This window comes from Delphinus delphis, chromosome 16 (assembly GCF_949987515.2).
Source record: "Delphinus delphis chromosome 16, mDelDel1.2, whole genome shotgun sequence".
NCBI classification, from domain to species: Eukaryota; Metazoa; Chordata; class Mammalia; order Artiodactyla; family Delphinidae; genus Delphinus; species Delphinus delphis.
In genome coordinates, this window is record NC_082698.1 from 27704724 (window position 1) to 27830238 (window position 125515).

The 125515-nt window shown below is 41.6% G+C and overlaps 3 protein-coding genes and 1 long non-coding RNA gene across 4 annotated transcripts; 2 read left to right on the forward strand and 2 right to left on the reverse strand.

Annotated features, from left to right (window-relative positions):
* The first annotated feature begins 308 nt into the window (after window positions 1-308).
* On the forward strand, window positions 309-27444 carry SEC31B (SEC31 homolog B, COPII coat complex component). Its single transcript, XM_060033462.1, is given in 23 exon segments — window positions 309-794; window positions 1118-1160; window positions 1163-1256; window positions 7385-7580; window positions 7783-7878; window positions 8840-8983; window positions 9340-9482; window positions 10340-10439; window positions 10559-10720; window positions 11269-11403; window positions 14345-14575; window positions 16740-16814; window positions 17063-17166; window positions 18549-18750; window positions 19464-19637; window positions 20150-20311; window positions 24228-24405; window positions 24828-25136; window positions 25365-25423; window positions 25713-25859; window positions 26158-26274; window positions 26730-26801; window positions 27030-27444. Coding segments are annotated over 23 exon segments (3186 nt in total). The 5' UTR covers window positions 309-731; the 3' UTR covers window positions 27210-27444.
* Window positions 27445-31804: 4360 nt separating this feature from the next.
* Window positions 31805-35624, reverse strand: WNT8B (Wnt family member 8B). The gene is made up of 5 exons (XM_060034248.1): window positions 35595-35624; window positions 34697-34835; window positions 33750-33875; window positions 32850-32992; window positions 31805-32639 (listed from the first exon to the last, which is right to left on the reverse strand). Exons 1-5 carry the CDS (start codon window positions 35607-35609, stop codon window positions 32094-32096), a joined length of 969 nt encoding a protein of 322 aa, XP_059890231.1. The 5' UTR covers window positions 35610-35624; the 3' UTR covers window positions 31805-32093.
* Window positions 35625-36357: 733 nt separating this feature from the next.
* Window positions 36358-69778, forward strand: LOC132439701 (uncharacterized). Its single transcript, XR_009522401.1, has 7 exons — window positions 36358-36567; window positions 53704-53814; window positions 56733-56937; window positions 57825-57935; window positions 58866-59020; window positions 59222-59369; window positions 69564-69778. It is a non-coding gene; the product is annotated as an uncharacterized lncRNA (long non-coding RNA).
* Window positions 69779-116388: 46610 nt separating this feature from the next.
* LOC132439329 (ankyrin repeat and SOCS box protein 7-like) lies at window positions 116389-119811 on the reverse strand (the record flags this gene model as incomplete). The annotated part of the gene is made up of 2 exons (XM_060033613.1): window positions 116389-116815; window positions 119783-119811. Coding segments are annotated over 2 exons (456 nt in total), but the record flags the coding sequence as incomplete, so codon positions are not given.
* Window positions 119812-125515: the final 5704 nt, after the last annotated feature.

Genomic DNA, 125515 nt, shown 5'->3' on the forward strand with positions numbered 1-125515 from the left:
TGATAGATGATAGTATCTTCAAATAGAGCAGTGGTGAAGATGGAGAAAAATAGACAGATTAAGGTATATTTTAGAGGCAAAATTTGGAAGACTTAATGATGGATTAGAAGGGAATAAGGGCGAAGGAGGGATCTACGGTGATTTTCAGGTTTGGGGGTTAAGCATTTGTCTGTGTGGTGGTACCATTTGCTGAAATGAAGAAAACTGAAGGAAGAACAGATGGGTGGACGAGATGGTGGAATAGAGAATTCCAATTTAAACAGACTAACTTTTAGGTATCTTTACTATATCCAAGTAGAAATATTTGATTAGCAGTTGTATATAAGAACTTGTAGCTCAGAGGAGATTTGTATTGCCGATATAAATTTGGGAGTCATCGACATATGGATGATGTTTAAAACCAAGGGATTGGATAGGGTCACTGAGAGATTATTTGGTTTGATGGTTATCATCACCCTCGGACCTGTGGCAACTAGTGTATTTGAATATCTTTTAGGGTTTAAAGCATTAGATTTCAGTAACTGGGAAAATGAACTGTCATTACAGATCTGCAGACGGTCATGTATTTGTTACCCTGTGTTGCCCCAAAATGCCCCATTCTTTGGTGGTGACAGAGAAACAAGCTCTCATGTCCACAGGTGTTCCCCTTGATCTGGCCCTTAAGCTTGCTGGTTTCTATTTTCAGTAGACTGAGGAAAAGGGTCACTTTTCTGCCACCTACAGGACAGACCATGAAGCTGAAGGAACTTGAGCGGCCAGCTGTCCCAGTGTGGAGCCCAGCTAGCCACTACTGTGGATAAGGATCACTGAGTACATAGGTTGAAGGGAAACATAGTATCCAGGGCTCTTTATTGTGGTTCAGAGAAAGTTTTAGAGTCATGGAAATATGGAGTTGGCTAGCAGCATATGCAAAGGGATATTAGGAGTTTCTGGTACCTGGGGGCAACCTTGGACTCTGGCTTAAGGCTAAGCACCTCATGCTTTCTTGTTTTCTTTGGAGCTACCATTTGAAAAAGGGTATATCCAGTCTGCTCCTGTTCCTCCTCTTCTCTACTGCTTAACCATTTATACCCCAAATCCGTGCATATATTGTTGCTCATATGCTGCCTCTTCCTGACTTTTCTTGTGCCTAGGAACATCTGCCCAGCAGCTAGATGCCTCCTTGGTACAGATGGCACATTGGAAATCTTTGAGGTTGATTTCAGGGACCCCTCTCTGGACTTGAAATGCAAGGGAGTCCTTTCTCCCTCCAGCAGGTACTATGTCTGAACTTTTGATGGGTATGCAGGGCAGATCCTGATGTAGACCCTGATGGGGAATCCCGGGAGTAGTGTGTGCTTCTCAGGGCTCATGAGGAGACAAGTGAGGGGAGAATGGTCTTTTAGTAGGAGAGAAGTTAACTCTGGGTTTATTTTGCAAGAGGATTTTGAAAACACCCACTCCAACCTTTGTGGTCAGCAGCAGCAGCGTCATGCAGAATCATGTGATAGAGACGCCTCACAGAAGCCTGGACCCACAAGTACCTGATCTGTCTCTGAATGCAGAGGAATTGGCTCCTTCCTCCCTTGGCTCTTGTGAACATAACAGCCTTACACAATATTTCCTTGTCTGCCAGTGGGAGGCGAAAGAATGATCCTCTCCTCATTGCTGTCAGGCACCGATTGGGCACTCATGGATTTCATGGCTCTGGCAGGCTTACAGGGTTGGGTACTAGCATTCACCAAGCACATGTATACATTCCAGGCACTATGCTAGGGGCTCTGTATAATATCTTATTCATTCCTCAAAATGAGCCTAACCAAAAAATACCGTTATTCCCATTTTACATAGGAGAGAACCAAAACTCTGAGAAGCTAGGATTTAAGTCTAGGCCTGTCTTACTCCAAAACCTACCTTCTTTCTATTATTCAACTGTTCTTTTACAGGTTGTGTAAAGATGAGGCTTACAGTCTGAATCAATGATCTCTAAATTTTTGTACAATCAGGAAAAATGTGAATATTCACTGTACTCAAGTATATATTTAGTATAAATAATATACATGTATTACTGTACTACCTTTTTTTTTTTTTTTTTTTTTTTTTTTTGCGGTACGCGGGCCTCTCACTGTTGTGGCCTCTCCCGTTGCGGAGCACAGGCTCCGGACGCGCAGGCTCAGCGGCCATGGCTCACGGGCCCAGCCGCTCCGCGGCATGTGGGATCTTCCCGGACCGGGGCACGAACCCACGTCCCCTGCATCGGCAGGCAGACTCTCAACCACTGCGCCACCAGGGAAGCCCTGTACTACTTTTTAATATTAAAAATATAAATCTTTTTCTTACAGCCCAGAGGATTATCTTGCCCATCCACTTTAGAGATTGCCGGTCTAGAATGCAACTCTCCATCTTCTTGTGCATTTTTTGGTCCATCTGAGTGTTTAGATTAAGATATTTAGACAGAAGTACCCTCTTCTTTCTTTTCATGGTTTAACCTAATAATGAAAGTTAGTTTTTGTTCTCCTTTTTTTGAGCTCCTATATCACTTTGTTACAGTATCCCTTATTTTGCAGTTTTTAACATTTCTTTGTATTTCCAGTACTTTTACCTTTTGAAGAGCAGGCCTTGGCGGGTTTACCAGTAATGATGAGATATTCTTAGCCTCTAAGCAAGCATTTCAGAAAGGGCTGCTGAAAGGGGTGTGCTAATTTAATAATGTTTATACTCCTGAAGATAAGAAAAGGGGCAGTGAGCGCAAGGACTCTTTTCTTTGACCAGCCAAGCAGCAGCTTCAGCATAGTAGTGGCTCCTTAGGGCTAGGAGTTCCTAAGAAAGAGGCAATGTAATTGCTTAAGAAACCTTGAAACTGAATCCTGAGATCCATGTAGGCAGAGATTTTTGTCTGTTTTATTCACTGCTGTATCTTTAGCTTCTAGAACAGTGCCTGTCATTAGGTGGTTAAAAAATATCTGTGGAATAAATGAGTGATACTAGAACCTTCTGGATTACCAAACGGAGCATTCATGTCCACCAGTTCAGTTAGTTATAGTTAGTCTTCAGTTAGTCTTAGTGCCTTAAGAGCTTTTCAAGGGTAACAATCCGTTTGTTTGGCAGCCAACTAGGTTGAAGGGACACTTTTTGAAATGTTGGTACTGTATTCAGGAATCATGAAGCATCACCTCACACCCTGCTCTACCCTGCAGGAATTTGGGGACTATAACCAAAACAAATAGTACAGTTAGCTTCCTTTTTCCACCTCTATAATTGTGTCTAAAGATTGAGTCTTATTCTCAAAGACCTAAGGGATTACTTTCGACACAGTTCGGTTGGGACCTTTCTGAAGAAATCATCTTAGACCCTCCAGGGTTTAAGACACCCACTTCTTTCTGTTCCAGCCTGGGTTAGGTCACTTACTCAAAAGTCAGCATCACAGACAGTTGACCAAGATGATCAGGGTAGACGAAGGGCAACCCATCCTTTGCTTTATGCTTTCCTCTTTTCTGTATCATCTTCTGCTTGGTTTAATGGAAAGCACAGTTGTGTTTGGTTGCTACCTTGGCTAAAACTATGTGACTTTGGGCAAATTGAATTCCATCAGTGATCTTAGGTTTCCTCACTTATATGTAAAGAAGAGGTTGTACAAGATGACTTGTAAGAATCTACTGAACTCCAAATTTAAGTCTTATCTTCAATCTCTCCTTCCCTTTTTCTAGTTTAGTCTCCTTCCTTTTTTCCTTTTTTTTTAAACAAATGCCTCTCCGTATCTCTTTATTATTAACTAAACATACTCTTCAAAGTCTTCCCCCTTCCATTGCCTGCCCTTTTTACCAGACCCATGCCTCAACCACATTTGAATCCTGAAGATCCCCTTATCCTCAACCCGTGATGTATCAGAGAAATATCATCTATTTAGAAATACCTGACTGAAAGAGAAATGTTCTGAAACACTGGTATGGGTGTAGATAAGGGACAGCCTTAAGCTATAAATAGAGTGAAGAGAGTGTGCGAATTAATGCCCCTGGATGCAATCAGAATCAATATGGATTAGCATGTGCACTGAAGCAAGTGATGTTTGGTTTGTTAGATGAATCTCACTCAAGAAGAAAGCTATCTGGGAGAATAATACATTGTTTGTGTATTGACTTTTGAGTTGAGGACGTAGCTGCTGTGGCTTAGTGAGTTCAGGGGTCAGTGGGTGATTTGCTGCACTCTACCTCTGTCTACACTGAGGTTCTAGATCTCTGAGTGGCCACTGTAACCTATGTCTGACCCATCCTCTAGTAACATGGAGAAAGTAGGTGATCTATCTTCCAATACCTTTATCTCAGTTCTAGCTACTTGGGGAGCACTGTGACCCCTCTTTAGGTGCCTTTGTAAGGGACAACACTAAGCAGTAAAAGATCGTTTTGGTACTACTCCTAATTTTCTTGTTTCTAAGACTTGCCTTCTCTCTAGAGACATTAAGATCACAGAGGAGAGAGCATGGACTTTGTTGTTGGACAGACTTTGGTTCAAATCCCAGCTTTGCCATCTACTGTCCTATCAGACACATTATTTAACTTCTCTGACCCTGTTTTCTCTACTGTAAATTTGAGTAACATACTTGGCATATAGTAGCCTGGTGCATACTAGGCATTCAGAAAAGTAGTTCTCCTCTCAGACAGCCATCGCTCCACCCCAGTGTCTTTATTCTCCAGCTTGGAGCGCTGCCCTCATCTCTCTGACTTTTAAGGAAACTTGGATTTCCTCAGTTATTTTGGCTAGGATGTGGACAAACTCATTTTCACTTTAATCCACTAACGTGAGGTTGGGATTTTTCATAAGGAACTTCACTAAGCAAATGAAAGCAAAATCCCAAAGAAGTACAGAAATCATGGGAGCAAGAATTTATACAGCACATATTCCTAATCGTAAGGTAGCTGAAGCTTGGCCTCAGATGAGCTTAGCTGGTGTGACGTTCTGATCTCACAGGTCTCAGTTTATTCTCTCCAGCCTTGTTTTTCTCTTTTTGCCAGGAGCATAGCCATGAGTTGATTGTTGGGGCTGGTTCTATCTTTATGCATTCAGCTTCTTCCCATTGTTCTATGCTGGTGTGCAGTCTGATGTATCTAGTACAGAGGTTCCTAACCCTGGCAGCTTGTTAGAATCACTTGGGGGGCTCTTATTAGAAATGTAGATTCTGAGGGCCTGTCTCTGGAAATTCTGCTTCACAAGGTCTGGGTGGGAATCAGGAACCTGTATTTTCTTTAGGTGCCACCCCTCATTCTGTGATGCCATATGGTCTCCATCGTTGCCATCATTATCCTGAGAAGCTCTTTAGCAGAGAATTCCATGTGTATTCTCATGTTTTCAAAGTTCCCACCTTCCTATACAAACTCGTCTCCCTATACCTTTTACTTAAATCTCTTAGTTCCTATTTGCAGGCCAAAGGCCATCTTTTTTGTTTTATAACTTTTTATTTTTAAAATATTCAAACACAGAAAAGTTGCACAATATAGTACAATGAACAATCATATACCTTCATTTAGACTCATCAGTTGTTAATGTTTTGTCACATTTGCTCACATGCTTGTGTGCTCTCTCTTTGTTTACACACACGCGCGCACACACACACGACTGTCCATTTGCAGGGCAGAGATGATTGATCAAGTCTCCTTCCTTGCTTGACTCGTCCCAGGAGTTCCCCCTCTCCCAGGTGTTGTCTATCACAGCTATTCGGGCTCCAGTTTCACCCTTACTAGTGAAGTGTTAACAATAGGAATGTATTTTCTGCATGCTTACACAAAGAAAAATCATTTTGTCACACCCCGTATTCTGCATTTCAGCCACTCTAAAGTAACTGGGCCCTCTTCTCCGACCCTTTGGTGACTCCCATGTGGTCTCAGGTACCTTTTACTCTGATTTTATATATCATGTGCTCTGACCATACCACGGTCACTGCATTCCCATGTGAGTTTCCATGGCCATACCTACCTCTGCTTCCTGTGTGACCTATTAGAGGCTTCTCTGGCTAACCTATTGACTTGCCCTCTGCCCATGCTGAGCTCTAGCCCCTGGATGACATGGCAGCCTCTGGAGCCAGCATGGAACACATTCTTCTGTCCTTTTAAGGTCAGCGCAACCTTAGAAAATATAGCCTTTCTGACAGTAGCTTTAGACCCACCGTTTGTTCAGCTCTGCTGTTTTTGTTCAGATGCTGACCTGGTCTGAACTAGTGCTCAGCTCTTCACTTTTGACCGGTTGGCTCTGCTCTAATGACTGGCCAAACAGGTTCCTGCCTGGTCACCCCATTCAATTTCTTTGCTGATTGTTCCCAGGGTGTGGGAACATTTAATTTCAGTTAGAGATCTTACGACATCATTCAATGTGAAATCTGGCTTCTCGGAAGGCTGCAGAAATATCCTTGTCTAGTAGGATAGCCAAGTGAAATGGAGGACAGACCACCTGTGAGCCTTTGGGGATTTCACATGCCTTCCCTAGGGGCTTTGCAGGGGACCCATACTTGTGTGCAGGGAGCCCAGGGTCCATCTCTTTCTTGTGTAAAAGATGCTCAGAAAGCCAGAAAAGTGTCCCCCAAACGGTGCATTTATTCTTTGTGCCTCTGTGTCTCTAGGGCTGGCCCACTGAATCCACATGGTAGTTCCAGTGGACTAGACACATGGGAGAGGCATGGGATGGGAAAGTCCTTAGATCTTTTCTCACTTCCAGTTTAAGAGGGAAGAGGGGACAGCAACTGTTGGCCTAAGGAACCTGCTTCTATTCAGGTATAGAAGAGTTTGGATCTTGCTCTAAATAGAAGACAATATTTTATGATGGTTAAGAGCTCAGGCTTTGGCATAAGATGGGCCTAACTTTGAACCTTGACTCTGTCACTTCCTAGATGTCAAATGGGAGTAAAATTACTAACTGTATATACAGAAGTTTCACAACTTCTCTGTGCCTCGTTTCCTCAATTGAAAATGGAGTTAATACCTCATGGGGTTGTTGATCAGCTAAAACATGTAAAGCACTTAACACGTACTAGTGACTAGTACGTAGGAAGTTATCAAAATAAGTGTTAGTTGTTATTTGAGTTGGGAGGATTAAGAAGTAATTTATTTGAAGTGTTTATCACTGGGTTTATATTAAACCCAATAATGTTAACAAAAACATAAAAAGCACCCCTCCCCCAGCTCCGTGGCAGTGGCCTCCTGGCTTCTAGTGTAACATAGATGGAACATTTTTTCAGCCAAACGGCAGGAGGACCAGGCAGAGGAGACCTCTGTTCTGTGTCTGGGAAATGAGGGAGACAGGCAGGCCCTGACCAAGGGTGGGGATGCCTGCGTAATGTCAGAGGCTGGCAAAGATGCCCATTCTCTACTTACTGACGTGGACCTGAGTTGGTGCTGATGCCAGTTCCTCCTCTTTGTAGGTTGCACAAGCTGATCTGGGGGAGCTTTGGCAACGGGCTTCTGGAAGGCTCCGGGGTTATTGCAGGCGGCAGGGATGATGGCATGCTTACTCTATACAATGTGACCCACATCCTGTCTTCGGGAAAGGAGCCTGTGATTACCCAGATACAGAAGCACACGGGGGCTGTCAGAGCCCTTGACTTTAATCCGTTCCAGGTACTACATTTCAGTTAATCAGACACGGCTGACAGATCTGAAGGGAAGTGTTTGCTTGTGACCTGTGGTCTCTAACTCTGAGCCCTTCCCAGGTTGTTGTGGGGGTGGCTTTGGAAGCCCCGCATGTGGGTCTCCTTCCCCCTTTTCTGCTCTCATCTCTTCCTGGGAAGGCGTGTCTCCAAAGGCCTGTTCCTTCATACAGGGCAACCTCCTGGCCTCAGGGGCCAATGATTCAGAAATCTTCATTTGGGATTTGAATAACCTGAGTGTGCCAATGACCCCAGGATCCAAGTCACAGGTGAGGAGCCTTCTGGTGCTGCTGCTTAAGAGTGTGCACCTGATTTTCCCAGGGAGCGTTGAATTATGGAGGCAGCCAGCCCACAGGAGATTTCCATCTTCACCACTGGAGGGCACTAAAGCTCCACAGACTAACGTGCTGCCTACCAGCCAGATAATAGAGAGTTGGAGTCGGGTGGGGACGGGTTAGGGGTGGCTTGTGGTTATTAACTGACCCAGGGGTTTCTGGAAGGCAAATGAAGAAGGGTGAGGGGAGTAAAAGACATTGAGAGAAGGCGTGAACGTACTGTTTATCGTAGTATAGCTTAGGCAAGCTTGGGCCCTGAGCTTAGCTGACCAGGGGCAAGAGTAGGACACCCAGATACACCCTTGTCCTTTTTGGGGGAGGATCAGCGTTGTCTTTGTATCTGGTTCCCCCATGTGGTTGGGGGACTTGTGTGTCTCTGTCTCTGAGTGTACCTCTCTTGTCAGTCTGTAACTGGGCCCGTCTTTTTCTTCCTCGCTTTTGTTTCTTATGCTTACAGTATCGTGAGGTAAGTTCAGTATGAATTGATAGCACCTTGTGTCCTAAAAGTATCAATGGCTTTTCTCTCTGCCTCATTCTCTCTGGGGGTCTTGGGGGTCTATATTTCCCTCCCTCCCTCCCTCACCTTTTTCCTCTCCCTCTCTCTCTTGTCAGAGACGAGAGGGCTGTTTTAAAATCTTGACTCTATCCTCTCAGGAGCACTTTGGGATAGGAGTAAAACCCAAGTGCATCTGTCCTCTCAGCTTCTACACCAGTTTCGTAAAGCATCCTCTCTGGAAAACTCCCCTCCCAGCTTCCCGAGACTGGCTTGGTTTGGATAGCCCCATGTCTACTCTTGGCCTTTCTCTGGGTGGTTGGGAGCAGTGGAAGAGCAGCTGTCTCTTGGTCCAGGGGTGACAGGTTGTCCTCAACCTGCCCCCCACACATCCTGCCTCAGCAGCCCCCAGAAGACATCAAGGCACTCTCTTGGAACCGTCAGGTTCAACACATTCTGCCTTCTGCTCACCCCAGCGGCAAGGCAGTCGTGTGGGATCTCAGGAAGAATGAACCTATCATCAAAGTCAGTGATCACAGCAATAGGGTGAGTTGAATACAGGCAGAATATAGGCTCGGGCTCTGCTGTCTCTCTCAGGCCTAGTGTTGGAGCCGCTCTCCCCCAGGCGAGGGTTCTGCTTTCGGCTGTTACACCTGTGAATTCAGCCTCAGCAGATTTCCATTTGAGAGTGAAAGCTTAGGGAAGCTGAACTGAGCTGATCTGGAGGCTTCTGGTGCTCCTTGCTATGGTCATCACTCATTCCCTGATGGCTGTGGTGTTCCCAGTCACATAGGAGAGACACAAAACCTACCCTCAGAGAGGTCCCATTTCAGCTGGACAAAAAAGATTCATAACCAGAAGAGTCAGGTTACATGGCCCATTGGGGTCTGCTTTGTTCACAGATGCACTGCTCAGGCCTGGCCTGGCACCCAGACATGGCCACCCAGTTGGTGCTATGTTCAGAAGATGATCGTCTTCCAGTAATTCATCTGTGGGACTTGTGCTTTGCCTCCTCACCCCTGAAGGTGCTGGAGAGTCACAGCAGGCAGCATCTCAAACCCCATCCACATCCTTGTTGGAGGGCGGGGGCATAAATGACCTGGGTAGAAGGCAATGCATGCCTCACTTTGGCTACCAGACATTCTCCCTGGCTTCAAAGCTATCCCAGTGAACACATAGTTACCTAGTTCTAGTTCCAGGTCCAATCAAGAGGAGTTCCTTTAGACCCAGAGGTTATGGAAAAGAGCCTGAGTTTCCATCTAACTTCCAGAGATGGGAGTGGGGATAGGGTCATGAGAAATACTGGAGCCAATGTTTAGTCCCACTGGGAGAGTCCCCAAGCTCTGATCTGAGGACAGTACTCATTTCTTTAGGTGATTAGGTTGCCTCCTTCAAGAGTTCTTAATAAGGGAACCTTGGCTCCTGTCTTTTCTGTGAACAGGCCTGCCTCTGAAGCTGTAGCTCTTGGGCCTACAGCAGAGAAAACAGCCCCATAGTCTGTTCTTTCTAACTCAAGGGCCATGCCCCTTGGGGACTTTTGAGCATTAGGTCCTCACTACCCTCCTGGGCTAAAAGCACCTATAGGGATGGGTGGTTGCCTGATTCATGTTGATTCGTAATTCCTACCGTACAATCAGGGAAGAGAAGCAGGCCATCCTTCAGTGACCTGCAGGAGGCAGAGTGGTATAGCGCATAGTGCACAGGCTCTGGGATTTGACTTGGGTTCTGGCTGCTTGACTGCTGAAAGTTCCTTAATTTCCTCCAAAGCCTCATTTTCCTCATTTGTAAAATGAAGTCAGACTGCTCATTTTGGGGGGCATGAGATTTATCCAAGATACATAAGGCACCCTGCTCACAGTAGGCATTCAGCAAATGTTAGTTCCTCTTTTCTTTCCTTTTTAGGGGGATCCTGTCAGTGTCATGGAGTCAGGCTGACACTGAGCTACTGCTCAGTAGTGCCAAGGACAACCAGGTCTTGTGCTGGAACCTGGAGAGCAGCGAGGTAGGCTGGCCCTTCTGTGGGCATGCTGGGATGGTAGGGGAGTCCCGGCTGCACCTGTGTGTTCAGGGTTTCCTTACCTAAGTCAAGGTTTCCTTAATGCTTGTGTTCCCTCATATTAGGTGGTGTATAAGCTACCCACACTGAGCAGCTGGTGCTTTGATGTGCAGTGGTGCCCTTGGGACCCTCCAGTGTTCTCTGCTGCCCCCTTCGACGGCTGGATCAGTTTATACTCTGTGATGGGTAGGAGCTGGGAAGTCCAGCAGATGAGACAGGCTGACAAGGTTTGAAGGGCTTGGTGGAGAATGCTGGAGGGAAGGAACTGTCTCTGTTTGGCGGGAGAGGGAAGGACATAAGCCTGGGAAGAAGTGGGGACTATTGGAGACTTGGGAGACCAGAGCCCTGGGTTTGGGAAGGCTGAACCTTTGCTCCAGTGCCCATCTTCCCGGAAGGACGTCAGTTCCTGCCCAATATAAAGGAGGCCTTTACCTTGATTCTTGCTCTTGGATGTTCCCAGCGGTATTTCGGGGAAATTGGACCTCCATGCTAGGACCCTTCACTATTTTGGAAGTATGAACTGTCTTTCCTCCCTGCCTCCTATAGATCCATTTTGTGCCACACTCCACTGTAGACATTGGATGCAGTAGGCTTTCCAAGAGCCTTACTGCATGGGAGTCCCATCCTTACTACCAGTCCCCTGGAATATGAGAGTCCTGCCTTTGTGGGCCAAATTGGGTGTCTCAAGGATCCCTCCCAAAATGGAGTTTGTAGGTAGAGTTCCTGGCTGAGCCACCACTCCACACTGGTGATGCAGGTGTCCTTTTGCCCTCAGATCTCTTCTTCCTTTAGCAAAGTCCAGCATCTCCCACCATTGCAGGTGCCAGAGCAAGTGGCCCAAGCATCATTGATATCTCCCCTGAAAAAAAACCCCAAATGGATGAGAAGGCCAGCAGGTGTCTCATTTGCTGTAAGTGTACTGTGTGTGTGTGAAGCCTACTGTGTGCCCAGCATGGAGCTGTGTTCTGTAAGAGGTTTATTCTCACTGCCTGTGTCTGAGATCAGGTCCCACTTTACTGCTCAAGCAGAGAGTTGCTGTAGCTTCCCTCTCTACCCCTTCACCCTGCTTGCTGTGCCAGTCCTGTCTAAAAGGAATTGATTGCTTTAGAACTCTCATTTATGGAGAACTGCCTGAGATTCCATCTGATTTTTCTCCACATCTACATACCTGGACTGGTAGTGAGTCCAGGCGTAGTTAGAATACAAAAAGAACAGGATGAATACAAAGCAGGAAAGAAAAAAAAATGTAGATTTCATCCTCTCCCTCCTCTGCTCAAAACCTTTGACCCCCCCGCCATTGCCTTATAGACTCAAGGCCAAATGTACACAGCCCCATTTACCTCCAGTTTTTTTTTGGGGGGGGTGGGAGCACTGCCCTAAACATCAAGTTTATTGTGCCGTTCTCACATTCCAAACCCAAACCCCACCTCTCCCAGTGGGGGACAGCAGAGGGAAGGATTTTCACAGTACCTGCAGACCTCCCCATCAACATTCCCCTCTTAACCCTCAGTCCGTCTATCTGTGGTCCACTGAGACACAGCTAGGACAAGGGCCGAGGAGAAATGGGAATCTCTCCTTGGGACAACAGGAGCAAGAGGCTAGAGAACTTGATACCCACCACCTCCCATGCCCCAGGAGAACAGAGGTCAGCAAACCGTCCATGCCATCCAGCCCAGTGGAGTGGGGGAGAGGAAGATGATGGTGACTCCAGCACAGCCGGGCTTGCTGCTTAGGCGCCAGAGGTGTATGGAAGAGGCTGGGGCAGCAACACAGGAAAGGCTTTCTCTGCAGATCCAAGAGAGGAAACTATCTTTGGAGCCAGAAAGAAAAGACCTTGGGATACTTTCCTCTTCCCCCAGGTCCTTTGTAGCAGCGGGCAGCTTCTTCACACTGTCTGTTCAGGAGGCCACTTAGTGGCTGGGGGGATGGGCCTTGTGGAACAGTTACAGGACAGGACACTGGAAGTCTTTGAAGGTGTTGTGGGGTGTGGCCACAAGCTCCTAGCTGGAGGACCCCACCTCTGGGGATGTCAGGTAGGAAGTGAACTGCTCTGGCTTCAGCTGAATTTGATGATAGTTCTTGTAGATTGTTTCCATGAGAGTCTTTCTCATGCTGTAGGATGACCAAGGCTGGGGCTCCAGGACCAGGATGCCCCTAGGATGTAGGTGCCAGTAGATCTGGCAAAACACGCACTTCAGCCCCTCGTCTGTCCAGTTGAAACGCACCCACCTGTTGAGGCCGAGGCAGAGCACCATGTCTTATGTGAGCGTTTGGGGCTGCACCAGCTCATCTCGATCCAGCGCAAAGTTACCTGCCCTGGAGAATTCTCTGCTGAACTAAAAAAAATAAAAAATAAAAGGCACTAAAACAGGCGATGTTGTCCAACTTCCACTTCCCCCAAAATGGCCAAGTCCTGCTCCAGTTTTTATTCCCACCTTATTCTCATGTGTTCGCTCTACTCCAGTTATATATGTCTACTTCTGTTCTATGAATAACTCAACTCTGCTGCCTCCACCTGTACCTTACCCTTCAGCTTCTCTCCTGAACATTGAATCCTACTGCAGCCTTTCAAGGTCGCTTGCTTAAATACCACCCTCCTCCATGGTGCCCGTCTTTAACCCCATCAGAGGTGAAGAACTCTGAGGTCAAGGGGCCTGAATTCTTATCATAGCTCTGTCTCTTACCAGCTGGGTAACCTTGGGCAAGTCACTTAACTCAGGACTTCAGTGTTCTTATCTGTAAAACAGGGATAGTAGGACCTGCTGAGCTTCTATTTGTGAATTGACATGAAACTCAAATAAGAATATATGTAAGCACTTTGTAAAACTGTCGAGTATTACACAAATCAAAAGTTAAGATGGTTCTGTTTAGCACAATCTGTAATGTAGATTTTGTGCTGTAAGAGTGGAGAAGAATTCTGGCTGGGAACATTCATTAAGGAGGGGGTAGTAGTGAATTGTTGGGGACTAGAGCAGTAGTTGTCAAGCATGGTTGCAGTTGGAATAACCTGAAGAACTTAAAAAAAATACTGATGCCCAGTACCACCCCCAGAGCTTCTGATTTTTTTGTCTGGGGTACAGCCTGGTGACTTTGGATAGCTCCCCAGGTGGTTTTAATGTGCAGCCAAGGTGAAGAACTGCTGGAGTAAAGGAACTTTCCTGGGCTCTGCTTTTGTTCCAGGTGCTTTATATAAAGTACCTCATTTGGTGAGAAGGATTCTCAGGTGGGGTTGTTGTGGTGGTTGAAGGCACAGAAGCAGGAATGAACTGGGCACTTTGGAGATGTGGAGTGATCACATGAATGAACAGAGAGAGAGGTGCCGGAGACGCAGGTCTGGCCCTGATTTTGAAAGATTTTGTGCACTCTAGGCAGAGGAGCTTCAGCTCTCCTCTGGGGCCTTGTGAAACCAGTACAGGCTCCTGAATGGCAGCAGGGATAGGGTTGTAGTCTAAGGCTTGGAATGGAGGAGGAAAAGACCAGTGCTAGCACTGGGCGTGGGAGACATTGAACAAGAAGAGGGAAGGAAGACTTTGTTGTTGCTCAGCTATTGTGGGTAAAAAGACTGTGATAATTCCAAGGAGTTGAGTCCAGGTGACTGGGAGAAAGGTGGTACCAGGACAGGTGAGGAAAAGATGAGTACCATGTACTGAAGTTTTAAGTTGATGGCGCTGAAAGTGCAGGAGTGGTTTTGGGGTGGGGTACATTCACTACTGAATTCCTGATCCTATTCTACCCCCAGGAGTTCTCTTATTATTGCTTTCCTATCCTAGGGTCAACCAATAGATAGCCTTCCCTATGATCCTGACTTGGTGTTAATTTTTGCCTTAACCCTTCTTGTTTTTCCTCAACAGTTTGGGGGGAAGCTGGTTACCTTTGGCCTCCCCAGCAACCCTGCCCATCAGGTGCCACAGCCTTGCCTCCGCCTAGTCTTCATCAGTCAGGTCACCACAGAACCTGAATTCCTCATGCGGTCAGCTGAGCTGCAGAAGGGCCTGGGATCAGGAAATCTCCTGAATTACTGTCAGAACAAGATCCAGCAAGCATCACTGCAAAGCGAAAAGATGCTCTGGCAGTTCCTGAAAGTAGGAAGCCTGAAGGCTGGCTGCTCAGAAGTGTTTCTCCAAAGCCGGGCACCCCAGCCTCTGTCAACAACCACCACGTGGCCCAGATTACAGAGGCCCTAACCTCGCTGGGATTTTTCCTACATGGCACCCACCCCGGGCACAAAGTCTTCACCCTTTACCCGAGGCTCAGAGACCATTCATGGCTATAGGGGAACTGAGGAGTACAAGCAGCATTTGCCTTTTTCCTACTGTTGCTGATGTCCTGGCTACTTTACCAGAGCCAGGATGAAGGCTTTCACAGTGCCATGCCACAGGGCAGTTAAGGTGATGGGAATGGAGAAGAAAGAAAGGGAAAGGAAGGGAAGAGGATCAGCTGGAAGGCTTTGAGTTGTTTCAGGTAACCCAAGGCAAGTCATTGTGGTGGGACTCAGGGCTCAAGTCCCACTCTACTCTGGAGGCATGGTTTCAGTTGCAGCGTCAGTTTAATTTCAGGTTGCTTATGACACCGTGATGAGTGCTTTATGTGTCAAAGGAAATGAGCATGTGAGAGGAGAGAGCTGAAGAAAGAAAGAAATAACTGGACAGGCAGTGAGAGGATTAGTCATATCTTTGGGATTATAGAGTAGAATGCAAAAAGAAGGACAGGGCCTGTCCTGGGGGGTCTGAGAAGAACTTGGAGTCTGTGCTTCAGATATACTAGAACGTTTTGCTTTGTTTTGTTTTTGCAGTACGCGGGCCTCTCACTGTTGTGGCCTCTCCCGTTGCGGAGCACAGGTTCCGGACGCACAGGCTCAGTGGCCATGGCTCACGGGGCCAGCCACTCCGCGGCATGTGGGATCTTCCCGGACCGGGGCACGAACCCGCGTCCCCTGCATCGGCAGGCGGACTCTCAACCACTGCGCCACCAGGGAAGCCCTACTAGAACTTTATGAAGGTCGATACCAGGAATCTGAGGAGAAAAGGATCTGAGGAAGATCATCAACCGTAGAATGAAGCTAGAAAGAGATGTGGGAAGAAAATAGTAAGAAATAATGCTATTGTTATAAGCAGGATACAGGTAGTAGCTCCAGGAATGGTGGGGTGGGAAAGAGTAGAGGGAATAATTAGGAGTTCAGCCTTTACTCTGCTGAACAAAGGAGGCATTGGTGCCCATAGGACAGAGGGGAGTCTCTTTTAAAAGCTACGCAGGAGCTGTTCATGATGATGGTCCTGAAGCTGAGTATGGATGAACATTTCCAGGAGAAGAAGATAGAAGAAGGGGGCCCTGAGAGACTATGAGAAAGATCATAGTAAGAATTCATGGTTCAGTGTGGGATAAATGAAGGGCCCAGGCCAGCTAACCCATTAGGGTAGGGCTTCAGGAAGCCTTGGCCCTTAGTATCTGGAACACTGAGTGGGTAAGCTGACTTCGTTTACTATATCCATGCAACTTCCACTTAGGAGTCTTCTCACCTAGCCGTTTAGACTCATAAGACTACTGAAGGCTCACTTGGCATCAGTCTCCCCAGAAGGATAGGGGACAGGAACCACAGCTTGTCAGCAGGGCAGCATCAGGGAGCATCAGGTGGTTCTCTTCTGTGGGAGTCCTTGTTACAGTCCATGAGGCAGCTTAGAGTTCGCTCCTTCAGCTCCCCAGGTGCAAGAAGATGAGATATACATCAGGCTGGTGTGCTAGCTGCCCTGGCTTGGAAGCTCCAGGCCCACAAGAACTAATATCTCTTGTACAAACTCCAAAAGCATAGCTTCTAGGGTCCCTGCAAGGGATCTGTTTAGTACAAGAGTCCTTGCTATCAGGGAAGCCCATAGCATGGTGTCCACATCAATTATTTATAGTTTACATAGTTCTGGTCCAGATGCAATTTACCAGTCACAAGCTGTGTTGCCTAGAAACATAGCTGACATTTTACTCTTATCAGGTTACCAGGGCAATAGATCTAGGAAGTCAACTGAAGGTCCAGTTCTCATTGCAGAAGGGGGAAAGGGTTTGTTAACACATCTGCCCACACCCCAACAGGAATCAAGTCTGGGGAGAAATAGGGAGAGATGGTGTTGGCCTCAGTGAGCACTTGTGGTAGTACAAAGAACTACATTTGAGGGTACACTGGCACAGATGTCCAGCTGGTGCAGGAGAGCGTCTTTCACATTCATTTAATGGAGACTTCTATGTTCTGTGGCTCCTTAGGTGACCTTAGAGAAGGACTCCAGAATGAAATTCCTAAGACTATTAGGATACAATAAAGATGAACTTCAGAAGAAGGTAAGCTGCTTTCACATCAGAAACGTGCTTGATGCAGAAAAGAGAATCCTGCCAGTGGAAACCGTCTCAGAATACCTCTTCCATTAATACATATATGAGCATTTTACCTTCTGAAGGTAGTCTCTTTCCCAGGAAAATACCTCAAGGATCTTAGCGAGTCCAGTTGGTGGGGTAGGGAGGTGGGAAGAAAGCATAATGCTTATTTGACCTCATGCTGGGAAGAGTGGTACTCATGTCTCTCCCTCCAGGTGGCCACATAGTTGAAGAGTGATTTGGGGCTGGGTGAGAGCCCTCAGCCCAAGGGAGTTGACCTCAACAGTAACAGACAACAGGCCTTTTGCATCCAGGTGCGGTAGGAGCACAGCCAGCCTAACCTTGGGTAGCATAGAAGATCTGCCTTTAGGGTATCTTCCCCTTCCTAGCCCTAAGCTTTTCTCTCAGTAAGTGCTCAGCTTCTGTGGAAGTCTTCAAACTCCTCATTCATTTAAAACCAGAGTGAGACACAGAGACCTAAGCTTTTAGGCTAGGGGTAGAGTTGTGTTTTAACCATGAAGTAGAGCACTTCCCAAACCATACCTGGTTATTCTTTTAGCTTTACCCATTAAGGGCCAACTCTTTTTTTTTTAATTGAAATATAGTTGATTTACAATGTTGTGTTAATTGCTGCTGTAGAGCAAAGTGATTCATATATACATACATTCTTTTTTATATTCTTCCCCAGTATGGTCTATCACAGGATACTGAATATAGTTCCCCGTGCTATACAGTAGGACCTTGTTGTTTATCCATCCTATATGTACTAGTTTGCATCAACTAATCCCAAACTCCCACTCCATCCCTCCCCCACCCCCTCCTCCTTGGCAACCACAAGTCTGTTCTCTATGTCTGTGAGTCTGTTTCTATTTTGTATTGATAGATAAGTTCATTTGTGTCATATTTTAGATTCCACATATAAGTGATATCATATGGTATTTGTCTTTCTCTTTCTGACTTCACTTAGTATGATCATTTCTAGGTCCATCCATGTTACTGCAAATGGCATTATTTCATTTTTTATGGCTGAGTAGTATTCCACTGTATATCTGTACCACATCTTCTTTATCCATTCATCTGTGGGTGGACATTTACGTTGTTTCCACGTCTTGGCTATTGTAAGTAGTGCTGCTGGGAACGTAGGGGTGCATGCATCTTTTTGAATTATAGTTTTGTCTGGGTATATGCCCAGGAGTGGAATTGCTGGATCATATGGCAACTCTATTTTTAGTTTTTTGAGGAACCTCCATACTGTTTTCCACAGTGGCTGCACCAGCTTACATTCCCACCAACAGTGTAGGAGGGTTCCCTTTTCTCCACACCCTCTCCAGCCTTTGTTATTTGTAGACTTTTTCTTAAAATAAATTTATTTATTTTATTTATTTATTTGTGGCTGTGTTGGGTCTTTGTTGCGGCGCACGGGCTTTCTCTAGTTGCAGCGAGCAGGGACTACTCCCACACTGAGGGAGGAGACAGAGGAGCGGCCTGAACTCTGGGAGGTCAAGCCATGTTGTCAGGGACTAGAGTGCATCCCTCTACGTTTAGTAGAGGGCATTTATGGTCCTCTTTTACTTTTTCTTGTCACATCTCAGTGCAAGAGTTTTGCCCTTCACTGCAGAGCAGGATTAACCTCACTGTTGTCTTAAAGCCACTGAGGCTACTTGTTCCATAGCTCATGGTCCCCCACCTGTTTTCAAACAGGAGGAGGAGGAGCACAGGGAATCTGTGCCATTTAAGAAGTTTCTGTCTCTCTACAGACATGCTGGGAACTCACATGGAGCAGGAGGGTGGCAGGGCACTAACTTCTGAAGCCAGACTCTGTTACGTGTGCTCAGGAAGTGTGGAGCGGCTGGTGGAGTGCTGGGCAAAATGCCCCCGGGCTTCATCCCCCATGGCTCTACAGGTACCCCTTCTCTGCAGGGCCCTGGTCCCCCACATCAGGCCTTTAGGAGGGGCTAGCAGTGGAGATTGCAGGGACATCAGAGGTGAGTCTTTTGAGTAACCAGGCTGGAATCAGGGTATTAGGGAAGAGATTAGGGCCCCTAAAGTCTGGGACCTTTTCCATGGGTAAGCTATCATCTTCCTTCTTTCTCAGTCAAGGGAGACTGAGCAGCAGCTGCTTAGATATTAACCGTCGTAATTTTTTCCCACTTCAGGTTTGGGTGTATAAGTTTACATGATATTTGAGTAATTGTGAGCTTGGGCCTTCTATTAGCTTCTGTGAAAAGTCCTGTATCTAAATTGTACCAGATACTCTGTGGGTACCCCGAGAAGGTGGGGGTCGCAGACTCATGCGGAGACAAAGTCACACATGAAATAAGAGTATAACAGAATCTGAAGTTGATGATGTATTAGCATAAAAGATAAAAAATCCAAAAAGAAGAGGCAGAAATGTATAAGAGTGTAAGACTCAAACGGCTTGGGAAGTGAAGCCAAGTGGCCCTTCTCTGACTGTCATATCTCTTATATATCATATATCATCACCTGCTACCTGCACCTGGCTATGGCCAGGTGCCCTCATACCCATAGCAGGGAAGTCCTTGGTTGAGCTGCCTGGGCTTGGAGAGCAGGATGTGCTTTGAAGAGGGCTGACTGCCCTTATCCTTGTCCCTATAGGACCTGATGGAGAAGGTGATGGTCCCTAACAGGAGCTTGAAGCTACTGCGGGGTGCTGATGGGGTGAGCCCAGGCCCTGCCACAACCTACAGAATCGCTCAGTATGCCAACCTCCTGGCAGCCCAGGGCAGCCTGGTCGCTGCCATGAGCTACCTACCCAGTGACAGTGCTCAGGTGAGTGGGGGCATGTGGAGAGAGCATACCATTTCATTCAGTCATCTAACACTGGCTGAGCACTTCGATGTTCCAGGCACTATGCTAAATGCTGAGGCTCCCAGGATAAATAAGATCTAGTCCCTCAGGAGGTTCACAGTCTCTTGGGGGAAAGTCAGATGTCAATAATTTATCCTGCTATAACAGAAGCTTATACTAAGCACTGTGGGACTTCACAGGCAAGGGGCTGGCTTTGTCTGGAGAAGTCAAAGAAGGCTTCCCAGTGGTTAAAACATTTGAGCTGGACCTTCAAAGAGAAATAGCTTACCAGAAGATGTCAGGCATTCTAGGCAGAAAGAACAGCGAGAAGGAAGGCTTGGCAGGAATTAGAGACCTTTTGAGTCCTCTAAGGTGGCTGAAATGTAGAGGGTCGGCTGAAGTTTGAATGCTATGTGGGGCCAGGCTTGTAAGAGGGGTTGTTTGCTTGTTTTAACTTTACTTAACACAGTTCTTCATGATTATAACTTTTATAGCCACCAATTCAGCAGCTGAGAGATTGGCTTTTTCATGCCCAGGGTTCTGGTGTCTTGGGCCAGCAGTCTCCCCCTTTCCCCTTTCCCCGGGTTATTGTGGGAGCTGCTCCCCACTCTCAAGAGACATCATCTCCCAGACTGGGATTCCAGTCTTCTCACCAGGTAAGATCTTGCTTGTTCATTCATTCAAAAATACCTGTTAAGTGTCTACCAAGTGCCAGGCATGATTTTATAATATATTTATAATATAATATAATATATTTATAATATATTAGTGAAAAAAATGATGAAAATTCCTGTCTTCATAAAGTGTAGATTCAGTTATTTTTCTAACAACTATTTATTGAACAACTACTAGGCACTTAGAACAGAAAGGTACACAAACCATGATCCTTGCCCTTAATTAGCTCATAGTTTAGTCTAGGAAAGATAGGTAAAAATTAACTACAGTAAAATTCATAAATACCATGATTGGGATATGATTAAAGATTAAAGAGCCATGAGATCACACAGAAGAAAGCAATTTACTGGGGGATGGGGGAAGTTCAGGGAATGTTTCAGAACGAGTATGATGTTTGATCTGAGTCTTGAAGGTTAAAAGTTATTTAGGCAAAGAAAGAGGTAAGGAAGGCTATTTCAGGCAGAGGGAATGGCATCTACAAAGGCAGTGAAGGGAAAGTAAGCAGAGCCCATTTGAGGAATGACTAACATTTTAATGGGGCTACAAAACAGGTGTTTGTGGCAGTGGACTGAGTTAGATGAAGCTGGGGTAACAAGTGGTAGTTAGATCAGGAGAGACCTGGCATTCTGTGTTCAAGAGTTTAGACTTGAGGGACTTCCCTGGTGGCGCAGTGGTTAAGAATCCTCCTGCCAATGCAGGTGACACGGGTTCAAGCCCTGGTCCGGGAAGATCCTACATGCCACAGAGCAACTAAGCCCGTGCGCCACAACTACTGAGCCCACGTGACACAACTGCTGAAGCCCATGCACCTAGAGCGCGTGCTCCGCAACAAGAGAAGCCACTGCAGTGAGAAGCCCATGCACTGCAATGAAGAGTAGCCCCCAGGCTCTCCGCAACTAGAGAAAGCCGGCAGCGCAGCAACGAAGACCTGACACAGCCATTAATTAATTAATTAAAGAAAGAGTTTAGACTTGACCCTGAAGGCAGGCAGGAGCTATTGAATGGTCTTATGCAGGGGAAGGACTAGCTATGTGTCTAGGAAGGGCAAGGCTAGAGGTGGTTAGGAAGCTATAGCAAGAGATAGTGAGGGAATGAAAGACCTGAAACTAGAGAGTGAGGTTGGATTTGAGATATTTAGTAGGTAGAATTGACAGAAACTGGTGATGGTTAAGAGGAGTGTGCTAAATGGGGGGACTGACCACAGTGCCCAGATGGATAGGATGCTGTTAATTTATGAGACCAGGAGCCTACTAGAGGGGAATAAAATCCAGGGAGATTGTAGATAAAGGTATCAGGTAGAAAAGTTCTGATGATTCATCCTGTCCCACCTTTAATTCCCACCCTAATTTTCTTTCCTCCCTCACCTTCCCCCTCCCTCCTCCTCCTTCCCTACTTGCTGGCTCTCTCTCCCTCCCTCCCCTCTCCCTTTCCTCTCACTCTCTCTTTTCTATAATTACAGATTCACAGGAAGATACAATGAAATGTATTGGGAAGTCTCATACATCCCAAGCCCACCACATCCCATGCCAGTGTCCCACACAACCACAATACAATATCAAGGCTGAGATATTGACATTAGTATAATTCACAGATTCAGATTTCACTGGTTTTACATGTATTCATTTGTGTGTGTGGTGTGGGTAACCATGTAAGAATTTTACTTTTCATCTTTTTAACAGAGTCCTTCACAGAGCAAAATAATTTTATAAGGGCCAGTTTTTGAAGTTTTCCTTCTTTGGATCATGCTTTTCATGTCAAGTCTAAGAGCTCTTAGCTTAGTCCAAGGTCCCCCAAATTTACTACTGTGTTTTTTCTAGAAGTTTCATAGTTTTATGTTTTACATTTAAGTCCATGTTCCACTTTGAGTTAATTTTTGTGCAAGTGTGAAGTTTGGGTCAGGTTTCTTTTTTTTTTTTTGCCAATGGATGTCCAGAATCATTTATTGAAAAGGCTGTTCCTCTTCCATTGAATTGATTTTGCTCCTTTGTCAAAAATTAGTCAGACATATTTGTATGGACTTATTTCTCAGTTCCGTGTTCTGTTCCACTGATCTGTGTGTCTGTCCTTCTGCCAGTACCACTCTGTCTTGATTACTACCTCTATATCAGTAAGTCTTGACATGGGGAATAGTAATTCCTCCTACTTTATTTTTCTGTTTCAAAATTGCTTTGGATATTCTAGGACCGTGTTCTTTTCAAATAAATTTTAGAGTAAGTTTGCCTATATCTAAAAAGAAACTTGCAGAAATGGACAGGAATTGCATTAAAACTATAGATTAATGTAGGGATAGTTGACATCTTTACTATATTGAGTCTTCCTGTACATGAACATGGTATGTCTCTCCAATACTGTCTCCATCAGCACTTTATAATTTTCATCATACAGCTCCTGACATGTTTTGTTCATTTCAAACATAAGTATTTAATTTTCTCTTGAGCAATTTGAAATCAAATGGTATTGCATTTTTAATTTTGGTTTCCACTTGTTTATTGTCAGTGTATAGAAATGTAATTGGTTTTTATGTGTTAATCTTGTATCATGTGACTTTTCAATGCTCATAAATGAGATTCCTGAACTCATTTATTTGCTTTAGGAGTGTGTTGTGGATTCCTTGGGAATTTCTATGTAGTTATGTCATCTGTGAATAGAGACAGTTTTATTTCTTTTTTTCCAAATTGTATGCCTTTAATTTCTCTTGCGTTATTGTAGTACTAAAATAAGAATGGTGAGTGTGAACACCCTAACCTTGTTTCCAGTCTTAGAGGGAAAACATTCAGTCTTTCACCACTAAATATGATGGTAGCTCTAGGTTTTTTGTAGATGCTCTTTATGAGGCTAAGGAAGTTTTTCCATCTATTCCTGGGGTACTGAATCATGAATCAGTGTTGAACTTTGTCAGATGTTTTTTCTGCATCATTTTATATGATCAAATGATTTTCCTTCTTTAACCTGTTGATATGGTGGATTACGTTGATTGATTTTTAAGTATATCATGATATACATTGCATGACCTGGGGTAAATCTCATTTGGTTGTGGTATATTATTTTTATATACATTGTTGGATTTGATTTGCTAAAATTTTGCTGAGGATTTTTGTGTCTAAGTTTATGAGAAATATTGGTCTGTAGTTTTATTTTGTACTGTTGGTATCAGGGTAGTACTGACCTCATAAAGTGAGTTAGGAAATGTTCCTTCTTCTATATTCTGGAAGAGATTATGTAAACTTTGTGTTAATTCTCTGAATGTTTGGTAAAATTCTCCAGTGAAGCTATCTAGGCCTCGAGACTTTTTTTGGTGGGGGGGGGGGAGCTTTTTAATTACAAATTTAATTCCTTTATTAGTTATAGAAATATTCAGGTTTTCTATTTAATTTTGGCTGAGTTTTGGTAGTTTGTGGTTCTTGAGGAATTGGTCCGTTTTTTCTAAGTTGTCAAGTTTATGAATGTAAAGTTATTTGTAGTATTCCCTGCAGGGTCTGTTGTAATGTTCCCTGCCTCATCCTTGATCTTGATGAATTGTGTCTTCTCTCTTTATCTTTGTCAGTCTATAAAGGTTTATCAGTTTTGTTGATTTTTTTTTTTTTTTTTGTGGTACGCCGGCCTCCCACTGTTGTGGCCTCTCCCGTTGCGGAGCACAGGCTCCGGATGCACAGGCTCAGCGGCCATGGCTCACGGGCCTAGCCGCTCCGCGGCATGTGGGATCTTCCCAGACTGGGGCACGAACCCGTGTCCCCTGCATCGGCAGGTGGACTCTCAACCACTGCGCCACCAGGGAAGCCCTTGTTGGTGTTTTTTAAGAATTAGTATTTTGTTTCATTTTCTTTGTTGTTTTTCTGTTTTCAGTTACTTACCTTTCTTTTCCTTTCCAAGTGCTGACCCTTTTTTCTCTTCCATCAGGTTCCATCTCCATCTCCAAGGCCGAGGATTTTTACACCTCTGTCATCACTTGTGATGCCCTTGACACCTTCCCGTCCTAGCCCTTATCAGGGCTCCAGAATGCAGAATACAAGTGACTACAGGCCATCTGGGTTCCAGGAAGCCCAGTCTTTGCCTGTGGTCCCTGGGGTAAGGCCTGGTGAGTGACTGAGTGGAGACCTGTCTAGGCAGAGCACAGAGGAAAACATCTGGCATGGCCAGAATGGATTTGGGAGGCAGTATGTCTATCTAGTGAGAGGAGCTTAGAGTTTGAAGTCTGAATTCTCAGTACTGTCAGTTACTGGCTTTGTACCTGTGGGCAATATACCTAGCCACTTTGTTTCTTTTGAAAATTGAGAGTGGTTGTTATGTTGGTCATTTCAACCCCACAGGATTGTTCTGAGGGTCAAATAAGGAATATAGTTAAAAGTATTTTGTAAATGGTAGATCTCCACACACATGTATTAGTTATTTATTATTATTATAGTTTTTTTAATTGCTGCTTTATTCCTCTCTGATGTGCTCTGAGTCTCTCCCAAATTGAAATTTGGTGGCAAATGACCTGTTTCTATCCCATTTCAGCTTTATGTCAGCCGCGGCTGTCAGGAGGGCAAAGGGTGCAAGCTCCTAACCCCGTGGGATTCCCTGGAACATGGCCTCTTCCTGGTCCACCCACGGCACCCCCAGACATTATGCAGGCTGGTTCTGCCTCCCTGCCTGAGACTCCTCGACGGCTCCCTCTGCTTCCTGTGAGAGCACCAGGCTTCAACCCTATGAGCTCCCAGCCGCCAGCCCCTCCTGTCACCTTCTCTGCAGCACACCCTCCAGGAGGGCCAGGTGCTCCATGCGCCAATACCTTCCCAACCACTGGCATCTTGACTCCTCAGCCAGGTCAGTCTTCTCCCATGGCCTCCCTCTCCTCCCCTCCCCACTACCACCTTGGGAGTCTCTTTCCTCAAGCCAATGAACTGGGGTTGGGGAATGTCAACTCAGAGTGTGGCTGGTCTGTGGAGGGAGGTGTGGCAGACTCCAACTAAAATAATTTTCCTGGTCTTCAGATCAAAAATTACAGTGTTTTTGATCATGCCCCTAAAATACCTCTATATTTATACTATTCAGGACCTCAAGATTCCTTGGAAAATGCTCCAGTGCCCAGGGGAAACCTCCAGAGGAAAGAGGTCAACACATCTCCCCTCTACTCAACCCCTTATACATTCACCGACGACCCACACTCTAGTTCCGTACAGAAAGCAGCCTGGTCCTTCCCGTTCTGCTTTCCCCACTCACTCTTCTCCCCTCAGCTCCCTCCTCTTTTCTTCTTATACACATTCACCATCTTCTCACGTCCAGGTTCCCCACGCACTATTCTGTGCCCTCGTTCATTCATAATTTCTGCCACTCCCTCAAAGTAGGGCCGAAGGAGTCTTTCAGCTTAGACTCACGTGCCTTTCTTTTCTCTCTCTTTAGTTGCCAGAGACATTCATGCCCCCAGCACCAATTACTGCTCCAGTTATGTGCCTCACCCCTGAGCCACGAGGGGTCCTTTCCTCACAGCCTGCTGTCCCCAGTGTGAGTCATGCTCCCCCTGGAGCCCCAGGAGAACTTAGCCTGTAGGTGACAGGAATGATGTGTTTCCCTCCTCTTGGAAACCTTCTTTTCTTGGGTATAGAAAAGCAGGGAGCACGGTAGATGGCTTCATTCCTCAAGTTGGAGGCAGACTCTGGGCTGAAGGAGATGGGGTGGGGGGCAGATACCAAGTGTCTCTACTGCAGACAAGGGAGGATGCCCCTCCTCATCTCTGCTCTGCTCTAGTGGGAGCAGTGTGACCCCCAAGTCACTGAGGACTAGTCCTGAGGGGAGCCATGAGCAGGACAGCTTGCCTCTCTCTCCTGTGTCCCTGCTTCCTCCTCAGCAACTTCAGCGGCCACCTGCGAAGATGGACAGGAAAGAGCTGCCTCCTGAACATCAGTCCTTGAATATCAGCTTTGAGGCGCTTCTGCAGTGCTGCTCCCTGTCTGCCACTGACATAGTGAGTCTGAACCTTCCCCATGATGCTCCCCTCCTACCCTAGCTGGTCCCAGGACCCCTTAGCTGTAGACCGGTTCCTTGTGTGACTCTTCTTACTGTCCCTGGACATGCTGCCTGTATCTTATACTTGTTTGATGTCCATGTGGAGTTGGGGAGGACTTGTCTGGTCTGGAGGTTATCTCCTTGGCAGCAAGACCAAACAGCACTGAGACTTAGCGCTTGGAAAGGCCGCAGGGAGTACTGCAAGGAGGGTGAGACCAGGAGTGAGGAGACCTGCCATTCATTCCTGGCTGCGTCAGCTTGAGCAAGTCACTTGGCCTCTTCAGGTCTCCTTTTTGTCCTCCGTGAAATGAAAGAGCATTAAGCCATTCTAGCTCTAAGGTACCGTGACTCTTTATGGTTCTGTGTAGTGTTAGGCATAGTAGCTGGAATCAGAATCCATTTCCCTCCCTGCAGAAGACAAAACGGAAGCTGGATGAAGCAGCCCAACGTCTAGAATGTCTATATGAGAAGCTCTGTGAAGAGACAGTAAGTACAGGCAGTGGTGCTCCTCTGCCTCCCACTCTTCCACCTTCACCCATGGCCAAAGGGTGCCCAGTGTCCCTTCCTATGGGCCTCACCGACCCTGGGTTCCTTACAGAGTATAGACATCTTGCCTGGACTGGGCTCTAGAACTTAAGTCCTCTCTTCTCCCTTCCATGCCTCCAGGGTAGGGGCGGGGTTGGGCTTAGTGACTGCACGCTAATCCTTCCACAGCTCTCGCCTCCTGTCCTGGCTGGGCTCCACGAGGTTGCCCAATGTGTGGATGCAGGACGCTTTGAGCGGGGCCTCGCTGTGCATGCTCAGGTGGTGAGCTGCAGCAGCTTCAGCGAGGTCTCCAGCTTCATGCCTGTCCTGAAGTCCGTCCTCACCATCGCTTATAAGCTACACATCTAGACCAGGCAGCTCCTCTTGCCAGGAGGCCACTTCTACTTTACTTAACTCCTTCCTGCGGGAAAGGGGAATTTCGGAACAGATTCCGTTTGTTTTTCCTAGCCCTCTTCCCTTGCTGCCAGGTATATGATGCTGTAGGCTTGGCTCCAAACAGGCAGAGTGCCTGCTCTCCACCCCTTTATGCGTGGCCCTCTGGGATCTGCTCAGGGCTCTCTCAGCCTGTTCTTCTTCACTTTCCCTAAAACTGTACTCCAACAGGGCCTGGTGCAGTGTGTCTTCTCCCCCAGGGATATTCTAAGTGGCTTCTGAGAGGGTGAGCAGGATCGTTACTTCCAAGTCTACCTCGACTGTACCCATCTTGTGGGTCTTTTGTCTTTCCCCTTCTGTGGGTTATGAGCCTGACTTTACCTTTTCCTTGCCTCTGACTTCATATTTCCAGGTTCATACTTCTCTGAGCCACAGAGGCTGGGGTAGAGTTGACTGCCGTTCACCCTTTGAACAAGTCATACACATGAGGGATGGGTGCTGAGCACAACGAAGAGAAGGAACTCAGACCCTTTTAAGAAGGGACCTCTCAACTGCCAGCATTGTTAAGGGTGGGCTAGGTGAGGTGGAGGGTGGATGGGATACCTTTTGCTGAAAGCTGTCTTAGGCTATGGGATAGGAGCAGAGGGACCACTACCTGTGTGGAGTGGCCCCTGACTCAGCCTGCCTGATCCCTGGCCCAAGGCCTAGACCACTCATTCTGTGATTAGAAGCCATATTAATGAAAGAGTCTTCTAGCACTGTTCTTCAAGGCTTGGAGGCCCTCTTCCCCCAGCCCCACACTTCTCAGGGCTGCCTTCTCTGGCTGCGCTTTCATTGTTGGACTCTGCATTTGAAGCACTGATGTACTTTATGTGCAATAAAGCTGCTTTAGTTTGGTTTCCTCTGTCATCTCCCAATTATTATCTCCTCTAGGTCCTATTTTGCTCTTATCTGTCTTCCCAGTCCTTTTTGTTCTTGTTCCCTATACCGTAATAAGGCAGGGGAGAGGCTTGGGGACAGATAGGAAGTCAGGAGAGTTGAAGAAAGGAGGTGGCACTGAATTAGGCTCTCCTTGCAGCATTTATGGTCACTCTGCTGTGTGTGTGTGTGTGTGTGTGTGTGTGTGTGTGTGTGTGTGTGTGTGTGTCTCCATCCGTGCCTGACATTCAGCTCCAGGGTTTTCCCCATACCACTTCAGGACTGAGCTCAGCTACACAAAAGGGGCTGGGTGTGAAGCCAGGGGTACGATCTCTAATCCTGTTGTAGATCGCATCATGTCTGCGGGCTAGATGTGTGTGTTTGGGAGGAAAGGATTGTTAGGCAGTATTTGTTTGTAAAGCCACTTGCTCTTCAGATAATACTTGCACTAACTTCTATTGATGAAGCAGTGTGAGCCCCAGCAAAGTCCTTTCCCAAAGTGTCTTTGAAGCCAAGAGCCCATTGAAGGGAAGAAAGGCCGGGAGAGGGGATTAGTTTGTTCAGCAGCTGTGAATTTCAGTGGGAGGTTGATGAACTCTGAAGTCTTTGTTTAAATTAAAGGTGGGGAGAAAAAAGCCGCTGCTGGAGCGAGAGCCTCACTTGGGGCCCTGAACTAACACAAGGAGAAGTCTGAGCTGCGGGGAGCTGTGTACTGACTGCGAAGACTTTTCCCAAACACTTTTCGGGAAAGGTGTTATGAGAAGAGAAGGGGGCGGAGTGGGGGATTAGCATGTGAAATGAAGTTTTCATTGACTCCGTGGGGGTAGAAGGCTATTTTAATGGCATTTTGTTCTCTTATTTTCTCTTCTTGAGCTCTTTAGAGATATTGTTTTGCTAAGGCAGGCTTTCTTCCCCCTTCTTTCCAGTCTGCGGATTGCCTCTATGGGAGCCAACATAAATATTTCTCCTCCAGGAATGCGGGTTAATTAAAAGGAAATGAATGAGTGGAAGCATCCAATCCAGACCCACAATAGGCGAGTGCCCTGGCCTGCCCTTCCCTCCCACCACCACCAGCAACGCCAGCGCTGAGCACGACCCTGTCTCTCTGTCTTTGCCCTAACCTGCTGCTAAGGCCAGTTGAGGCTGCGATTCTTTTCAAGAAAAGAAAGCCCTGCCTGTGTGTAGGCTCACAGGCTAGGGACAGGAAGGAGACAGTGTTTTGTCCCCTCCACCCAGCGTCCTTGTCACTTCTCAGGACCTCCCTCTGCTTCTGTCCCCTGGCTGAGACAGATGGACTCCTAAAGAGCACACAAGAGGAGGGAAGGGGCCTGGGTTCCAGGACTCACCCCACGGTACCTTACTAGTTGGTGGAACAAGCCACACATCTTTCTCAGCATCAGTTTAAATCTGTAGAACAGAAGGTTTCACTAGCTGACCTCGAAGGCGTCTTCCCAAGCAACTGGTCTGGTTGTCCACATTTATAAAGGGGAACACAGCACTGGTGATTGGTTGTAAGAGAGAACCTACACTCCATGAATGCAGAAGGTCAGTGTGTTGTTCACCACTGTATTTCCACTCTGGTGTTCATTGAATGAATAAATGAATGAATAGATAACGCAAGAGGGGGGAAAAAAGCAATCCAGATCTAAGGTAGCTCAGTATTGTTTTCTTTATAGATGCAAATGAATGTGGTATCAATCATATCCATTTGGGAATACAAAACAACGTATGAAGGAACTTTCTGGCAGCATGACATGTTTCAAGTACTGACCTGGAGTTATCAAATGTGGAGCACAATAGTCCTACTTGTATGCTGAGAGACCTCCTGGAGAATGTCGCTTTCCTTTACAACATTGTACTTTTATATTTTCTAGCTGCCTTGCCAGATTTTCTTACTGTACACTATCAAGTAATTCTGCCAAGTGAGACAGCCAAGTTAGTACATGCTGCTGCTTCATTAGGGACGAAGGGTGAGTTGGGAGATTCAAGAGGCCCAGATCAAAGCTGAGGGAAGGAGCAAAAGGCCTTTTGCTGATGGAACTGGAAATGAAGCACTAGGAGACCCTGAAGGGAAGCATGTCCCCTGTAAGGAGGGAAGGGGAACCTCTCTCCTCAGTAAGTGTTAGTGGGACCAGAAGATGTGTAGGGATGAGGCCAGGGATTTGAGGTCTGACCTGGCCATTGTGTCAATTTGGAATATGGGAGCCTTTCCACTGTCACTGGTCAGCCTTTAGAGCCTCCACCCATTTTACCCACTTGGAGCCACGCCTCCTCTGTGCTTTCTCCTGCTCTACAAGAGGTGAGATGAAGTTGTCTAGCATTTGACCAGTTCTGCTCCGGAAGGGCTGCAGGGCTACCTGGTGCCTATGACCCAGGACCAGCCTAGGGGAAGGGGGATGACTGGCAAGCTCCTTGGGCTGCAGAGGGTCTGTCAGGGATTAGTTCTTCCCTTCCCAGAGCCCTGTTTCACCAAGTCCCTCTTATACTACTGCTTTCTGAGAAGAGAACCAGAAGACTCAAGCACAACCAGCAGCAAGGTCTTAGCTACAGAGGGAATGTATTAGTGGAAGATTTATGGGGCTGATTTACTAATCCTTGGCAGATTAACCTCTGTCAGGTCAGGATAACTACTTAGGCCATCAGGGAAGTGAGGCTCACAGGAGGATAGTATCCTGGCAAGGTGGGAGGGAGGAGAGGACCTAGAGGTTATATCTTATACACGCTCTTCCCCATATCCCCAAGAATAAGTTCAATACCTGAAAAAAAGGCACATGTCACAGTGACTGCAATAAATTAAGGTTCAAGGTGCTGAACTTCCTATTAACAGTTTCATTACAGGAAGTTTATGTATTGAAGGAAAGTATCCAATGCCTGAATCCTGCCTGTTTGAGAACCAGGTTAGTGAAAAGGAAGGGTCCCAGCTTCTCCTTCCTCATGACCTGTCTTCAGAGGTGCAAACCAGGGTCTGAATGGGAAATTAGCTTTATTTATCTCAGTCTTGGCTCAGGGGAATAAGATCCTTTGGGGAAAGAGAAGAGGTAAAGTTGGTTGCTAGAAGGCTATAGGTTAGGAGCAAGGAGGAGGTTACTTTAAAGGGTAGGAAATGACTGGCAGTCTGCCCTTACATCATTCCTAGATGTCGTGGGTATGTGTCTGGAGCACCTTGGGTGATTGTCTAGGAAGGTCATTGCCCCACTGGCAAAGTCCATTAGAGACATGGTATCACAAGGATGAGTGGCACCCTTGGTTTTCAGCAAGTCAGCATTCTAGGGTTCCCATTTCCTCCATCTTCAACCCCTGCCTCTAGGAACCAACCTCCAAAGACATGCTTTTTCCTGGGTCAGTTTCCTCAGTATCCCTTCAGGGAAGGAAGGAAGGAAAAGGGGGAGAGAAAGCAGAGATTCCTGGGGAGTCTATGCCAGCAGTTAGGGAATCAGAAGCACAGGAGGGCCTCTGCAGAAGGAAGATGTGGCTATGGCAGAGAGCTGGCAGCAGAAAATTGAGGGGGAGGGGGTGGGGTTAGGGGGAGGGGGGAAGACGGGTGAAAGAAAAAAGCCGTGTTTTCCCTGGGCCCTGCCTATCTCGGAAGGGCTCTTCCAGTTCCTAAGCTCTCCACAGGCTAGGCCAGGCATTAGGGCAGCTGGGACCGGGAGGAGGAACGCCTATTCTCTTCCAAGGAAGATCAATAGCTCAGAATCTCAGAACAGAGGTTTCTCAGACCTAAGTGGTGAGCAGACGATGCAGACAGCGCGAGGAGAGAGCAGAGGAATTGTGGAAACAGGTTGGGAAGTGGCAAGCACAGGAGAGATTGCAGCGTCTCTCTCCCTCTCGGGATCCCTGGCCTTGGTAGTGTGGGGTCCCTATTCCCTAGATTCCTCTACTGCTGGGGTCTCTAAAAGAAGCCAAGGACAAATTGGGAAAGGAGAGTGGGGAAGGGGACCCTTAGGGTTTTCTCCCGGGTTTGTGCGCCGCGCCCCCCCGCGGCCGGTCCGCGCGACTGCAGAAGTACTTGGTGACCCGGCGGCGGCACTGCTCGCAGCGGACCGCGCAGCACCAGTGGAACTTGCAGTTGCAGCTGGACACGGTCTCGGCGCGGCGCTCCTCCACCGCTAGCCCACAGTCCCCGCAGAGCCGACGGCAGCTTCGGCGCTCCCAGCGGCCCAGGGCCCGGCCGCGCCGCAGGCACTCTCTGCCTTCGGTGCCCAGCAGTCCTAGCGTTTTGTTCTCCAGGCAGTAGTCTGGGGAGTCCTCCAGGTGCACCAGCTCCCTCGTGGAGATGGAGCGAAAGGTGTCTGCGATGGCGCCGCGGCCCGCCGCGCTGTTGCCAGCACCCTGCAGCAGGTCCACCTTGAGAGCTGCGTGGTACTTCTCTTTCAGGTGCGCGCCCACCTCTCGGAACTCAGGCAGCTGCAGCCAGCAGGTCTGCGTGGTGCAGCTGCCAGACACGCCGTGGCACTTACACGTGCGTTTCATGGTGCCCTTCACCGCCTGGGAAGAGAGCTAGGAGTGAGCGGGCCAGGGATTAAGCGCCTGGGGAGTGTCACCCTCTGGCGGATTGCGAGGATTCTAGCTAGTCTACGTGCCAGCCGCCTCGATGCCGCGTTTTCCCAATCTGATGGATGAATTGAAGAGCCGTCCGCACCTAGGGCTGGTAGTGGATGGAGCCAGCTGCCTGACCCCCGGAGCTGCAGGACTCACCTTGCGGCCAGCCTCGTTGTTGTGCAGGTTCATGGCTGCCCGAGCATCCTGTCCTGTCTCCAGGGCATCGACGAACTGCTTGGATATTGCCTCTCCGAAGCCCACGTTGTCGCTGCAGCCTCCCCACAGCCAGCCTTGGCCCCCTGGAAAAAAGGCAGTGGGAAGAAAGGACGGCCTGGAGCCTCCTGGGCTGCTGGTTCTAAGTGGGTTTGGGGGATCTGAGGTGGGGAAGGGTTCAGGTGGGGCGAGTGCCCTGTCTCCAAATTAGTTTCACCCTAGATTTGTTTTTGCCACCTTTGTGCTCCTACTTCCAGCTTCAGCCAATCCCGTGTCCCAGGACGTAAGTAGCTGCCAAGTGAGGCAGGTGCCTGCTCACCCCGTTACTATGCTTCTGGCCTTTGGGCAGAGTATGCAGACCTCCGCCAGCAACTGACGTCTGGAAGGGACATGATGGTGCAAAAAAGGTGAGGAAAGCACAGCATCGAGGGGGAGAGAGAAGGGCAATTGAGATAATACGGAACAGCAGTTGGCAGTTGAGCTGCAGGGCAGAGGGTTGGAAAGGATAGTGGAGGTAAACAGTGGAAAGGAGACAGGGATAAGCAGCATGGAAGGGCATTCCCCCTATGTTTGAGACAGTAATAGGAATGATTCTGAAGGCAGGGTTCTTCCTTTATCATTATTGTGTTTAAATTAAGGAAACCACCCAGTCAGAGAAGGGTCCCTAGCTACGTTTAGCCTGGTTTGTCACTGTAGGGTTTGGGCTCAAACTGGTTCGCCCTGATTTTCCTCAGATTTAGAAGAATACAACTCTTGTTCGCCCCACCAAGTACCCACCAAGCTTTTCACTACTTAAGTGAACTTCATTGGGCTGCCCTACCCACCCTCAAGATCACTACTCACCCAGTTGCCCATTGCGGGAGTCATCACAGCCACAGTTGTCAAAATCCCCAAGGCTGCAGTTTCTAGTCAGAGTGTACATAACCCCGGCAGAACTGATAGCATGTACAAATGCTGTCTCCCGATTAGCTGACAGGAACCAAAAATTGAGTGAGTTAGAGGGAGGAGTTACAGCCCAAAGACATACCTTTAATACCATCGTTATACCCGCCTCTCCCTGTTCCGTTCTATTTCCCCACCTTTATAATGTACCTTACTCTCTTCAGGGTCTGCTCTAGCCCTGGTCTCAGCCCTGCTCTTCTTCCTTCCCATCTTTTCAGGTCACACATTTTATGACTGAGTGGCTAGATTATTTGATATGGGTGAGATTTAGGTGGGAAAGAGCCCAAGAAAGAAATGGGGGAGAATCTGAATGTCAGGTTGTAAAGAACTCATCCCCACTTCCTCCTGGAACATTGAAGTCTGAGAGGCAGGTGCTAGTCCCGGAAAGAACCACTGATTGGCAGCTCTTTCACTTTCTTGCATGGCCGCTTTTTATTTTCTCCATGGGAATCTGGGCTCCAAGTCAGTTCCCACTTGCCCTGTACCTCTCTGCTAAGCCTGCTGAAGGAAGGGGCTAAGAGGCATGAAGATTTACGACCCCTACCTACCTTATTTATATTTTGAGGAAGCGTTTAGCCAGCCGGGAGACTGAGGGTGGTATAGGATTGGGGGTGAGGCAAGGTCCATTTGTTGAGCAGTGAGGGTATTGGGGAAGAAGGAAAAAAGCTCTATAGGTAGGAAAGAGGAGCTGGAGAAGGAACAGAGAAGATGCTGGAGAGGGAGATGACCTGAGAGCAGAGACCAGCTGAGGAACAAGGGTGTAGAGGAGGCAGGGGGCCATCCCTGGAGAGTGGGGCTCTAACCTGTGGCCAGGGGCTCCAGGGAGCTGTGGCCGAGGCTTTCCTTACCACTGCGAAGGCCGCCATGGCTGGACAGCTGCAGGGCTCTCTCAGGGCAGTTCCAGCGGTCCCAGGCAAACTGGTATTTGCATTCTTCAATACCACTCTGGGCACCAGCTGCCACGCTGCTGGAGTAGATCAAGTAAGCCTGCAGGGACACAGGGGTCAAACTTCAGACTCGCAGCAACTGAACTTGGGAGGCATTTGCCCTAAAGTGGCCAAGCACCTCTTTTCCTGTGCACTCCCATCCCTCCAAAATCATGACAGAGTAAGCACTTCAAATATGCTTTTAACATCACAAATAACATCACAAATAAACTTAGGTAGAAACCTAAGCCTCAGAGAGGTGATGTAAAACAGTGTGCCCAAGGTCCCACCACTAGCAAATGTCTGAAGTAGGAATGAAAATCAGTTTCATTAGACTCTAGACCTCACTGCCTCTATTCATTATACTATTCTGTCACTCCAAAATGAGCCTCAATTACATAATTCATGAATTTTCAGCCATTTTCATCCTACTACTAGCTTAGAAGAGAACATTTTGTAAGCTGGAAATGTCCTTAGAGATCATGTAGTACAATGCCAGCACTTGAAAGATGGAAGACAGCCTCCCACCCTGCGCTGAGGAGGATGGGTGACTGTAACCTGACACTGCGAAAGAAAACTTCTCTGGCTCTGGAAATTCTGGCCATAAATTCAGAGTCAGTATTCCTGAGTTCTTGTCCTGGCTCTGACACTAGTTTGCTGTGCGGTTTGGGGTGTGTCCGTAACCATTTCTGTGCTACAGTTTTTCTGCCTATAATATATACAGCATAATAAAAGATATAATAAAAGATATTGATATGTGTAGTCTTCAGTCAAGAAGCTGAGTGAAATCCAAATAAATCGAAGGAATTTTTTTTCTTACCTTTGGACCAGTCATCAGGAAATTGTTCACTGACCTGGAAGAGAGAAAAACCACAGAACATAATAGAGATACACCAATTCATTGCTGCTGCCAAGAGTTGTGAGAATTACTTCAGCAAATATGCAGGCACACCTCAGAGATATTACTGGTTTGGTTTCAGACCACTGCAGTAAAGGGAATATCACAATGAAGCCAGTCACGTGAATGTTTTGGTTTCCCAGTGCATATAAAAGTTATGTTTACACTATACTGTAGTCTGTTAAGTATGCAATAGCATCATGTCTAAAAAAATAAAATGTAAGTGCCTTAATTAAAAAATACTTTATTATTAAAAGTGTTAATCGTCACCTGAGCCTTCAGCGAGTCGTAATCTCTTTGCTGACAGAGGGTTTTGCATCGATGTTATGCTGCTGACTGACCAGGGAGGTGGTTGCTGAAGGTTGGGGTGGCTGTGGCGATTTCTTAAACTAAGAGTAAATTTTGCTGAATTGATTGGCTCTTCCTTTCATGAATGATTCCTCTGTAGTAGGCAGTGCTGTTTGATAGCATTTTGCCCACAGTAGAACTTCCTTCAAAACTGAAGCCGATCCTCTCAAACAGTGCCACTGCTTTATCAACTAATTTATGTAATAGTCTAAGTCCTTTGTTGTCATATCAACAATACTTACAGCCTCTTTACTATGGGTAGATTTCATCTCAAGAAACCACTTTCTTTGCTCATCCATAAGAAGCAACTTCTCATCCATTCAAGTTTTATCATGAGATTGCAGCAATTCAGTCACATCTTCAGCCTCCACTTCTAATGCTAGTTCTCTTGCTCTTTCCACCACATCTGCAGTTACTTCCTCCGCTGAAGTCTTGAACTCTACAAAGTCAGCCATGAAGATTGGAATCAAGTTCTTCCAAACCACTGTTAATGTTGATCTTTTGACCTCTTCCCATGAATCATGAATGTTCTTAATAATCTAGAATGGTGAGTCCTTTTCGGAAGGTTCTCAATTAACTTTGCACAGATCCATCAGAGGAATCTATCTATGGCAACTATAGCCTTATAAGATGTATTTCTTAAATAATAAGACTTGAAAGTGAAAATTACTCCTTGATTTATGGGCTGCAGAATGGATGTTGTGTTAGCAGACATGAAAACAACATTAATCTCACTGAACATCTCCATCAGAGCTCTCAGGTAACCAGGTGCATTGTCAATGAGCAGTCATATTTTGAAAGGAATCTTTTTTTTTCCCTGAGCAGTAGGTCTCAACAGTGGGCTTAAAATATTCAGTAAACCACGTTGTAAACAGATGTGCTGTCATACGGGCTTTGTTATTCCATTTATAGAGCACAGGCAGAGGAGATTTAGCATAATTCTTAAGGGCCCTAGGATTTTCAAAATGGTAAATGAACATTTGCTCCAATCTAAAGTCACTAGCTGACTTAGTCCCTAAAAGAGAGTCAGCCTGTCCTTTGAAGCTTTGAAGCCAGGCATTGACTTCTCCTCTCTAGGTATGAAAGTCTAAGATGGCATCTTCTTCCAGTAGAAGGCTGTTTCATCTACATTGAAAATCTGTTGTTTAGTTTTGCCTCCTTCATTAATTATCTTGGCTAGATCTGGAATCTGGATAACTTGCTGCAGCTTTTATATCAGCATTTGCTGTTTCCCCTTGCATTTTTATGTTATGGAGATGGCTTCTTTCCTTAAGCCTCATGAACCAACCTCTGCTAGCTTCAAACTTTTCTGCAGCTTTCTCACCTCTCTCAGGCTTCATAGAATTACAGAGAGTTAGGGCCTTGCTCTGGGTTAGGCTTTGGCTTAAGGGAACGTTGTGGTTGGTTTGATTTTCTATCCAGACCACTAAAACTTTCTCCGTATCAGCAATAAGACTGTTTCACTTATCATTCTTGTGTTCGCTGGAGTAGCACTTTAAATTTCCTTCAAGAACTTTTCCTTTGCATTCACAATGCAGCTAACTGTTTGGGGAAGAGGGCTAGCTTCCGGCCTGTCTTGGCTTTTGACATGCTTTCCTCACTAAGCTTAATAATTTCTTGCTTTTGATTGAAAGTAAGTGACTCTTGTTTTCATTTGAACACTTAGAGATCATGGTGGAGTTATTAATTGGCCTAATTCCAATATTGTTGTGTCTCAGAGAATAGGGAGGCCCAAGGAGAGGGAGAGAGATGGGAATGGCTGGTGGGTGGAGCAGTCAGAACCCACACATTTATTAAGTTTGCCATCTTATATGGGCATCGTTTGTGGTGCCCCCAAATAATTACAATAGTAACATCAATTTTTATTTTTTTGGCCACGCTGCACAGCTTGCAGGATCTTAGGTCCCCGACCAGGGATTGAACCCAGGCCCATGGCATTGAAAGCAATGAGTCCTAGTCACTGGACCGCTAGGGAATTCCCACATCAAAGATCACCATGACAAATATAAAAGTAATGAAAAAGTTTGAAATATTGCAAGAATTACCAAAATGTGACACAGAAACGCTAAGTGAGCAACTGCAGTTGGAAAAACGGCACCAATAGATTTGCTCAATCCAGGGTTGTCATAAACCTTCAATTTGTAAAAAATACAAGATCTGTGAAGCACAATAAAGCAAGTCTGTAATTGAGAGGAAGAAAGGGAAAATGGTTTTTCCAAGGAAAAATTTTGCATGAGGAATCTACTTAATTTAGTTTTTTTAAAAAAAAAGAACATGTACAAAAGGAGCTAGTATTATGCTTTGCTTGGATTTTTAAAATTTCAAATACCAAAAATGTTGGGAGTAATGTTTGATCGTTATTTTGCCAGAGTGGGAAGAAAGCTAGCATTAACTTGCTACTGTCTACCAGACACTCTGCTCTCAGTATTCTACATGTTGATGTTGTTAAATCCTTACTATCTTGGGCATTGTTATCCCTAGTTTTCAAATAGGGAATCTGAGACTGAAAAAAGTTAAATATATTGTTCAAGCTCACCCAGTTAATTAGTGATTGAAGCAAGATCTGAATCCAGGTCCATCTGACTCCACAGGACTCTGAGAAGGATAGTTCTCTAATCAGAAAGAGGTAAACAGTGGAATAACTTTCTAGGGATTGAGTCATAATTAAATTCGAAGAATAAATAATCTGACTCTGGAAAATAGTTTGGCTGTTCCTTTGAAAACTAAAAAGGGACTTGCCACACTACTTAGCAGTTCCACTGTTGGGCATTTATCTCAGAGAAATGAAGACTTATTTTTACTCAGGAACTTGTATTCAGATGCTCATAGCAACTTTATTCAGAATAACCAAAAATTGGAAACTACCCAGATGTCCTTCAAAGGGTGACTGGTTAAAAAAACTGTGGTACATCCATACCATGGAGTGCTACTCAGCAACAAAAAGGTATGAACTGTTGATACACACAAACACTTGGATGAACCTCAAGGAAATTAAACTGAATGATCAAAGCCAATCTCAAAAGGATACATACTGCATGATTTCATTTATGTAGCAGTGGTTAAATATGTAATTATGGAGCTAAAGACTAGATTAATGGTTACCAGGGGTTAGGGATAGGGGATGGATACCACTATAAAGTGATAACACCAGACAGTCTTGCGGTTATGATTGTGGTATGGTTTTGCAAAGCTATACATGTGGCAAAATTGCATCGAGCTATACACATACATACATATATACATACACACACACAAATAAGTGTATGTGAAACTGGTTGAAGTCTGAATAAGCTTCATGGATATTGTACTATAGCTGTAAGATGCTAACACTGGGGGAGGCTGGGGAAAGGGTGTGTGGGACTTCCCTGCGTGTTTCTTTGCAACCTTCTGCAAATCTATAATTATACAAAAATTAAAAATATACATACAGGGGCTTCCCTGGTGGCGCAGCGGTTGGGAGTCCGCCTGCCGATGCAGGGGACATGGGTTCGTGCCCCGGTCTGGGAGGGTCCCACATGCCGCAGAGCGGCTAGGCCCGTGAGCCATGGCCGCTGGGTACGCGCGTCCGGAGTCTGTGCTCCGCAACGGGAGAGGCCACAACAGTGAGAGGCCCGCGTACCGAAAAAAAAAAAAAAAATATATATATATATATATATATATATATATATATATATATATATACACACATACATATATACATAATCTAGAGTGCCGGAGATTTGGCAAATGGACTTCAGTATAGGCATTTGAAAATTAATCCAAATGTATTACCTATTATCTTTCTTTTTCCATTATAATGGGAGAAAGTAACATGGGAATCGTTATGTATTATTCCATGAAAGTTGGTGTAACCTGCATTTCCAAAGGCCAGTAAGATGCTGGCCATCACAGAAAGTGGGTTGGAAATGAAAAAGGCTAAGAAAGTTCAGTTTCTCATCAGAGGCCAAAATAGCTTGACTGGCATCATACAGAACACACACAACACCTAAAATACGGGTAGTTTTTGACAAACAGTATCAATAAACTGAGATGCTGCCATATGAGAGAAGATGGAAAAGGTTCAGAAAGAAATGTAACAGACTTTTAGAAAATCATAAAAGACTACAGAGTCTAGCAAAACCAAGGCCTATTTTTTGATGCTTGGCAAGCAAAATTAAAGAAGCAGTAAATAAAAAGAAGCAGTACTCTCTTGGGGACAGTAGTACCAGCAAAGCATAAAAATAAATTCAAAATGATGTGAATGAACTCATAATTGCCAAAGCCATTATGGGTTTGGAGATAAATTTCTGATCCGTAAAGACTAGTGTCAGACAAGTCAGCCAGTTCCTGTGCCTCAGATAAAGAAGCCTGAGCTTGCTGTGTCTCAGAACGGCAATCTTTATGTGAGGGATAACTTTTGAAGACTTTCATACGTTACCAGGCCAGACAGAGGCTAGTTCCCATTCCACAAGACAGACAGACAGTATAAGGAAAGAAAACAAAGCAACAAAATGAAGACTGGGTGGCAGCCAAAGGAGAAAGCTTAACGGTGAGCCTGGGTCAAGAGACTTCCTTTGAGAGGACACTGAGTTGAAGTCACAGAGAGTGATGAGCAGAGATGCTAGAAGATTCTTCTTTCCTCGAAGATCCTACAGTATGTAGAGATTTGTATGATATGCTGGTATAGCCTAGTTGATTAATCAATGAGATGTAATTGAGCACTTGCCATATGACACAACTGTAGGCCTTATTTGGACAATATTCCCGTAAGTTGACTTGGGTTGTTAACCCCCGAGGTATTTGCAGATATATTTGAACCACATGGCAGGGTTTACTTGTATCCAGTATGAAGCAAAGACTCCAGTATGTCCTTGCACTCCGCACCAAAGGAGGAGGGTCTTGTTCTTGATTAATGAGATGATGGCAAGGTGTCCTTTTGAGGAGTAAAATAGAATATGGATTACAGAAAGCATAGTGAATGTGTAATGTGAGGAGAGCAAAAGAGGAAAGAATTTAAGCATTTGTATGGGTGCCACCTAGGGACAGTAATATGATTAAATGAAAGATGCTAACAAACAGTGGAAGATAGAGACAGCTCTACAGAACATGGTCCAAGCAGCATACTACTAGATGAAGGTGCAAGCTTCCCATTCCCTATACGTACAATTGCTGATGACACTACACAGGTTGGGTGTCAGTCAAAGGGTTTATGTCTTTCTGGACCCTCCCAACTCTTAGACCTTTTGTTAAACTCCAGACTTGCATATCCAACTATATTCCTTTTTTTTAAAGAACTAGGGTTTGAGTCCTAATTTTTTTTTTTGGCCATGCTGCACCGCACGGCTTGCAGGATCTCAGTTCCCTGAGCAGGGACTGAACCAGGGTCCCCTGCAGTGGAAGCACTGAGTCCTAACCACTGGACCACCAGGGAATTCCCCCAACTGTATTCTTGACATCTCCACTTCAATCTTTAATAGGCAGCTCAAACTTAACACGTCCAAAACTGAACTCTTGATCTTCGCTGCCACCATTTCAAACCTGCTCCTCCCATTGTCTTCCCTATCTAAGGAATGGACAGTTCTTTCTTCCATTGGCCGGACAAAAATCTTGGAGTCATCTTTGACCTTTCTTTCTCTCACATCCTGTATTCAGTCTGTCATCAACTCCTGCCAGCTCCAGCTCAAATTATATCCAGACTCTAACAGGTTCCCAATACCTTCACTGCTGTCACCCTGGTCCAAGCTGTCATTATCTCATGCCTAGATTATCATTAAGGCCTGCAAACTGATCCCCTTGCTTCCACCCTTATTCTCCCATAATCTATGCTCAAAAATGATTGGTCCCTTTAAAAAGTGATCCACTTAAACTATAAATCAAATTTTGCCACTGTCTGCTCAAAATCCTCTAGTGGTTTTTTATCTCACATAGAGTGATAGCCAAATTCTTATTGTGGTTTATAAGATCCTATACAATCTGACACCCAGTTAGGCCTCTGGCCTAATCTCCTACTACTCTCCCCTCACTTACTCTGATCCAGCCACACTGGTCCCTTGTTGTTCCTCCAACACACCAGGCACTCTCCAGCCTCTGGGCCATTACACTTGCTGTCTTTTCTGCCTGGAATGCTTTTTACTCAGATAGCCACATAGCTTGTTTCTTCACCTGCACTGGCCTTTTAATCAAATGTGTCATTCTCCCTGAGGTTTTCCTGGATCATCTATTTAAAAATTGAAACTTCCCCCACCCTTTTCTCTGCTCCATTTTTCTCCACAGCACTTTTCATCATCTGAACACTAGGTTTTACATCTTTATTTGTATATTCTCCTTCCACTAGACTGTAAAGCTTCATTAGGCAGGTTTTTTTTTTTTGGTCTGTTTTGTTCACCAGTTATTATCAGTGCCTTGAACAGTGCCTGAGGATAGTAAGCATTTAATAAGTATTTGTTGAATGAAAGAACAAAGGAACTCACATTTAGGGGTGGGAGCAGGAAGAAGTATCATCTGAGGAAACTCAGAAGGAACAGCAATCTAGAGAGATGGGGGAAAGGAGAGAATCCTTCATTCGTGCCCAAGGTCTTACCACCATGATTATGCAATATCTCCCAAATCTTTACCTCCAACCCTGACTTCCATCTTGAGATCCAGAGCTACATTTCCAAATGAATGCTAGACTTCTCTCCTGGGAATGTATCAAATTGGGAGGACAGTATGTTTATTTTTTTTTAATTTTAACTATTTAATATTAAAACACACACTTTTCAAATAACTCCAATGCCTATTCCAAAATATTAACAATGATAATATGATATGAACACTTACGGGATATGGTTAAAACTTGTGTTTTTTCTTACAAGGGAAGCACACAGCTATTAGAAAGCACTCTCAATAACAGTATAATCCTCAAAGGTTGGGGTGGGGTGGGCAATTGGTGCAAGAGACAAGAAAATAGTAGATTATCTGTGAAAAAGTCTTCCTGGAGATTATAATTAGCCTCCCTCCCCACTCTCATGCTGGTTGAAAATCACTGTTATATTGAGAGAAAAACTCTCCTTTGTTTTTAAGAATTAAAAAAAAATTTACTGTGTGTTATTTTGAAATCAGCACAGTGAACCTAAGAAAAATAGGTAACGTAATCAAAAAGATAAAAGCAAAAGTTAAAGAATTAGAAAACAGAAAAACAGTAGTTTTATAGAGCTGTCTTTGAAAGATAATAAAACAGCAAATCTCTAGCTAGAGTCACCAAGAAAAAGAGAAACACAAATACATACAATTAAGTTGATTCATGCAAAGAAAATACTATAAAAGGTTTCAAGGGACTTCCCTGGTGGTGCAGAGGTTAAGAATCTGCCTGCCAGTGCAGGGGACACAGGTTCAAGCCCTGGTCTGGGAAGATCCCACATGCCACAGTGCAACTAAGCCCGTGCGTCACAACTACTGAGCCTGCGCTCTAGAGCCCGCAAGCCACAACTACTGAAGCCTGCGTGCCTAGAGCCCATGCTCCACAACAAGAGAAGCCCCCGCAACGAGAAGCCCGTGCACCGCAACCAAGAGTAGCTCCCGCTCGCCGCAACTAGAGAAAGCCCGCGCACAGCAATGAAGACCCAATGCAGCCAAAAATAAATAAATAAATATATTAAGAAGAAAATAGATTTCAATATATCCTATTTTCTTTAAAAAATTTTAAAACTACAGATGATTTTCTAGGAAACTATTACTAAATTTGCCTTATTATGAGGCAGAAAACCTGAGAGAGGAAGTTCTAGAGCCAGAGGGTCGGTGTCCCAGCTCTGCCACTACTAGCTGTGTGGCCCTGGGAAGAGACTAGTCTGTGCTTAGTCACCTCAACCATAACTAATGTGGGGATGGTGTGGTAACCTCAGAGAGTTGTTGAGAGGGTCAGATGAGATAATACTTGTATAGGACAAATGACAAACTGGGGGAAATGCTTACAATATATGACACATGAAGAGCTCTTACATATTAATAAGAACAAAACAAACACAGAACTTTAAAAAAAATAAAGGACACAAACAACACAAATCCCAAAAGAAATAAAAATGGCCAGTAAACAATGGAGGAGAGTATGTTTAAAAGTTAACTCATCTTCCGTGCCAAACTAGCCACTTCTCCTGACTTTACTAGTTTTTTTTCCCCCGTCTCTCTCAATCCATTCTCAACATCCAATCAGTTATTACAACCTGTGTGTATTTTACCTTTTTTTTTTTGCGGTACGTGGGCCTCTCACTGCTGTGGCCTCTCCCGTTGTGGAGCACAGGCTGCGGACGCGCAGGCTCAGTGGCCATAGCTCACGGACCCAGCCGCTCCGCGGCATGTGGGATCTTCCCGGACCAGGGCATGAACCTGTGTCCCCTGCATCGGCAGGCGGACTCTCAACCACTGCGCCACCTGGGAAGCCCTATTTTACCCTTATAATATTTTTCACATACCAGTTCCCTCTTTTCTTTCTCGCTACCTCGGTGACTCTCATTGTCGCAGCCTTAGTGGTGGCCTCCGACCTAGACCACTGTAGAAGCTCCACTAATAAGACTTCTCTACATAACATTTTTTATCCCATTTAATTCAATGTAGAGTCTGTAGCTAGATCAATCTTCTGAAAGCCTGATTCCGATGTCATCCTACTCAAGAATCTTTTGTAGTTCTCCAACTCTGGACACTCAAGGCCCTCCATAATCTGACCGTACATACCTTTCCAACCTCATTTCCCATTAAATATCCCTACTTGTCCAGTCCTCTAGTCAAGCTGAACCAGTTGCTATTCGTGGAAGTCCATGCATTCATGCCTCTATACCTTTGCTCATGCTGTTCTGTTAAATCTTACCTATTCTTAGTATTTTCAACCAATAGTGCTGAGACAACTGGATATCCACATACAAAAGAATGAGGTTGGATCTCTACCTCATACCATATAAAAATTAACTAAAAATGGATTATAGACCTAAATGTAAGAGCTAAAACTATAAAACTCTTAGAAGAAAATACAGGTGTAATTTTTCATGACCTGGAGTCAGGCAATATTATTTTAGATATGCCAAAAGTACACATAACCAAAGAAAACAGATAAATTGGACTGAATCAAAATTAAAATCTTTTATGCTTCAAAAGACGCAGTCAGGAAAGTAAAACGACAACCCACAGAACGGGAGAAAATGTTTACAAGTCATATATCTGGTTAGACACTTGTATCCAGAACATATAAAGAGCACTTACAACTAAAGAGTAAAAAGGCAAATAACCCAATTTGAAAACAGACAAAGGATCTGGATAGACATTTCTCCAAAGAAGATATACAAATGGCCACTAAGTACATGATAAGATGCTCAACATTGTTAGTCATCATGGAAATACAAATAAAAAACACAACAAGAATTCTCACCCACTAAACTAAAATTAAAAAGACTATAACAAGTGTTGTCAAGGATGTGGAGAAATCAGAACCTTCATACATGCTGGTGGGATTAAAAAATGGTGCAGCTACTTGGAGAATAGGCTGGCAATTCCTCAAAAGGTTAAACAAGGAGTTACCATATGACCCAGCTATTCCACTCCTAGGTATTTACTCAAGAGAATTAAAAACATGTGTCCAACAAAAACTTGTACATGAGTGTTCATAGCAACATTATTCATGATAGCCAAAAAGTAAAAACAACCCAAATGTCTATCAAATGATGAATAGATGAATAAATTGTGGTCTATTCATACAATGGAATATTACTCAGCTGTAAAAAGTAATGAAGTACTGACAAATGCTACAACATGGATGAATCTTGAAAATATCATTCTAAGTGAAAGAAGCCAGACACAAAAGGCCATAAATTATATGATTCCATTTATACAAAGTGTCCAGAACAAGCAATTCCATAGAAACTGCAAGAAGATTAGCAGTTGCCAGGGACTGAGGGATGGAAGAATGGGACGTGACTGCTAATGGATAAGGGGTTTCTTTTTAGGGTGATGAAAATGTTCTAAAATTGATTGTGGTGAGGGTTGCACAAATTTGTGAATATACTGAAACCCATTGATTTGTACACTTTAAGAGGGTAAATTTTATAATTTATGAATTATATCTCTATAAATATGTTAAACACCTTACTTATTCTTAAATTAGTATCTAGCTCAAAAGCCACAGTCAGAATTTTTCAAGACTCACAGCATCATTTTTCTGCCTCACATAAAGGTTTTCCTTTATTCCCTTATAATCAACTATAAATGGAGCCTGCCTTAATTATCATTGTATCCCTTCCAGCTCCTAACATAGTTCCTTGAACATAGCAAGTACTCTATAAAAGCAAATTAAAGGGGTTTGAAAAAATAATCGAAGGGTCATCAGAATCAACAGAAAATTCTAGGATTAAAGGGACTGAAAAAGGATTTGGGGGACTATGAGAACGAAGTCTGTGGCAAGCCTGTGTTCCCACTAATTTTCTAGCATTGTGAGCAGATGAGCCTGCTACATTCACAGAAGGTTATTCCACAAGAGCAACAGACAATGAACACTGAGCAGATGTATACAGAGGTTGATGTTATAATCAAAACTTTTACCAAAGTCAATCTGACACGCTTAATGCTATATGTAATTGTTATTGTGCTTCATAGTAATTAGGCATAAGTAGTAAGCAATTTACATAAATAACTGTAGTTAGTTTTGCTTTTACACTGCCAAATAAAAATTTTATAATTGTTTCCTCTCCTTTGGTTAGTTTTCCAGTGTATATACTGGTAACATATAAAATTTAATTTCTATCACAAAAATAACAGTTAACGTTTATCAAGTATGTAAGGAACTCTCTGAGTGCTTTACCTATAACATCGTTTTCAATTTTTATAACAACCCCATGAGGTAGGTACTGGACTACTTATTGAGTGTTTATTCTGTGAACACAAAATACTATTTTTACTGCTTTACATGTTTTAAACTCACATAATTATTACAACAATTATATGAGGTAGAAACTAGTATGTATTCCATTTTACAGACACAGAAACTGAAACATAGAGTGGTTAGCCAGCGTCACACAGCTAGTTAAATGGTAAAGACAGGGTTGGAACCTAGTCAGTCTGGTTCTGGAGCATGTACTCCCTTACTGCTGTGCTTTTCTGTAACCCATATATCTCTTGCTCATATTCCCACATATTAATCCAGGACTCCTAATCCCAAAAAGTTCTCTTGATAAGTATTTCCTGGAGGTCTCAGGGATGTTTTGCACACAGTCAGAAAAATCTCAGTTAACTATCACATTGTCTCTGCTGCTTTTCTATTATTCCATTGCTCCAGCTCTTCCTTCTGCTTCATGCCTACCAGGCACCCATATCTGCCAGGCTCGGCTTTATCTACCACCACATCCCCTGGGCACATTTTGGGGGTACTGTTGCTGCTCACGTTGGGTTCAACGCATAAAAAAGTAGGGACAAACAAATGTACCACACTAATGCAAGATGTTAATAATGGGGGGAATCTGTGCAGGGGAGAAGGGGAGGGGATATATGGGAACTCTGTACTTTCTGCTCTAGTTTTCTATAAACCTAAAACTTCTCCTTTAAAAAGTCTATTTTTATTTTAATATAGGGGCAAATGTCTTTTAACCCCTTTTAGAGTTTTACTTTTCCACTTGAGTATCAAAACTGCCATTTGTGTATAAGTTCTTACAGGGTTTTAGCAAAATAGTTCTTTTGTTTTTGCTTATAACAACCCCTGGGAAAGAGACTCCTAGTCACCCTCCAACCTCCTTCATTGAACTGAAACTGAGGGGCTTGCTAACAAATTCCAGTGACAAGCTTTATAGCTGGATCTTCTCAATTCCCTTCCTTTAGAGAGAATCCTCTCCTGAGAAGACTCCATAGTCACTCATTTAGATAAACCTCTGGGGCCTGAGCCTTACCAGTTTTCCTGATCTGCCTATATATGCTGGATCCAAGTGGTGGACCCAGCCTGGAGCCCCTTCAAAAGGTGGCCCTTTCAAAGGGTGCCATCCTTGCAAGGAAATGAGCAATTTTAAAAAGTATTAACTAGAGACTCTGTAGTGTTCTGTTCATACCTTTCTTGGGATCGGCTTTCAGGGACCTCATGCAAAAAGTGCCTTTGCCCACCCAAGAGCAGTGTGCTTAGTCTTGACACCCTGGCCATTATTGATTCACCTACCCTGGACCTCTTCCACTCCTATAATGACTCTGAAGAATAAGCACCAGTGAACTTTCTGATTTTAGGGAAGACTCTTTATTACCTTGGAAGCTGACAGTTCCAGTGGCTCAAAAGCAAACACATGGAGACTAGGGTCTGACCAGATAAGCAGGATAATTTCTCAGTAAGACTCTGACTGAAGCTCTAGCCCTGCCCCTGTCCCCAGATGCCTGAAGAGGGTTACTTTGGTGTCAGCATCTCCCCAGTGGAGGAGGGTGTAAGCAACAACCACACTCCACCAATCCCCTTTAACTGTCAGGTGGCCATAGTGCCTGGCCTGGACAGGACTGGATTCTTTCCCTACCTCCTGTCTCCTACCATCTGTCTTGCTTTGGCGTTCTTTTAGAGGTGTTCCATTAGTCTAGGACAGTGAAGTGCAGCCTTGGAGTATGTAAAACTGGTGAAGTCTGAATGAGCTTTATGGATATTGTACTACAGTTGTAAGACGTTAACACTGGGGGAGGCTGGGGAAAGGGTGCATAGGACTTCCCTGCACATTTCTTTGCAAGCTTCTGCAAATCTACAATTATGTAAAAATAAGAATGTAACATACATACGTGTATACATAATCTGGAGTGCCGGAGATTTGGAGAAGGGACTTCATTACAGGCATTTGAAAAACAATCCAGATGTATTATTTGTAGAGCATGTGAGAATCTTCTGGGGTTTATTAAACATGAAGGCCCCCAGCTCCAGAGACTCTTGTTGGGTGGTGGTGATGGGGGAGTGGGTCAGAATCTGCATGTACACGTTCCCGAGACGGCTGTATTGCAGATGATCCTGAGAGTCCGCTTTGAGAAGCACTGGTCAGTGGGAGAACAGGGAGGTGCCTACAAGCATCTGATACCTGGGTATAATTTGAGGGCCTGGGAGACTGTTGTTACTCAACAGTAACAAATAGGTGGACATTCTCTTCTGTTGTGTCTGGATGGAGCACCTTCTGGTTTCGGTAGTTCCCAAAGCTCTCACTGGTCACTGCCTTGAGGTGCTGAGTCTCTGATTGCACTGAGTGTTAAAACCGTGGATCTCATTCCTTCCCTGCCGTTTTTTCTTGGTATTGGTGTTTTCCTGGTGATTACAGCTGCCTTGTTTATGCCCACCTTCCGCATTCCAAGGCTAAAATATCTGGGGGGAATGGAATATGCTCACGAGGATTCTGAATCTTTATCTAGGGGCCCTCTGTCCTCTAAGAAACAAGCTAACTACTTTCACTCATGGAAGTCTTTGATGCCATGACTATGATTTTATATTCTTAGACGACCTCCACACTCTTGCCTTCAACCTTGAAGTGAGTCTTTACTCATTTTTTGGCCTATGCTTTTTCCTACAAGCTTCTAATGCTATTTCATTCTTCTCCCAAGTTAATTTACCAACAGTAAGAATTTGAAAGAACAATCAGATCTCTCTCTCTCTTTCTCTTTTTCCATCAGTCATCCTGAGCTCTCACAGTAATGTTTCACTCAAAGTAACCTCTGCTGATACTGGCTCCCATCTGGGCTGGTTGGCCGAATTGTGTCCTTTTGCTTGTCTTTACTACCTTTTGCCACGACTTCTCTAATATCAACATTAACAAGTTCCTTCCCCTTCCTTTTAAGTCCTTGCTATTCTCTTCATTACTAAGTATCTTTTCAACACTTGTTAAGCAGCCATCCACACATACAGGTGCATTAGTAGTTTTGAGGTTGTGGGTAACCGCTAAAGCAGAGCCCTGTGGACTTTCTGTCATTTCCCCATTGCTTCTCTGCTCTAGGGACCTTCTAAACTTGCAGCACCTCAGTGGCTGTAATCTGGCCATAATCTAACCACAATTCAAAATTCTTTGATCTAGGGCACAAACACCCACACCTTTCAACATTACATATCTTTTCTTGTGGCCTATATGGCCTCCTGAATTGCCTATTCCATACTCAACCTGATCACCAGCAAAACATTTTCCCAGGGATCTGGGACAGGAGGGGAAGGACTTTAGATCAACCCAAATACGAATGCCACAGCTTCTCTTTTAGCTCTTGGAAAGTCTCCAAGTTTCTTTTGTTTGTTTGTCTTTTCTTACCTAACATTTGTTATCCATAGATCCATACACTCAAATTTTTAAAGCTCTCTTCACCTGATACCATTTGAAGAAATTACTTTATTTTACCCCCTTAGGAAGTTCTAGAAAATTACAAGTTCCCATTCTCTGTTAGCTATGTCTCATTGTGGACAAGCGGTTGCAGCCATTATCCAATTAGTTGTACCCATTTCTCCCTATTTGCGGGCTTTCTCCAAACTAGGGTAGCCCACGAGGCAGTCTGTAGCACATCACTTTGTACCGTGAGTGGTGCAGCCGCCCTGGTGAGGACACATGCCTGGTTCTGTATAGTTCCATGGCACAGGACCGGGAGCACCCAGCACTATGCTATCTGCAGGCTTGCTTCTCCCTTTGCATGACCAGAACGTTGTTACTGGGCTAAGTTTGTGCGCATGATTCCCTCTCCCCTCAGTATGAGAGTTCCCTCCCAGGAAAGAACTCAGTCTCACGCAGAAAGCCTTGCAGGCCAGCCTCACTAGTTTCCCAAGTGTGCCCAGATACATTTGAATCCCAGTGGTTGATATGGCTTTGATTTAAGTTAGGATTCCCTTTTTCCCTTCTGCACATATGTTTTTAAAAAGCAAAGGTTCTAAATATAATTATAATTCTCCAGAATTTGGTGTTTTCCTCTCAATGCCAAGGACTCTCATCTCAATGCCCTCTCATCCCCTCCTTTCTTCTGCCTCCTTTCACTTTCCCCACAAGTCTTTGAATAACAGGTTTGGTTTCTCCCTGCCCTTTGAGGTCCATAGAAAGTGTTTGGGTGATGAAGCTCTAGTTGGCCTACTTCAGGAGAGACCATCGGTTTATAATAACTTTGGGTGATGGCCCAGGGAAAAGAAGAAGTGGTTGTAAATGAACATAGATACAGATTTCCATCTGGTGATTTGGCACAGAGAGAGTACAGGGGAAAGGTTAAGGGGAGGGTCCAGAGTAGGGGAGCTGCTAGAAGATGCCCCAGTGAAACAACTTTCTCTTAGAATGAATGTCTGAAGGCCAGGTTTTTCACCTCATAGAGCTCATGAGGTGCACTGGGCCGGGGAAAGCCCAGAGACAGCTCTTTCTGAGCAAACTTCATCGTGACTCTAGCCTCTACAACATCAGTCCCACAGAGCACACATGCACCAGCCCACACACAGAAACGTACGTACATACCCAATTACGTATATAGAAGGTGAGCTTTACTAGTGACTGTGACATAATATCTCATTGGTCCAAACACTTTCACTACCTTTGCTGACAATATCTGAGGATATTTAAGCTAGAAATATTTCACTGTACAATTAGAGTTAAGTTTAAAATGCAGCTTTTTCTAAGAGTGACCAGCATGACTAATTCTTATCCACTGTAAAGTAGAAATAATTGAAATCAGGCTCTTTCCTATTTAGTTATGGGGAGGGATTAGGAAGTAGAAGGCACAAGATAGCTGAAGTCTTGAAGGGAAGAGAAGGATTCAGAATTTCAAAGGCAAGTTTCCTCCTACTTAAAAATTTGTATTTCAGTAGATTGAATAGAACAGAGGCCAGATTACAGTGAGTAAACAGTTATGAAATGAAAGTAGCTAGTATAGATTCATTGAAGGAGTACGGATATGAGAGGAAAGAGAGAAAGAAATGTTGCAGTGAAGATTGGGGCCAAGTGAAGGTTTTTTTCAAGATATGTATAAAAGGAAAAATTAACAAGTGTGTAGTTTTGGCCATATCCCCATATCTATTTCATGGATTTAAACTCCCTCTCTTTTTTCAAGGGGAATTCAGCCCTATAAATAATTCTCAAACTGTTTTATATAAATGTGAATTTTCTATATTATAATGCAGTGCCCTAAAATATTAGGGAAAAAAAAGTCTTGTAAACCACTTGGCAAGGGGAAAAGGAAGGAAGGAAGGAAGGAAGAAAGAAAGAAAAAGTAAGGAAGAAAGAAAAGTTAAACAGATGCCTCAGTTTTAGCAGTTGTCCTTAATATTTATATTAAAATCCCACAGTATCTCAGATCTAGCCCTTGCCAACTAAGTAGTGGCAAAGATAATATAATAGCCCAAAGACAACTGTGTATCATGGGTCTCTGCAAAACAATCTCAGGTTTCTTCCCAAGCAAATCACAGATTTTCAAGGGATAATCTTTTCCCTTGAAACTGAAAAGTCATTTGTATTTCAGGATATTTTATAGAGTGATAGGCTCTCTTTCCTTGTCCTCATTTCCTTCCTTCTTTATGTATTGTAGCAAACTCTGCTGAGAAACACTGAGATACAAAAAAGCACTTCAGCATTCAGCATGTAAATGAGGACTGTAGCTGGGAATAAGCTGTACTCATTCTCCATTCTGTGGTCTCTAAGCGAAAGCTGCTAAGGTACAGCTCAAACCACTGTTCCCAGAAAGCCTGGGATTGCAGGAACCTCTTCCAGGATTGTTATGAAGGCAAAGAATTTTGTTTTGTTTTATGATCTTGTAACGTTGGTCCCTGTAGTGCAGCCTTTAGAAAATATTCATGTTCTCAGTTGCATTGGTGGATCAATCAGTTTATATCAGGATCAAGAAGGGAGGTATGCATGGTAACTATAAAAATTATGCTACAACACAACTAGGTGACCAGTTCAAGGCAGGAAAATTGACAGGCGTTGGCACTTTGGTACCATTTTCATTACTTAATGGAACAAAATCCAAATGGATGTTAAAATTTTCTTTCCTCAATCTGACCCATTTATCAATTTCTGTTGCCTTTGCTAACCAGCCACAGCTCAAATAGAAATAAATTCAAATATTTTTTGAATAAATTTTCTCTTTTTACTCATTTGTTTTCTCGATTTTTCCCCCAAGGGCAGTCATATCTGTATGATGTTCCCCAAGATTCACTCTAATTACTGGCTCAAGATCTCTCAGACACAAGATTTCTTTTCCTATCATTCTTTTTCCTATTTTGAACCATGGTAGTATTTGGAAGATTTAAACAAAGAGAAATATATGCAGTTGACAATGTTACAAGAAAGTATAGATGAAGCAAGAGGAGCTTGCAGTTGATAACTGTTGAAGCTGAGCTATGGGGTTTCATTATATATGCTGTTCCCGGCTTTGTAAGAAAATGAAAATGTTCATAATATAAAGTTAAACAACAGAGTGAATAATCCAAACAGAACCAATCATCTATGCAGTCTAGGCTCTACCAGATGCCTTGGATTCACATGAAGAAATGCCAGACATGATAAAATGGTGCACTATCACTATTTATTATCTTGGGTAGTATGGAAAGGAACCTTCTAAGTCTGATATGGAGAGCCTGAGTAAAGCAAAAGGACTGTGATTTATGGTAGCAAGAGAGAATTACAGTCTTGAATGAAGGGGAATTTTTCCTCACGCAGGATGTTTTAAGCTTGACCTAGTAAACATAAGAATTTCATCTATGGAGTTGCATAGAAAGATTCAACTGTTGGCTCACTTACAGGGTCTTATTGAAACTACTGGCACATAGCCTCGTACTGTGCTGGTACTGCAAGATGCTGAAGTTGGAAAAACATCCTATTAAGAAGAGTGAGTTTGAACTGGTCAGATAAAGGTAAGTTTAAATGATACCCCTATGGTCTGATTTCTCTTGGCCTGGAGAAAACTCTGACCTTAGAAGCATACAGTGAAATGATATGATCAATAACAAGAGCCGACAATAAAGATTGAGAAAAACAAACCATAAAAGTTTGGCTTATAATAAGGCTAGAGAGTCTGTCCAAAGTGGATGGTAGTTTCTTTCAAGAGGCCCTCCGAGTGTAGGTATATTTCAAATGGGAGGCAGTGGGAAACGTTATTTATGTGAACCAAGCTCAGAGTTCCCCCAACTGTTAACCCAGCATGATCTTTTACCTAGGAAGAAAAATCTGCTTTCTGAAAAATGAGGGTTTATCCTAAGAAAAATTGTACTGACCTCTCTCTCTAAGCCCTATGAATTCTCTTCTGCCTTTCTGATGGAAATAGGGAAGAGGTTTTCTTTCTGTTTGGGGTTTTTTTTTTTTTTTTTTTGAAGATCAACACTATACATTTATTCTACACATCTCCCCATCATGTGCTTGAATTAGGGATATTGGGAAATTTGTTTTTACCATTGGCTAGTTACTTTGATAATCAAAAGGCGAAAGAGCTCTAAAGATTCCAAGTGTTTATTTAAAAGCTGTTAGGAAATGAAATGAAATTAAAAATGATGAAATGAAGGACACCCACAATAATTCTTGAACTCCTGGAAATCCTAACAGATGCTGCAAATATAGGTCTTTATTCTTAGGAAAATATAGTCAGAGCTAGCTTCCTTATGCTATACATAAACTTTTAACATCAGAGGCAGTACAGATAGTACAGAAGTTTTTGAACTGATCTCCAAACAAACACAAACCCACTATGTTGAAAAGAACAAGTAATTTGAGGTTTAGGGCAAAAGCCAGTACTTCACACATCTAATCCAAATCAAAGAGACTGCAAATAGTTTTTGGTGGGATGAAAGGAGTGAAATAAAAATAAATTCTATGGGTAAATAAATGTAAGAGACAATTTAAATAAGCTAACAAAAGAAATACATTAAAAAATAAAAATACTAGCCAGGTACAAGCTTTTGTTTCTCAATGCCAGACTTCTGCATCTTTGTCAGACTAAACTGTTAGTATCATTAAAAACTCCCAGAAGAATTGGAATTCCAGACAGAGAAAGAAGTCCGGCCACAGAATGAAGGAGCATGGTCCAGTATTCTGGCTACTGAGCTACAAATCATGGGCAGCGGAAACAAACCAGAGTCTTGTCTGACACAGGATAGTTTAGTGGCTCAGTGTAGCAAGTGGTGTAGAGTCAAATTCCTGTCTCATTACTGACAAGCTGTGTGTCTTTGGCCAAGTTACATAGTGAACGCTCACTAAATGTTGGTTCACAATATTATTATTCCTGAGTATAGATTGTGTCCCAGGATATGGGGCAGAGCCAAAGCTAATCATAACTTAGCCTTTCTCAGGAGTCTATAGCTATATAGCAGTAAGAACTTCAGTAAACCAGGCAACTTTCTACTTTTAAGCTACAAAATGTGAAAAAGGGGAGCAGAGAACAGAGGTAGCTAATTTAACCTGGGAAGACTTCCTGGAGGAGGGACTACCTGAACTAAGTCTTTAAGGATGAGCAGATGGCAAAGTTCTGGTGGAATCTTTGGACTCTTTTAGCCAAAAAACCATTTCACCCAAATGTGAGCAAATAAAATCCTTTGCAAATGTCCTGATTTATAATAATAATAATAATAAAATCAGCCAGCAGATTAAGAGAATTTGATCATATCAATTGGATAAAAAAAGAAAAGAATAAATGGAGCCCAGGAAAAAGGGATTTTATTAATAGTCCCAGAGAGAATTAGCATTACCCAATATAGAGCAGCATTAAACCAATTGTCCCAGCTGGGAAAAAGAAAAAAAAAAAAGTAAATCCTTTCCATGGAAGAGAGAGGATTTGGAACGAAACTCCTTTTCTTCTAGCCTTTTAAAAAATACTCCCATTTTTCTCTATATAATATCACAAGAAGGAGATCTTTCTTTGTGTCATATTATCATCTACGCACACAGAAATGAAGATGTACCACGGAGCGTCCTCCTCATCGTTTATACAAACTGGTTTTGTAAGAAAAGCTGTAATGAAGTGTCTCCTCCCAGACCTCACAGCCTTTGTAAATGATAATAATAATTATTGTATTAATATTATTATCTATGGCAAGAGATATAGAGACACTGAAAGGAAAAATGCAGGGCTCCACTATTGAGAAATCAGTGACAAAATGGGAATTAAATTTCAGTGATCATGTCTTAAGCCCTTAGAGGGACTTCCTACAGTGCAGCTGCCAACCTAATCTACCTCCGAGTTACTCCACGAATACCAAGCCTTTTTTTACGGACTATAAACTTTTTTTTATTGAGAAGGGAAGCGATTAGGTATGTGAATCTTTTATATTGGCATATTATTTTCCTAATTTCAAAGCAATTTCACACACCTTCCTTTTTATTTCCCCAACTTTGCAGATTCCCAACCTCTATGAGGATGAGAATCCCTTTTTAATCTGACAAAGTTTAGTGGATTCTCACCTGTTCTTTTTTTATCTGTCAGTGGGAAGAACTCAACAAAAACTTAATATAAAAACAAATTACCATGAATTCAATAATTTTTAAATGAGTGTGTATTTTATTGTTCATAATATATGTGAAAAATAGTTTCACATATACGCAGACAATAATAAACTATAGATGATGCTTGGTGAGAACATGGACTCAACGCCCCCCCCAACCACACACACATGGTAATTGAAGTGCTTGCTAATCAGGGGTTCTGCATGTCATTATCAGATGAAATTTCAAGAACCATAGAAAGGTTACCCTAAAAATGTACCTGGAGAGAACCAAGGAATTATATATATCAAAAGCTGCCTTAAAACCCAGAGATTTCAGATAAATTCTTGCTCTACTGCAGAAAAGAGAATGACCCTATTTAACTCCTTTGGAAAGAAGGAGAGGCAGTGATCTCCGTTAAAGAATGAGGACAGAGCCAGCGTTAACCTCTATGTCCCAGTGCATCTTTCTGATTTGGTGATTGAGTGGAGCAGAGAGAGAGAGAAATGGATAGAACTGAGCAAGACCCAGTATCATTGTGAGACATCATTGGGAGTAAAATAAAGGTAAGAGTTAAGGAAAAACATGTTCTAGGCCTGTTCATGCCAGATAAGAAAGTATATTGGAAGTGAAAAGTCAAATTGGTTTATCTCTGGCCACCATTACAACTGTCTCCATCTGCTTGACTGTATCATGCATTCATGCGTTCCCATTCTCTCTCTCGTTTTTTGTTGTTGTTGTTGTTTGTTTTGTTTGTTGGAGCCATTAGGATTAAGAAAAACAAATTCAAAGGAAAGATTTTTCCCAAGTTACTAAAGGAAATTATCCTCAGAAGTATCCCAACAAGAAGAAACTGTGGAGAATGCTTCCCCCCCACCAACTCCCACCCAATTATCTTGTACTGAGATACCTAGTAAAACTGCATGTTGTAGGTGAATGTCATCTTTATTCTCTCCTTTTCAAGCCCAGGAATTTCTGTTGATGGACTCTTTTAGACAGTAATTTCAGGAAAGCCTACAATTGAACAGCCAAGCAGAAATTGTGGTTCTATATTTGTTAAATGCTTTTGAGGTCCTCACATAAAAGGTTGATAATGAAGTATTAAGAGAAACTCTGAAAGGCTGCGGTTGGTCAAATTTCTCTGCATGGCACAAAGGGGAGGATGACCTTATGCAAAACCCTGATAGTTCCATTATAAGAATAACCAAGATTTAATGTGAAGTTTAAAAATCACTTTCAAATGCTACCCAAACCAGACTCTTGGCAAAGTATAAATGTTTCATTCAAATTGGGGCTTATAGGGAAAAAGCAATTAAAATCTAATTGCATTATACAGGAGATTTGTACATTTTCTCCTCAAAGTCAGGCAAGGAGAGAAGGGGTTCTTAAACCCTGTTTTTAAATTAGAACTTTCTTTCACATCTCTTTTTTTCTTGTCTCCTTTTGAATCCAGACACTTGAATTTGGACAGACAAGCAACCCAGCCACCTTTCAGTGTGGCTGTGTCAGTATCGGAATGAAATGAACATGACCCCCTCCAGCAGGGAAGGAACACACAGTAAAGGTATTTTTTATAGAACAATTCTTCACACTGCCCTGGTGACTGGGGAAAGGAGTCTCGTGTTTCTCTTTTGCTGATACTGAATCAGCTGAAGAATACCATGAACGTCAGTAGAAATGCTCTGAAATAGTCTGCTCTCCCTTTTGTCTTTTTGTTCTCATGAAGGAGAGAGAAGACAGATTTTTTTTAACATGAAATATTTAATTAAAATGCCAATTAAAAATTGACCAGTTATTCGGTGGTTCAGTTTATAATCAGCGATGTTGCAAATTATTGCGTTAACTTGCAAACTGTATTAATTTGGCATACTTCTGTTCGACTGTCTAATAAAGATGGCTATACTCACTAAAGATAAGAATACATTCTTAACTAGCATAGGAAGCTGATTTCAGCAAAGAAATTCCTGTTCTTGTTTTCTCAATAGTTAATGTAGCAATTGGATTTATATCTTGGTTACACAGATGGGCAAAATTAGAACTGATAGAGAAACTGAGTTTATATCTTAATTGGAGAGAAATTCCAAACACCTTAGCAACATGCATCTCCCAGGTCTTACTTCTGTATGTTATTGCATACTTACTTATTAACATTTCCATATATAGACCCTTATACGGTTTCCAAGAGCTAAATGAAAATGATGATAATATCATCTATCATTTGTACAATGGTTTATAGCTTACAAAGCACTTTCACACACATTTTCTCAGCAATTTAGAAATTTGTGTAAATGGAATAAATTAAATACATTTGTAGAGAAGTTTAGATTTCTAAAACAGTTTATTTCAAACACGTTTATTAACCCACTAGCAACTCGGTAGCTCGAGCAAATTTTTAGTCTCTAGGAAGTGTCAATATGGGCAGTTACTTAGAATATTCTGAAAAAAATTAAAGTCAGAAAGTGCAAAATAAGATCCAATTGAATTTTGTCTCCAGCCTTCACCTCAAAGATCAGATTCAGCAGACGGTAGAACTTGCTTTGAACCACCACCTTCTTCTCCACAATGCGGACATCAGGATTTGGTAAAAAGGAGTACTGTCCATTTCCCCCAAAAAGACTTCGAATATTTGTGGTCCAGCAACTTATAAAAGTAAGAACCCCTCCCCTCATCTGATCATCCATTCCTTTATTACCTGGGGTCCTAAAGATTTACTAAAACCGGCCATAAATTTAGGAAGAGCCCTACTCCACGGAACAATTTTTTTCCTAGGAGAGATCCCAAGGCTTCCAACAGTTCTGGAAATGAAAATAAGCTCTCTCCAATAGATTACATACATTTACCTATTCCCAGTTCCAGGTAAGAGTCCAGGTTACTTACCAGGTGTGGCTGAGTTGGAGGACACAGGTGAAAAGAAAGATGCACACAGAAGGCTTCGGAAGCAACATAATCCTCTGGAGTGACAAGGATAGAAAATTCTAAAAACTTGGGAGACAGAGAGGTAAGATGGGAAAGTATTCTCCTCAGTGGTAGTGGGGTGGAATTCTCCTCAAGCCCCAACTTCCTTGGTGTGTAAGCGATCCCAAACAGAGTTAAGGGGAGGTGAAATGGAGCTGCCAAACTTCCAAAGAAGAGATTATCTACTTAATTAAAGTTTTTTTCCCCCCTCTAAGTCCTTCAGCCAATCAGAACTCAAGTGCCAGAGAAAGATTGAGTCGATCAAAAGAACACTCCAGGATCCTCCCAGACAAATGCAGAAGAAGGGGACGAGGAAAAGGGGACAAAGAGAGGAACACGGAGAAAGAGGACAAAGAAAGAAGGTGGGGGGAGGAAGAAAGGGACATAGCAAATCCCCTCCACATAATCACTGCATGGAGTCTCTCTCCTCCCTCCCGCCTCTGCCCTCACCCCCACCCCCAGCCTCCCTCACCCATGCACACTCACCACAGACACAGACACACCGAGAGGAAAGCCTGGTCCCCAAGGGGATTTAGAAGGGACTGTGCTTTCCCGGTTGTCCTTTGTAGGGCTTTGAGGCTTAATTTGCATTCAGGGTAGCTTTCTTCAGAGAAAAATATACCGTGTACTGGGTGAACCTCAGCCCTCTAATCTGAGAATGCAGGGGTATGGCCCAACCATCTCCAGTATTCTTTAAGTTAGAAAGAAGCTTAGGAAACTTTAGGGAGCCTGATGGTTTCTTCCTTTCAACTTTTCCATTGAACGCTTACTTGTTGAACACCTATTACATTCTCAACCCTACACTAGACATTGTGGACATTTTTTAAAACCAAAACAGGATTTCTGCCCTAGAGACATTTACAACCTAGTAAGGTGATAATACAAGAATGTAATTTAGTAAGGTATTAAATTGCTACAAACTGACTGTAAATCATATAGGGCTTATTTGGGGAAGGTTTTCTGAAGAAGGTAGAATTTCAGCTTCGAAGAAGGGATGATATTTCAATAGGCAGCCACCTCCCTATGGTGAAGCCAGGAGGGTGCCCAAGTTTCTTGCTCTCACATCTTGGAGCTGCTGTCCTTTCTGTTCTGCTAAGAAGGAAGGGTCACCTGAGTCACAATGCAGGAACCCAAAGGGCCCCCAACATACTTCCACATGGTCACATCTGCTTTAGCATCTGCATCACCTTTCCTCAGGGCTCCCCAGAGACAATGGTCTGTCTTCATTTCCTTCCTTTTATCTTTATTTCTCTTGCTTCAGAACCCTCTCTGGCCAGATCTACAGTGGCAAAGGGAACTGGAAAACAAAGAATTATTAGATTAATTCATTGCTGGATTATTCAGGCCAGAAGATTTAGGGCTCTTGACTTGAATATTTTGACCGTTAACCTTATTGTCCATTTTGAATCTTCCAGATCTTTATTTGAGATTCCTAAGTGTGAGATGAGCTCAGTCAGTTTTGACCCCCATACAAACAACTTTAGGTCCTTTACTCACTCTTTGTTTCTCCTCAGCTTTGAGGTGTAATTAACAAATGAAAATTGTATATATTTAAGGTGTCCAATGTGACGGTTTGATATATGTCTCTATTGTGAAATGATTACCACAATTAAGTTAATTCATACATTCATCACCTCACATGGTAACGGGGTGTGTGTGTGTGTGTATGGTGAGAACACTTAAGATCTACTCTCTTAGCAAATTTCAAGTGTCCAATACAGTATTGTTAATTACAGTCAACATGCTGTACATTAGAATTTGTTCACCTTATAACTGAAACTTTGTACCCTTTGCAGGTCCTTCTCTCTTTTGTCATTCAGAAAGGGAGCTGCAGAGTCTATTTAAGACCCAGAGTCAAGTCCTAGGAAACCAAGGCATGATGACTCATGAATTTCAATCTTGACTTCTTCCCTGAGATGAGGACAGGGTTCTCTCCATATACTTGCCTAGGGAATTCTGAGGGGATGGAAAACTTGTAGGAGGTAGAACAGACTTGGGTGATTTTTCTGTGAAAAGGGAGAGCTAATTTAAAACAAGTTTCTTGATGCACTTTCCCATGCCCTCAGAATTTTTTCCCACAAAGGAAAGATTTAATACCCTCATTGTTTTGTATAAGGTTAATGTCTTCTCATTGTGAAAACTTAAACATGACAGAAATATATGAAGTTGAGAGCTCACGTCCCCTTGATGACCCACCTTCTTCTCCCCACTCCAGGAGAACAACTAAGTTTTGGATGGTCTTTTGGCTTTTTAACTATATGAATATAAATATGTATATTAACATTTTTCACAAAAATGAGATTATATAGATTATATTTTGCAAGTTGCTTTTCTCATTTAATAATATGTTGTACTGCTTTCTATGTTAGGGCCTAAAGATCTCTCTCTTAAGAGTGTGATAGTATAAATTATCAGATGTATAAATTGTCAGCACTTTGCTGAATATTTGGGTTGTTTTCAGTCTAGCAAAGGAATTGGAAACTTTTAAATTTATTTCAATTTGGAGTTAAGTATTGCTGTTTTAATCACTTTGATACTGGAGAATAGATTTATCTCAATGTCTGAGGTACAAAGGATTATACATAAAGTTATGATTTCCACAGTACTTTTGTGTTTGTTCTTAAATTATTGATAATCTTTTTCCAGTTGAAATATTATTGCCATACAACATTGTGTAAGTTTAAGGTATACAATGTGTTGATTTGATACATTGCAATATGGTTGCCATTGTAGTGTTAGTTAACACTTTTCTCATGTCACATAATTATTATTTCTTTTTTATTGTGAGAACAGATCTTGGTCTCTTAGCAACTTTGAAGTTTACATAACCTTCTTAATCTCCTCCCATCTTCTCCAAATCCTAGGTCGGGAGTTTCCTCTTAGTTTCCTCAAATCAAGGATCCCATGTAAAAATGAGCTACATTTACCTTATTCCTCTAAAAATGAACTGTATTACATTATTGAATAACTTTCAATTTATAGATCTTTGAAAATAAGATGCTCTTAGGTTTCCTGGAATTTTATACCAGCATCTAATATATCAAAGCATTTTATAACCAGATTTCTTAATCTTCTTCTATCCTAGTTTATCTTCTGAAGATGTTTGCTTGATAGTATTCTTTTAGACCTAAAAATGTAGAAATTAAAGCACAGGGCAGAAAGGCAATGTACTGAATATTCTGAATGATACCACCTTTAAAAATGATTGCTATTAATGTCCTGACATTCTGCTATATTGTTTAATCCCTGTTTAAGACTTTGACAGTGGCATATTTGCTTTGGGTAAGACCCTGCATTATGGTGAGAGAGGAGGCTGTTACTACATTTATAGTCTTCCGGGAGAAACAGACTAGCAAATGCTCAAAAGTGCTTAAGGGAGAGATAGGCATGGAATGCTGTGGAAGCATAGAGGCCGTCTACCTAAAGGAACAGGGGAGAGAGGCTGAAAGGCTTCCTAGAGCGTACAAAGACTTGGTTGAGTCTTAAAACAGTGAATAAGAGTTAATCAATAGTGACTGAGGGTTCCATGTAGATGGAATAACAGAAGGTATTACAGATCTGTGAAGCAAGAGGGTACATTTGGAGAACTGTAATTAGTCCCTTGTGGCTGGATTGAATGTGACATGAAGACAGAAGGAAGGCCAGAGAAATTCGGTAGGACGCAGATGAAGAAGGACCTTGTGCTAAGAGTTTGGATTTTATCATGAAGGCAATTGGAACCAATCAAAGGGGGTTAAGCGGATGTGTGATATAAAATGTGTATATCAGAGGGATTATTTGGGGGCAGTGATGAAAGATGGCTTTGATGAGACTAGAGGCAGAGACAATTTAGGGCCAGTTACAGAAATCCAGGTGAGAAGAGACAAGGGCTGAACTATTGTAGTGAATAAAAGAGGATGGAATTATATCGCTATTAATATAACAGAGGCTGCTATGATTGCATAATTGTTTGGTACTTCATACTCATTAAGTATTCAAGATTCATTTGTTAATATTTAATCTATTCTTCTCCATAGTATTTTTTAAAAATCTACTATTAAAGTTGATCTGCAGACAATTCATATTTAGGTAAAAGCATCTTTTTAGACTTAACCAGGCATCCAAAAAAAAAAAAAACACTCTATAAGCAAAATAAAAATACTAATAGAAATAGAAATATTTTCAACATAGATCTTAAAAAGTAAGTTTCATACATATGTAAAGAGCTATAATGAGCCATTAGGATGAAAAAAAAAAGCCCTATTTAAAATTGGCTAATTCATGTGATTAGACTCTTCAAAAACACAGAAGTAAAAATATCCAAAAAGCAGATTAAAATATTGAGCTTTCTTGATTATAAGAGAAAAGACAGATAAAAACGAGACATCGCCTTCATTTATCACATTGTCAAAGGTTAAAAAAAATGAGACCTAGTATTGACAAAGGGATTGTGTTTTATCAGATGGTCATTTATATACTGCTGGTAGGAGTGTGAATTAATCCAATGCTTTGGAAAGCAATTTGATAATATGAATTTAAAACTTTAATCATATTAATACACTTGACTCAATAATTCCCCCTTTAGGAATTTATCATAAGGAAGTAATCAGATGATGTTTATCAGGATATATCTACAAGGATATTTATTGAATTATTATAAATAATAGTTTTAGTAGAAACCTTTTGGACTGTCTACCTAGGTCATAGTGACTGATTTTATGGATTGTCTTACTTCCAACGGAGGGGCCTCCAGCAGTGATTTTGTACCACGTGGCAGCCTTCCTCCACCTCCACCACAGTGATCATAACTAAGCTGGTACTCACCCCAGCTGAGCCAGTCAGGTTTCCTTCCCTGGGAATTTAGACGACAGAGAGAATGACAGAGAGGAAATAGTACCTCTGTCAAATTGCACTTCTCAGTGTCTCCTGAATAGTCCGTGTATTCTTTTTTCAAAAGGAGAAGAATGCTGAGAGCAGAAAGGAGAAGCATGGGATAGCAAAATGCTTTCTAAAGTAGATGACTTAGGGAATCTGTACTGTAATAGCTTGTAGACACATCACTCCAATCTCTGCCTCTGTCCTCCTATGGTGCTCTCCCTATGTGTCTGTGTCTCTTTTCCTCTTCTTATAAGGACACCAGCCATTAGATTAAGAGCCCACTCTACCCCAGTATGACCTCATCTTAACTAACTACATCGGCAATGACCTTATTTCCAAATAGGGTCACATTCTGAGGTACTGGGGGTTATGACTTCAAAATATCTTTTAGGGATCACAGTTGAGCCTATGACACATGACTCCAACAAACCTTGAACTCTTGTTCAGATGTTGTATAATCTCATATTTAACTCTCTGTACTCTTTCACTTAGGTGGTCAAATCCCACACATCAGATGTTGGAAAGTTCTGTGATTCTAGAGCCTGCATTTTTCATAATGAGCCCTTTCTCATTGTGCCATTATTTTTACTTTGAGAACTCTTTTATTTATTTGCCAGAGGGATAGATGCTTGGCTGATGGAGGGAGAGTGGAGTTGATGACTTGTCTGTTGTGTAAATAGACTTTTAATTAATAAGCATCACATCCCACTTATTCCCTCTGTTGTACCTGACGTTTCCCAGCTAAAAGCTTCTCCGGTATTCTGAGGAACTGATTAGTGCCCTCGGCTGTATCACTCACCATGTTCTCTGGGCAGTAGCTTCCTCTTACTGGCTTCATTCATTACCCTTCCTTTATCCATTCTCTAACTTCCAAATATTGGTTGAAATCTTTCATTTGCTTATGGGCTCCCTCATTATTTTCACCATCTTAAGTTTTATTTATGTGGATGTTATTTCTCTGTCATCATTTTTTTTTTTCTGTCATCATTTTAACGGGAGGTGGTTCCAATAGGGAATGGGGAAAACTGTGTGTTCATAGCCATCTAAAAATGTGTATGTACGTACTTAGTTTTTTGATAGATATTACCAAATTAGTTTTCCTTTTATATTTCTCAATTCTTTTTCTTAGTTCTTGCATTGAAACTTGAATATAATGTTGTTAGTGGTCATCCTTATCTTATCCTATTTAGGTGGAAATGCTAATATTTCATCATTAAATATGATTTTTGTTGTAGATTAGTATCCTTTGTGAGACTGAGAAATTTTCTTAATATTTCTGCTGAGTTTTTAAAAATCTGTGTTGGGTTTTGACCTTATTCAGTTATCTTAGTATCTGTTGAGCTGATGGAGCTTCCTCCTTTAATATGTTAATGTAGCGAATTATATTAACATAGTTCCTAATTCAGAATCATTCATGGATTCCTGGGATGAACGTTTCTTGCTCAAGATGTATTGCTGGATTGATTTGCTAACATGTCATTTCAGATATTTCATCTGTGAGCATAAGTAAATTTGGCCTACCCTCCCCCCTTTTTTTTAGATACCAAATGCCATCCTAGTTTGGTGTTGGTAGCAGGATTATGCTAGCTTTTTGGAACAAACTGGAGGAGTTTCGTCCTTTTCTAAATGCTGATACAAATTATATAGCATAAAAATGATCATTTCTTTGAGATTTGTTAGGACTCAGACAAAATTATCTGAATCAGATGCTGTTGTTTTGAGGAGTAGAACTTTTCCATTTCTTTTGTAAATATCAGTCTCTTCAGGTTTTCTACATATTCTTGAGTCATTTAAAAGTATTTAAAATATTATGAAATATATCATTCAGAACTAAAACATAACAAATATATGTATCCATCCTACCTCCATCAAATCCAAACCTTTTTTTACTTGCTTAATTTTTTAAAAAGAAATAAAGGATTAGAGATGTATTTGAAATCCCTAACGTTCTTCCTCCCAATTCTATTCCTTTCATTCTCTCCCCACACATATCATTATTCTGAATTTGGTGCTTATAATTCCCATGCATGTTTTATACTTTACATACATATGTATTCTTAAATAACATATAGCATTGTTTTGAATGTTTTCACAATTTATACAAATACAATTATATGCCATGTATTGTTCTGTATCTTCCTTGTTTTCCTCGTCTTTAGTTTTAACCTAGTTTCTTCATTTAAACCACCGTGTAACATTTCTTTCATGAATGTACCAAATTTTTTTTATCCATTCTTTCCTGGTGAATATTTAGGAATTTTTTACACAGATATTCATGTCTCCTGGAACTCCTGGCACAGATATTCATGTCTCCTGGAACTCCTGTATCAGAGTTTCTATAAAATATGTAACTATAAATGTAATTGTTGGTACCCCAAAAAAGTGCTCTTCAACTTTGCCAGATTCTGCCAAAAATTCTTCCACAGTATTTATACAAATTTATATTCCCTTAAGTAATATGAGGTTTCTTGTTTCTTCACATCTTTATCCACATTTGGTATTTTCACATTTTTTTCTTTTTTTTATTGAATAGAAGATTCTTTAGAGTCTATAAAGGTTATTTTCACATTTTTAATTTTTTCAATCTAGTGAATGTGAAATGGTATCACATTTTAATTTGCATTTTATTGATCACCAGTTATTCAGATTGTTATTCTATGAGTTGCTTCTTCCCATCATTTATTTTCTATTTCATTTTGGCTTTTATCTTTACTAATTTCATCTACTTTAATTGGATTTATTTAATAAATTTATTTATTTGTTTTTTAATTAATTAATTAATTATTTTTGGCTGTGTTGGGCCTTTGTTGCTGCGCATGGGCTTTCTTCAGTTGCGGCGAGTGGGGGCTGCTCTTCAGTGTGGTGCGCGGGCTTCTCATTGCAGTGGCTTCTCTTGTTGCGGAGCACGGGCTCTAGGTGCACGGGCTTCAGTAGTTGTGGCACACGGGCTCAGTAGTTGTGGCTCGCGGGCTCTAGAGCGCAGGCTCAGTAGTTGTGGTGCACGGGCTTAGCTGCTCCACAGCATGTAGGATCTTCCTGGACCAGGGCTCGAACCCATGTGCCCTGCATTGGCAGGCGGATTCTTAACCACTGTGCCACCCAACGCAGCCAAAAATAAATAAATAAATTTATTTTAAAAAAATTGTTAGTCTTTAATTTTATTGCATTGTGATTAGGATAAATCATTACTTTTTGAAACTCCTTGGGATTTTCTTTCAATATATATGACTATTTCATTTGTGTTTGAAAAGTAGGTATAAGTCTTACATGTACTATTATATCAGCTTTTTAAAATTGCTTTTAGATATTAATTAATTTGAAAATAAATTTTATAAATATACATTAAAAATAAAGAAACAAGATACACTGCACACCTATGTAGCTTAATACAAGTAATAGAATAATTCTATTATGTTTGAAATATACTTTATACCTCATCCCAATCTCATCTCCTTTACTCCCCCTTCAGAAATAAATAATATCTTGAATTTTTTTCTTTAGCATGCCTTTGCCATTCACATGTTTTATTCCTAAACAATGTTGGTTTTGTGTTTTTGGACTTACACTAGTGAAATCATACTGTATATATTCTTCTGCAGTTTGCTTCCTTTTCACTTAACATTACATTCCTGAGATTATCCATGCAGCTATGCATAGCTGTAATGAATTTATTTTCACTGTGATAGAGTATTTAATTGTATAAATAGTTTATAATTTATCCATGTTACTGTTGATAGTATTTGGATTGTGTCAGATCTTTTGCTAGTCCATAACAGTGGTGCTGTGAATGTTCTTATACATGTCTTTTGGTACACGTGCACAGCGGTTTCTTTAGAATATATACCTAAAGTGGAATTCCATGATCATAGGGTTAGTGCATCTTTCACTTTCCAAGATGATGTTAAATTGTTTTCCAAAACAATTATAATAATTTACATTCCAACTAACATTTTATACTCTACTGGGCTCTTTATGATGTGTACTTTCAAGTCTTCACCTATTTTTTCTATTGGATTATTTGTCTTTCCTCTTTTAATGAAATATATAAATTCTTTATATATATTGGACTTTAAACTTTTTTCAATTATATGCATAGCAATACCTTCTCCAATTTTGTGGTATGTTTACTTCTCTTTCTTTATAGTAGCTTTTGATTAATAGAAATTCTTAATTATAATTAATAAAACTTAGTATTATTACTGATAGTAATTTATTCATATTACTATTATCATCATCACTAATGGCTTGTGCCTTTTATATCTTATTTAAGAACTTCTTCCCTAACCCTAGGTGGTAAAGATAGTCTTTTATATGTGTTGAATTTAACAAATAAGTAAATATATGTGAAGCTCATAGAACAGTACCTGTCATATTAAAGTGTTCCATAAATTAGCTATATTAATATTATCAATTTTATCTTACTTTGTCAATTCTTAGATGCACATTTTTCACATTTTTGCATCTGTGGTAGGCTGAATAGTGCTCCCCCCACTCCCCAGCAAAGATATACAGGTCCTAACCTGGAACTAAGGTTACTTTGCAAATGTGATTAAATTAAGGATTTTGAGATGGTGAGATTACCCTGGGTTATCTGGGTGGGCCCTAAATTAGCAAGTGTCTTTATAAGAGAGAGGCAGAGGGAGGTTTGACTGCAGTGACAGAAGGGAGAAGGCAATGTGACAATGGAAGTAGAGAGAAATTTGAAAATGCTATGCTGTTGGCTTTGAAGATGAAGGAAAAGGCCACGAGCTAAGGAATACAGCTCTAGAAGATGGAAAAGGCAAGGAAATGTGTTCTCCCCTAGAACCTCTGGAGGGAACATGGCCCTGACCACACTTTGGTTTTGGCCCGTTGAAACTGATTTCAGACTTCTAGCCTCCAGAAATATAAGAGGATAAATGCATGTTGTTTTAAGCACCATGTTTGTGGTAATTTGTTACAGCAGCCATAGGAGATATACTGATAACATGGAATACTCTTTAAGAAATGCTTTGATCACCTTTGTTCCTGATGGCAGTGTGCGGACAATAGGGTTGGAGGTCAAGGATGAAGCCAAAAACTCTTTGTAAGATTCAGGCTCTGAGTATGAAAACATTTTAGGAATATTTTAATCAGCTTATTTCTCTCAAATTTTCTTCCTTATGCATGAACATGAAATCTGTGTTTAAGTAAGTTTATAATAGTATAAGATTAAAAATGCTAATTAGTAAGAAAACATTGTCCTATAGTTTAATTAGCATGTTTTTCCTGTCTTAAGGTAGTGGTGCATCATAGAATTGTTGGCATCTGAGATTCTCTGAAATTTAGTGGTGTTGTTGTTGTTATTATTAATAACTTGTACCTTTTATGTCTTGTTTAAGGAATTCTTTCCTACCCATAGGTTATAAAGATAACCTCTTTATAAGTCCCAGATAATCCCAGATAATCTCTGGGACTTCCCTGGTGGCACAGTGGTTAAGAATCCGCCTGCCAATGCAGGGGACACGGGTTCAGTCCCTGATCCAGGAAGATCCCACATGCCGCGGAGCAACTAAGCCTGTGAGCAACAACTACTGAGCCCACGTGCCGCATCTACTGAAGCCCACATGCTCTAGAGCCCATGCTCCGCAACAAGAGAAGCCACCACAGTGAGAAGCCCACGCACCACAACAAAGGTTAGCCCCTGTTCGCCACAACTAGAGAAAGCCTGCGCACCGCAACGAAGACCCAACACAGCCAAAAAACAATAAAATAAAAACTTTTAATCATTAAAAAAAGATAATCTCTGATATTGTGTTCTAAAAATATTATAGTTTGCCCTTTATATTTAGATTCTGAATTCACTAAGAATTGATTTTTGTAAGGTAGGGGTCCAATTTAGTTACTTTTCATATGGATAACAAAGTACCATTTATCAGAAAAAGCTATCCTTTCTTCACTGCTCCTTTTTACCAGCTCTTTTGTAGGTCAAGTTTTCATTTATTCATGGGTCTGTTTCTGGGCTATTTTATTTTATTGGCTACATTTTTTATCTCTACGTTAGTAAGATACATTTTAATTATTAGGGATTTATAGTAATTATTTATATTTTGTATGGCAAGTCCTCCCATCTAGTTCTTCAGAATCACCTTGTCAATTTTCCCCTCTTCCCAAAACACTTTTAGGATTTTGATTGGAATTTATCAGATCTACGGATTCATTTGGGGAGAACTGGCATCTTCACAGCACTGAGTCCATGACTGTGATATAGCCCTCCATTTATTCAGTTATTCTATAATGTTACTCAGTGAAGTTTAATAATATTCTCCTCCAAGGTCTTAGATGTATTTTGCTAAATTTATTCCTAAATACTTCATATTTTTCATGCTACTGTGAGATCATTTTTTAAATTGCATTTTTTAACATTGTTGCTGACGTGTAAAAATTCAACTGATTTTTCTACATTGGCTTTGTATCCAGAAACATAATATTATTCACCTTAATTCTAATATTTTGTGGTATATTCTTTTGCCTTTTCTATGTTAACACATCATATGATCTGAAAATAGTGACTGTTTCTTCCTTCTGTTTCTTGTTTTTCTGTGTCAGCTAAGGCCTCTAGTTCCATATCGAATAGAAGTGATGATAGTGGCAACCTTAGTCTTGTTCATAAAATTGGAGGGAATACTTTGAATGCTTTACCATAAAATAAGATTTTTTAAAATTAATTATTTATTTTTGGCTGCGTTGGGTCTTCATTGCTTCTTAAGTTTTGTGGGGCCTTTTTAACATCTTTATTGGAGTATAATTGCTTTACAATGGTGTGTTAGTTTCTGCTTTATAACAAAGTGAATCAGCTATACATATACATATATCCCCATATCTCTTCCCTCTTGTGTCTCCCTCCCTCCCACCCTCCCTATCCCACCCCTCTAGGTGGTCACAAAGCACCGAGCTGATCTCCCTGTGCTATGGGGCTGCTTCCCACTAGCTATCTGTTTTACATTTGGTAGTATTTATAAGTCCATGCCACACTCTCACTTCGTCCCAGGTTACCCTTCCCCCTCCCCATGTCCTCAAGTCCATTCTCTACGTCTGCGTCTTTATTCCTGTCCTGCCCCTAGGTTCTTCATAACCTTTTTTTTTTTTTTAGATTCCATATATATGTGTTAGCACATGGTATTTGTTTTTCTCTTTCTGACTTACTTCACTCTGTATGACAGACTCTAGGTCCATCCACCTCACTACAAATAACTCACTTTCGTTTCTTTTTATGGCTGAGTAATATTCCACTGTATATATGTGCCACATCTTCTCCATCCATTCATCTCTTGATGGACACTTAGGTTGCTCCCATGTCCTGGCTATTGTAAATAGAGCTGCAATGAACATTGTGGTACATGACTCTTTTTGAATAATGGTTTTTCAGGGTATATGCCCGGTAGTGAGATTGCTGGGTCGTATGGTAGTTCTATTTTTAGTTTTTTAAGGAACCTCCATACTGTTCTCCATAGGGACTGTATCAATTTACATTCCCACCAACAGTGCAAGAGGGTTCCCTTTTCTCCACACCCTCTCCAGCATTTATTGTTTGTAGATTTTTTGATGATGGCCATTCTGACTGGTGTGAGGTGATACCTCATTGTAGTTTTGATTTGCGTTTCTCTAATGATTAGTGATGTTGAGCATTCTTTTATGTGTTTGTTGGCAATCTGTATATCTTCTTTGGAGAAATGTCCACTTAGATCGTCTGCCCACTTTTGGATTGGGTTGTTTGTTTGTTTTTTTTTTTTTTTTGATATTGAACTGGATGAGCTGCTTGTAAATTTTGGAAATTAATCCTTTGTCAGTTGCTTCATTTGCAAATATTTTCTCCCATTCTGAGGGTTGTCTTTTCGTCTTGTTTATGGTTTCCTTTGCTGTGCAAAAGCTTTTAAGTTTCATTAGGTCCCATTTGTTTATTTTGGTTTTTATTTCCATTTCTCTAGGAGGTGGGTCAAAAAGGATCTTGCTGTGATTTATGTCATAGAGTGTTCTGCCTATGTTTTCCTTTAAGAGTTTTATAGTGTCCGGCCTTACATTTAGGTCTTTAATCCATTTTCAGTTTATTTTTGTGTATGGTGTTAGGGAGTGTTCTAATTTCATTCTTTTACATGTTGCTGTCCAGTTTTCCCAGCACCATTTATTGAAGAGGCTGTCATTTCTCCATTGTATATTCTTGCCTCCTTTATCAAAAATGAAGTGACCATATATGCATGGGTTTATCTCTGGGCCTTCTATCCTGTTCCATTGATCTATATTTCTGTTTTTGTGCCAGTACCATACTGCCTTGATTACTGTAGCTTTGTAGTATAGTGTGAAGTCCAGGAGTCTGATTCCTCCAGCTCTGTATTTCTTTCTCAAGATGGCTTTGGCTATTTGGGGTCTTTTGTGTTTCCATACAAATTGTGAAATATTTTGTTCTAGTTCTGTGAAAAATGTCATTGGTATTTTGATAGGGATTGCATTGAATCTGTAGTTTGCTTTGGGTAGTATAGTCATTTTCACAATGTTGATTCTTCCAATCCAAGACATGGTATATCTCTCTGTCTGTATCATCTTTAATTTCTTTCATCAGTGTCTTACAGTTTTCTGCATACAGGTCTTTTGTCTCCTTAGGTAGGTTTATTCCTAGGTATTTTATTCTTTTTGTTACAATGGTAAATGGGAGTGTTTCCTTAATTTCTCTTTCAGATTTTTCATCATTAGTGTATAGGAATGCAAGAGCTTTCTGTGCATTAATTTTGCATCCTGCTACTTTACCAAATTCATTGATTAGCTCTAGTAGTTTTCTGGTAGCATCTTTAGGGTTCTCTATGTATAGTATCATGTCATCTGTAAACAGTGACAGCTTTACTTCTTCTTTTCCGAATTGGATTCCTTTTATTTCTTTTTCTTCTCTGATTGCTGTGGCTAAAACTTCCAAAACTATGTTGAATAATAGTGGTGAGAGTGGAAAACCTTGTGTTGTTCCTGATCTTAGAGGAAATTGTTTCAGTTTTTCACCATTGAGAATGATGTTGGCTGTGGGTTTGTCTTATAGGATGGAATGTCCTATAAATGTCAATTAAGTCCATCTTGTTTAATGTATCATTTAAAGCTTGTGTTTCCTTATTTATTTTCATTTTGGATGATCTGTCCATTGGTGAAAGTGGGGTGTTAAAGTCCCCTACTATGACTGTGTTACTGTCGATTTCTCCTTTTATGGCTGTTTGCATTTGCCTTATGTATTGAGGTGCTCCTATGTTGGGTGCATAAATATTTACAATTGTTATGTCTTCTTCTTGGATTGATCCCTTGATCATTATGTAGTGAGTGTCCTTCTTTGTCTCTTGTAATAGTCTTTATTTTTAAGTCTATTTTGTCTGATATGAGAATTGCTACTCCAGCTTTCTTTTGATTTCCATTTGCATGGAATATCTTTTTCCATCCCCTCACTTTCAGTCTGTATGTGTCCCTAGGTCTGAAGTGGGTCTCTTGTAGACAGCATATATACAGGTCTTGTTTTTGTATCCATTCAACCAGTCTGTCTTTTGGTTGGAGCATTTAATCCATTTACATTTAAGGTAGTTATTGATATGTATGTTCCTGTTACCATTTTCTTGATTGTTTTGGGTTTGTTATTGTAGGTCTTTTCCTTCTCTTGTGTTTCCTGTGTAGTGAAGTTCCTTTAGCATTTGTTGTAAAGTTGGTTTGGTGGTGCTGAATTCTCTTAGCTTTTGCTTGTCTGCAAAGGTTTTAACTTCTCTGTCGAGTCTGAATGAGATCCTTTCTGGGTAGAGTAATCTTGGTTGTAGGTTTTTCCCTTTCATCACTTTAAATATGTCCTGGCACTCCCTTCTGGCTTGCAGAGCTTCTGCTGAAAGATCAGCTGTTACTTATCGGGATTCCCTTTTATGTTATTTGTTGTTTTTCCCTTGCTGCTTTTAATATTTTTTCTTTGTATTTAATTTTTGATAGTTTGATTAATATGTGTCTTGCCGTGTTTCTCCTTGAATTTATCCTGTATGGGACTCTCTGCGCTACCTGGACTTGACTGACTACTTCTTTTCCCATATTAGGGAAGTTTTCAACTATAATCTCTTCAAATATTTTCTCAGTCCATTTTTTTTTTTTTTGCGGTACGCAGGCCTCTCCCATTGTGGAGCACAGGCTCTGGACGCACAGGCTCAGCGGCCATGGCTCACGGGCCCAGCTGCTCCGCGGCATGTGGTATCCTCCCGGACCGGGGCACAAACCCACGTGCCCTGCATCAGCAGGTGGACTCTCAACTACTGCGCCACCAGGGAAGCCCCCCTTTCTTTTTCTCTTCTTCTTCTTGGACCCCTATAATTTGAATGTTGGTGCATTTAATGTTGTCCCATAGGTCTGTAAGACTGTCCTCAATTCTTTTCATTCTTTTTTCTTTATTCTGCTCTGCAGTAGTTATTTCCACTATTTTATCTTCCTGGTCACTTATCCGTTCTTCTGCCTCAGTTATTCTGCTATTGATTCCTTCTAGAGAATTTTAAATTTCATTTATTGTGTTGTTCATCATTGTTTGTTTGCTTTTTAGTTCTTCTAGGTCCTTGTTAAATGTTTCTTGTATTTTCTCCATTCTATTTCCAAGATTTTGGATCATCTTTACTATCATTATTCTAAATTCGTTTTCAGGTAGACTGCCTATTTCCTCTTCATTTGTTTGGTCTGGTGGGTTTTTACCTTGCTCCTTCATCTGCTGTGTGTTTCTCTGTCTTCTCATTTTGCTTCACTTACTGTGTTTGGGGTCTCCTTTTTGCAGGCTGCAGGTTTGTAGTTCCCATTGTTTATGGTGTCTGCCCCCAGTGGCTAAGGTTGTTTCAGTGGTTGTGTAGGCTTCCTGGTGGAGGGGACTGGTGCCTGTGTTCTGGTGGATGAGGCTGGATCTTGTCTTTCTGGTGGGCAGGACCACGTCTAGTGGTGTGTTTTGGGGTGTCTGTGACCTTATTATGATTTTAGGCAGCCTCTCTGCTAATGGGTGGGGTTGTGTTCTTGTCTTGCTAGTTGTTTGGCATGGGGTGTCCAGCACTGTAGCTTGCTGGTCTTTGAGTGGAGCTGGGTCCTAGCGTTGAGATGAAGATCTTTGGGAAAGCTTTTGCCGTTTGATATTATGTGGAGCCAGGAGGTCTCTGGTGGACCAATGTCCTGAACTCGGCTCTCCCACCTCAGAGGCACAGGCCTGACATCTTGGCTGGAGCACCAAGACCCTGTCAGCCACATGGCTCAGAAGAAAAGGGAGAAAGAAAGAAAAGAAAGAAAGAAAGGAAGAAAGGAAGGAAGGAAGGAAGGAAGGAAGGAAGGAGGAAGGAAGGAAGGGAGGAGAGAGAGAGAGAGAAGAAGAAAGAAAGAAAGAAAGAAAAAGGTTACTAAAATAAAAAATAATTATTAAAAATAAAAAAATTTTAAAGTAATAAAAAAAGACAAAAGAAGAAAGAAAGAAGAGAGCAACAAAACCAAAAAACAAATCCACCACTGATAACAAGTCCTAAAAACTATACTAAAAAAAAACCCAATAGACAGAACCCTAGGGCAAATGGTAAAAGCAAAGCTATACAGACAAAATCACACAAAGAAGCATAAACATACACACAAAAAGAGAAAAAGGAAAATATATATATATATATAAAGAAAGGAGGAAGAGAGCAACTAAATCAATAAACCAATCTACCAATGATAATAAACTCTAAATACTAAACGAAGATAAACCTAAAGCCAGGAACAAATTAGATGCAGGAAGCAAACCCCAAGTCTACAGTTGCTCCCAGAGTCCACCATCTCAATTTTCGGATGATTCGCTGTCTATTCAGGTATTCCAGAGATGCAGGGTACATCAAGTTGATTGTGGAGCTTTTATCCGCTGCCCCTGAGGCTGCTGGGAGAAATTTCCCTTTCTCGTCTTTGTTCGCACAGCTCCTGGGGTTCACAAGAAAGCTTTGGATTTGGCCCTGCCTTTGCGTGTAGGTCACCTGAGGGCGTCTGTTCTTCGCTCAGACAGGACAGGGTTAAAGGAGCCGCTGATTCGGGGGCTCTGGCTCACTCAGGCCGTGGGGGAGGGAGGGGCACGGAGTGCGCGGCGGGTCTGCAGCGGCAGACACCGGCGTGACGTTGCACCAGCCTGAGGCGCCGTGTGTTCTTCCGCGGAAGTTGTCCCTGGATCATGGGACCCTGGCAGTGGCGGGCTGCACACGCTCCCAGGAGGGGAGGTGAGGGCAGTGACCTGTGCTTGCACACAGGCTTCTTGGTGGCTCCAGCAGCAGCCTTAGCGTCTCATGCCCGTCTCTGGTGTCTGCGCTGATAGCCATGGCTCGCGCCTATATCTGGAGCTCGTTTAAGCGGTGCTCTGAATTCCCTCTCCTCACGCACCTGGAAACAGTGGTCTCTTGCCTCTTCGGCAGCTCCAGACTTTTTCCCGGACTCCCTCTCGGCTAGCTGTGGCGCACTAGCCCCCTTCACGCTGTGTTCACGCAGCAAACCCCAGTCCTCTCCCTGGGGTCTGACCTCCGAAGCCCGAGCCTCAGCTCCCAGCCCCTGCCCGTCCCGGCGGCTGAGCAGACAAGCCTCTCGGGCTGGTGAGTGCTCGGCACCGATCCTCAGTGAGGGAATCTCTCCACTTGCCCTCTGCACCCCTGTTGTTTCGCTCTCCTCCGTGGCTCTGAAGCTTCCCTCCCCCCTCTCCGCCCAGCCACCGTCTCCGCCAGTGAAGGGGCTTCCTAGTGTGTGGAAACTTTTCTTCCTTCACAGCTCCCTCCCAGAGGTGCAGGTCCCGTCCCTAATCTTTTGTCTCTGTTTTTCCTTTTTTCTTTTGCCCTACCCAGGTACATGGGGAGTTTCTTGCCTTTTGGGAGGTCTGAGGTCTTCTGCCAGCGTTCAGTAGGTGTTCTGTAGGAGCTGTTCCACATGTAGATGTATTTCTGATGCATTTGTGGGGAGGAAGGTGATCTCCACGTCTTACTCCTCTGCCATCTTGAAGGTCTGTAACTTCTTAAGTTGTATGACATTTTGTTCTCTTAAATTGTATGACATTTTGTTCTCATTCTTGGATCACTTGCTCTGGGGGAAGCCAACTGCCCTGCTGGGGGCACACTCAGCAGCCCTATTGTGATCATCTTCTTTTCAAAATCATTTAATGTTATAAATTACCTTTCAGGTACTGCTTTAGCTGTGTCACATGTGTGGTGTATTTATGTCACTCAGTTCTACATATTTTTGAATTCTAGAGAATATATACTTTGTAATGTTGGGTATCTTCTAGGTATGTCCATTAGATTAAATTGTGAATTACGTTCTTCAGAATTGTTAAAACTTCTTGATGAATTGATCTTCTTTATCTTAAGTAATGCTTTTTTGCTTTAAAGTTTGTCAGATATTAATATAGTTGTTGTTACTGTTGGCCTGGTATTTTTTTCCATCTTTTTACTTCAAAACTTTCTGTGTCCTTATGATTTATGTCTCTCTTGTAAAAACTCATATAGATAAATTTACTTTTAATCAATCTATCTTTGCTTTAACTGGGATTGTTTAATCCATTTACTATGATTACCGACATATTTGAATTTCCTTCTATGTGATTTTTATCTGTTCCACCTTCCCCACATGTATCTTTTTCTATCTTTTCTTGCCTCTTTTAAAGGGATTGAATATTTTTTCATTCCTTATTTCCCTGTAGTAACTTAGAAATCATACACTTTCTCTGTTCTTTTAGTGTTTACCCTTGAAATTTTATTATCCATATTCAACTTTTCAAAGTCCCAAGGTAATCAGTGTAAACCACACCTGCCAATAAAAGACTGTAGAAGGGCTTCCCTGGTGGCGCAGTGGTTGAGAGTCCACCTGCCGATGCAGGGTACACGGGTTTGTGCCCCGGTCTGGGAAGATCCCACATGCCGCGGAGCAGCTGGGCCCGTGAGCCATGCCGCTGAGCCTGTGTGTCCGGAGCCTGTGCTCCGCAACGGGAGAGGCCACAACAGTGAGAGGCCCGTGTACTGCAAAAAAAAAAAAAAAAAGACTGTAGAAAGCTTTGACTCCAATTATCTTCCTTCCAATTTATATGCTATTATTTTCATGCACTTTAATTCCGTCTTGTTTTATTTAAACCCCATAAGACATTGTCATTATTATTTAATCTAGTTATTGTTTTTTTAGAGTCACCCACGTATTTACCACTTTCTTTGCTAATTATTTTATCTGTGGTCTCAAAAAACATCATTTTCCTTCTACCTGCATTACAACCTTTAGAATTCCTGTAGTGTGTTGGCAAACTCAGTTTTTGTTTGAAATATTTTTGTTTCATTCTTGTTTTTGAAAGATAGCTTTACTAAATATATATTCTAGCTTTATAATTATTTTATTTGAGCATATAAATATGTTATCGTTTTCTGGCTTCCATTGTTCCTTCTGAAATGTCAGCTGTAAATCTAATAATCTTTCTTTTGAAAGTAGTGACTTTCTGTCTGCTTTTAAGACAGTCTTTTTGTCTTGGGTGTTCTGCAGCTACGCTGTGCTGTTTCTAAAGGTGGGTTTCTTTTCTCTTTTTTTTTGGCCACACTACTTGCAGAATCTTAGGTCCATGACCAGAGATCAGCAGTGAAGGTGCAGTGTCCTAACCACTGGACCACCAGGGAATTCCTAAAGGTGGGTTTCTTTTTTAAAAAATTTATTTTATTGACATATACAGCAAAGTGATTTAGTTATACATATTTATGCATTCTTTTTCATATGTTTTTATATTATGGTTTATCACAGGATATTGAATATAGTTCCCTGTGCTATAGAATAGGACCTTGTTGTTTATCCATTCTCTATATGATAGTTTGCATCTGCTAATCCCAGACTCTCAATCCATCACTCCCCTCCCCCTCCCTTGGCAACCACACGTCTGTTCTCTATGTCTGTGAGTCTGTTTCTGTTTTGCAGATAAGTTCATTTGTGTCATATTTTAGATTCCACAAATAAGTGATATTTATCTTTCTCTTTCTGACTTACTTCACTCAGTATGATAATCTCTAGGTCCATTTATGTTGTTGCAAATGGCATTATTTCATTCTTTTTTATGGCTGAGTAGTACTCTATTGTGTGTGTGTGTGTGTGTGTGTGTGTGTGTGTGTGTGTATACACACACATATATATATATATACACTACATCTTCTTTATCCATTTATCTGTCGATGGACATTTAGCTTGCTTCCATGTCTTGGCTACTGTAAATAACTATGCCACATTCTTGAATATCATCTAGTTTAAAGGTTCCTCGGTTCTGTTTACTTTTTCCCCATCTCAACTTTGAAGAGCTTTACCCCCAAAGCTCACTTTTAGTCTTAATAACTTCTCACTAAACTGTGCTTTCACTGTTATCCATTCAACCTTCTTCTGGGTTGTTGGAATCCTAGACCTTGTGCCTGTAACATGCTTTGTGTGGAGTTTAAGCTAAACCACAGATGAGCCAGTCAAGTTTAGGAGCTTTTCTAGGATCTGTGTCCTTTAGCTATTTCACTTCTCATTTGAACTTACAGATTCTTGAAAACTCCAAGGATTTTCACAAAAGTCTCTTATAAAAACACATGTAGAACCTATCAAAAAAGAGATTAAGAAAGAGGTGGGGGTGACATGAGGACTGCTCTTTTTAAGGCAGGTACTTATAAGTTGAGTTTTTCTTATGTAGGCATTATTTCAAGCAGTAGTGTTTGTGTCCAATATTGGGCTCACAGATGAAGCCTGAGACAGAGAATTTGACAAGGACAAAAGAGAACAACAATGTTAGAAAATGTGAAGAGTAAAACTGGTGTTAAGAGGGCCTAATAACAAATTTATTCCTGACTATAAAAAGACAATTTAATGATTCTATTGAGGACCAAATGGGAAAAGACAGCAATTGCTTTAGAAAGGATTTAGTCTGGATATTAGGAAGACTGTTCTGACAACTAAAAGATATTGATGCTGGAATTCATTTTCAGAAAAATGGTGAGATCTTCTCTGGAGATATTTAAAGAGAGTACAATCTGCTCTCTTTTCAAACTGCTTGAAGGTGGTTCATTCATTCATTCAACACACATATAATGAGTGGCTGTGTTGTTCTAGATGCTCTTCTATGCACAAGGGATATAGTGCTCAAAAAGTAGGAATGAACTCTTTGTCATAGGACTTACATTACAGAGGTGGTGATGGTGGGGGAGATGGATAATGAATAAATGACAAAGCAATTTCAGATGATACGTGCTATAAAGCAAGATAATTAATAAGAAATGACTAGAGACCTACTTTAGATCAGGTGGTGATGGAAGGCATTTCTGCAGAGGGGATGTATGAAATGAGACATGAAAGACAGGAAAGAGGCATCTCGCATGGATCCACGGAGGAGCAGTCCAGTGAATGGAACAGTAGATGCAAAGGTCCAGAGGTAGGAACAAGTTGGGCAGGTTTATGGAACGAAAAGAAGACCTGTAAGGCTGAAGCATAGTAAGCAAAGATGGGGAGAATAGTTGGAGATAAGGTCAAAGAGGTAGAATAAACTAAATCAGGAAGAGCCTTCAAGATATTTGGATTTGATTCTAAGAGAAATGGGAAGCCGTAGGAAGGTTTTAAGCAGGGGAGTATTGTGATATGGTTTATATTATTGAAAAATGTATTCTGGCTGTTGTGTGAAGAATGCATTAGAAGAATGATAGAATAGAAGCAGGGAAAACCATTTAGGAGACTGCTGTGGAGGTCCAGGTGGAAGATGATGGTGGCTTGGCCAATGATGTTAGCAGCAGATGTAAAGAAAAGTAGACAGATCCAAAGATTTTTTCCAATACATTGGTTCTATGATTTTCAGAGGAAATTAATTTTTTATTTCAAAAAAAAAATAATGTAGGCATGCAAGAAACACAAAAGTTTAACTTTTAGTGCCTATGATTTCACAATGGCTTGTACACTTAACATTGTTTGCAGATGGGAAAGACATTCTTTAAAACGAGAGCACTGATGAAATCAGTGTCATACTGGTGTTATGGAATGGCCTCGATGGAGATGCATTCTCTGCTTTGTACATTGACAAAGACCCTTTTCTTCTTCTCAGTCCTCTGCAGTCATAGCTTATTAGTGATAATGCTGGAAAGATAATTTATGGCACATCATGCAGAACCTTGTATAATAGGCTAAGGACACCATATTTTATTTTGTAGGGGGAGTCATGGAAGATTTTTCTGAACAGAGGAATACGTATGATTAAAAACTTTTATTAAAAATGTTAATTTGGTAGGCTTCTCTGGTAGCGCAGTGGTTGAGAGTCTGCCTGCTGATGCAGGGGACACAGGTTCGTGCCCCAGTTCGGGAAGATCCCACATGCCGTGGAGTGGCTAGGCCCATGAGCCATGGCCGCTGAGCCTGCGCGTCCGGAGCCTGTGCTCCGCAACGGGAGAGGCCACAACAGGGAGAGGCCCGCGTACCGCAAAAAAAAAAAAAAAAGTTAATTTGGTAAATAATGGATCAAAGCGGAGAGATCCTGGAGATAAGAGAATCACTTATAAAACTCTTGCAATTACCCAGGAAAGAAGTAATAAGGCTTGGGCTTCCCTGGTGGCGCGGTGGTTAAGAATCTGCCTGCCAATGAAGGGGACACGGTTCGAGCCCTGGTCCGGGAAGATCCCACATGCTGCGGAGCAACTAAGCCCGAGCACCACAGCTACTGAGCCTGCGCTCTAGAGCCTGTGAGCCACAACTACTGAGCTCACGAGCCACAGCTACTGAGCCCGTGTGCCGCAACTACTGAAGCCCACGTGCCTAGAGCCTGTGCTCCGCAACAAGAGAAGCCACCGCAACGAGAAGCCCGCACACTGCAATGAAGAGTAGCCCCTGCTCACCGCAACTAGAGAAAGCCCGCGCGCAGCAACCAAAACCCGATGCAGCCATAAATAAATAAGTTAAAAAAAAAAGAATAAAGCTTTACTTTAGACTAAGATAGAGATAGAGGTGGGAAAGGAAGGAACTGATGAGAAACATTTTGGAGGCTGACTTACAGCCTTCAACACAAGTTACAAATGGAACTGATTGGAATTAGTAAGTGGAAAAAAGTAGGCAAAGGTTGTTTCTGAGATTTTGAATCGGATGACTAGGATGCTGTTAAGAGAAAGTGGAGTACAGAAAAGGAGATGGTTTGGGGCAAGAAGAAATAATAATTCACAAAGATGAGAATTTACTTAACATTTCTGAACTGTACGCTTAAAATGGTTAAGATGATAAATTTTATGTTATGTATCTTTTTACCACAATTTTTATGAAAAAAGAGGAAACAAATAAAGGAAGGAGTAATAAAGGCAAGCTATTCTGTGTCAGCAACAGCAATCTGCCAAAGGACAGTCTGGAGAGACAGAGAAGAATGCCTTAGTTTGGTGAATTATAGGGCAAGTCCAGGTGACCGATGGGGATTATTCAGCTTAAGTCCTGCAAGAGTGAAACATGGTATCTAATGACCATATCAGCCTGTCCAAAAGCCAGCCCTCCAAGAAACCCTCTGAGGTTTTATTTTGCTCTGGACTTCTGAAGAAATATGTTTCATATTTTTAAAAAAATAAGCACCAAGCAATACACAAAGCTGTCCTTACTCAAGTGATCATACCTCTGCCAATGTGCTAGAGGAAGAGTGATGAAATGACACCTCACCTATGGCTTTAAATGGCTTCTTGCCTAGCCACTGCCTGTATTGTTTAGCTACCCAGGTTTTTTGAGCACCAGCCTGGATGGCTCCCTGTGAGGGTATTTTTTTGGTGTGTTTCCCACTAGTCATGGTTATCCCTTCCTTATCTGTCATTCCCTAGTCTCTCTCTCTTTTCTTTTTTTTTGTAATTCAGCCATATTGAGGTATAATTGACAAATAAAATTGTAAGATATTTAAAATGTACATCTTGATGATTTGACATACATATGAAAGGCTTCCTCGAATTCGTTAATTAACACATCCATCACCTCACATAGTCATCTTTTTTGTGTGTGGGAGTACACTTAAGTTCTACTCTTAGCAAATTTCAATTATACAAGGCAGTGTTATCAACTTCTACCCCTCCCCAGCTTCCTATCACATTTTATAAGCAACCGCTGATCTTTCTATCACTATAGATTAGTTTTCATTTTCTAGAATTTTATATAGATGGAATCATATACAGGATGTACTCTTTCTCTCTGTGTTATTTTATTCAGTATAATGTTTTTGAGGTTCTTCCAAGTTGTTCATTAATCAACAGTTCATTTCTCTTTTTTTTGCTGAGTAGTATTCCATTGTATGAATATACCACATTTTGTTTACCCATTTACCTGTAGATGGTCATAAGGATTGTTTCCAGTTCTTAGTTTTTACAAAGAAAGCTGCTGTTAACATTTAATACAAGTCTTTGTGTGCACATGTACTTTCATTTATTTGGGGTAAATACTTAGAAATGGAATGACTGGTTCACATGGTAGGTGCAGCTTAACATTTTAAGAAACTGACAAACTTTTCCAAAGTGGTTATATCATCTTACATTTCTACCAGCAGTGACCATTTTACATTTCTTCCAGCTACCTGGGGACACTGACAACACCAAATGCTGGTGAAGGTATAGAGCAGCAGGAACTCTCATTCTAGTAGGGATGCAAAATGGTACAGTTACATTGAAAGACAAATTGGCAGTTTGTTACAAAACTAAACATACTCTTACCATATGATCCAGCAACCCAAAGGAACTGAAAACTATGTCCACACAAAAACCTGCATACAGATGTTTATAGCAGCTTTATTCATAACTGCCAAAACTTGGAAGCAACCAAGATGTCCTTCAATAGGTGAAGGATAAATAACTGTGTTACATCCAGACAATGGAATATTATTCAGCTTTAAAAAGAAATGCACAATCAAGCCATAAAAAGGCATGGAGGAACCTTAAATGCATATTACTAAGTAAAAGAAGCCAATCTGAAAAGGTTACATGCTGTATGCTTCCAACTATATGACATTCTGGAAAAGGCGAAACTATGGAGACTAAAATCAGTGGTTGCCAGGGATTGGAAGGGAGAGATGAATAGGTGGAACACAGAGGCTTTTTAGGGCTGTGAAATTACTCTGTATGATACTATAATGATGGATACATATCATTATACATTTATCCAAACCCATAGAAACCCTGGAGTGAACCCTAATGTAAACTGTTGAGTTTGGGTGATTATGATGTGTCAATGTAGATTCATTTATGTAGATTCATTTCCAATCTGATGGGAGATGTTGATAATAGGAGAGCCTATGCACATGTGGGGTCAGGGGCATATGGGAAATCTCTGTACCTTCCTTGTAATTTTGTTGTGAACATAAACCTGCTCTTAAAAAAATATTTTAAAAAATCACTTAAAAAAAGTTAGAAGACAGCCTATTCTTAGAAGTAGAAGTAGGTATTAGAAGTAGATATGGGCAGAGGTGGATTTCCCATAAGACTAAATTAGAGCCCCTTGAACTGCCATATGTTTTTGTAAAATTTATAAAAATAAGACATTTTTGTATTCTTCTTCTTAGATGGCTCCCCAAATTGTATAAGCTATAGGACACAGAAAATCTAGATCAGTCCAAGATATAGGGGATGGGATCCTTTATCCTGAGTGTTCTTTTTTGAAACTAGCTAAACCATACCTTTCCTGGGAAAGGGGGACTTAGGTTCTAATCAGTGAAAAACTTCAAGATCATTGAATGAACTTGTAATCCTTTTTAGTTTAAGATAAACTAAAAAAGTTTAAAATTTTTAAACATTTATATTCCCAATATAGTTGGGATCTCTCCCAACTATGACAATATAAAGCTATCATCTGTATGTTGGATGTTCTTAGTTTGTCTTTAATATTTGTCACTTTCTGGGAATTCCCTGGTGGTCTAGTGGTTAGGACTCTGCATTCTCACTGCCAAGTGCCCTGGTTCGATCCCTGGTTGGGGAACTAAAGTCCCACAAGCTGCGCAGGGCGGCCAAAAAAATATATATGTTTGTCACTTTCTCTTTGATATTTTAAATTTCTTTTTGGTTTTTAAAATTTCCCTCTTTTTCACCTTCTATTTCTCTTAAGGTGTTATCTGTTATGTTTGTTCACTCTGGTGTTCCTGGTTGTTCAGTCTTTGTTTCTGAATTTTTTTCTTTTATTTCTAATTCTTTGATGAGTTCTGTCACTTTATTTCTGAGTATTTCTATTTCTGATTTCTACTATTCTTTTGTGTCTTGTATCATTTAAAAATGTTTTTTGGTTTGTTTTGAAGCAGAATATAATAGCTTTAATGTGTTCTGGTGTGCTTTCATTTTCATTGTCTGTAAAAATGTTATCTGCTTCTCATTCTCCTTATAATAACTTTTATTGAATTTAATCTTTAAAAAAATTTTTTATAATAATAACTCACCTTTATTGAGTGCTTTCTATTCAATATATGCCAGACATTGTCCTAAATGCTTTATCTTTTTAAAAATTTATTTATTTATTTATTTATTTTTGTCTGCATTGGGTCTTTGTTGCAGTGCCTGGGCTTTTTCTAGTTGCAGCGAGTGGGAGCTACTCTTCGTTGCGGTGTGTGGGCTTCTCATTGTGGTGGCTTCTCTCGTTGTGGATCACGGGCTCTAGGCGTGGGGGATTCAGTAGTTGTGGCACTCAGGCTCAGTAGCTGTGGCACGTGGGCTCTAGAGCGCAGGCTCAGTAGTTGTGGTGCATAGGCTTAGTTGCTCCACAGCATGTGGGATCTTCCCGCACCAGGGCTTGAACTGGTGTCCCCTGCATTGGCAGGTGGATTATTAACCACTGTGCCACCAGAGAAGCCCTACTGGATTTAATCTTGATACTTTTCTGTTACTTATTTTTATGGGATGTTGGTTTTCCTGAAGTTCTACAAGATAAGTGTGTACTGTTTCAAAATATGGTGTCTTACTTTCTGCAACTTCCTGACATTGTTCCCTTCCCCCACTTGATCTGACCTTCTCTTTCCCTGGCTCTGTAGATCACCATTAACAGGTGGAAAGTTCTCTCAGGAAGGAGACAAACTGCTTCTGGTTGCTTTGAAAATAAACATTTAAGTAGTGTTAAGGTCCATCAAAAAATAACTGATGGCAGGTATTTGTCTGCAGTTTGAGAGGTCTTGGCACTCAGGACCACTGGGTGAAGACCTCCTCCGTGAACTCTAGGCCGCTTTACTCTAAGAAAATTCTCTTCGGAGGAATAGTCTAGGCTAGAGTCACCCTCTGAGCTGGGCTCTCTCAATACTGTTTTTCCTTTTCTCCAACTGGGTATGAGATTTAGTCTCAGGCAAAGAAGAAGGAGACTGTTGAGTTCCACTCATGAGGCTGTATCATGGCACAGTAAAAAGGATGTTCACAAAGTGAGGCTCTGGGCCCAGCTCCACCACTACTCCAGCGATAATGAGCAAGTCATTTCACCTTTCTGTGCTCAGAGAATTCTCAGACAAATTTCATTTGCCTAGCAAATTGGTTCCAAATGCTTTGGAACTTAATTATAAAAAAGAAAAGAAGATAGGAAGGGCATGCACTTTCCAGTTCCATTTTGTAAGCATCACACCATGTTTATCCGACACCCCGTCCCTTCTTATATGTGCATGATCTGCTTGGCTTCTGAAAGCTTTTGAGCTTGATACGCTGGGACTGGGTAATTGTTCCCCCAGTTTTATTGAGGTATAATTGACATATAACATTGTATACGTTTAAGGTGTACAACATGATGATTTGATACACGTATATATTGCAAAAGGATTACCACAGTAAGTTTAGTTAATATTCATCACCTGGGACTAAGTTATTTCTGAGGCCATGTTTTTCAAAGTGTGAGCTAAGGGTTAAAGTGAAGATGCCTGGGCTCCACACCAGGTTTACTTAATCAGAATCGCCAGAAGTAGCCTAGGAAACTGTGCTTTTAATATGTGCTCCGGAGGATTCACTCGCTTACCAAACTTGAAAACTCCTGTTAAGGTAAGTTCCAACTGTATCATTCTAACACTAATGATGGGGGGATTAAGGACTGCTAAATATATTTATTTTATCTACCTGCTATGATTCAGAGGCAGGAAGGACACTTTCCGTATTTACTTTTTTAACTGGTTATTGGAGGCAAGGATGAGCAGTTTTCCTCAAAACAGGGCATTAGGACATGAAAAAATCATGTAGAGAGTCCTTAGATTACGCAGGTGCTCTAGAGATCAAGGTAGTGGGCTACTACTACTACTATTAATAAATACCATTTATTAATCATCATGTGCCAGGCAGGGTGCAAGGACACTAAATCACCTCATTTGAGTCTTCTATAGCCTTCAGAGGCAGGTATGACTATCTCCTGTTATAAATAAAGGTTCAGAAAGGTTAGGTAATTTTTTTAATGTCCCATAATTGATGAGTTGTTGCTTAGATTCGAACTCAGTTCTGAATGATACCAAAGTTAGACAGATCACCCCTGTTCCCTAACTGGGATGATCAATAAGTACATGGAAGGGAGACAATGCAGTCTCGTACTACGGAATTACAAATCTGTTGGGTCATCAAGTCTTTGCCCATACTGGGCGGGAGGAAACACCGAATAGAGGTCTGTTTAGTAAGCTCCTCAAGGAGATAGATGGACTTAGTCAGTCAGTTGTGCTCTTATTTCCTAGAGAACTCACTGCCACAGAATAGATTCTCAATACATTCATTGTTCTTTTGTTTGTTTGTTTGTTTTTGGCTGCATTGGGTCTTCATTGCTCCATGCCAGCTTTCTCTAGCTGCATCCAGGGGGGCTACTCTTCGTTGTGGTGTGCCGGCTTCTCATTGCGTTGGCTTCTTTTGTTGTGGAGCATGGGCTTCAGTAGTTGTGGCTTGTGGGCTCAGTAGTTGTGGCGCACAGGCTTAGTTGCTCCGCGGCATGTAGGATCTTCCTGGACCAGGGCTTGAACCCATGTCCCCTGCATTGGCAGGCAGATTCTTAGCCACTGCGCCACCAGGGAAGTCCCCACGTTCATTGTTATTGAACTGAGAAATGAAAGCTGTGCTTGCTGCAAGGACTGATTCCTCTTAAAATATTGTTTTACTTTCCAAATCTTGCATAAATGATCTTTGGGAGAGCTTTTAAAAAAGGCAGGTGGGGACTTCCCTGGTGGTGAGGTGGTTAAGAATCCACCTGCCAATGCAGGGGACACAGGTTCGAGCCCTGGTCCGGGAAGATCCCACATGCTGCGGAGCAACTGAATCCGTGCACCACAACTACCGAGCCTGTGCTCTAGAGCCATGAAGCTAGCGTGGCCTAGAGCCCTGCTGCGCAACAAGATAAGCCACTGCATTGAGAAGCCTGCGCACAAGACCCAGTGCAACCAAAAATTAAATAAATAAATAGATAAATAAATTAAAAGACAGGTGACTGGGCCCCTCCCCAAAGTTATAAATCAGAGTTTCTTGGGCTAGAATCTGGGATCTACACCTTTAAGAAAGCTTCCCTGGTGATTCTGTTGGTCAGGCAGGTTTGGGAACTATTGGATTAAATTTTCCAAAATGAATTACTTGGGCTAGGGGATACGTTTCCTAATTGAAATGGGTCTGATTTGAGTTGCCAGGCAAGCCCTCTCTGGCAGAAAGAGCCAGCTTTCTTCCTTAGCCTCTAACTCCTCGTAATTCCCTTGTACTTCCCACCCTATACCTTCTCCCCGCTGTCACCCTGTCTTTCCCACCCGAAGCTGGCTGAAAAACGAGTTTAGAACAGCAGCGCCGCATTGTGGAGAGAAACAGTATAGTGCTACAAAAAGCACAGGACGCAGTCCTCATAGATTACTGGGGCTGCAGTTGCCATTTTGTCCTGCAGAGGGCACAACTTCCTTACGTTTTCTTAGCTGAGGAAGTTTCTTTTCCTTACCCACGTGGGTGATCTCAGTAAACATCCCCTATAACAAGGCACGGGGTGGAACATCGTGCTAGATCAGAAACCAAAAACCTCCCCGCTGTGAAACTAGAATAAACTGGGATGACTAAGTACGTAGGCATGCACAAAGCCTTCTGCTAAGTTAAATGCCAGTCTCTGTGACAGTCTTGGTCAGGGTGAGACTATGGGTGGTCCCCATTCCCCAGTAAATATGTGACTTTATTTTAAAAATGTCTATCTCGTGTGTACCTGGTGTAAGATATGTCTTGGAAAGATTTATATTTTATATGGTACACATAAGTCAGGCATTAATTAATAGATCAGCCTCTTATATAGTGATATTTCTCCCCAAGGACACATTGGTTTATTTTGGTGGAGCAGGTTGGGGTACCATAGTGTTGTTCGAATTATGCATCTTTTGATCGAATCCTACCTGGTGAAGTCTCTCTCTGTCTCTGTCTCTCTGTCTCTCTCTCACACATGCACTCCCATTTTTCTGGTATTTGTCCCTGCACACATTTTTCAATGGCCTAATCATCTTTAGTGATCCAGCTAACTTAATACAGCTGGAAAGAAGATGTATGAAAGTTTACATAAATCCATAGTCTACCTGATTACATTCTCTTCTTGTTTTCTAATAGCTGCATGTAGGCTCCAAAGTTGGGAGGTAGAACTGGGAAGGACCCACGTCCCTGCAAATTTATGTAAGATTTCCTGGCAGGTGATGGCATGGCTTTGTTTCTCTGCTTTGAGACATTGAACTGCTTGGTTTTCTGAACTTTAGAGTTACACTGTTAGCCGGATCACAAGGTTTAGTGTCCTGGTTTCCTCGTGGTTTTACTTGCTCTGATATGTTTGCTGTCTCCCTAACTAGACTGTAAGCCCTTTGGCTGCAGGCTCCAAGCCTAGATCTCTTTTATCCCTCAGACACTCACAATGTTGGATGTGCACTACCTGCTCAATACAAATGTTAGGGCTGACTGAATAATGAGGAAAGGTGTTTTAAAAGAGTGAAGTGTAAAGGAGAGCCAGGAAAGAGAAAGAGAGAAATAATACTGTTTCTAAAAGACTGTTTTAACTGACCAGTGGAAGGAAGTACAGTTAAGAAGAGGAAAAGCACGGCAGAGAAGGTCTAATCAAAGGCAACATGAAGGGAGGAAATTAGAGTGTAGTTTTTTCAAAAAGTGGAAATGCTATTGTGGACAGTAATAACTTCTGAGGAGATATTCATGGTCCATACAGGAAGAAATAAGATTTCTTCACTGACTGAAAACCAAAATGAATGGTACAAAAGGTATCCTGTGAAAGAAAGTTATATTTTTGGAATGAGTCCCAGTTGGTGAATGAGTCTACAGATTTAAAACAATAGACCAAGCTTCAAATTCTTCCTGAATGTTACAATCAAATATTGAAGAACAAAACCATTTTTTATTATTTATTTATTTTTTTTTTGGATGTGGACCATTTTTAAAGTCTTTTTTGAATTTGTTACAATATTGCTTCTGTTTCATGTTTTGGTTTTTTGGCTGTGAGGCATGTGGGATCTTAGCTCCCCGACCAAACCCTCCTCCCCTGCACGGGAAGGCAAAGTCTTAACCACTGGACCACCAGGGAAGTCCCCAAAACCATTTTAAAATCTGGCTTTATTCTTCTGTAGAATTGAGCCAGTTTAAGTGTCCACTAAGATTTCAGAGAGTTCTGGTTTCGCGTTAGCTCCTTAGATACAGTGAATTGAGAAAGACAGCCTAGCCTTTCTGACGCTCAGTCTCATCAGTGAGGTGCGTGTTCCAGAGACCCTTATTTAGCATATTTTAATGCTTAGAGAGATTTAGAATTTAGAAAGGATTAAGATTTACTGAAATAAAAACATACTTGGGGGCTTCCCTGGTGGCACAGTGGTTGAGAGTCTGCCTGCCGATGCAGGGGACACGGGTTCGTGCCCCGGTCCGGGAGGATCCCACATGCTGCGGAGCGGCTGGGCCAGTGAGCCATGGCCACTGAGCCTGCGCGTCCGGAGCCTGTGCTCCGCAACGGGAGAGGCCATAGCACTAAGAGGCCCACGTACCGCAGAAAAACCCAAAAAAACAAAACAAAGCATACTTGGAAAATAGATTTTTTTTCTTATCTTTACTTGCTTTATAGTTGCACATATACCTGACAGAATACATCTGGAGTGTTGTAAAGCAAATTCGGAATTTTATCACTTCACTCATATCTATTTCTCTCTCTCTCTCTCTCTCTCTCTCTCTCTCTCTTTTGTGCACGTGAGCGCTCTTTTTTTTTTTTTATAGTGGAGGAGAGCAGGAGTACATATTCTTTCCTCCTACCCAGGCCATTGACAAGAGACTCCCTTATTCCTGCCTCTTTAATAAACATGTTCTCAAACCCCAGCCTCTGCCTCTTTAAGTGTCTTCTAGGCTTGCTTCTAGTCTCCTTAAAATGCCCTGCTCTCAAATATATGGACACCAAGGGGGGAAAGTGGCGGGGGGTGGGGAATGAATTGGGAGATTGGGATTGACATGTATACACTAATATGTATAAAACAGATAACTAATAAGAACCTGCTGTATAAAATAAATAAATTAAATTAAATTTTAAAAAGTTGCCCTGCTCTCCTGAGCACCTACCACTTTAAATGTCTTCTGTCTGCTGAGCTGTCTGCTCTATCTTGGGCACCTGTCCTTTAAGTGTCTAACCTATCCTGGGCCTTGGCCCCTTAATTTAAAAAAACAAACAAAAAAAACCCCAGAATTTTATCACTTCACTCTTGTCTATTTCTTATTTAAATAATTGTTTTTTCTGTCTCTGAAGTGATTGTTTCAGTGGTAGCATCTCATATTACTTGAAGGAGAAATAATCCATTGATTTTAGTGATATAAATGTGAAATGGTTGGGATCTGGATCAGTGATTTGGTCATGGTTGTAAAGAAGAATAAATAAGTCTGCAAACTGTAAACTGTTGGAATAGCGCATACTGGTTAATTGGGTTTCTGATTAACTATGGGTTAATGAGAAGACACTTGTTTGAAATCTCTCTAAATTGACTTGGTGCCTTTTCCTGCTTTAATAAGTAGTCTAATGAACATAATTAAATCTTCTCTTTCTGATTCAGCCTCCTGCAATGCCTCAGGATCATTACTCTGAACATAATATATAATTCTATACCATACTGTAGTGACAGAAGGTTTAGGAGTTTAAAATGGCCCTGGACATTTCTGCGCCTTTGAAAAATAAGTCTCTGTGATCTGTGCATTTCACTGTATGTAAATTTACCTTAATTAAGTAAATGCCTGTTACATATTGTAGAATAATAGACTATTCGCTCCAGAAGAGACTTTTGAGATTATGAAATTCAATGCCATTATTTAATAGATGAGAAAACTAAGACCCAGAAAATAACGAGGATTAGTATAGCGAGACAACGAACGATGTCTCCTGATTGCAAATCCAGAGGCCCTTTGACTCTACCATGCTGCGACTTTCAAATGGCTTGGGATTTTTGTCATTTGTCTCCCTTCCCCCATAAAAAGTGGAGTCCATTCTCAAAACTGGCTATTTGGGGGTTTTGGTCAAATGAATATAAGCTCCACTAAAATGTAAGCTCCCTAGGGGAGCCTGTTTTGTTCACTGACGTCTCTTCAACACCTAGAACAGTGCCTGCCCCTTGGAAGGCCCTATATAAATGTTTTTTGAATGAAAGAATGAAATGAAAGTGGAATATGTGTTCTATACAAGATAACTTGATCTCAAGCTCATAGGCTACCTCTAGCTCTGTGTTAATCTACTCAGCATTTATTAAGACTGACAGTATACAGATTACAGGTTACAATCATTGGAGTTCATATGAACTTTGGGTTCATAATTAGAAAAGGAAAGTAAATGGATAAATATGAAATAACTGTGGTGAAACATCATGAACTTTTGTCTCACTTCGACTGGGTATCTCAGTTTCAAACCCCACGTGTTTGAAGTGAGGAGCCCAGATGTTAAACTGTAAAAACCCTCTTCAGATGGTCAAGAGGATCAACAAAAGAGAAGATGTCACAACTCAGCTTTGCCAAGCTGTTTGTTAAATATGAATTCTAATTCTGTTTAATATTTAAACATCTCTTCAAACAAGGCAAACAGAGCCATCAAAACTAGGGAGAACACAAAATTCTTGGACACTGTACCCTGTGCTTATTATCAGATATGCCCTTTGACTCTCAAAATTTGTGGGTATGTTTAAATCATCCGATAAGTGCTTCAGTATTAAGAAATACCTCAGAAACAAACTCAAGAATGAATGAATTGCAAAACCCCTCTATTTAAGGACTAGTTTAAAATTTAACAGTGTAAACATTTAAGGTTACATGCATTCACAGGTAGATTTAGACTTGGAGTCATGGTTTCAATAATACAAAATCAGAAGAGGGTACTTATCTACAAAACGAGATCCAGATGTTATCACTTTATATTCCTGAAAATGCTTTTAGGTCTCCAGAATTCTTTGAATTTTTTTTTTTCTTGAATCACCGCTAAACCATAAGTTCCTCGAAGTGGACAATCATGTCTAATTCCCATTTGTATCTGCAGTGCTTGGCACAGTGGTGGAAAATAAAAGGAAATTAAGTATTTGTTGAATGAATGAATTTTAGGGACAGAGTTAAGGGGCCTCTTGTAAATTATAAGGATATATGGAAACGTTAATAGGAAAATGTTTATGGTATCCAGGAGCATTTAACCAGGGTAAAGAGATGGGTAAAGATTAAGGGAAACGCAGACTTGTCTTTTCAGACGGATCTTGAGTATTTCTGAGCTTGCCTCTAAGCCCCTTAATCCTCATTATCACGAATATCCATTTCGAGAGCTTTGTGAGAAACACATACACACAAAAACATCTTTGCTGTTACGCAAGTACATTGAAAGGACAGCTTTCCTATAACTTCCTTATTTCTAATTTTGCCTAATTTCTGAACTACCATGCCTATTAATAAAGAATCTTACACGTGCCATAGAGGTACTGCTTTCTGGGTAGAAATTTGACTTTCTATACTCTCTGCACTCAGATTTCTTTTCAAATCAACTTTAACCTCTCTGGAACAAGAAGTTATATGGTAGAAGAGATTACAAGGTGGTGAAAATGATTGGGCATAGGGAATGCAGGGAAGAGGAGACTCTTTCTGACCCTTAAACTAGGAATGTGCAGCCTTTTGGAAGCAAAAAAACTGAGAACTGGCTACCCAGGCAAAGTCGATGGAATGTGCTTCCTCCTCAGAGAAGTGCTGTTAGGACCCAGCATCCCGTGGGGGTCAGCCTGAGACCTCAGGGGTCAGGGCTGTTGAGAGGGTCTGGTTTTCTGTACTTAAGGCTTGGAAAGTCATTGTTCATGCCAACTTTTCCTAATCTTATAATTCTAGAAATGTCAAGATCAGGGACGGAATCTGTACTTTATCTTTCCATTTTTCTAGTCAGAGATTGGGCTGAATGTGTAAACCTCCAGTAGTAAATGGCACCTTCGGTTAATGCTTAATTTATTAACCTTAGAAAAGGAAGTGTCCCCTTGTATTTTTATCATTGACTTTAAGGGTTTAAACATTTCACACAAATGTTTTTATTAGTTCTTCCCAACATCCTTATAACTAGATAAGGAGCACAAATAATGCTACACAACAAATCAAATTCCTGAACCACAAAAAGAGGTTAGCTGACTCTTAATCCCAACTTCTCAGCAAAGGGAGGTTTTGCTGTTGTTTTTAAACGGTCTTTGCTCTCTTCACTGGTGAGCTTCTTTGCAGAGGAGAAGCTGAGAAGCTTAGAGAAATGTCCTGAAATATCTCAACAGAGCTTTATCTTCTTGCTATTTGAGTGAGGACCTTAACAAAATCTCTCTATGAGAGGTGGAGTTCCATCAGTTAAACTCTGACAGTAAATCCTTTGACCTTTTTGAAGGTGAGGATTAGGGCTGACCTAAGGCAAAATGATGAAATAATCAAAGTTATCTACCTTTCTCTCCTCCCACTTATAGGCAGTACCCTAAAGTTTCCTTCTCAGCTCCACCCTCCCTGTTATCTCTTCATCAGGACCTGATGACAGTCAGACTCTATTGCTCCTCCCTTTTTTTTCGAAATTCAAGTTCTTCATTTTTATCCTCTCTGAAATCTAAACTGATTTTAAAGATGACAATGAATTAATCTGATAAATGAATGAATGAGCTGCTTCCATTTGCTAAATCCATTTTCTCTTTCCATTTTCACCTTAATTCACTCTGGCTCTTTTGCCCACCACTGAATTGAAGCTGGTTATCAGTTACCTTCATTGTTTGAGTTCCTAGATGCATTGGACATGTTGACCCCTCCTTCTTTCTTAAAATTCTTCTCTTAAACTTCAGACTGCAATTTCTGCTGGTTTTCCTCCTACGTAGAACAGTCTGGCCATTCCTCAGTCTCCTTTGTCGACTGCTACTCCTCTGCACGATCCTTAAATATTACTTCTTCAGAGTGCTCTCCTAGGGTCTCTTTTCTTATTCTAAGCTTCTAGTTTGGCTGTCTCAAATACTCCATGACTTTGACCATCTTTTCTATGCTCATGAATCCCACGTCTGTCCAGCCCCTCTCTCTCTCCTGAGCTTTAGATGTGTATTTCCAATTGCTTCCAGAACACTTCCCCTGGGATGTTGCACAGGGACCTGCAACTCAACATGGTCAAAATTCAGTCTCCACATTTCTTCTTCCTCTTCCGTGTCCCTAGCTCAGTGAATGATGCCACCATAAACCCATTTGCTTATAACCCAAAATATAATTTAAAAAAATTTTTTTTGCGGTACGCGGGCCTCTCACTGTTGTGGCCTCTCCCGTCGAGGAGCACAGGCTCCGGACGCACAGGTTCAGCGGCTATGGCCATGGCTCACGGGCCCAGCTGCTCCGCAGCATGTGGGATCTTCCCGGTCCGGGGCATGAACCCGTGTCCCCTGCTTCGGTAGGTGGACTCTCAACCACTGCGCCACCAGGGAAGCCCACCCAAAATATAATTTAACAAACATATAGTTTTTAAACACTGTTATGTGTCACATACTATGCTAGAACATGTACACAGGGATAAGGTGTTGGATAAGATTGGTCCCTGTCCTTGAGTTGCTTATAATCCAGTAGGGAAGGCAAACATTAAATAAATAATTGCACAGATACCTAATTCATCATAACTGTTACAAGCACTACCAAGGAAAAGATAAGGAATCATCTTTGACTCTTTCTCCTTCCTACACCTATCAATCTTTCTTTCCTATCAGTTCTAACTCCTAAGTATCTCTTCAGTTTGTCCCCTTTTCTCTAGTGTGCTGTCATCAATAGCTCTCCCTTGAACTGAAATAGCTTTCTAACAGATTTCCTGTGTCCACCCTTGTGCCTGTGGTCTATTCACCACTCTATATCCATAGTGATCTCGTACAAATGCACATCGACATGTCACTTCCCTGTTTAAAACCCTTCAGTGGAATAAGATTGTTTATATAAAAAAGATAATAAAGTTGATAAGTTAATAGAGGTGAAAACATAATCTGGGGTTATTGAGCAAAATGCTGCAAGTGGTTCAGAGAGGGAGGGAGATTTGACTTCCCATTATAAACTCGTCTGTACCATTTCATCTGCTTTATGTACATGTGTTACTTTAATAAAAATAAATAAGTGGTGACCATGTTGTAATGTATAGAAATATCAAATCACTGTGTTGTGCACCAGGAACTAATATAGTGTTATAGGTCAGTTATACTTCAAAAACAAACAAACTCATAGGAAAAGAGATCAGATTTGTAGTTACCAGAGGTGGGGTGGGGAGGAGAGAGGGAACTGGATGAAGGTGGTCAAAAGGTACAAACTTCCAGTAATAAGGTAAATAAGTACTAGGGATATAGTATACAACATGATTGATATAATTAACATTGCTGTTTGTTACATATGAAAGTCTTTAAGAGTAAATCCTAAGAATTCTCATCACAAGGAAAAAATTTTTTCTTTTTCTTTAATTTTTATCTATATGAGATGATGGATGTTCACCAGACTTATTGTGGTAATCATTTCGTGATGTATGTAAGTCAGATCATTATGCTGTGCACCTTAAACGTACACAGTGCTATGTGTCAATTACATCTCAATATAACTGGAAGGAAAAAAATAAAGGCAATAGTTCTCTGTAAAAAAAAAGAAAAAATATTGAAAGTTAGTATACTTGGACCAAGGCGAGAGGAGCTTGTATCCTAAGCCCCAGGTTTTAGGGGCCCCTTTGATCTTCTTTCAATAGGTGGAGGCATCCATGAGACCAAAGGGCTGTGTCCACCCTGAATCTGTGTTCACCTCCTTCTAGACTAGGCTCTGGGGACTTGGAACCCCAGTAGTTCTTGCCCATGTGGCCTCAAGTCCACTTCCGGAGCCCATGTGGGCCTCTTCCCTGGGTCTACTCTCCAAGGGTGGACTGCACCACCTGTGCACACGTCGCCAGACCCCAGGGGTGGCTGTTTGAAGGGTGTGTGACTGGAACTGAAATGTGGGAGTTAGAGAGTTATCCTGGAAGAGGGCGAGGACCCTCCCAGAGCGGGGGAAGTGTGGGGAAGTGTGTAGAGGCTGGGGGCTGGGAGCCGGCTCTTCTTGGTGTGGAACTCTGTGGCATTTGGGAATTCTAACTCCAAATCCAGCCTTCTAGAACATGAAGGCATATGTGTCAAGGCAAAAGGAAAGACGACCTCTTTATCCTCTTTTACTTAACAGTTTGTTGGCTTCATTTATAAATTCTAAATATTTGAGCGCGGTATGTGGGCCTTTGTTCTCTTGCCATAGCTCTGCAAATGTTAGGGGCAAACCTGTTGAAAATCCTCCTGATAACCTTTGTTTCTCCCTTACTACTACAAAGAAAAGAAAAGAAAAGAAAGAAATTAGGAAAGTGTTAGGCTTCCCTGGTGGCGCAGTGGTTAAGAATCCGCCTGCCAGTGCAGGGGACACAGGTTTAAGCCCTGGTCCGGGAAGATCCCACATGCCGCGGAGCAACTGGGCCTGTGCACCACAACTACTGAGCCTGCGCTCTGGAGCCCGTGAGCCACAACTATTGAGCCAACATGCCACAACTACTGAGGCCCGCGCGCCTAGAGCCCGTGCTCCACAACAAGAGAAGCCACTGCAATGAGAAGCCCGTGCACCGCAATGAAGAGTAGCCCCTGCTCTCCGCAACTAGAGAGAGCCCGTGCGCAGCAACGAAAACCCAACACAGCCAAAAATAAATAAATATATCTATTAAAAAAAAAGAAATTAGGAAAGTGTGGTTCTAAAGCCCTCCGGACATGCCTGTGCCTTTCCACATAATATTTAAAACTGCTTGTAAATGTTTCATAAGCTACGTTGCCACAGATGTAACTCAGCTATGGGAAACCCAGCATGTGCCAGGCAGCCACTTTAGAGATCCCGAAGGTCAGTGACAGGAGATGACACGACCCTGTCAGGCCAGCCCCAGCTCCCTCCAGCATCTCAGGATGAGCGTGTTCCTGTCTTAACTCCGTTCAGATTGAACCCAGCTGCGCTTTATGTATGTGACCTTCCATATGGTTTACCTCGTTCTTGTTACCCAAGCAAAGACATCGTGTTCACTTTACTGAACATTCATATTTTCAAACTGGCCCAAGTTTGTAGTTTTGTAAAAAATTTGAATTTGAAACTACTCTGATTCTCTCTCTCCTTTCCTTCCTTCCTTCTTGAAGACACGGCACATAGACATTTGTTCCCCAAAAAAGAAAGTTATTGTGAATTTCTTTTGTCCCGTAAGTAAATAAGCTTTTCATTGGGAAGAAAGCAGACCAGCTTATGGACCCAGAGTCCAGGACTTCTCATCCCATTTCTAAGAGGGTCCCATCATGTGCTCTTCAGCAAATACTGTAGCTTCTTCATGCCTCTTTTTCTTCATCTCTAGCTACACAGAGCTGAGGCTTCTGTCCTACTGCCCAAAGGAAGTGGCTATCTGCATAAACTGAATAAGGACAGAAAAGTACAAAATGTCATGTGAATATGTTTTATTCATGAGAAACAGTATGAAAGCAGGGTACAGTGATGAAAGAACTATTGGTCACAGAGGGTATTTTTTTTCCAGCCACACCCACGTACTGACAACAATCTCAGCCAGTTGTGTTTTCTCTGATTACAAAGAGGTAACAGAAGAAAATTCTGGCTGCACCAGAGTCCCACTTCACATAAAAGGGACATTTTTGGAGGCAAGACTCATGGATAGCAAGACTAAGGGGTAGTCACAAGGACAAAGGTTCCTTCCAGTTCTAAAATTCTAGAATTTTAAATTGTTTGAGAGTAGGAATGTTCAGCTGAATAGAACTACTCCACTTTTCAGTGTTAGTGTCAAAATTCTGGCATCGCCTGGTCTGTCTGAGGTTGAATTTATCTTAATCTGGGATTAGGTCAGTTGACCTCGCAGGATTAGAAATACAGGATTTCAAAAATTTTATTAGCTTTGCTGGATGAATCCAAAAGATAGGAACGTACACCTTTTACTGGCATCCAAAAAAGCTTGACCAACACCTTTTCCTTTTATTGAATCACTCACTAAATTACCAGACTGATGGGAAAGGAGTATAGATTTCCAAATCCAAGAATAATTGAAGGTAAGCCCTTCAGTGGTAGACCAAGAACAGGGCTGTGAAGGGTCTGGAGTCTATTTCTTCCCAGACGGAGGGTGGAGTGGGATGAATATATTAGACAGGGACAGAGAAGTGCATGTCTCACAAAATGGAAAGGAAGAACTACTGACAGAAGAAGCAGGGGCAGCTCCTGTTCATTCCTGCCCTAAGCCATCATTCTGCCCTTGGCCGGCATCACTGAATGTTAGAGCCTACAACTGGCTGGAGATACTCACCATCCTTATAAAGCCGCTTATTGAGTAAAATGTTGTGAAGAGGTCCACTTTATTCAAACAAGGCTAGTAACTGATGGAAGTTTCATACTCACTTTGAAGTTTGGAAACATACAGTAAGTCCCCCACATATGAACAGGTTCCTTCCGAGAGCACATTTATTAAGTCCCATTTGTTCATACGTCCAGCAAATTTAGCCTAGCTACCCAACTAACACAATCGGTTATATAGTACTGTACTGTAATAGGTTTATAATACTTTTCACACAAATAATACATAAAAAACAAACACAAAAACATTTTAAATCTTACAGTACAGTACCTTGAAAAGTACAGTAGTACAGTACAACAGCTGGCATACAGGGGCACCACGTTCACATCTTTGAAAGTTTGCAACTTGAAGGTTTGTATGTAGGGAACTTACTGTATTGTAGATCTTGTGTACTGGTCCTCCATCACCAGAGTGAGATGAGTGAATTCCTGTGTGTTTCCTCCTGATTCCTGTGGTAACTAAATCACTGCCAAAATAGCTTTTTCTGTGAAATGTTTAAAGAAGATAAAAATATTACAGTTGTTATTGCAAATGTCTTCATGAAAAGAATCTTTTTTCTTAGAATCTCCCACGTTGGTCCTAAGGCTAGATGCAAATGGAATTTCCTTCATGAAGGAAAACTAAGGATTCTCACTATGATATGCGAGTACTTACTTACCTCTTGTCTTCCTTAATGAAAGATCATCATTTCCCATTGCAGTTCTTTGTAAGGGCCCCTAAGGTAACCTGTTGTTGGTAGATTTTGACTCCAAACCCAGCTTCTATTGATATGTCCAAGTGACCAGTGTAGCTGAGATGGCAGCAAAGAATCTATGGGATATCTTTGGTATCTGCTCTATCTCTTTGCCAACCTAAAATCTGGGAAGGTTGCAGGTTAGTTTTTAACACAAAGGATTTACAAGCCAATATGGAAATATTCTCACCTAAGTTTATGAAACTTTCTGATTTCTTCTATATAGATTGTGTCATTAAATAGGTATGTACAAAAAGCTATGAAAATTTTTTCATATAGGTCTGTTTGTTAATAGCTAGTATGTGTTTCTCACAAAATCCTGGAACAGAATCAAACTCCCATTTTCAATATGGGTTGGGAGCTCAGATTGGAAAAGAAAGAGGAAGACATTATACAGAGAGTATAAAAGCCACTAGCTTCCAAGTCCTGAATTGCTTCGACCTCATTTCCCCATTGCTATACCAAAGAAATATGCAAATATTTTTCATTCTGCTGATGGGCACAGTGATAATGAACTAATGTTGGCAAGATCTTTTGAAATGAGAATATAAAGTTTATTAAAGAAGCAAGAAACAAGACTAGAGAAAGCCCTTTTGATTGGCCAGATTTTATAATGTTACATAACATGTTTTTTGCACCAAAGGAATAGGGCAGCTGACTTTAAAAAGGATTTTTTAAACTCTTCCTTTTACTTTGATAATAACAAAAACCAGTTTGATTTAGCAATTACTTAGACTGTTTGAAAATTCAGGCATCTGAGAGCCAAATGATGTAGTCCCCACTGCTTTGTTTTAATCTTTCATTCAGCAACATTTACTGAATTTACAGTGTATGTCAGCACTCTTCCAGACTGGGTGGGAGATAGAAAGATGTCTAAGAGGGGAACACCTTCCACAAATGAATTTATAATTTAGTAGAGGAGGTAAGGTATACATACACAAATATCCAGCATAAGACAATGCAATGCAGGCAAAGTACTTTCCTGGGGTGATTGGGACATTTTGTGGTGAGTTGGCCTTGGAGCTGGTCATGAGTAGGACAAGATCTTCCAGAGTGAAAACACGGTCAGAATACCTCCTCTGTGAAGGTTTTGTTGACCCTCTCCCCACTCTCCTTCCCTTCCCTGCCCCAAATGGAGGTAGATTTGTGTGCTACTTCTGCCTTATTGCATACTGTAATTTATATAGACTTTCATTGTAACAATTATATTCTAATTGCTGTTTGCAAGTGTTGTCCCTCCAGGAAATTATAAAGTCCTTTAGGACAGGAACCATGTCTCTTCATGTTTGTTTTCCTAACATATAGCAGGGTATAGTGTATCTACTGACAGTGTATCTACTCAATAAATATTGAGGGAGAAAGGAAATACATTACACAATACATTCAGGGATCAGCGTGTGCTGGAATTTGGCTGGAATCAAAGATTCATGAAGGAGAACAGTGAGAATTAAAGCTCTAAGTGTAGGTTGGAAAGTAGGTCTGAAACTATCAAGTGTTGGTGGTAAATGGAACAGTGGAAACTCTTCTATGCCGCTGGTGAGACTGTAAATTGGTACAACCATTTGGGGGAAGAGTTTATTAACATCTAATAAAGTCAAAGATGCTCATATCTTGTGACCCAGAAATTCCAATTCTAGAGTAAGTCTTGCTCATGTTTACAAGGAGACAGATGTAGAATATCCATAGCAAAAAGTTGGAAACAAACTCAGTGTCCATCAGCAGGAGAATGGATGAATAACTACAGATTTATCAATAATGAGTAATGAATAGCTATAATAATTATATCTACATTATATATATTCATATGAGTCATAGCTGATGTATAATAATAAATAACTACAGATATATCAACATGGGTGAATACCATGCTGGTGTTTCACCTGTTGATACTCATAACAGCCTGAGGAGACAACCTCCTGGAGTTACAGTTAAGAATGTTTTATGAAACACTGGAGCTCTACCACCCACACTTCTGGGTGTCTAGCTTGCATACATACTGACTTCTGCAGATTTTGGCTTCTCAGCCTCCATCATCATGTGAAGCAATTCCTTATAGTAAACCTAGCCATCTGTTGATCAGTCAATAGGTCAGTAGATGGGTAGATAAAGATCCTGTTGGTTCTTTCTCTGGAGAACACATACTAGTATACCTACTAAATAAAATGGGTTTTTATTTTCTTCTTAATTTGCTCACATTTCAAAAACTCTTCAATTCAGGTTCCTTATTTGAAATTAGGGCTAGAAACTTATGTCTCATCAGGCTGTTGTGAGTATCAACAGGTGAAGCACCAGCATAGTGCTGGGCACATAAGTGCTCACTTAAAGTTAGTACTTTTGATTGTGACCCTTGCTAAAAGAATATTGCTTGGTCAATTGATCATGAAGCCAGCCTGCAAAAATGTGGGTTGGGCCTTGAGTGGGTGGGTGAGTGGGAATGGTAGGGTCAAACCAGCTTACCTCAATATACTCCAGAGTAAATCTGAAGTCCAACGTAAGTTCAATATTTTCTCCCTGCCAAGAAAATGTGGGCTGTGTCATTCTTTTATCATCAAAGATATCATGATCATCACATGATTTTTACTGTACTTTTATTTTACTAACCTTAGAAGCTTATGGGTACTAACTTCCAGGAAGAAAATGAGGTCCAGCGATTTACCATTATTCCCACATACAAATGGAGAAATTGAAATTCGGGAATTGTGTCTTACCCAAAAGAATATGACAGGTCAGCCCCTAAGTTCAAATATCTCTCCAGACATATAGGCAGCTAGTGAGGTCAGGTTCTCTGTAGAGTTAAATGCCAGGTGAAGTGAGGGTGCAAAATAAAGAGAAGACATTGGTCTCCCTTCAAGCTAAGGATAAATAGAAGCTAAAACTTGTGGAAAATATGTAGAAACCCATCCTATGAGGAATATATATATTTATGATTCCAATTCCTTCAAGTCTTTGCTCAAATTTTACTTTCTCAATAACACCTACCTTGGTCATTCTATTAAATACTGCAGTCTACCCCCCTGCCCATTACTTCTGATTCTCCATTTCCTGCTGCACTTTCTTTTAAATTGAAGTATAGTTGATTTACAATATTGTGTTAGTTCCGGTGTACAGCAAAGTGATTCAGATATATATATATATTTGAAAAAGAGGATATATTATATATATCCTCTTTTTCAAATTTTTTTCCATTATAGGTTATTACAAGATGTTGAATATAGTTCCCTGTGCTATACAGTAGGTCCTGGTTGTTTATCTATTTTATATATAGTAGTGTGTATCTGTTAATCCCATTCTCCTAATTTATCTCTTCCCATTTCCCCTTTGGTGACCATAAGTTTGTTTTCTATGTCTGTGAGTCTGCTTTTGCTTTGTAAATAAGTTCATTTGTATCATTTTTTTAGATTCCTATATATGTTATATCATATATTTGTCTTTCTCTGCCTGACTTACTTCACCTAAGTATGATAATCTCTAGTGCCATCCATGTTGCTGCAAATGGCATTATTTCATTCTTTTTTATGGCTGAGTAATAGTCCATTGTGTGTATATACCACATCTTCTTTATCCATTCATCTGTCAGTGGACACTTAGGTTGCTTCCATGTCTTGGCTACTGCAAATAGTGCTCTTATGAACATTGGGGAGCATGTATCTTTTTGAATTAGAGTTTTTGTCTTTTCCGGATATATACCCAGGGATTGCTGGATCATATAGTAACTCTATTTTTAGTTTCTTAAGGACCCTCCATACTGTTTTCCATAGTGGCTGTACCAGTTTACATTCCCACCAACAGTGTAGGAGGGTTCCCGTTCCTGCATACCCTCCCCTCCTGCCATACTTTCTACCTTACCTATATAATACCTATTATATAATCTATGTATTTAGGTTTATTTTTTATTATCTCTCCCTATGGACACACACAAACACACACACACACAAATGTAAATTCCGTAAGTGCAAGGATATTCTGTTCACTGATGTATCCCAAGTGCTTAAAGGGTACCTAACACATATGAGGCACTCCATGAATGTGTGTGGGATAAACAGGTTCTGAGAGACTACAGGAAAGTTTCAAGGTAAGGAAGACATTTTGAACACATGCATTTGCTCTCTCCCTAAACCCTAGTAAACGAATGGTAAAGAGATTTTTTTTAAAGAGGCATAATCCCACAAGGACAAAAAGAATGGGGGACGAGACAACAATAAGACTTTGGAAGCTGGAAAACAGATGAATGAATGATGATTGTCTTAGTAGAACCTGGAAAGCTAAAGCTTAAGCCGGCAGTGGGGATAGCCAAGAAGCAATGTGATTTACACTGAAGAGAAGCCACAAAGGTTCCAGATTTGCTGGTACCAGCTTCCTCTGCAAGTGTGTGTGTGTGTGTGTGTGTGTGTGTGTGTGTGTGTGTGTGTGGTGGAGGGGTGAAATTATGGCTGAGAACAGGATAGTTGTTCTGTTGTGAGGAGATCCCCCCAACTCGAGACATAACACTGGAGGTTCATTCATTGGACAGGGTAAAATCAGGGGTCTCTTGACTGGGAAACACCAGATTCAGATAAAGGCAGAGTTATTATGTCAGTCTGGGTCCATCCAGGAGACAGAAACTACACAGTATTATACCAAAAAATGGGAGCTCAGTAGAATATTTACATACTGAAGGTCAGACTCCTCAGTCCCTTTCCTCTTTCAGCGTCTAAACGCTGGCAGCCAGGCTGAACTATTCAGGCAGGAGATTGAAGGAAGCTTCTTTGCAGACGCTGACAGCCTAAAAGGAAAAACCTATGATATTGCGAATGACTCAAAGAAATAATCCATTCGGGAACACAGACATCTGCTTGCATCATTGAATGTGCTCAACGCATGCTTAGAGACTCTGATTGGCTTTTTGGTGCCCTACTACCATACATAAACAGATAGCTAAGGATCATCAGTTATCTGTGGAAACATATCTGCCCTAACAAATAACAGGAAAAAGAAAAAACTTGGAGGACAAGAGACTGTTCAAGGAGAAGGAAAATATTTCCTCAAACTATCAATATTCTCAAAGGAATAAGAGAAAATATTGCATCCTCATTGACAAGAGGCAATAAAAAGGAAAATTCCAAAAGAACTTTTGGAAATTAAAGTATGATAGCAGATCTTAAAAACAATCGGGGCTTCCCTGGTGGCGCAGTGGTTGAGAGTCCACCTGCCGATGCAGGGGACACGGGTTCATGCCCCGGTCTGGGAAGATCCCACATGCCGCGGAGCGGCTGGGCCCATGAGCCATGGCCGCTGAGCCTGTGCGTCCGGAGCCTGTGCTCTGCAACGGGAGAGGCCACAACAGTGAGAGGCCCGTGTACCTTAAAGAAAAAAAAAAAAACCAATAGAAGGTTGTAGGGTGCAGTTGAAGAAAACTCCTAGAAAATCAAGCAAAAGAAAAAGACATGTAAAATAAAAGAGAAATTTTTTTTTAAATAGAGGATCAATTCTGGAGATTCTATAGTGAGAGAAAGAATAAAGAAAATGGATGGGGAGGAATAATTAATCCAAAAAAGTTTGTCAGAATGGAATGACATTTCTAGATTGAAAGAGTCCACCAAATGTCCTTAATGCTGGATGAAAACAGATCCATACCAATTTCATATCATGAAATTTTGGAAAACTGAGGACAAAGAGACTATCTTTTTTTTTTTAATTTTTGAATTTTATTTTTTTATACAGCAAGTTCTTATTAGTTATCTGTTTCATACATATTAGTGTATATATGTCAATCCCAATCTCCCAATTCATCACACCACCACACCCCCCCCACCACTTCCCCCCTTGGTGAGGACAAAGAGACTATCTTAAGAACACTCTTTTTCATGAGACTGACAGAGAATGGAGTTCTTCAGAATAAGGAGAAGCTAAGGAAGAGGAACACAGAGGATCCAGGAGCAGGGAGTCAAACCTAGGAGAGAAGAAAAGGGAATTTCTAGAACAATGCTGAAGAGAATTCCCAGGACAAGAGCTCTGCAGCAACTTAGAGAACAGCCAGTCCAGGTTGGAGCAAGTGAGAGCAAGTGGAGCAAGTGGCTCCAGGGGAGATTTCTTCAAGAAGAAGAAATTGATAGAATACCTAATATGACCAAATGCATTGAGAAGAGATATAGACAATTGGTGGGGGGGTTAGGTTGAATTAATGATTAAATACATAGAAAACTAAATGAAAAAAAGATAATCATTAGGTCCAGAGAAAACAAAAAGTTGTGTAAGAAGGAAATCATGGATATATGACATGGCTAATGTGTGAGCAATATTTACGTAGTCATAGCAATATAAACTCTGAATATTGAAATAACCAAAAATTACAACACAGCTGTTTGGGGAGGACAGGGAAAGTGAAACCTACTCACACCTATGTGAATAAGTTAGAACGTGGTGGTGGTGGTGATGATCAAGAAAGTGAGATTCTCATCTTCCATGGAGGGAAGTCAATAAATAACGAATACGAAATCTAAAAATCAACAGGTAGCCACATAAGCATGTCATTTAGAGATACAGAGGTAAATGCCAAAAGAGTCGCTATAAAGAGTTGAAAATGGTTACCTCTGAGGAGCAGAAAATGGTGAGAGGTGGATGGCCTACTGTTATTTTCAAAACAGGCCTTATAAAACTATTTGACTCTTTAAACTATGTACATGTATAACTTAGGTATAAAATAAAAACGAAATTCAAAGAAACTGCAAGAGACTTTTCAACTGAAAAGAGCCCATTGGGACATTCCCCACCCCTCCAATCTATTACCACAGCACTGTCTTATCTCATATCTCGCCAGCCTCTCCCCAACACCACCACCGCCTCAACAAACCAGGTACTAAGAGAGGAAAGGCAGACACTGGTTGAGTCTGGGATCTGCCCTGCCAGAATCTTGTCAGGAGCCCTGGGTCATCTTTAGTCCATTATCAGATAACTTCTCCCTAGACAGTTTAAAGGCTTTCTACCGAAGTGAAGTTACAAATATCAAAACTCAGATGGCCTCTCCTAATGTTTTCCTCTTCCTTACGTTTCACTGACTATCTTGATTCCAAAACCCTCGATTCTAAATGCACCTTCTACTCCTTCTTTCTTTAGATTCTCCTTCTTTAGAGACAGGGATGGCCTCAGGGTCCATCTGCTTTTGGTAGATACTCACACTTGCCCAGTCATTAACACTTGTGTAACAGACTATTTCTGCTACCCTTTCACCTCATTGTGTTGCCTTCACCAGTGATAAAGGGCAGAGGTATACTATTAGCTATGCTTACTTTTTGTAGAGAACATTACCCTTAACTTACCAAATTCTAGAATATTTTTTCTTTCTTTTTCACTGGCTATTCTACTGGCTCTGATTCTAAGGCTAGTCTGTGACATAAATAACAGAACTGTTTGGAGGACACAGTTAAGTGACCCTGGTAGATCAGGTGAGCTAATCTGTTCATTGCGTGGTACTCCGGGGAGACGAATGTCTCATTTTAGATTAGTTCAAAACAAAACAAAACAAAACATTTCATGCTGTCCTTGGCTCTGACCTAGACAACCCTCTTATCCATGATAGAGAAGGCATACTTATCCTGTTTTCAATTAAACAAAGCTAGAAGAGATGAAGAATGAATTGGGGATTCAGAAAACTCTCAATAGGTTGCAAAGTTAAGATTAATAAATAAATGAAATTTACCATGCTTATGTTCAAAATATTAACTTCACAAACAGCATGTGCAAGATTTAGCTTAACAGTTCATGTGAAAAATGCTACGAGTCTTGACTAATAACAAGTTTAGCGAGTTGACAGCAGAAAGCGGCTGGGGGTGACTGCCAAAAAAGTAACTGTTTCTCTTTCTACCTCCCTGAGAGCATAGGCAGGATTGTTTATGTTATATTAATCAATTCACCAATAAATATTTATTGAGGATCTACTAGGTGTCTAGTATGAGGAAAGTGCTGTGATAGAGAACGAGAGGAAGAAAGTAACAATCTTTCAGCAGGTTGACAGACAACATATACTTAGGAAATTATAGCAGTAATGATAACTTACATTTGAATAATGCTTTAATTTATCATGTTCAATCATTTTTTGACTTATGGCTGCCCTATGAGGTGGTAAGTCAAATACAGTCACCATTTTAAAGATAAGAAATTGAGGCTCAATGAAGTAAATCGCTGATGCTCAAACATTTTGCTCTCAGGACCCCTTTACACTTTTAAAATTATCAAGGTATTGGGTTGGCCAAAATGTCGTTCGAGTTTTGGTGTGAGATGTTAATGAAAAACCCGAACGACCTTTTTGGCCAACACAATACTTCAGAGCATATTCAGAGATTAAACCAAAATGGATCAAAGACCTAAATGTAAGAGAACTGTAAAACTCTTAAAAGAAAACAGTGTAAATCTTTGTGACCTTGGATCAGGCAATGATTTCTTAGATATGACATCAAAAGCAGAAGCAACAAAAGAAAAAAATTAATTGGATTTCATTAAAATTTTAAAGATACTCTCAAGAAAGTGAAAAGACAACCCACAGAATGAGAGAAATACAGTTGACCCCTGAACAACATAGGTTTGAATTGCATGGGTCCACTTTTACACGGATTTTTTTTTTTCTCAATAAATATGTAGTCGGCCAACCACAGTCAGTTGGTTGAATCCACAGATGCAGAACCTGCAGATATGAAACCTGCAGTTACTGAGGGATTACTATATTTGCAAATTATATACCTGATGAGGGACTACTATCCAGAATATATAAAGAACTGTTATAATTCAACAATTAAAAGTAATAATAATCCAGTTTTTAAATGGGCAAAGGATTTAAATAGACATTTCTCTGAAGGAGATGTGCAAATGGCCAATAAGCACATGAAAAGATACTCAGCATCATTAGATTAGGAAAATGCTAATCAAAATCATACTGAGATACTTCACACTCACTAGAATTGCTCTAATGAAAGAGGCAGATAACAAAGTGCTGGATGCAGAGAAATCGGAACCCTCGTACACTGCTGCTGGGATGTAGAACGGTGCTGCTGCTTTGCAAAACTATTTGGCAGTTTCTTGAAGATTAAACGTAGATTTACCATGTGACCCGACAATTCTCCTAGATATACATCCAAGAGAATTGGAAACATATGTGCACATAGAAACTTATACATGAATATTCATAGCAGTGTTATTCATGATAACTGAAAAACTAGAAACAACCCAAATATCCATCAACTGATGAATGGATAAACAAAAATGTGATATATCTATCTAATAGAATATTATTCAGCAATAAAAAATTGAAGTACTGATATATGCTACAACATGAATGAACCTTGAAAACATTATGTCAAATGAAAGAAGCCTGTCACAAACGACTGCATATTGTATGATTCTGTTTATATGAAATATCCAAAATAGGAAAATCTCTAGAGATAGAAAGTAAAATAGAGAGTGGTTGCCTAGGACTAGTGTTGGGTGGGTGGAGGGGTGCTGGTCACGGGGGGATATGAGGAATGACTACTAGTGAGTAGTCACTTTTTTTTTGAGGTATAGTTGATTTTCAATATTATATTAGCACAACATAGTGCTTCAAAACTTTTGTAGATTTCGCTCCATTTGTTGTTATTATGAAATATTGTCTATATTCCCTGTGTTGTACAGTATATTCTTGTAGCTTATTCATTTTATACATAGTAGTTTGTACCTCTTAGCAGGTAGGGGGTTCTTTTTGGGGCAATGCAAATTTTCGAAAATTGATTGTGATGATGGTTGCACAACTATGTGAATATACTAAAAACCATTGAACTATGTACTTTAAATGGGTGAATATTATGATATGTGAATTATACCTCAATAAAGCTTTTATTAAAAAAATTGAGGACCCAGAAGAGTATTTGTTTATTTGGATTTTACATAGTAAATCCACATAACCTATTAATAACCTATAATATAGTAACCTATTACATGTTAACATAAACAAATAACATAACAAATTTTTATGAAAAAAATAACAATTTTCCAGACTTCCCTGGTGATGCAGTGGTTAAGAATCTGCCTGCCAATGCAGGGGACACAGGTTCAAGCCCGGGTCTGGGAAGATCCCACATGCCACGGAGCAACTAAGCCCGTGCATCACAACTACTGAGCCTGCGCTCTAGAGCCCATGTGCCACAGCTGCTGAAGCCCGCACACCTTGAGTCCGTGCTCCGCAACAAGAGAAGCCACCGCAATGAGAAGCCAGCGCACCACAATGAAGAGTAGCCCCCTCTCGCCGCAAGTAGAGATAGACCATGGGCAGCAACGAAGACCCAACGCAGCCAAAAAAAAAAAAGAAAATTTTCCAAAACAAAGAAAATACCTAGTGAGAGTAGAGTTATTGTTTTACATTTTTATCAATCTCTTTAATGTCTGACTTAATAGACGATAGCTGGATTCTCATATTGGTTGTTTGGCTGAGGTATATGAAGAAAGTTCTAATCTCATACAGATATAGTTGGAAAAAAGTAAAGTATTTTAATAGCCTTTTTAAAATTTAATTTAATTTTTTTATACAGCAGGTTCTTATGAGTTATCTGTTTTATACATTTTAGTGTATATATGTCAGTTCCAATCTCTCAATTCATCATACCACCACCACCACTCCCCCCTCTTTTCCCCCTAGGTGTCCATACGTTTGTTCCCTACAACTGTGTCTCTATTTCTGCCTTGCAAACCAATTCATCTGTACCATTTTTCTAGATTCCACATATATGTGTTTATATACGACATTTGCTTTTCTCTTTCTGACTTACTTCACTCTGTATGACAGTCTCTAGGTCCATCCACATCTCTGCAAATGACCGATCCTTTTTATGGCTGAGTAATATTCCATGTATATATGTATATATGTATCACCTCTTCTTTATCCATTCGTCTGTCAATGGCATTTAGGTTGCTTCCATTACCTGGCTATTGTAAATAGTGCTGCAATGAACACTGGGGTGCATGTGTCTTTTTCTCATTTTTTGTTTTAGGATTTTTCATATGTTGACATTCATTTTTTTTTAACATTTTTATTGGAGTATAATTGCTTTACAATATTGTGTTAGTTTCTGCTGTATAACAAAGTGAATCAGCTTAGGCTTCCATGGTGGCACAGTGGTTATGAATCCGCTTGCCAATGCAGGGGACACAGGTTTGAGCCCTGGTCCGGGAAGATCCCACATGCCACAGAGCAACTAAGCCCATGTGCCACAACTACTGAGCCTGCGCTCTAGAGCTTGCAAGCTACAACTACTGAGCCCACGTGCCACAACTACTGAGCCTGCGCACCTAGAGCCCGTGCTCTGCAACAAGAGAAGCCACTGCAATGAGGAGCCCGCGCACCATAAGGAAGAGTAGCCCCCACTCGCCACAACTAGAGAAAGCCTGAACGCAGCAAGAAGACCAAACACAACCAAAAAGAAATAAATAAAATAAATTTATTTTAAAAATATTTTTAAAAACAAGTGAATCAGCTATATGTATACATACTTCCCCATACCCCCTCCCTCTTGTGCCTCCCTCCCACCCTCCCTATCCCACCCCTCTAGGTGGTCACAAAGCACTGAACTGATCTCCCTGTGCTATGCAGCTGCTTCCCACTAGCTATCTATTTTACATTTGGTAGTGTATATATGTCAGTGCTACTCTCTCACATCATCCCAGCTTACCCTTCCCCCTCTCCGTGTCCTCAGGTCCATTCTCTACGTCTGCATCTTTATTCCTGTCCTGCCCCTAATTCATGAGAACCATTTTTTTTTTAAGATTCCATATATATGTGTTAGCATACAGTTTTGTTTTTCTCTTTCTGACTTACTTCACTCTGTATGACAGACTCTAGGTCCATCCACCTCACTACCGATAACTCAATTTCATTTCATTATATGGCTGAGTAATATTCCATTGTATATATGTACCACATCTTCTTTATCCATTCATCTGTTGATAGACACTTTGTAAATAGTGCTGCAGTGAACATTGTGGTACATGACTCTTTTTGAATTATGGTTTTCTTGGGGTATATGCCCAGTAGTGGGATTGCTGGTTCATATGGTAATTCTATTTTTAGTTTTTTAAGGAACCTTCATACTGTTCTCCATACTGGCTATATCAATTTACATTCCCACCAACAGTGCACGAGGGTTCCCTTTTCACCACACCCTCTCCAGCATTTGTTGTTTGTAGATTTTCTGATGATGCCCATTCTAACCAGTGTGAGGTGATACCTCATTGTAGTTTTGTTTTTTTGGGGTTTTTTTGGTTTTTTTTTTTGTGGTACGCAGGCCTCTCACTGTTGTGGCCTCTCCCGTTGCGGAGCACAGGCTCCGGACGCGCAGGCCCAGCAGCCATGGCTCACGGGCCCAGCCACTCCGCGGCATGTGGGATCTTCCCGGACCGGGGCACGAACCCGTGTCCTCTGCAATGGCAGGCGGACTCAACCACTGCGCCACCAGGGAAGCCCCTCATTGTAGTTTTGATTTGCATTTCTCTAATAATGAGTGACGTTGAGCAGCTTTTCATGTGCTTCTTGGCCATCTGTATGTCTTCTTTGGAGAAATGTCTATTTAGGTCTTCTGCCCATTTTTTATTTCGTTTTTTTTTTTAATATTGAGCGGCATGAGCTGTTTTTATATTTTGGAGATTAATCCTTTGTCCGTTGATCTGTTTGCAAGTATTTTCTCCCATTCTGAGGGTTGTTTTTTCGTCTTGTGTATAGTTTCCTTTGCTGTGCAAAAGTTTTTAAGTTTCATTAGGTCCCATTTGTTTATTTTTGTTTTTATTTCCATTACTCTAGGAGGTGGGTCAAAAAAGATCTTGCTATGATTTATGTCAAAGAGTGTTCTTCCTATGTTTTCCTTTAAGAGTTTTATAGTGTCTGGCCTTACATTTAGGTCTTTAATACATTTTGAGTTTATTTTTGTGTATGGTGTTAGGGAGTGTTCTAAGTTCATTCTTTTACATGTACCTGTCCAGTTTTCCCAGCACCACTTATTGAAGAGACTGTCTCTTCTCCAGTGTATATCCTTGCCTCCTTTGTCATAGATTAGTTGACCATAGGTGCGTGGGTTTATCTCTGGGCTTTCTATCCTCTTCCATTGATCTGTATTTCTGTCTTTGTGCCAGTACCATATTGTCTTGGTTACTGTAGCTTTGTATTATAGTCCGAAGTCAGGGAGTCTGATTTCTCCAGTTCCATTTTTTCCCCTTAAGATTGCTTTGGCTATTCGGGGTCCTTTGTATTTCCATACAAATTTTAAGGTTATTTGTACTAGTTCTATAAAAAATGCCATTGGTAATTTGATAGGGATTGCATTGAATCCGTAGATTGCTTTGGGTGGTATAGTCCTTTTCATAATGTTGATTCTTCCAATCCAAGACATGGTATATCTCTCCATCTGTTGGTATCATCTTTAATTTCTTTCATCAGTGTCTTATAGTTTTCTATATACAGGTCTTTTGTCTCCTTAGGTAGGTTTATTCCTAGGTATTGTATTCTTTTGGTTGCAATGGTAAATGGGAGTGTTTCCTTAATTTCTCTTTCAGATTTTTCATCATTAGTGTATAGGAATGCAAGAGCTTTCTGTGCATTAATTTTGTATCCTGCAACTTTACCAAATTCATTGATTAGCTCTAGTAGTTTTCTGGTGGCATCTTTAGGATTCTCTATGTATAGTATTATGTCATCTGCAAACAGTGACAGTTTTACTTCTTCTTTTCCAATTTGTATTCCTTTTATTTCTTTTTCTTCTCTGATTGCCAAGGCTAGGACTTCCAAAACTATGCTGAATAATAGCGGTGAGAGTGGACATCCTTGTCTTGTTCCTGATCTTAGAGGAAATGCTTTCAAGTTTTCACCATTGAGAATGATGTTTGCTGTGGGTTTGTCATATATGGCCTTTATTATGTTGAGGTAGGTTGCCTCTCTGCCCACTTTCTGGAGAGTTTTTATCATAAATGGGTGTTGAATTTTGTCAAAAGCTTTTTCTGCATCTATTGCGATGATCATATGGTTTTTATTCTTCGATTTGTTAATATGGTGTATCACATTGATTGACTTGCATATATTGAAGAATCCTTGCATCCCTGGGATGAATCCCACTTGATCATGGTGTATGCTCCTTTTAATGTGTTGTTGGATTCTGTTTGCTAGTATTTTGATGAGGATTTTTGCATCTATATTCATCAGTGATATTGGTCTGTAATTTTCTTTTTTTGCAGTATCTTTGTCAGGTTTTGGTATCAGGGTGATGGTGGCCTCATAGAATGAATTTGGGAGTGTTCCTTCCTCCACAATTTTTTGGAAGAGTTTGAGAAGGATGGGTGTTAGCTCTTCTCTAAATATTTGATAGAATTCACCTGTGAAGCCATCTGGTCCTGGACTTTTGTTTGTTGGAAGATTTTTAATCACAGTTTCAATTTCATTACTTGTGATTGGTCTGTTCATATTTTCTATTTCTTCCTGGTTCAATCTTGGAAGGTTATAGCTAAGAATTTGTCCCTTTCTTCCAGGTTGTCCATTTTATTGGCATAGAGTTGCTTTTAGTAGTCTCTTGTGATGCTTTGTATTTCTGCAGTGTCCATTGTAACTTCTCCTTTTTCATTTCTAATTTTATTGATTTGAGTTCTCTCCCTCTTTTTCTTGATGAGTCTGGCTAAAGTTTTATCAATTTTGTTTTTCTTCTTAGAGAATCAGCTTTTAGTTTTATTGATCTTTGCTATTGTTTCCTTTGTTTCTATTTCATTTATTTCTGCTCTCGTCTTTATGATTTCTTTCCTTCTACTAACTTTGAGTTTTGTTTGTTTTTCTTTCTCTAGTTCCTTTAGGTATAAATTTAGATTGTTTATTGTTTCTTGTTTCTTGAGGTAGGATGCTATTGTTATAAACTTCCCTCTTAGAACTGCTTTTGCTGCATCCCATAGGTTTTGGATCATCATGGTTTCATTGTCATTTGTCTCTAGGTATTTTTTGATTTCCTCTTTTTTTTTTTTTTTTTTTTGCGGTATGTGGGCCTCTCACTGTTGTGGCCTCTCCCGTTGCGGAGCCCAGGCTCCGGACACGCAGGCTCAGCGGCCATGGCTCACAGGCCCAGCTGCTCCGCGGCATGTGGGATTTTCCCGGACCGGGGCACAAACCCGTGTCCCCTGCATCAGGAGGCGTACTCTCAACCACTGCACCACCAGGGAAGCCCTGATTTCCTCTTTGATTTCTCCAGTGATCTCTTGGTTATTTAGTAATTTATTGTTTAGCCTCCATGTGTTTGTGTTTTTTACATTTTTTTCCCTGTAATTTATTGCTAATCTCATAGTGTTGTTGTCAGAAAATATGCTTGATATGATTTCAATTTTTCTTAAATTTTCCGAGGCTTGATTTGTGACCCAAGGTGTTTTCTATCCTGGAGAATATTCCATGTGCACTTGAAAAGAAAGTGTAATCTGCTGTTTTTGGATGGAATGTCCTATAAATATCAATTAAATCTATCTGGTCTATTGTGTCATTTAAAGCTTGTGTTTTCCTTATTAATTTTCTGTCTGGATGATCTGTCCGTTGGTGTAAGTGAGGTGTAAGTCCCCCACTATTACTGTGTTACTGTTGATTTCCTCCTTTTTGTTGTTTGTTATTTTTTGTTTTTTTGAAGATGCAAACATTGTTTTTAATGTAATAATAGTAATAATTAAATTACATACCTGTGACTTCTTGTAAGAAATGCAAACACGGTTGATTACTTCCAGAAATGCTTATTGAAACAGCCAGTGGGGTCTGTCCTTCATAGTTCCTTGTGTTTGTGTCTGCTCCATAATTATATAACATCCATGCACAAAGCACATCATCCCTAAGGGCAGACAAACGTAAAGGAGTCTGTCCATCTTCTAAGCAACCCAAGTTTGTGTCTGCTCCTCTCTGAAGGAACATACGGCAATAAGAGTGATTGCTTTTTATCACAGCATATCGCAACAGGAAACCCTTCTGAATGTTGATGTTGGCATTGTGGTCCAGGAGTATTTTCACACAGCTTGACATCTCTTGGGTAATGGTGAGCTGAAGTGGCCTTGTACCTTTATCATTGAGCTGGTCGACCTCAGCCTTGAACTCCAGTAGGAGTGTCCAGATTCCGGTGTCAGTGAGCTCTTTCTTAACCTTTAGTGCATTTTCAGAGGCAGCAACAAAATACAGCAGCAGAAATGTCATCACATGAATTAGATGCTTAAACTTCAATCTAACAGATTCTCTTTATGTAGGATACTGGTCAGAGGCTCTCTGCTGCTTCTCTGGTGGGTGGGTAGCCCCGTTCCTGCTCTCTCGCTTCCCCTAGCCACCTCAAACCTGCCTTCTTAGCTGCTGCGTCTCTTACTTCTTTCAGCCTCCTCCTCCACACCCACCAACTTCTCGATTGAAGAAACAGCCCAGGCAGGGCCAGACACAGGTGTCCTTGATCCTTCATGATGCCTCACGACCCCAGCCCTGCAAGCATCCAGACTGCTGAGCAGACTGGAGGTGGCAGTCCTGGCTTACGGGCAGCCTCAGGGGAGGGGTGCAGGGAGGAAGTCTGGGCTCAGGTTGGGGGGCAGTCCCGTCTGAGGGCTTGGGAGCAGGGGGCTGCTGCGTTCCGGGCTGGAGTCTCCCAGATACACGGGGACATGGGAGGTCTTGGGGCAGCAAGGTCCTGGGTCATTCATGGTCTGATGTGCCAGCCGCGGGGAATCCAGGCAGGGGGCTTTTGGGATGCACTTTGCACTGGACCACCCCTGCACCCTCCCTCCAGCACTTTGGGGTCACTGGGATGGGACCAAGCCTTCAGCAGCCAATCAGCAGCTGCACTGGAGCCTGAGGGTGGAGCCGTAAACCAGGTCAGGGGTGGGTGGGGGTGGGGGGTGGAGGCGACTTGGTTGGTTGGTTGGTTACCTCCTTCCCTCCTCCTTACCCCAGCAGCCCCCACCCCTTGCCTGCGGTCCAATTTTCTCTTTTATAGCTGTTAGCATTTGCCTTATGTATTGAGGTGCTCCTGTGTTGGATGCATATATATTTATAATTGTTCAAACTTCTTCTTGGATTGATCCCTTAATCATTATTTAGTGTCCTTCCTTATCTCTTGTAACATTCTTTATTTTTAAAGTCTACTTTATCTGATATGTGTATTGCTACTCCAGCTTTCTTTTGATTTCCATTTGCATGGAATATCTTTTTCCATCTCCTCACTTTCAGTCTGTATGTGTCCTAGGTCTGAAGTGGGTCTCTTGTAGACAGCATATACATGGGTCTTGTTTTTGTATCCATTCAGCAAGCCTGTGTCTTTTGGCTAGAGCATTTAATCCATTCACATTTAAGGTAATTATCGATATGTATGTTCCTATTACCATTTTCTTAATTGTTATGGGTTTGTTTTTGTAGATCCTTTTCTTCTCTTGTGTTTCCCACTTAGAGAAGTTCCTTTAGCATTTGTGGTAGAGCTGGTTTGGTGGTGCTGAATTCTTTTAGCTTTTGTTTGTCTGTAAAGCTTTTGATTTCTCCGTTGGATCTGAATGAGATCCTTGCCGAGTAATCTTGGTTGTAGGTTCTTCCCTTTCATCACTTTAAATATATCATGCCACTCCCTTCTGTCTTGTAGAGTTTCTGCTGAGAAATCAGCTGTTAACCTTATGGGAGCTCCCTTGTATGTTATTTGTCATTTTTCCCTTGTTGCTTTTAATAATTTTTCTTTGTCTTTAATTTTTTCAATTTGATTACTATGTGTTTTGGCCTGTTTCTCCTTGGGTTTATCCTGGCTGGGACTCTTTTTGCTTCCTGTACTTGGGTGACTGTTTCCTTTCCCATGTTAGGGAGGTTTTCAACTATAATCTCTTCAAATATTTTATCGGGTCCTTTCTCTCTCTCTTCTCCTTCTGGGACCCCTATAATACGAATGTTGTTGTGTTTAATGTTGTCCCAGAGGTCTCTTAGGCTATCTTCATTTCTTTTCATTCTTTTTTCTTTATTCTGTTCTGTGGCAGTGAGTTCCACCATTCTGTCTTCCAGGTTACTTATCCATTCTTCTGCCTCAGTTATTCTGCTATTGATTCCTTCTAGTGTATTTTTCATTTCAGTTATTCTGTTGTTCATCTCTGTTTGTTTGTTCTTTAATTCTTCTAGATGTTTGTTCTTTAATTCTTCTAGGTCTTTGTTAAACACTTCTTGCATCTTCTCAATCTTTGCCTCCATTCTTTTTCCAAGGTCCTGGATAATCTTCACTATCATTATTCTGAACTCTCTTTCTAGAAGGTTGCCTATCTCCACTTCATGTAGTTGTTTTCCTGGGGTTTTATCTTGTTCCTTTGTCTGGAACATGTTTCTCTGCCATCTCATTTTGTCTAACTTTCTGTTTTTAAGACATTCATCATTTTGTGATATGCAGCAGAAGTGCTTTATGCATACTTCCTATTTTTGACACAGCATTTTTAAAAGATGTGTTCTCAATGGTCAAGCTTTTAATATAATTAATAATTTTTATTTCCTAATCAAGAACACTTTTAAGTGAAACTGAACTCCCTCCAAGTGTACGGCAGTGAGAAATACAAATACAAATGACCACTAGTACAGTTTGGTACTACTGCCTTGTTTTCTGTCAAGGTGCAAAGAGTTTACCCACCATTACTTCGGTACAAATGTCAACATGATGGTGAAAAAAGGCAAACAAAGGCTTAATATTATTATGAAACTCATTTTGGTCTCAAAGTTACCTTGAAAGCTTGGGGGATCTTCAGGGGTTTATGGATCACATGTTGAAAACCTGTCATTTAATGCCTCTCCCAAAGTCGTGCATCTAGTAAGGAGTGGACCACTTCTTGAAACTAGGGCCTATTGACTCCCCATCTAATAGTTTCTCCATTATATCACAGAATGCCAAAATGAGTGATACAGATATAAAGTATAATGTGCACTCATATTAAAACCAAATAATTAAATACATGCACTGAATGTTTGTAGCAGCACTATTTACAATAGCCAAGATATGGAAGCAATCAAAATGCCCATCAACGGATAATGGACAAAGAAGATATAGCATATATATACAAAGGAATATTACTCAGACATAAAAAAGAATGAAATTCTGCCATTTGCAGTAACATGGATGGACCTAGAGAAGAATATGCTTAGTGAAATAAGTCAGACAGAGAAATACAAACACTGTATGATATCACTTATGTGTAATCTAAAAAATAATACTAATGAATTATTAGAAACAGACTCACAGGTATAGAAAACAGACTAGTGGTTAGCAAAGGGGAAAGGGAAGAGGAGAGTGGAAAATTAGGTATGGGGTTAAGAGACACCAACTACTATGTATAAAACAGATAAACAACAAGGATATATTGTGTAGCACAGGGAATTACAGCCATTATCTTATAATAATTTTTTAAATAATTTGATTTATTTTATTTTTATTTATTTTTGGCTGTGTTGGGACTTCGCTGCTCCACACAGGCTTTTTCTAGTTGCAGCGAGCAGGGGCTACTCTTCATTGTGGTGCGCAGGCTTCTCATTGAGGTGTCTTCTTTTGTTGTGGAGCATGGGCTGTAGGCGTGCAGGCTTCAGTAGTTGTGGCACATGGGCTTAGTTGCTCTGTGGCATGAGGGATCTTCCCGGACCAGGGCTTGAACCTGTGTCCCCTGCATTGGCAGGTGGACTCTCAACCACTGAGCCACCAGGAAGCCCTATAATTACTTTCAATGGAGTATAATCTGTAAAAATACTGACTCACTATGCTGTACCTCTGAAACTAATGTAATATTGTAAATCAACCATACTTCAATAGAACATCATCACCATCATCATAAATTTCTACCAGAGCCCTAGTTAGAAATGCAATTAGTCCTTGTGTCTCATTTTTCTTATGGGGTCCCCATACATATGCAATTAAATTTGATTTTCTCCTGTTAATATGTCTCATGTCAATTTAATTCTTAGACAAACAGAAGAACCTAGAAAGGGAAGAGGAAAAAGTTTTTCCTTCCTCAGCATTATTCTTTCTTTCTCCACTGATGGAGCCCTTCTTGTGTCCCAGGCACTATGACATTTAATTCCCAGAATAACCCTATGAAGTAGATACCATCAACAGCCACCCCTCCTTTTTTAAGGCATTATGGGTTGAGGATTTTTGGTAATCGTATACAGCTGTGTAACTACCACCCCAATAGTGATATAGAACAGTTCCCTCACACTAAATTTTCCCTCGTGCCCTTTTGCAGTCACATATGTAATTTTTAAAAATAATTTTGTACATACTATTTTTTAATCTGAATGTTTCTCTTAACAAGATGTATTAAACATCTTTTGATGGTAATTAATATAGTTTTACAAGATAATCTTAATGTCTGCACAGCAGTCCATTAAATGAATGTTTCATAATTTATTTAACCAATGTCCTTTTTTCAGATATCTATTTTTTACAACATCCTGCTCCCTCTTCCTGGAAATTAACTTGTTACTTGTCTTATATTAGTCTAGTTTGCTTGTTTTTTTCATATCTCATACTTAGTCTAGGTTTTGCTAGATTTGCTAACTCTGTGTCCTCTTTAAGGAGGACACAGTTAAGTGTTGGTACATCCCAAGATTCTGTTGCTGAATCTTCTTACTCTGTAATCCTTTCCCAGGTGATCAATTTTCTCCCTAATTTTGAAACCGTGCACCTCATATTGGGACTTGAACCCATGTTCCGGGACTCAAACCCAGCCAAAGCCCACAATCTTCCGACTGAGATCACACACCTGGTTTCAGGACTAAAGGAAGCTCAGGTTCTTGATATCTCATCACAGAAAGAATTCAGTGAGAGACAAAGTGATAGGTAAGAAGTGGATTTATTTAGAGAGAAGCACACTCCACAGAGTGTGGGCCATCTCAGAAGGTGAGAAAGGCACCAGGGTACTGGGGTTGTCAGTTTTTATAGGGGTGGGTAATTTCATAGCCTAATGAGTGAGAGGAGTGTTCCAACTATTTGGGGGGGAAGGGACGGGGATTTCCAGAAATTGCGCCACTGCCCACTTTTTGATCCTTATGGATCTTTGGAACTGTCAGGGCGCCTGTGGGTGTGTCATTTAGCTTGCTGATGTGTTACAGTGAGTGTATACTGAGGCTCAAGGTTTAGTGGAAGTCGACTTGTCCAACATCTTGGACCAATTTGGTTTTAATCAATTTATGTCATGTCCTCGGGGGTATGTTATTCTTTCAAAGGTTATGCCCTGCTCCCTTCCCTCCTGTTTCAGTTTCACTATAAACCTTTTGGATCTCATCTTTATCGCTCTTCTAAACACCAAGATTCTTTTTTTTTTTTTTTTTTTTTTGCGGTATGCGGGCCTCTCACCGTTGTGGCCTGTCCCGTTGCGGAGCTCCGGACGCGCAGGCTCAGCGGCCATGGCTCACGGGCCCAGCCGCTCCGTGGCATGTGGGATCTTCCCGCACCGGGGCACGAACCCGTGTCCCCTGCATCGGCAGGCAGACTCTTAACCACTGCGCCACCAGGGAAGCCCTGCTTCTATTTTTAAAAAACTATTTCAGTTAGTGCAGGTGCTTCCCTTCTAGTCACACAGGAGTGAAACCTCAAAGTCATTTCTGACTCCTCTCCCCGCTCATCTCACATATCCAATCAATTAAATGCTAGTGATTTGACTCCAAAATACCTCTCAACCCGTGCCCTTCCTTTCCATTTGACGGTTACTATCCTAGTTTTCTGGTCTCATGACCTCCTAACTGATCTTCCAGCCATAACCTCGTCCTTCTTTGATCTGCTCCTTATGTCAACGTTCTGAAACATCAGAGTTAACTTTTCTGAAAGACGGAGATTATTTTCCTCTCCCGCTTCAAAATAACTGACGGCTCCCTAGCGATCACAAAAGCAAGTCTGAACTCTCCAGGCAGGCTTTCAAGGCTTCTCTCCACGTTGCGCTCGCACTCACCCACTCCTCCTGCAGGCTCCTGTTACCTCAGCCCTGACCGCTCTGAACACATTCCTGTTTCTGCTCTACCCTGTGACTATCCAGTCTTTAGTCTGTTTTGCTGATTCTTTGCTCGCTGCCTCTTACATGACAGGTGTTTGCTCTATTGCAGATGAGAATAAAAATTAGCTCTGCCTACTGGCCTGTCGTGGTCAGCAAGGTCTCGCACTGCCTCAAAGTCAATCATGGATTAAGAGCCCATATTGATAATCCTGAGTTAGGGAGGGGCTGGCAGTGAGGGAGGAGAAAGTCTCTCTACATTTTTTCGCAGCAGAGAAGCACTGGATTCTGTGTTGGGAAGGAAAGCACAGTGTTCTCCATTCCTATGTAAAACTCTCCTAGAATTCTATAGTGCAGATGTCTTCCCAGGTGAATGGTATTTCAGTATTTTCCCCATTTCAGTGAATGGCAAACTGAGGGCTAGCAGTCGGGCTCTGAGCTCTGAGTCAGGCTCCCCTCCCCAAAAAGGGCGGCAGTCGTCCTGTGATTCAAAGAGAGAGAGGCTATAAGGATAGCACGTCCTGATTGGCGCAGACTGAGTCAGACAAGCTTGGGGGCTGCTGATTGGCTCCGGGTTGATCAGGCGCTGTTGGGCTGTTGTAAATGTAAATAGCTCTGTGACCGGCAGTAACCCCGATGAGAGCGGGTGGAGAGGGAGGCTCTTCCTCTCCATTCACGTCTGCGCCCTGACAGGCCCAGACAGGCAGGCCCTTTAGCAGGGGGGCTGGGCAGGACAAGGCTAGGGCTTGTATCTTCGGAGATCTTAAGCTTGAGCTGAGAGTTAAAACACTCGCCTGCAGGTCTGAGCCAGGGCTGGCAGCTTCCACACAGAGCTGCTTCCTTTCCGCTCTCAGCTTTGACTGTTTAAGACAGGTTAATGGAATGTTCTGTGTGGGGACGGAGGTGTTGGAGGGCGCTAGGAGGGTTGTTTTATGGGGTAACATAAATGGCTGTGGTGGTGTGCCACAGGGAGATGGAAGCCTGCCCTCCTCTGTTTCCTGGTCACAGAATCCTGTTTGTTGAAAAGGCAAGAGCAGAGGCAGAGCATAAGGCCAGAGGGGATCCTGCTGCCCAGGTTTGTGCGTTGATCGTCTTTCTACTAGAGGTGCAGCTTCTCCTCCCCTCTACTCCAGAGGAAAGGGAAGTCTGTTGGGACAGGCTTTCTTGGAAGTAGGGAGCAGGAAAGGAACAAATGTGTACATGTTAAGAATAAAGGGTGAGGACTGCCTTGGTGGCGTCGTGGTTAAGAATCCTCCTGCCAATGCAGGGGACACGGGTTCGAGACCTGGTCTGGGAAGATGCTATACGCCGCAGAGCAACTAAGCCTGTGCACCACAGCTACTGAGCCTGCGCTCTAGAACCCGCGAGCCACAACTACTGAGCCGCATGCCACAACTACTGAAGCTCGAGTGCCTAGAGCCCATGCCACTGCAATGAGAAGCCCACCCACCACAACGAAGAGTAGCCCCCGCTCACCGCAATTAAAGAAAGCCCGCGCGCAGCAACGAAGAGCCAACGCGGCCAAAATAATACAATAAATAAATTTATTTTAAAAAATTTTTTAGAAAAAGAATAAAGGGTGACCCTCACACATTGCTGGTGGGGAATGCTGCAGCCACTGTGGAAAACAGTTTGGTGGTTCCACAAAGAGTTAAATGTGGAATTGCCGTATAACCTAGCAATTCCACTCTTAGGTATAAACCCAAATGAATTGAAAACAGGTACTCAACTACTTAATACACAAGTGTTCATAGCAACACTATTCCAATAGTCAAAAGGTGGAAGCAACTCAAATATTCATCAACGATGAATAGAGAGAAACCAGTTGTGATATATTTATGCAATGGTATATTATTTGGCAATAAAAAGAAATGATGTAGTGATACATGCTACAGGGTGGATGACCCTTGAAAGCATTATGCTGCGAGGAGGAAGCCAGACACAGAAGGTCACGTATTGCAGGATTCCATTTATATGAAATATCCTGAATAGGTAGATCCGTAGAGACAGAAAGCGGACTGGTGGTTGCCAGGGCCTGGCGGGAGCGGGGAGTTGGCGAGTGGCTGTGGAACAAGTACAAAGTCTTCTTTTGGGGTGATAGAAAGTTTTCGGAACTGGATAGAGGTGGCGATTGCACAACGTTGTAAATGGACTAAAATGTCACCAGATTGTTCACTTTAAAATGGCTAATTTTATGGTATGTGAATTTTACTTAAAACATATGTATATGAAACAAACAAATACAAAGACCGAAGGGTGAGTCCTTACTGCTGTTCAGAATTCTCTGAGGATCCCGACTGTGGTGAGGAGCAATCTGCCCTTTCACTTTCCCTTTCCTCTGGTTGGTCACAAAGTTCTAAAGCCTGGCCTGACCCTGGCTGCTCCCTGCTCCTACGGGAGAGGGCCAGCAGGAGAGGGCCCCTCGGGCCCCTCGAGACAATCCTAGCTTGGAAGCAGAAGCGCCGCGTGAGTCAGCACAGCAGACACTTGGGCTTTGTGAGCTCTCTGTGGCCTGGGTGCAGCAGGCAGGGCAGGCCCGGGCGGGGGAGGGGCAGGCCCGGGTCCCGAAAAGGGGAAGGCTGTGCCTCTAGCAACCCCAGTATAGAATCTCAGCTGCTTGGAACCTGCAATTAAGGCCTGTGGCATTTGCCCCAGAGTCAGCATGCAAGAATCAGCACCGTGCCCGCGGCTTAGTAAGTTACTATAGGTCACAGAATGCAACCCCACTCCCTGTGACACTTCACACAGTTTGTCGCAGAGACAGAATTCACAAGACATGAGATCTTTCAATAATTTTATCAAGCACTGATTGTTCAGGTGCAGGAGACATTTCTAAGAGA

Bases quoted from the DNA above. Each gene is read 5' to 3' on its own strand.
- WNT8B (XM_060034248.1), bottom strand. The intron at 33,876-34,696 runs GTAAGGAAAGCC...GGTTCCTGTCAG, and splicing joins CCATGGCGGCCTTCGCAGTG to CTAATCGGGAGACAGCATTT. The intron at 32,640-32,849 runs GTGAGTCCTGCA...CTCTCTTCCCAG, and splicing joins ACAACGAGGCTGGCCGCAAG to GCGGTGAAGGGCACCATGAA.